The sequence below is a fragment of the Musa acuminata genome, chromosome BXJ2-11 (genome assembly GCF_036884655.1).
Source record: "Musa acuminata AAA Group cultivar baxijiao chromosome BXJ2-11, Cavendish_Baxijiao_AAA, whole genome shotgun sequence".
In the NCBI taxonomy this organism is placed as follows: domain Eukaryota; kingdom Viridiplantae; phylum Streptophyta; class Magnoliopsida; order Zingiberales; family Musaceae; genus Musa; species Musa acuminata.
In genome coordinates, this window is record NC_088348.1 from 5,604,650 (window position 1) to 5,710,586 (window position 105,937).

The 105,937-nt window shown below is 38.8% G+C and overlaps 13 protein-coding genes across 23 annotated transcripts; 10 read left to right on the forward strand and 3 right to left on the reverse strand.

Annotated features, from left to right (window-relative positions):
* The first annotated feature begins 4,536 nt into the window (after window positions 1-4,536).
* On the forward strand, window positions 4,537-8,445 carry LOC135627496 (myosin-2-like). The gene is made up of 6 exons (XM_065133618.1): window positions 4,537-5,308; window positions 6,038-6,167; window positions 6,455-6,601; window positions 6,680-6,840; window positions 7,178-7,390; window positions 7,754-8,445. Exons 1-6 carry the CDS (start codon window positions 4,904-4,906, stop codon window positions 8,105-8,107), a joined length of 1,410 nt encoding a protein of 469 aa, XP_064989690.1. The 5' UTR covers window positions 4,537-4,903; the 3' UTR covers window positions 8,108-8,445.
* Window positions 8,185-10,290, reverse strand: LOC135627497 (E3 ubiquitin-protein ligase CSU1-like). The gene is made up of 3 exons (XM_065133619.1): window positions 9,935-10,290; window positions 8,430-8,650; window positions 8,185-8,314 (listed from the first exon to the last, which is right to left on the reverse strand). Exons 1-3 carry the CDS (start codon window positions 10,171-10,173, stop codon window positions 8,295-8,297), a joined length of 480 nt encoding a protein of 159 aa, XP_064989691.1. The 5' UTR covers window positions 10,174-10,290; the 3' UTR covers window positions 8,185-8,294.
* Window positions 10,291-10,682: 392 nt separating this feature from the next.
* On the forward strand, window positions 10,683-11,257 carry LOC103970593 (uncharacterized). The gene has a single exon (XM_009384422.3). It carries the CDS (start codon window positions 10,777-10,779, stop codon window positions 11,068-11,070), a length of 294 nt encoding a protein of 97 aa, XP_009382697.2. The 5' UTR covers window positions 10,683-10,776; the 3' UTR covers window positions 11,071-11,257.
* Window positions 11,258-13,519: 2,262 nt separating this feature from the next.
* On the reverse strand, window positions 13,520-14,789 carry LOC103970594 (protein EXORDIUM-like 7). The gene has a single exon (XM_009384423.3). The coding sequence runs from the start codon at window positions 14,642-14,644 to the stop codon at window positions 13,604-13,606; it is 1,041 nt and encodes a 346-aa protein (XP_009382698.2). The 5' UTR covers window positions 14,645-14,789; the 3' UTR covers window positions 13,520-13,603.
* A 708-nt stretch (window positions 14,790-15,497) lies between these two features.
* Window positions 15,498-23,682, forward strand: LOC135586879 (uncharacterized). 5 transcript variants are annotated; one of them, XR_010492718.1, is made up of 4 exons: window positions 15,499-15,760; window positions 18,297-19,368; window positions 22,028-22,514; window positions 22,774-23,682. XR_010492718.1 is itself a non-coding variant. In XM_065134219.1 (4 exons), exons 2-4 carry the CDS (start codon window positions 18,321-18,323, stop codon window positions 22,787-22,789), a joined length of 1,410 nt encoding a protein of 469 aa, XP_064990291.1. In that variant the 5' UTR covers window positions 15,499-15,760; window positions 18,297-18,320; the 3' UTR covers window positions 22,790-23,682. The 5 variants fall into 5 exon arrangements, 4 of the variants coding, with proteins under 4 accessions (XP_064990289.1, XP_064990291.1, XP_064990288.1 ...); XM_065134219.1 differs by having other exon boundaries at window positions 22,028-22,373; XM_065134217.1 differs by having other exon boundaries at window positions 15,498-15,760; window positions 18,312-19,368; window positions 22,028-23,682.
* Window positions 23,683-24,493: 811 nt separating this feature from the next.
* On the forward strand, window positions 24,494-34,501 carry LOC135626175 (uncharacterized). Of its 5 annotated transcripts, none has more exons than XM_065131289.1 (8): window positions 24,494-24,772; window positions 24,885-25,009; window positions 26,884-26,989; window positions 29,356-29,535; window positions 33,100-33,579; window positions 33,678-33,761; window positions 33,850-33,943; window positions 34,265-34,501. In XM_065131289.1, exons 2-7 carry the CDS (start codon window positions 24,962-24,964, stop codon window positions 33,927-33,929), a joined length of 978 nt encoding a protein of 325 aa, XP_064987361.1. In that variant the 5' UTR covers window positions 24,494-24,772; window positions 24,885-24,961; the 3' UTR covers window positions 33,930-33,943; window positions 34,265-34,501. The 5 variants fall into 5 exon arrangements, with proteins under 5 accessions (XP_064987361.1, XP_064987360.1, XP_064987362.1 ...); XM_065131288.1 differs by having other exon boundaries at window positions 24,494-24,708; XM_065131291.1 differs by having other exon boundaries at window positions 24,525-24,543.
* Window positions 34,502-36,533: 2,032 nt separating this feature from the next.
* On the forward strand, window positions 36,534-46,349 carry LOC103970598 (HVA22-like protein k). The gene is made up of 8 exons (XM_009384432.3): window positions 36,534-36,696; window positions 38,303-38,361; window positions 40,265-40,362; window positions 42,182-42,233; window positions 44,251-44,314; window positions 44,864-44,959; window positions 45,372-45,444; window positions 45,934-46,349. Exons 1-8 carry the CDS (start codon window positions 36,664-36,666, stop codon window positions 46,065-46,067), a joined length of 609 nt encoding a protein of 202 aa, XP_009382707.2. The 5' UTR covers window positions 36,534-36,663; the 3' UTR covers window positions 46,068-46,349.
* Window positions 46,350-50,091: 3,742 nt separating this feature from the next.
* On the forward strand, window positions 50,092-52,061 carry LOC135627844 (pentatricopeptide repeat-containing protein At2g45350, chloroplastic-like). The gene has a single exon (XM_065134220.1). It carries the CDS (start codon window positions 50,142-50,144, stop codon window positions 52,044-52,046), a length of 1,905 nt encoding a protein of 634 aa, XP_064990292.1. The 5' UTR covers window positions 50,092-50,141; the 3' UTR covers window positions 52,047-52,061.
* A 5,481-nt stretch (window positions 52,062-57,542) lies between these two features.
* Window positions 57,543-66,143, forward strand: LOC103970599 (uncharacterized). Of its 2 annotated transcripts, none has more exons than XM_009384435.3 (9): window positions 57,543-58,032; window positions 58,896-59,140; window positions 62,040-62,124; window positions 62,622-62,807; window positions 62,890-63,060; window positions 63,138-63,353; window positions 65,326-65,497; window positions 65,588-65,775; window positions 65,842-66,069. In XM_009384435.3, the coding sequence occupies exons 1-9, from the start codon at window positions 57,637-57,639 to the stop codon at window positions 65,845-65,847; spliced, it is 1,665 nt and encodes a 554-aa protein (XP_009382710.2). In that variant the 5' UTR covers window positions 57,543-57,636; the 3' UTR covers window positions 65,848-66,069. The 2 variants fall into 2 exon arrangements, with proteins under 2 accessions (XP_009382710.2, XP_009382709.2); XM_009384434.3 differs by having other exon boundaries at window positions 57,546-58,032; window positions 65,588-65,759; window positions 65,842-66,143.
* Window positions 66,144-67,028: 885 nt separating this feature from the next.
* On the forward strand, window positions 67,029-69,933 carry LOC135627845 (polyadenylate-binding protein-interacting protein 11-like). Of its 2 annotated transcripts, XM_065134222.1 has the most exons (8): window positions 67,029-67,163; window positions 67,264-67,375; window positions 68,613-68,661; window positions 68,761-68,808; window positions 69,000-69,068; window positions 69,307-69,368; window positions 69,472-69,599; window positions 69,698-69,933. In XM_065134222.1, the coding sequence occupies exons 3-7, from the start codon at window positions 68,620-68,622 to the stop codon at window positions 69,536-69,538; spliced, it is 288 nt and encodes a 95-aa protein (XP_064990294.1). In that variant the 5' UTR covers window positions 67,029-67,163; window positions 67,264-67,375; window positions 68,613-68,619; the 3' UTR covers window positions 69,539-69,599; window positions 69,698-69,933. The 2 variants fall into 2 exon arrangements, with proteins under 2 accessions (XP_064990294.1, XP_064990295.1); XM_065134223.1 differs by lacking the exons at window positions 67,029-67,163; window positions 67,264-67,375 and having other exon boundaries at window positions 68,441-68,661.
* Window positions 69,934-73,485: 3,552 nt separating this feature from the next.
* LOC135627846 (plant UBX domain-containing protein 8-like) lies at window positions 73,486-88,709 on the reverse strand. The gene is made up of 11 exons (XM_065134224.1): window positions 88,414-88,709; window positions 87,333-87,394; window positions 86,701-87,247; window positions 86,540-86,614; window positions 86,361-86,467; window positions 80,176-80,428; window positions 79,918-80,085; window positions 79,682-79,846; window positions 77,496-77,639; window positions 77,332-77,388; window positions 73,486-73,936 (listed from the first exon to the last, which is right to left on the reverse strand). The coding sequence occupies exons 1-11, from the start codon at window positions 88,495-88,497 to the stop codon at window positions 73,829-73,831; spliced, it is 1,770 nt and encodes a 589-aa protein (XP_064990296.1). The 5' UTR covers window positions 88,498-88,709; the 3' UTR covers window positions 73,486-73,828.
* A 1,742-nt stretch (window positions 88,710-90,451) lies between these two features.
* LOC103970602 (cell division protein FtsY homolog, chloroplastic) lies at window positions 90,452-98,453 on the forward strand. The gene is made up of 11 exons (XM_009384440.3): window positions 90,452-90,845; window positions 90,926-91,030; window positions 91,144-91,217; window positions 91,323-91,381; window positions 93,381-93,418; window positions 94,909-95,029; window positions 95,147-95,215; window positions 95,292-95,374; window positions 96,336-96,404; window positions 97,717-97,779; window positions 97,907-98,453. Exons 1-11 carry the CDS (start codon window positions 90,495-90,497, stop codon window positions 98,018-98,020), a joined length of 1,146 nt encoding a protein of 381 aa, XP_009382715.2. The 5' UTR covers window positions 90,452-90,494; the 3' UTR covers window positions 98,021-98,453.
* Window positions 98,454-102,927: 4,474 nt separating this feature from the next.
* LOC135627342 (cytochrome P450 78A9-like) lies at window positions 102,928-105,166 on the forward strand. Its single transcript, XM_065133410.1, has 2 exons — window positions 102,928-104,288; window positions 104,388-105,166. The coding sequence occupies exons 1-2, from the start codon at window positions 103,284-103,286 to the stop codon at window positions 105,030-105,032; spliced, it is 1,650 nt and encodes a 549-aa protein (XP_064989482.1). The 5' UTR covers window positions 102,928-103,283; the 3' UTR covers window positions 105,033-105,166.
* The last annotated feature ends 771 nt before the right edge of the window (window positions 105,167-105,937 follow it).

The window sequence follows — 105,937 nt, forward strand, 5'->3', positions numbered from 1 at the left end:
TATACTCTCTTTTTAACAAGATTGCTATGAATTTGATGCAAATAATTTTAGTAGATATGTTAATCCATCTATATTTAGCAAACAATAAAGAATCTTAAAGGAAAAATTAGAGAATGTTTAATTCAATCATTTAGAAAGTTATCAAGAAAAAAGAAGGATGTGGAGATATTTTTCATCATTTACTCTCAAATATCTATTTATAGATATTTTTACAAAAGATATAACATTTGAAAAATAACTATCAAAATAACTACAAAAGAAATCAACTTTTCAAATAACTCTTTAAAAAAACATATATTTTTTAATTTGAACAATTTATAACAATCTCCCACTTATTCAAATTTAAATTTTTTTCTCCAAATGATTAAATAGTATTTATAAATAAAATAAAATATATCGTTCGATTTGAGTATTACTTACGTAAGTGTAAGCATCACAAAGTGTATAAAAGCTTTGAATTTATTACTAATAATGATAACACCGGTGATACCACACACATAAATATAATATTATTGTATTCCTCATAAATTCTCGTTCAACCCTAATATGGCCTTGGGCTCATTCAAGTTCATAAACTTTTATGAGAGAAACTCCAACTCTCAATCGCCACCGCTTCTAAGTTCATATATATAAAGTTCTTATACTATCTTTGTCATTTTTTTAAATACTTGTCCTAACTTCACTGAACTTCATTAAAAGTATAATTAACTCAACCCTCATTCGGTGACAACCAGTACTTTAACATTTTTAGATGGGACTAGTAAAATATTTTAAAGTGCTAAACTACTCCACATGTCAATGACTTGTTCTTACCATTTGAACTCTTTATTTCTCATTTTATAATATTGAGTAGGGTTGCTATGGATCTTTTATTCAAGAAGTTTTAGCCCCATCCATTTTGATATTGATCTTACAACTTCTCTTGTAAGAGGTTTGGTAAATAGATCAGCCAAATTCTTACTTGTTTTCATAAATGTGAGTGAAATAATCCCACTCTTGATTAATTTTCTTATATAATCAGGTCTAAAACTTATATGTCTTGACTTTCCATTATATATTTCACTATACACATGAGCTAAAGTGGCTTAATTATCACAAATTATAGAAATTGAATTCATATTCTTAAAAGTCAATGAAATTTCTAATAGAAAGTCCCTCAACCATTCAGCCTCCTTTCCTGCTTCTACTAGAGCAACAAATTCTGATTACATAGTTGAGTGAGTTATACATATTTGTTTCTTGGTCTTCTGAGAAACAGTACTACCTCCCGAGGTGAAAACCTAATAAATTTATTATCTTCGAAACTCAATATCCAACTTGTATTAATATATCTTTCTAAAATAGTAGGAAATTTTGAGTATTGTAGACCATAATCTTTGGTCCATTTAAGGTACTTAAGAACTTTTTCAATAGCCTTCCAATGCTCTATATTTGGATTACTAGTAAATTTACTTAATTTACTAACTGTAAATGTTATATCAGGTCTTGTGCACTGCGTTGCATACATAAGACTTCCTATAACACTTAAATATTCTAATTGAGCCACTGTTCTTCTAATATTCATGACTAATTTGATATTTGGGTTAGACGGGATATTTGCTTATTTAATTTTTAAATGATTGAATTTCTTCGATACTTTTTGTATGTAATGAATTTGACTCAAAACATATCCCTCAGTATTTTTTTTTACCTTGATACCTAGTATATTAACTTGCCTAAGATCTTTCATCTTAAATGTTGAAGATAGAAACTTCTATGTTTTTACAACACCTTTCATATCATCAATATAAAAGCAAACCATCACCCTATAGTTATCATACGTTTTGAGATAAATATATTTATCTACAACATTGTGAACAAATCAATTAGAAAGAATTATTGCATCAAATTTCTCATGCCATTGTTTTGAAGTATACTTTTGTATTACCAAAAGAATTCTCACTCTTATCTCTTATCCTCGATTCCTCCTCGATTCAAACATATTTTTGAATTTGCTCCAAAATGATATTCTTTGAATTATTAATAGGCAACTTGACTATTATAGTGCCTACTTGAAAATGTTATGAAAGTTTGATTTTTTCAGCCTTCAATTGATTAATAATGATATGCAACTTATGCACTTGTGCTAAGATTAGCTTGTCATGTAATCAAAATATTTAGAAATTAAAAATTTCTTTATACCTTCCTCATCGACATGATACTTAAATTCCAAAACATTCCAAATTACTTTTGCAGATAGTTTTATTGTATAAAGAATATGTCCTCTATATATAACTCTATCTTTATTTTTCTTCTTTTGTTCAGCATTCATTTTCATTGTCGGTTTGATTAGGAATTGATTGATGATTTGGATTAAGCCCATAGAAGATCATTAAAGTAGTCAATATAAACTTTATCTTGTCTTGCCAATGGGTAAAATTTGTTCTATCAAAATGATCCAAACGAATAAAATTTTGATTCAATAATTTGATGGTATTTGTGGCCTCCGTAATGAATTTGTATAAACTCACAAAATATCATTATTTGATTATTGAAAAATACAACAAAGAGGATGAAAATATTATGGAAACAAATAACACTATAGGAAATATATTTAGGCTTGAAACATGTATAAATATTTTTCTAAAAATGATATTTATACCATTTTTTTCAACAATATTGCTCTGGGTTTGATGTAAATAGTTTTAGTAGATATATTTATCTGGGTTTTAGTAAATAGTTTGATGTAAACAATATTGCTCTGGGTTTTTCAACAAATCTTTAGAAGATCTAATTCAATCGGAGAGTTATCAAGAAAGAAGAAAAAAAAAAAGAAAGATATATTTATCATGATTTACTCTCAAATACCTATTTATATACCTATTTATAGATATTTTCATAAAAGACATCATCGGTAAAAAATAATTATCAAAATAACTACAAACGAAATCACCTTTTCAAATAACTCTTTTGAAAAGAATAATTTTTTAATTTGAACAATTTATAACGGTGCAACAGCAAGTCAGTCGTCTTAATAATTTGATGAGCTTATTATTATTAATTTAGATTTAAATATTTTAAGCTAGTAATTCAGATTCAATGAAGTTAATCGATCGAATAGTAAAAATTAATCTCAAAACCGATTTAATATTAGTATATGATGAGAAGCTCCTTAGCATAGTCGACAATCAGGCCATATCTATAAGACAGCCCGTTGAGAGGCTCATCTACATAAATGTTTGACATTTTGACCGAATAAAATCTCATTTGTAGGTTAGATTTATTTATAAGAGTCTGTTGACTATATTATTATTAACTTAGATTTTAATATTTTATATCAGGTTTAAAGCTAATAAAGTTAAGTATATTCATCACTATAAAAATACATTCGAAGGACCTAATATAATAAAATATTTTATTTACTCGTGATACATCCCTATTATATATAAATTATTTCCTTTACTTATGATATATCCCTTTGTATATGATACATTTAACAAAAACATCATCTTTCATAATAATAATAATAATAAATTACTCGATGTAGTTAGAGTGTCTTCTTTATGAAATATGCATATTTGATTATATATATATATATATATATATATATATATATATATATGAAATATTTAACATGATGAAAGTGTCTTATTTTAAAATATTTGACTTTTAATATTTTTTTATCACTGAAAAAAATGAGAATCTAAGTATTGTGTCGAAACACAAAGTAAACACAAAACCCTATACAAATAAATTATTTATCATAATAAAAAAATAAATATTGATTTATTATCGAACACATTATCGACCTACTTGTTTACGAGAATGAATTAAAACAAGATACAAATTGCTGGATATTAGGTGCATCAATGCTTTATTTACCTCACATAAAACTCTAAAACTTGATGAAGTATTTATTTTTGATGATGAGCTATCATATCTAGTCCAACTCAAAATTTCAATGCAATCGATCAACATCTAAAGGAAATACTTGAAGGCACATAAAATGGTGGACGATTTGCCATCTTAAACCCAATCAGGAAGAGCTCCTAATTTCCACTTAATCAACATATTAGATTAAGCTAAACAAAGCTACATTTCAGTTTAGTAGCCTAATTTGACATGGTTTCATTTGAAGAGAGTGCCCAAAGCACAAAAGCGACGGAAGAGGGACAGTTTGGTCATTTCATTTAGGCTTGTCGTTGGAGGCGCCGCCAACACTCCGCACGCGTGCGTTCGCAAAGGGGCCTCATCGTGAAACGTGCCATAACTTTTCATTTATTTACCGAAGGTGCCATCTATGATGGACAGCCATTTCAGTTAGGCTTGCCTTTGGAGGCGTTGCTGACGCTCTCCGCACCCAACGTTCGCAAAAGCATCGCGTTGTGAAACATGCCATAATGTGTCATTTATTTACAGAAGGTGCCATCTATGATAGGAAGCCAGCGGTGCACGCAGGGGTTTATTTGTTATTTTTCTGAAGGACAAGGGTTTTTAGTTTCCGATGGTCTTTTGAAAGGTTGGAGGTCAGAGCGTGCGTTGACTGGGTCCGGAAATTTGAATGTTTGGCGGAGCAAACCCTAATTCTTTGCTTGGAAGGGAGCGATTCGGACCCCCTGACGCTCCTCCATGGAGGTTAAAAGGGAGGTTGGATCTTGGATTTTTGGATCGCAGCCACTTCTTTCCTCTTGTCATCGTTCTTGAAGAGGATTCAGCATCAGGTTCTGATCGGGTACTATGCCCCTGAACTGCTGAAGTGCTGTTTTTTTTCTGCTTCATCCTGATCTTTATGGACAAAGGTCTTTTTTTGACTTCAGAATTGTAGGATAGAACTCTGTTTCTTACGGTTTTAGATTGGGGGAGTTTAGATTCTGGTGTTGTCTTTCCGTAGATCAGGGGAGGGGGTGCGGGGGGGGTTTCGATCATGTTTTCAGCTAACGTAATGGTCAATCGGAGCTCGCTGGAGATATTTCTGGATGAGATCAGGCAGAGGGATGAGCGGCCTAAGGATCTGCCACCCGCTTTGCCTCTCCGGCCAACCTCCAGGGGACGCCTGCCCAGTTGGAGAAGGCCATTGACCGTGCACCTTAATCTCGAAAGAGGTGCACCCAGAAGCTTGTTGAGCAACTCCGTGGAAGGAGAAAACGAGGAAGACGAACAGACACGAAAGAATAAGAGGGATGTGGAGCAACTGGCAGAATCTCCATGCCTCAAAACCCCAGACCTGGTGAGGTATGAAAAGAGAGTGCAGATCGATGATGGCTCAGATCCACTTGCTTTCTCCTTGCCGCCAGCAGTTGGTGGTGTCATCAAGTATTCCATGAATGAGGTAAAAATCTTTACTAATAGTTCTTAACTTGCATACTTGATTACAGTATTCTGTGCAACTTTTGCCTGGTGAGCCAACTTATAGTCAATTTACATCCTCGCAGGCAAATTTTCAAGCTCTTAAAATGGTTTGAAAAGATTCAACTTGTGTTTTTTGTTTTTAGGATGCAGTTTGACTTGTCCCTGCAATTCCAATCACATTGATCGAAAACTGTATATTGTTACATAAACTCTTCGGCTGCTATATAATTAAATATATAATGTGGTTTGTACTGAAGAAAATTTTGTTCCCTGAGGTTCTCACTGTGAAAGAAAAACTTATTTAGACATAGCTCCATGTAATTTGGAACATATGACCAAATATTTTATGTGTTTCGGAACTTTCCTTTCTTCATATTTATCGTCAGTGAACGTTTGTTTATCGCATTCTATCGAGCCAAATAGATTGTAGATTATTAGCGAGTGAACTTGGATGTAATGCACAGACAGGATGTATGCATACTTAACAAAACTTGACACAAATCACATAATTGAAAATGGTATGTACTCCTATTAAATCAGTTTTAATTTTGTTCAGGAAATCTTGTCTGCAATTAGTCATGCGCTGAAAATTGACATTGAATTTTAAGACATCTTGTTCTTCTGATTAATTCTGGGTTCCTTTATCAGAGATCCTTTTTTCTTCTGGCATCTTTAGCTTTTGGCTTTACCTTTTACATTATTTTCACAGGTTTTCGGAATGGAAGACGATAGAAATCAGACTTCGCAGGGAATTATCAGGGTTCAAAAAAGCTTTCGTGGTTTCCGAGCTTGTTCTTACTATCAACAGCTGAAGAAAGGAGCAACCGTGTTGCAATCATGTACGTGCATAGTGACAGAAGAACTTCTGGGTTTTGTTTTCGAGGAGTCTTATATATTTTTAAGCAGTCTCGTGTCACATTAGATAATCTAGTAATATGAAAATATTATATCTACACTTATCTCCTCTAAGATATTCAAATTAAAGTATTTGGTGCTTTTTTTATAGTTAAATTGGATCTTAGAGCAATGTTCCTTTCTTTTGTGTTGAAAACAGACACCATTTTTGTGTCTTGAAAAAAGCTCCACTGACCTTAAATGTTTTATTGGATGCTTGTGCCGACGACAGTCGTACGAGGTGAAAGCACAAGGCATAATTTTGAGGTTTTGAAGAAGAGATGGAGGGCAGCTATACTTATCCAACAGCATTTGAGGCGGTGTTTTGCTAGGACTGTTTTTAATAACCAGCGGAAGGACATTATATTTTTGCAGTCTGGTAATTGATTCATAGATTTCAAGTGCATTATTTGTTCCTTGGCATTTGCTCCGATGATGTTTTTTGACTCATCCGCAGTTATCCGTGGTCGGTTGGCGAGGAAACGTTTTACTGCTTTAAAGAAAATTGAGGTGTTAAAGTCTGGTCATACTTATTTGAAGAAAAGGGAGGTGTCAATGGTCAGTCATGTTCAACTAATCAAAGGAGGGTCAGCAATGGATTCTCCAGAACTTGTGAAGGTATCTTGTTCCATTTTTATAGCTTGTCACTGATTTCTAACAATGAAACTGTGTGTTCAAATAACAACTTGGCTGGATGTTCATTGTTGTTTCAAAAATTTCATCCCATAAATATCAACCTGGGTGACTTGGTTTCGACATGGGAATCGGCCCTGGTTTCCTTTTCTATTAATATTTCTCTTTAGTAAGTATCTAGAAGTGTAACTAGTAATAATGCCTCATGTTTTATCGAGATCGATTAAGCGGTATATTTTGATAAAGATCCAGAAATTGCAACTCATATTGTGCTCCCTGTTAAAAACTTTCAAGGTTTTAATTGGATGGGTTTGACTTGCAGGACACTGAGAGTGAGCATCCTCAGTTGGACCCCTCTGTTTTAGCTCAACTTCAGAGTCAGGTGTGTAAGGCAGATGCAGCACTGAGAGACAAAGAAGAGGAGAATGCTGTTCTGAAACAGCTGCTTCGAGAGTATGAGATGAGGTGGTCAGAATACGAGTCGAAAATGAAATCTATGGAAAGGACTTGGCAGAAACAATTGATCTCTTTGCAGGTCACTTTCTTTCTTACTATATTATGAACTGTGATGAAGGAAGTAGATGTTGTGAAGGTTCTAATTCGAAACTTTCCTGGATATGTTTCATGTTTAGTTTAAGCTTCCTTGTTAGACATAGTTGCAGATCATGATAAGTGTTTCTTCTAGACATAGTTGAAGCCTAGCAATGGAAGTATAAAGTCAGTTACATACATCATAGCCTCTCAAACCTTGTGAGAAGATGTGATCTACGAATTTCTCATGCGAATAACCATCTTTAATTGTCAATAGCAACCATGTAAATCATTTGTCTATATTGTTTAACACATCAAATGAAAAAGATCATGAGCAGTAATAATGATTGCTGTACTCTTTATGCAGATGAACTTTGCTGGTGCAAGAAAAAGCTTTATTCTTGAAGAAATGACGAACCGGCCTCGACAGCAGATAGCAGCACGAATTAATCACCACTATGAAGCTGAAGATAAGACGCCAGCAGTCACAGTAGCCAAACCTGTCAATGCTTCTACTGTCATGCCTGTGAGAGACAATGATAGCACTCGTAATGGGGCGATCCAACTCATGATAGAGTTTGGTCAGCACAGGCAAGTCTTCCACGATGATGCTGGGGCACTGGTTGAAGGGAAATCAGAGCAATTGGGTGCCAGCATGATCCAACTGAAAACTCGTTTTGCTTCATGGAGAAAATGGTTGTGCATAGCCAGTGCAAGATGATGCAAATGAAGTATACCAAGCAACTCTTCTTGGCATAGCAAGTGCCAGGATGGTGGTTTGAGGAGAAACCTGAATGCTGCTTATCTTCGAGGAAACCTCTTCCTTATTTGTTTGTCTCGTCTCTAGAACATCATCATCATCATATGTGTATGTTGCATGTATATATGCCTTGCTTTTCTTGATGTTCTTAGTGTGAAGAGATTGTTCCTGTACCCAAAATGGTGAGGTCAAATTATCAGAGGGTTAGGTATGTGGACTAGAGAGAGAGAGAGAGAGAGAGAGAGAGAGAGAGATGTATATATTGCGACATAAAATTTTATACCAGATAAAATTGTGTTGTTGTTTATCCAATATTGACGGGAGCCCAATGCATTGGCTTTGATTTGCTGGTCGATGCTGCCACTCGACTTATGAGACTTGTAATCTATATGATCAAGATTCCAGACACGAAAATTAACTGCACTGGCAATAATCTCATGAGAAATATCATGATGTAATTCCCTTCTCATCTTCAAGTTTTGGTGGCTGGTTTCCGCAATCTGCCTGCAAATGATCCCCATGTCAGGCAAATCCAGTACCTCCTTTCTCCAAGCAAACTAGGTTCCTGTCCTAGCATTCCTTGTTGCAAGCCAAACAAACTTTGTGGACAGCTAAGAACTAATGGCAAACCTCCAAGCAGAATAAAAAAAATTCTTGAAAAGATACTGAAACAGAAAAAAAAACTAGTGGCAAATCTTCTTCTGCAACATTAGTTCAAACATACAAACTGAATGATAGAGTAAATAAAAAGAATAAACTGCTCTCTAGAGATCAAGCTTGACCAGATATCTAAAGATTACTAACACTAAAAAATTCACTATTAGTGAAAATTCCAACCAAAGTGATGGTACTTATATAGCATTCATTCAGTAGAAAAGAAAATCACACTTCTCAATGAAAAAAATCCTTCATTATCTTTGAAAATTTCTGTTCTTTTTTTCCAATAATTCTAAGGAGACAAAGTGATATATTGCAAATAACAGCTGCTCCAATTTTGCACTTTAGCATGAAATTTCATCATGTGTAATCCCCTAGCTTATAAATCATCATATGATTTAGGAACTCTGCATTTTGTTTGAGTTAGGAGTTCATTGATAAGAGACACTAAAATTTATCACATCAGAAAGAATGTGTAATGCATATGAAATGAAAAATAAGATTAATTTTAATTTTTTGATAACAAGCTCAGAAACCCAAGGGGCATTAATGGATGAATATGAAATGAAAGGGATCTTTAAAATAGTATCGAGAAAGTGACTTATATTTTTAAAAAAAGAAGAAAATATTTAGAAACATTGCTACTCAATTTCTAACCAAAGAGCCAATATATGTTGTCTTCTGGCCGAAAAAAAACCTGAATTCTAATATTTATGCATTTCCAAATTCAAGTTACCAATCCCTAGCAATAAAAAAATAAATTTCCTTCATCGATATGTATTCTTTGAGATCTTTTACCATCAGAGCCAACACCTGACTACCGAATTAAGCTCTTTGAGGGAATCATTGCTGAGTCCAACAACAAAAATTTAAGCTGAAATCAGACAATATACAAACACTTAATCCAAAATATGCCACCAACTTGCATATTCTGGATGTATATTCTTCATGATGAGCTACCAAGTTATCAAACTAGCAAGGGATCTTAAATAACTACCATTGACGGGATTCAATTGACAAATCCAGGTCAAGTCAACTAAATCACTCCGCATCAAAACGTTCAAAGAGTCATCTTTATATAGGCATCTTCAATCACATAACGAAACGGGGATTCGGAAGAGACGAACACACCTCTCGATGTCCTTCTTCTGGGTAAGGAGGCACTCAAGGATACACTCATTGCACAAGAGGTGCCCCTTCTGGCAGAAAAGAGGGTGGATGAGGTGCTTGATGCAGAGGCAACAAGGGTCAAACGGCCTGATGGAGTCCCTGCCGAGCCGCTCCCGCTGCGTGCCGTATCCGAGCTTGAGCTTCTCCTCGTGGGTGAAGAATGCAAGGTAATTGTTGTTCTTCGAGTGCCGCTGCGGCATCTCTGTTCCGTCCCCGCCTTGATCGAACAAAAATACGCAAAACCAAAACCTAATCCAAACCCTAGATCACGGTGGAGAAGTACCGACGGACTCCCGTAGCTTTCGAACTCAAGAAGAAATGGGAAGGGACGAGACAATAACGGCAACATACACACACACACACACACACACATATATATATATATATATATATATATATATATATATATATATATATAGATATATGTATATATCAGGTTTCGACTTCGGTATCGCTTATATAACGGGGTTCGTGTCGGTGTCGCCTATATATAACGGTGTTGCTGCAAGGAGGTTGCCGCCCGTTGTCCCTCAAGTGGGTCCCACCTGGGTCCCAGGTGGGACCCGTTTCAGCTCTGCAGTGAGACCTCACAGGTAAAGTCGGTGGCAAATCCAAATGAGTGGGAAAGCACTGTTCATAAAACACAGTTACGTTCTCGTTTCCCCTCTGGTTTGTTCCCCCAATTAATCAAGACGCGCGTTTCCCTTTCCGATAAGGATCGCTCGCCTCGAACGGACCGGTTCGATTCGAGAGGGTCCTCGCAAAACCCTAGCGCTATCGAGTCCCTTCTCTCGACAGGGTACATGGGGGTGCTATCCTGGTGGAAGGGGAAGGGTACGTCTCCGTCGTCGGTGACGAAGGGCGACACTGGCAAGAAGCCAGAGGTTGCATCCGAGGAGGTACCGGGAATGAACGGGGCGGTGGAGGTGCGGCGACCGGGAGACGTGACGGTGTTCGAGTTCGGCTCGGTGGCGGCGTCCGGCGACAGGATGACTCTCGCTGGCTACTGCCCCGTCTCCGACGAGCTCGAGCCGTGCCGGTGGGAGATCATCCCCGCTGTTGGGACGGACGCCCCTCAGTTCCGCATCGTCTTCTAGCTGAGCGATACTTCCAAGAAGCAATCTTCTCGAGTATTTATGGCTTTGCTAGTGTAAGAAAGCTTCGAACTTTCAATGATACAGCCCTTTGCCATACCAGTAAGATGTTCTGATTCTCTTGGGCAGTTGGACATTGTAAATTTGTGGTTCTCTGCGCTTTAATTTTTCGTTTGGCTATGTTGGTACAGATTTCGTTTGTTTGCGTTCTTGATGCATCTCATGGTGTTAATACTCTTATTTGAATTTGCTGTAGCTTCTGTCTTTTGTGTCAGTGAAATTGAAATGTAGGTGCTATACCTTATCTGAATATTACCTCTTTGGTATTAGCCTAACCTCCTATGACATGAACGTTGAACCTGATGGGACCAAAACCCAACCTCATCGAATAAATTAGATCAAGAGATTATAGTTCTGCAATTTTCCTACTTTTTATTTAGCTATGGATCTTTCTTTTTTCCAAATCAAATGGATAACTTAGTTATCACTATTGGTTTATTCATGAACATATCTGCCAACAGTGACTTTGCCTAGTAAAAAAACAATCCCATCCTTAAGAGTTCCCATGTTTGATTTTTAGATATGGTTCACCAATAATCAGGCATAACTGATTCCCATCAGGAGGTACTTCCAAAGAAGAAACTTTTCAATAGACAACATTGTTGTCCTAATAGGATGTTATGGTAAATCATGCAAAGTTACATTGGCTTGATGGCATTTGATAATTAGTTAAGTGAGTGTTGTTGGACATTTGAGTGAACATATCATACTTTGTTAGTTTAATAAACTTGGTGAGTCTGTCAAGGTTTATCGGTTTGACAATTACTTTTGTAAACATAAATGTGGTATATCATGATAATGTTATCATTTTTCTAGAGAAGCAAGTAGTAGGTTGTCATTGGAGAACTAGCATTAAGATAGAGCAATTGGGTACTGCAGTTCTGTTTGATTGAACATGATATGTTGGTAAAATTACATTTTTGCTAAGTGTTTAGTAGGTGGATACTGCCATTTCCTTGTCTTCATCATGAATGTTAGGAAAAAACTATTGGTTCACAAATTTTTCATCATGTAAAATTGGTGATTACCTTCGGAAGTTCTCTTTGGGTCACCAGAGACGGAATCTTTAAAGTACAGGATAATCACTATGCATGTGGGTGTTATAGTGAGTTTTGAAACGGATTCATAACTTGAAGTGCTGCTGCTGTAGCAAACTTCATAATTTCTTTTAGAATACATTAGTTTTCAGGACTGAACTTTGTCGTTCGCTTGCAGTTCAAATATTCTTTTTACAGGCTTGCTTCGGGTGCTTAAGTGCTATGTATAGTTAAAGAGTTGGTGCGAAAAGAAAATTGTGTGTCTTATAGTTCAATGGGAGAAATATTCTTTGAGGCTGTTCTGTAATACCCTCAAAAGTACATTTTTTATCCTCGTGTAGTAATGGTCCTCAAGTTGGGATCTTTAGAGTACAGGATAATCTTGTGGGCATTTTAATGAGTTTTGAAATGGACTCATACCTCGAAGTGCTGCTGCTGTAGCAAACCTTATTATTTATTTTAGTAATCATATACTGGTGAATATGAAAATATCATTTCTCAGGACTTATTTTTCTCTGCTTGCAGTACAAATATTTTTTTTGCAGGCTTTGTAGAAGAAACTTGTTTGTGTCTTATAGTCCAATGGGAGAAATATTCATCAAGTTGTTTGTGTCCTCAAGTTGCAAATGCATCAGTCAGACTCTTTGAGGCCTTATATCCATATTAGACAGCAGAATGCACATGACATTAAGCAACACTGGATTGAACACTTCAGTCTGAGAGCTTATGATATGATTAAAATCTATGTTATAACACATGCAATGGACTAAATTGTGGCCTCAAACGGTTTAACTTTCTGTACTGCAAGATGGCATGGAAGTTCCTAGAAAGCAAATATTGATCTACTTTACCATGGCATTTTGTAATGCACAAGATGTTTCAATCTATACAATCCTTGTTTCCTGTTGATAATCTATACTTTACCATGGAAGTTCTGTTTTCTTGTTTGCATGGTATATCCTTGTTTTCTCTTCATTTTGCTTTAGCTTATCCTTAAATGTGTTGATAATCTATATATCCCCTCCTATCACTCCAGAAAGTATCACATGTGGTCATAAGTGTCAACTTATCTCCTTCACATTATCTCCAAAGCATCCTCAACTTTTCCTTCATACCTTTGCCATGGTATCCTATTAATTTTCTTTTATTTTTTGGCAACCCTCCTTATTGTGTGCAATCTTAGATTAACAACAAAAATTTGGATTCACTTGTAGGATAATACATATTTTTTCCAGTAGGTTTTTGTGTGTTTATCTGTGTATTTCTCATATCATGTAACCTTTACACAAGACATTTTTATGTTATGATATTAACTTGAAATTAATGTTGATATTAGTATTGAAGATAAAACCAAATCAAAGGAAAGAACTCTTTTAGCAGAGTACCTCAAAGAGGAATTGAAGCCATTCTCTCAACCCAAATTACACCTCCCCTTCACTTCAATCAATGGCATTTGGGCCAAAACAACTCTTCTTCACAGGATTCCACACCCACTGCACGAGAAACCTCCTCCCCTTCACGCCATTCAAATTGTAGCTCTCCCCTTCCGAGTTCTTGAACACGCTCCCCACGTACCCTCCTCCTCCTCCTGATCCATAAACCCCGATGCAGAGGTCGGCGATCTCCGTTGGAGCCGCCGGGTCACTGCCCGCATACCATGCATTGATCAGCGGGTTGCTCGACATCTCCGCCAGCTCGTGCGCTATCACACTCACCATGCCATCGGCCCCGACGTCCCCGTTGGGCGCTCCCAACACCTGGATGCCACCGCCGCTGCCGTTGGCGTTGCTGGCCCCTCCCATGTAGTCCGGCAGCGCGAAGGGGTACGCGCACATCCCCGGGCACTGCGAGCCGCTGTGCCCGACCCATGCGTACGGCACCGTCACGCCGACGATCTCCGGGAAGGTGAAGTAGTGGAAGCCGCACACCTCCCTGCAGAAGTCCTCCACCCGGACGTCGGGCGAGGTCAGAACCAGGTAGAGCCCGCCGTGCGGGTCCAGCGGCAGCCGCTGCGGGTGCGCGGCGACGGCGGACCGGATAATGGACTGGATAGCCAGGCGGGACAGGGTGGCCCCGTGCGAGTAGGCCGAGTCGTGCAGCTCGCCGGCCAGCACGAAGCTGCCGGTGACGTTGGAGCCGGTCTGGTCGGCGTAGAGGCGGACGGTGCGCCACCACTCGGCGATGGAAGGGGAAGGAGAAGGGGAGGAGAGGGAAAGCAGGAAGTCCCTGATGATGCCTTGCGGAGCCGCCTCCCAGTGGCCATACCATATGGTGTAGATGTTGGCGGGGGAGGCGAGGACAGGACCCATGTGGTATGCGACGTCCACCAGCTCCGAGGAGGCCGCCAAACGGTCAGGTCGGTGTGGGTGATGGCGCTGCCATGAGAAGGCCGCCGCAGCTACGACGCAAGAGAATGAGAGGAGGAGAAGACACAGCCTGCTCATCTTTTCCACCACCATATGGTCTGTGCAGGAGGCCATGTCTTTAACCGGTTTGAATCACCTTTGCCTCTACATTTTGAATCATGCTGCGAGGAACCCAATGATGACAACTCTCACTTTTGCCATCATCTCTCTAATATAACACCATTTAAGGGTGTTAAGAACGAGGCTTTTGGATGTTTACGCCACCAATAAAGAAGAGGGCATTCTCTGCAGCAGGAATGCTATTGTATCAGCAGCAATGGATGGTGTCTGCAAAAGCTTCGCAATCACTGCATCCTCTTTTGGGCTCTAAGGAAAGGTATTGTTATGGAAGAAAAAGAAGGTGGTCAAAGATACAGAGTGAGGCAGTAGAAGAGACGAGAGGTCTGACCTGCTGCTTTAGTGCTTTGTGTGAGATCCAAATCATGGTAAGTACTGCCCACTTGTTCTTCTTATGGTGCAGAAATCATGGAACACAGTGTTGGAGAGTTATGAGGAGGCAAAGAATTCAGGAGCAGGAATGCAAAGAGAACTGAGAATGATTAGCATTCATGGTGTGATTGTAAGCATGCAGTAGATACAGACTGGAGATAAAGATGAGTCCCAGTTGTAGATGAGGCAATGGCTGCAAGATAAATGAAGTGAGAGTTTATATGTAGCATCCATCTTTCCCAGATGTCATTATCTTAGAGAGAGAGAGAGAGAGAGAGAGGAAAGATAAAAAATAATTAAAATCAATTTTATTTTGATTATAAGCAAATGAGTAAAGGTTTGGATTAGTAAATACAATTCAATAATAGATAGATAGAAAGTTTAGGGGGCATAATAGTAAATAAACTATGAAGACGAAATTAACGAAAACGAAACGAAACGAAACGAAAACAAGATGAAGAAAAGAAAACCAACTCGAATGAAAAATCTCCACGGCCATTGCGCAGCTTAAAAGTAAAAGAAGCGTTTCCTTCACCACCGCGGCCTCCATCGCCGTCGCCGCGCTTGGACCGGCCGTGGCGGGTGACGCGCCTCGCCTGGCCGCCCCGCCGCTGGTCCGCCCCCACTGGCCGTGACTTCCGGTGCAGCTTCGGCGCCTCCACTGACGGTGGCGGCGATTACGCCCGATTAAGAACGCGCCCTACGGGTCCCAGTATTTCTCGCCTGCCTTCCATGAAGACGGTCCGATCTCCTCCCCCGTTTATTCCCCCTCTCTGTTCCCTTGATTTTGAATCTTTGCCATGGTCTGATCCGACGGCTTCCCCTTTCGTGATTTATCGTGTTATCTTACATGTGCTTCTCCTGCCGTGGTACGCTTGATCTCTTGGTTAGTTGTTCTTGAATGCGGATGATCGGGATGGGACACGAGGAAACTAAATGGGATATTATACTTTGTCGTGGGTTTTGCTAAATGGGTTTCAGTTAAATGGTTAAGTATGCATACTCAAATACTTTTTTAGGTATTATTTTATCGCATAGTTGGAATTTAATGTTGATCGGTTCGGTTTGTGTTTGGTAGTGTTCAAAAACCAATGGTCTTTGGCAATTTTTTTAGAGTCGCACAGTTTCAGATATATGAGTGTTAGATTGTGGCTAGAATAATGCGTTTAAATTTTGATGTTTCTTTGATGAACACAAACATTTAGCATGTAAAGATGAAGGGTGGTATTGTTTGTAATACTATTTCTTTGTGCAACTCCAAGTGAAATAAATGGTGATGTTTATAATATTTGTAATAGGTATTGTTTGCTAGCTATTGTAGATAATTAGAAGTTGCTTACTAAGGAGTAATAATAAGATATCTTATGACAGTAAATGAAAAATCTTTAATCTTCCTTATTTTAGGCATTTTCCAGATCGGATTAGTCAAATAAAGCTTTGTTTAGGTAAGAATTTATGGTAGAATAATCCATGTATCTTTTATCTTTAGAACAAGACGCCTCCTTGTAAAGCTGCTTGCCTATTGAAGGACATATCAACTCATTGTAAGCATGTTTCATGGTTCATCTTCAACAAAAGTTTCTATTCATGGGCAAGATGGACGTGCGTTGGATTTTGTCCTCTTCTTTTTTTCAAAGACTAAATGGTGAAGACGAAATTCAAGCTTTAGGATCTTACGATGATTGTCAAAGTCTTCACCAACTAAGTTAGCTAGCATCTTTTAAGTTGGATTATTAGTCTCGAGAAATAAAACTTAAAGAAAAAAAAAACCGGACTTACCAAGTAGTAAAGCCCTGTACAACATTTGGGCCACCTGAAATTGCGCTGTCCATGTGCCAATTCATGCCGGGACCAATAAATACCAGTTCGATGCCAATAGAAATAGAGATGAGCATTGTGGATATGATAGATGAGTATATCAATACCATCCTGTCCTCTTCATTCCTTTTCCATATCGAAAGCAACTATTGTTCTCGTTTAAATTCTTCATGTCCTCTTCCTACATATCATATAGATACCCTACAATTATAGGTTTTTCAATTGTTGATATTTATTGAATAAGTTCCTTAAATTTTTTCAAAATTCTCTTTTGTTTAATCATCCAGTCAAATTTGAGGTGCATAAGCACTAATAGCATTTAAAATCTCTTCTCCTAATTTAATTTTGTAATTTTAATTATATTCTCAGCTCTACAACATTGTCCTTAAGATCCTTATGTACAACAACCTCACACCATTCTATGTAAAACTTTTTTTAGTATAATAAACTTAAAATATAGTATTATCAATTTCTTTACTTTTTTCCCTTCTGACTTAATTTTCTATAACAAATTGTGTTAATTTTTCTTCTAATCTTTTTCTCTATCACTTTTAACACTTTCCTTAGTAGTGTTGTGATTTTCCAAGTTGCTAAGCTAATTTTTAGAATTTGTACTAACTCATTGGTCTGGAACAATGTAAAAATCCTTTTCCTATTATTCATCACATCCAAACATGTGATGAGCCATTTACAGATAACCTCCTAATCCACCTTTTGCACTTTGAGACACTTGGGTGGTGGAGATGTTTCACATCACTTCAATGTGATGATCTAGTCCTATAATGAAAGTGGTTATGATCTATGTTCATGCGATCTTATGTAGTTTTGCACTTCTAACAGTGCGTAAAGTAATCCTTCACCTTTTTTATCTAGGTTTGGATCAGCATCGGTGATGTTTCCTTTTACCACCATTAGTTAAATTTATCCTTACCTGAGTTATAGTGATGAAAATAATCTTTTAAGGCTGCATATGTTGACTCTCGCCAGATCTTGTATTGACTGGAGTCGTGCACTGGGTACAACTTTTTAATATATGTATTTATTTTGTACAGTAGTTAGACTGCAAGATCTAGTAAACTCAGTTCTTATAGTAATGCATTGCTGGTACTAGGAAATTTTGCCACTAAACTAGGTGAAGTTATGCAGTTGTTAAAATAAAAATGTTGGGACTGCTGACCTTTGATTTGTGTGGTATATTTTGCTGATACTTCCCCTGCACAACTACTTGCACATCATTGTTGCGTTTTGAGAAATTTGATTTTATTTAAGTCCTTTTGGTGCAAAATTCTAAGATATAAATCTCTATGCATTGTATTGCTACTTATCTTTGCTAGACAAGGTAATTTACATGAAGCAACTAGGTTCATAAGGACAAACCCAGTGTGAGGTTCTCACCAATGTGAGGGTCTACAAGTTTCAATGATTTATATCATGACTTGCTTCTCATTTGACTATGCAGATTTTTCACTTTTAGGTATCTTGAATGGGTCCCGTGGTAGGGAGTGTTCTTCCATCTCTTGGTCGTGTAAGGCTCGCTGATCTTGTAGCCTCTGAAGGTCTTCCTCCAGACTCTTACAAGATCTCTGTATCAACACTAACACAATCCTTTGCTCAGTATTCTGCTGCTATCATTGAGTTATCTCCTGGAGACAGTGCTCTTTTAAGATCTGGTCTAGAATCTGCTCGTTTGTTTTTTCATCAGCGTGCGTACCCTCCTGCTGATATGGTTCATACAAATGAAACCCGTGAGTGGTGCAAGACATCTGGATATTATGCAGACCCTCAACTGTGGCAAGAAACATATGATTACAGGCCTGGTCTTACTGCAGCAGAGCCTCATGGTTCAATGGAATTTCCTCCAGCTGGCTTGCCTGACATATTTGCAGTTCTTGGCAAGGCTGCCCGAGATGTATTGGATGCTATCAGCTTTTCTTTAAATTTGCGCAGCTTTTCATTTGCTGAAATACTTGATAACATGCCTTTGAGAAGTAGGGAGATATCCTCCTCAGTTCTTTCAGTATGCTGTCATTCAAGACCATCATTCCAAGGAGCACAAAACCACAATTTGACAGCACAGGAAGATGGACAGCTGGTCATGTTCCCAGATCATGAGCATCAAGTTGATAAGGCCTTAATTACTCTTGTCAAGTCAGATATGGCAGGATTGCATATAAAAGACTTCCATGGACGTTGGATCCTTGTTGATGGAGATCTTGGCCCTCAAGATGCAATTATTTATCCTGGACTTGCACTTTACCAGGCAACTGCTGGTTATGTGAGCCCTGCCATGCTTAGGGTAGAGATGGGCAATTTGCAAAGTAACATGTATGGAAGATGCTCTTTGGCTTTCAAGCTCATGCCTAGATCCATGGCAAGTCTTAGCTGTTCAGAGATGAGAGCAGCTGGTCATGGAGTTGAAGCACAATTCCAGATTCCTATACCGGTGGATGACTTTATGCAGAGGTCACACTCTACTGATCAATTCGCTAAACTTAATTATCCCAGCTATGCGTTTCAACCTGGCCAAGATGGTAACTCATCATTCTAGTACTACTCTTTAACATTTTTTTGAAGAATATCTTTACTATGATTTATATTGTTGTGGCTTATACATAGCTTCATATATACATGTATTATCCGTACATTTCAGACACATAGGAAGATGCTCTAGAAAATGTTTGTGTTTAGCATGCACATCTGAATATCCGTTCGTGTGCCCGTGCATCTGTTCACACTGTCTTTTCTTTATATTCTGGCTTTTACAGATCTTTTTAACTTGTTGAATCTTATGATAGTGGTTGGCTGTGTGTTCTTCTAAATCTCACTTTGCCTGTTATGAGTATGTTTCCCTTTGCTTGCTCTATCCACTAGAATGATGTGGCAGTTCCATTTTCTTTTGTTGTCTGTTTCTGGAACTCATCAAAATGGAAAAGCACATTTTCACCTGAAGTATATAGTTGATTTTTTTTCCCTTTGATGATCTCTGAATGTTAGGGTGAATGTCATCTAAAGTTTGCTAAACCTGCATCGGGTTATCTATGGGTCACAACTATGGTCTACGGGTTATAGCAATCCACCATTTTAGATAATTATTGGTTACAATCTGTCAGCGATTGTTATTCAGCTATTAATCATGTATCAGTTGCCTGTTCTCGCCGCTTAACTGTATGCCGACCACTGGCAATTGTTAACTTCTCATTATTTGATGGCCAGCAACAGCCAGTCGACAATGTGACTGTTTGCTGATAGCCTGTGAAACACTTGTAGACCCATATACAATTTTCCAACGACCTCTCTCTTGACAAAGAAAACACTGTAATTTGAATTTTCTTAACTTGTTGACTTTCAAAAGGTTCTAGTTGACCTGTAATGAAAAAAATGAATCAGGGAATGTATTACGAAGGGAAACCTCATATGAAGACAATTTGTTATTTGTTCTTTTCACTTTTCTAGACATCCTATCTACCAATGGGCTCTAATAGAGCCACCCTACCGTTTTTGGATGGACTACATGAACTTTTGTTATGATCTTTCTTGTTGCTTATGACTGAAATAAAAAATGTGGGAACCTTTATGAGATCAGGAAACTTGACCACACAAAGTGATGGGTTCTGAATCTTCTTTCATATATTCATATACATTCATACATACATACATATTATGCTATATGGAACTCTGGAGTAGATGCAAGTGCTGCTCTGTATTTCAAGTAAATAGCTTGTAAGGTTGGGTAGGCTGCAACTTCAGGTTGGCTGAGGTTGAACACTAAACCGAATACTGAACCCCAACTTCTGATCCAACCCAAAAAGATCTCTAGTTATCCTGCTCTATGGCTCCCATTGCTTTCCAAGGTAGGGTGTAAGCGAGCTGATTCTAATGAGGTCCACAGTTAAAGCTTGGTTTTTTGAGTTCTTGGACTCTCTTGATTAGGAAAAAAGAAGTTCATTACACAAAGTGATAAGGAAGGAAATAAAATGCGTCGTTTGAGAAGGTGAACAGCCTGACAAAAAATAAGAAGAAAAGTTCAGGCTCTCCTTGGACTCGATGACGCAGAACTTCCTTCTAAGTCATTGCTATTTAGAAAATTTTTGAGTTTTGTGGAGTTTAAATTGATCAGAGTTCCTACTTTGAATAAAACAATGTATAATGAAGGCTTTCATATTAAAGGTAAGATGGACGCCCTTTTATGGCTGTCATAATTTAGGTGAGTTGTTTAGTGATATAAACTGAAGGTCATGTATGAAGTGTAGAATATGTATGTTTCTTCTGAACCCCTAGAGATTTAGGGTCCTATAATGATGCTTTAGGTAGTGTGAAGATAGATCTTTGGAACCTCTCGTAGTTACGGTTATTTCCGGCTTATTTTGTGGATTAAAACAATGCCAAATCTTCAACAAATGAAGCCTTAAAGATCATTGTTTTATATTCATCAGAGCAACAAATGGACCTCAAGATCTTGCAGAACTTCATAATAAAATTTAAAGGCTAAAGGCAAACTAAGGTACTGAGATCTTTTATAGCCTAAGTACGATGCACACGATATGAAGTGCAAACCTTACCTCATTAAAGCAAGGTGCACAACATGCATATTCACAAAATAATTAAAGAAATATTTTAATTATGATGTGATGAACAATCCCTAATACAAAATAATGAAAAGTATGTTTTGACACATCAATTTAAAGCTTAGTGTTATGGTAATTGTGAAACAGTGACTCAGATGATGGAAAAGATTAGCAGGAAAGCAGCATATATGAAAAATAATAGGAATAAAGGAAAGAAACAAAATACAATGGATAAGATGGCCATGAAACTGATATGCCAAATCCCATATGTTTGTTATTTTTCTTTTTAATGGAAGAAAACTTCTCTTTTATTGGTCTTCCTTCTTTTTAGAATGAGTAGATCAGGATATAATCTATGCAGCAGCTAGCTGAAACATAGTGAGTATTTCTTGTGCTAACATTATTTTTTTACTTTTTTTAATCATTAAATTCATCCTATGTTGCCAATTTGTTATCTCACACACTTTGTTCTTTCTAAAGGTTATATAATAATGCCTATGCTTAAAACTGAATGTGGCTGCCTGTTCTGCTTTTCTTTATTTGGTTGTCTTTTATGTTATGCTGTTATTACTTGGTTAAATTAGTTTCTACGCCCTAATTCACTTGCCTGGTCATTAAAAATTAGATTTTTATGTAGCATCCATGAAGCCTCATATAAAGAGTAAGAAGGACAAGACGAGGTGCAAGCCTTTGCCTCCTTCTAAGAAACTACGTCTGGAGGCTCAGAGGGTCCTCAAGGAGCGTGTTCAAGATATTGCTGAAAAGAAGGGCATAAAACTCAGGTTTTGTAATCTTAAGGAGTGTGAGGGCCACATGCTATCAATGGATAGCCCATGTGGGAATATAAGAATGGAGATTGGATGGCCTCCTGGTGTTCCATTTGTTCATCCACATGACCTTCCTAACAAGGCGAAGCTTGGCTTCCTTGAAGCTTATGAGCCTGGTTGGGCAGCTTCTCAGCAAGACATGGAGTTAAGTTTATTGAACCTGGACATGCCAGATATTGGTTAAATAACCTTGCACTCACAATTCTTTTTTTTTAATCTCTACAAGCACATTGATAGATTCCTAAATACATGCATATCGAGTTCCTTGAAAAGAGAATGTCAAAGGTGATCTTACATTTGTTCTCTTAATTAGATTTTCTTGATAAGAAACTTTTTTTTTTGGCTAGATTTTATGCTATCTACTATCTTGCTTAAGCAACGTAAATGATTGAATAACACAAACTAAAAGTTCCCGAGTTGGATCACATTTAGCTGGTCTTTGTTTAGAATTAGTACTTGTTGTAATTGAATAATTTATAATTTACTTGGTTCAAATGTCTGTTTCTCTAATTTAGCTGGTATTCTGAGCTGTTGTTTTTTGCAGGAGTCAGTCTTCATAACTTCTGATATTTAGGCATCCTTTATTGGCCTTGTGACTTCACAAACTCTGCTAAGAGATCAACTCCTGCAGTCAGTGGCCCAAATGTGCAATGACCTATCAGCATGTATGTCTCTCCAAATCCCTGAGATTAAAGTGTAGAGCTGATTTAATTTACCAACAGCGACCTCAAATACAATGCATCAGTTGCGAAGAATATAAAGCTGGCATTCTTCTCTTTACATGATCGGTATTGTTGTATATTCCAACCTCTGGCTAACCCTGCTTGCATGAAACCATAGATCAGCTTTCCAGTCAAAGTCTATGCTCAGTTTAGAAAATGTGAAAGAGCAGACGTAAAAGAGGTGAAAGAGCAGATCATGTCTTACTTTTACAGATATTTTATAGTGCGGTGCCGTGAAAAAAATAAGGTAAATGAGATTGAGCAGATACAGAAGGTGAAATTACCATACTTAGTACATTGTGGTGATGAAAAGAAATCAGAGTGACAGCCTGCAAAATATCGCCTCCCAAATCATGGCAGCCCAATTCAGGCTTTTTAAAACAAAGCTCTGCTCCATTTGATCTAAGCTTGCCATATCAAATTTGTAAGGCCTGATAATATGATCTCCAGATGCTGGTGTCCTTCACTAATATCTACTATGATTATAATTGTATTTGAGTGTGATATTATGATTGTATCTTTGGACCTAGTTGATCAGGAGATTCAGGACTGTGAGTCACAAAAGTATGTTGCAGTGATCCTCTCAAGACCCTGCACATGCAATGGGTTCTCCATTGATGTTGTGTACAAGGTCTTGCTTCAAAATGGATATTCTTGTTCCAAGCCTAAATCATTCTACACACAACTCCAAAATGTATATTTGTCTTTGAAATATTATTGGCATGCCTGAAGATGGTATTTGTGCTTTTCACAATATAAATTGTATACAGAACAGAAATACCAAGTAGTTAGTTGTCATAATTATTCGAAAATGCAATATTTATGCTTTTGTGATGGCCCAAAAATATTGCATTAAGAAGTAAGATTTTTCTTAATGAAATAATAGAGTAAGACAACATTTAGTTGTAATCTAAACTCAATATATGTGTAGTTTGATTTTTTTTAATTCCCAGTAACATATGACTATTATTAGCCCTTATTTTAATTGTTATCTCACATAAATTTTCTAATATTTATTTTTTTATATGTGTTTTGTTATATTAGAGAAACTCGAATCTAAGACCTATCAAAACTTTTATGAGATTATATAAACTCACATTTTATGAGATTAGACCTATCAATTATAGACTTATTTTAATTGTTATCTCGCATAAATTTTTTAATATTTATTTCTTTATACGTGTTCTGTTATATTAGATAAACTCGAATCTAAGACCTATTTATTTGAATCTCATAATTTTTATTTTTTTTATTTTTGTAAGGAATAATTATTTTTCAAATAATTATCGGATAAAGTTTTAAATCTTAGTTTTCTTATAAATAAATCTCATAGACAATCATCAAACTAATATTTTGGCTATAAACTAAATAGATTACTAATTGTCACCGCGGGGACCACATGTGAGAGGAGGGCTTCCTCACCATCTCCAATAAGAAGGCAGGTAAACGAAAGGGGTTAATTCCCAAAGGACCGGAAAATGATTATTTTGGTACGAAAGCACTGCCGTCACATGCCGTTGGATCATAACAAGTCCTCATCTTGGGCGACGTAGCTCGACGCGAACCCTCGTCTTCCTCTTCGTTCGTCTCGGGTGGGCGCACAACTCGACACCTTCGTCCCTTCTTTCCCTTCCTGCCTCCCTTCCGTTCCTCCCTCATCCTACCCATCCGCAATTCGTACCCGTAAGCAGTCGCCATGGATCAGAAACGACGAATTCGCTGATCTCTCACCCAGAACTCCACTCTGTCGCCAAAACGTAACGCGATCCCTCGTGGATCACACCCCGTGGACTATGCTCGATCTATTTCTTCTTGAAATTTGTGATTTGATGCGTTTCCTTTTCTGTCGGTTGTTGTTTCTTCGTCTTATGATCGACTAGGGTTGATGTATTCATCAGTTTTGCTTGTGTTTTTTGTGATGATCGGTCACCAGAGACTGCGATCGTGCGCTTATCGAAGTAGCCCGAAGCAGTAAGGTTCGTTGGATTTGTGGGAATAGAGAAGGGAGATATGTCTAGTGGAGAAGTCAGGAAGGTCTCCCGACAGGACATACAGCTAGTAAGGAAGCTTTTATTCAATATCTTAGCCATTTGCATCTTTGGTCTTGGTTTATACGTGGCTTTTGGTCATTTAATTTTAGATACATCTATTTGTTTGCATATATCTGTTGACGGGTTGATATTATTCTTTTAAGAATTACTTAACTCGAAGAATAGATTTAGGTTTGTTCTCCAATAATTGTTTAATTATGATGTTTCTTTAACCAAAAGATATCTGATTGTAGTTGATATAGTGCTTTACATAACGTGCTTTGAATTTTTATTTTTTTTCTGATTTATGAACTTTTATGAAATCTAGGACAAAATCAGTTTATGTGCTTCACTTCCATTAGGGTATCGTCAAATTTGTAGATAACATTTTGGTTTTAATTTCTTTATGCATCCGATATATTTTGGTTTCAGTGGAATAAAGGAGCTTTTAATTACTTAGGTTTATCATATCGTAGCAGCAAGCTAAAATTAATACCACTTGACATTTGGAGCAAAACTACGTAGCTCTTGTTTCTTTAGTAGTAGCATAGGCTGTCTAAGAAACACGTTTTTGCTGTTATCAGATATGTTGTTTCTTTAGTAGTAGCATAGGCTGTCTAAGAAACACGTTTTTGTTGTTATCAGATAGTGATTTGATTCCTTTAAGAATTTGTAAAATGTTGGATATTAGACGTTAGGACTATCGCGGGCAGTATTTTTGTTTTGATGGTTCAACATTGTCATGTCTTCTAAAGGCATACAACTATGAAGATTATAAAAAGCAAATGAGTGGACCATGAGTCTTGATTTGTATGTTGTAGCTTCGCTAGCATAGGTGTGTTGGTATTGCAACAGATAGAGCACTCCCTTGTTCTATGCTACACATTCTTTTGTCACACTACTTATTAAGGTGTTTTCACCTAAAGCTTTGTTTTTTGTGCATTAAAACTTTGTACATGTTGATGTATGAAAGAATTGAATATTTACAAGAGTTAAGGAGTCATTTGGTTGGATAATAAGTGGCAGAAAGGATTTATCCTGCAATAACTTCCCAAACAACCTTTTTTTTATAGTATTTATTCTGACTAGTTTTATAGACATTCTTGTTTGGTATAATAAATGTATATAATAAAATAGCCTGCTCTACCAAACCAATAGAATTAGCTTTTCCCATCATTTGGATTGTTGCTTATCCTGTTAGAGATAATAAGGTAACTATTCTTTTTTTAAAATATATTTTGAATCCAATCAAGAATAGGATAAATATAATTGCCCTGTATGAAATATCTTTTTCTTTATATGTATTCTTGAGCCACATGGGCCCTAAGAAGAACCTCAGTGTTTCATGTGCTATGTTATGCTACATGTGTCATGAGGCTTTCTTAACTGTTTTCATGCTTCACGCGCTGTGATTGTCCGCATGAAACAACATTTCCTACCATTTTGACAGAATGTCCAATGGCATGCTCCGTCTCTCCTATTGCCACCTGAATTAATGCACTTCTTCGTATTGGTATATTTGAATATCTTGTAGGAAACTAAAAGTACATTCAAGCTGCCACCAATGTGAGATTCTGAATGAACTTTTATGCTTCAATGCTATGTGTGACTTCTATTGATTTTTTCTGGATTCTAAGATTTGAAACTTTATTGACAAGTGTATGACTGTTTACTGTCTTGTAATTCTGTTTACCTTATTGGTTGTTTAAGTTTAAGGTTAAGTCTGCATTTCTGTTTGTAAGGTAACTTTATACAACTACTTATTATCAGAAGCACCAAAATTAATTATAAGATGATATAGAAACATATCTCTTGCTTATTTTTTACTGATTTTATTTAGCTTAGAATTATTTTCTGATATTGGACGATAATGATCTGTCCAATGATTTTCTTTAATTTCAGGTTCAGAATCTTATTGAACGGTGTCTGCAGTTGTATATGAACCAGAGAGAAGTTATCGACACTTTGTCATTCCAGGCAAAGATAGAGCCTAGTTTCACTCAACTTGGTAATTTCATAGTAAATCATCTTAGTCAAATGAGATTTATCATCTCCATGATTTTGCACTAAATCATTGAGATGTTTTCATGTGGCTTTTGGAGCAATGTACTTTGCAGTTTGTACTAAGTCATTGTTTTCTGATTGAGATGTTTTTCATGTGGCTTTTAGAGAAATATACTTAGTCATGATAGCACTAGTTCTCCCCATGTTGAATATGCAAGTATACCATCAAAATTATTTGAGTGATTTACAAGATGCTGAACATTTACCACTGTTTGGTGTGTTTTGGTCATTTTGTAAGTATTTTAATATCGGCTGTCACATATTTCAATTTAACTTAACCTAATTGCACATCTGGTGATAAGGGTAAAATAAGGGATCTTTGAACTAAATGTATATATAGGGTGTTTGTGTTTGTAAGAGAGAATATGTGAAGTCAGTGATATTTTTAAGGTACATAAAATTGAGATAATAGGAGACATTGACCCTTCTCAAATCCTGCATTGGTGGGAGCCTCATGCACAAGATTTTTTTAAAATAAAGTTAAATAGGATGCGTGGTGCTTTTGGAGGCTACATACAATTAAAAGGGATAGCTTGGTTTATGAGGTTCCCACCAATGAGGACTCTGTGGAGAATCAGCCCTACCACTATTTCTGTGAGACGAGTTTTGTCACTGAAACTAAACTGCCAGAATAAGATAGATTACAACTCAATTGTATCGATATAATATTCCATTTAATTACCCTAAGATAGATTACAACTCAATTGTATCGATATAATATACCATTTAATTACCCTAATATTAACCTAAACTTCAGGTCAAAATTGGGCTGTGTTATGAAGACTCTTTCCTCAATTCAAGTATCTTTGGAGTTCAGAATACTAAGAATTGAGAGAACTATTTTGTTTAAGCAAGCTGCATTCTATATATTTTGACAATTTTGAGTTATTTCTAGATTCTTCCATTCTCTTAGAGTATTTGTTTTTGCTAGTCATAAACTAGGCCTCGTCACCTAGGTGATCAGAAGGTCCAGAACATCATAAGACAAGGTTCTTTTGTTGTTATGTATTTTGGCCTTTGATGATGTGGATGTGTGTAAATATATAATAAAGGTGAGCCTCTGTGCCTTGATAAAGGTTATCCTTTGCAACTTGCATGACGAGTGGCATAATAACTCTAATTACTTGTAGGATGAGAATATTTATATTAACCTTGCCATGGATTCAAATTTGCCCAAACCAGTACATGGTAAGCAGTATTTGCTGGTGTGGGCTTGAACTAGGGCTTACTGTTTGATCCAGTCTGGTAGGTTAGTTACAACTTGGTACTGGTTAGAAACCAGGCTTACTGTCGTATTTCTTACTGTTACAGGCCTGAATTGGGCAGTAAGCCACCACCCAGTTCAATGATTCAAAAGAGACTTATCAATGGGCATTCGACCCTCTTTCCCTTCCTTTCTCACTATCTCACATTCCCTCTCTCAATCCTTCTCAATTGTCACCTATAAAATCTCACCCAATTTATCTTCCAAACTTGCTCAAATTCTCAAGGAGAGGCTCAGGTTCTCAAAGGGAGTCTCAATTTCAATAAGAAGATGGCTCAATCATGATATTTTTGAAACCTTATCAAATTCTTTCTTACCTGCTTCTTGTCTCTAACTTCTGGTGTTTCAGAATCAGTTGGCATTCTCTGGGCCAACCAATCTGGCTGATATTTTGTTAGGATGCTTCTTGTCTCTAACTTCTGGTGTTTCAGAATCAGTTCGCATTCTCTGGGCCAACCAATCTGGCTGATATTTTGTTAGGATAAACTAACTAATCTTTCAAACAAGTTTGAATTTCAGATGCTGAACGGAAAATCATGACTGTGTGGGGATTAAATGTGGTTGTCTGGAAAAGAAATATGCTTAGTTAGATTGATATGGTAGTTTCTCTGAGTTCTAGTCCTATAGATTTCTTTTTTACTTAATACAAGCTGATTCTTTCTATCCATGAGCTGATGGAATAAATTCTCATGACCTTGGAACTGGTACTTTTGTTTGATCTTTTTTTTTTGACACTGCTAAATGTTAGCACATTTGATGTTTTTTCATACTCATAGATGCTAATGTCCTAATCTATTTATGATTTAACATATATTCTTATAATTGAAACGAACTAGTTTATGAAGTGACCCTTACCATGTTTGAAAGTTATGCTAATGAATGACACTGCAAATACTCCTGAAATTTTCATACCTGTAATGCTATTGACAAGATTTTCAAAACTATCTCCAGGAAGCCTGTTGATTTGTTTCTAAGAGTCTTATCTATAATTAAATGTAACTAGTTTGCCACTGTTCTAATGATTGTCATCTTTTGTTGATTCACAGTTTGGCAAAAACTTGAGGAGGAGAATCGAGAATTTTTTGAAGCATATCATGTTAGACTGATACTCAAGAACCAAATATTGATTTTCAACAAGCTCCTTGAGAAACAGGTTGAGCTGATGCAGAGAGCATGTCCTTCTGTAGTTGCTGCTTTACCCCATCCCAATGGCTCTAATTCTTCTTGTATGTCTATTTAAATTTTTTTTCTTGATTATTATTTGTTGCTTTTGAAACTGTTGCCTGAAGCTTGCCTTTATATCACATGGCTTTCTATATGGTACATTGCTTTGTGTTTTAGTGCTTCCATTAAATTTCTCTACAATCACATCATGATATCTTTAAGCTCTTATCTTCTACACCAAGGTTCGCTGTTTTGGGTACCGGATCCATCTCGGCGATCTATCAGACTAGAGTATGTACCGGTCGGTACCAGTATGCCAACATATGGTATGCTGGTGCGTATTGGTATTTCGGGGAGGAAGAAAAATAGGGAGAAGAGGAAGGAGTGGTGGAGGAATAGAGGAGGAAGAAGGAAGAAGAGGAAGCGGTGGAGGGGGAAGAAGAAAGAAGAGGACGAGAAGTAGCGGCGGTAGTTCACCTGGGAAGCAGTGGCGAGGCAGCAACAGGGGAAGTGGCATTGTACGTGTAAAGAGCGCAAGCCCTATTTTTTCTAATGCTGAGTTGGATAGGGCTCCACCACTTTTCTGTTTTTTTTTATTATTTTAACTGGATCGCCTGAAATACGGGTGGTCCATGTATCGGCCCATGCTCGGACCGGTATGTACTGTCCATACCATTTTGGATAGTACAACAGTCCTTGTTTCATATAATGGGAAAGCTCTATGCTGCTATTGAATATCGTTGATCTGTCATCTGGAGATTACATTTCTGAATACTTAATGTTAGATCATTGATGTTGCTAGATACAAAAGAAAACAAATATCAAATGTTAGTTAAAAGTTCATTAGTTTTTATCTTAACTGAGGTGCGCCCTCTTTCAGTTTCTGGAAATTCGTGAACATGTTGATGGAAAAATATCGAGACTTTTTTCTTTCACAAATTATCTCATATGGAATGAATCTTCTTCAATTCGTCTTGGATTTATTAGGCTCTATGGTTTTTGTTTTAGTCTCTAAGTGGGAACTCGTCAATGTGTTCTATCTGTTAGTGCATTACACAGTTTGAGACATTGTTGACTACACCATTGATGGTTTTATGTCGGGAATACTACGAAGCCTTTGAATAACTTGCTTAGAAGACCACTGTTAGTTACATGGTGTCATTTTAGGCCTTAGTTGATATTACATTGGTTTGATCCAGTGTGCATCATTATGAGTTTATTTTCAAAAGCCTCATCTATTGCGGACCACATAATTGCTAAATCTTTGTGCAGTGAACAAGTTGTTTCTAACTGACTCGGATAATAGAACCTAAGTTGATGACTGTTAAGAAGAAACCAGGAACTAGAACTTTGTAGATGTTTTGCTTCCACCTATTTGATTGACACAGTCTTTTCTTGTTATCTGAAATTATTTAAATTTTAATTATATCTAACAATTAGCAATTTGGAGTTGGTAGTAGCTGTCTGTAATGGATAGACAAAAGCAAGAAATTTGTATGAAATGAAACTCGCTTAGGAGAAGAAATGAAACCTAACAACATAGTTATATTCCCCTCTAGAACTGTCCTCATACGGTGATCTCACACTAAGGCTAAAATTTTTTGTTTGAACTGTGAAGCTATTATTGTCACTTAGTTAACATTGAAGTTATGTGCATTTCATGTATATCTACTTTAATGCAAGTTAGATCCATGTGGATCCAGCCTAGATCCACCTAAATAGGAATATATTCATGTAGATCTCTCCTAGATCCACCTCAGTCAGGCCTACAATGCATGGACCTGACCTGGTATACACCCATATGATCCAGTTTAGATCCATGCAGATTTATTAACATCTAAATTGTATTTTACACTACTCAAGTGATAGTTTATAATTGTGTCTAAATCAGTTTTGATAATGGTTGTGAGATAACGATGCTGAAGCAGCAATCAATGGAGTCGACATGGCTGCCCTATTGCTTATACAATTGCCATCTTTAGCTGTGTATCCCACATTAATCACAGTGGAGAACTAACTCAATTAGAACCACACTTGGGCGGTGGATGTTTTGATGTAACCAGATGCATGAAGGTCCCTCGAGGATCCATGTGTTTTGTGGCAATGTCAGTGTTAATGTTGTTATCTCAGTTCATTCTTCCATTACATGATATCCTTGTGATAGTGGTGCTCATGGCCTAGGCAGAAGTGCCAATATGAGGCAACATAGTAGCAGTGTTGCTCATGAGCTAGTTGGAAGTGCCTGTATGAACTAGCAACCCTAAGCTGGGGCATTAGGAATTTCTTTAGCCATCATGGTAGGAGGCCAACACATAATGTTGTTGATTTTGAACTATGACATTTACTTTTGTGAGCAAAATAAACCACGATTGACAACACCAAAGAGGAGATAAAAGGAAGATAACTGCAAAAGTGGTTCATCCTCGACTGCTTCCCTCCAAATGGAACTTGGAATATTATCCATTCATGGTGTCCATTAGAAATATTTTCTTGGGATATGACTTTGAATTCCATATGAGATTAGTAAAAAAATATCTTAATGAGGAAACCTGTAGTTGGATCAAGTTATTTAAGTAGTAGGACTATACTATGACACCGTCATGTGTGACAACTGGTCCCTACTAATGTGAGCACCATAAATTTGCATATTGATTATAATAGAAGAATATCTTCCACAAATTTGTTGATGTATTAGATTACTCGTACAATGTATGCTGATGAAGACCGTGATGGATAATTTTGGAGTTGCCTATATAGTCCAAATGGTGACTGACAACATTGTTAATTTCAAGAAGGTTAATGACACATAAGCTCATCTTTTTATTTTGGACTCGTGTGGTCCACACTATATACTGTTAATGTACAGTGGCGACATCCCATTGGTGGGGAGTACACTAACAAAGATACAAAACAATGTCCATTTCATTTATAATGGATCTTAATGGAAGTCGATATGGTGCACCATTCAGTATTTTTGAGTTTGACCAAGGATTAATATGGGGCCATTTGATGCAGTGCTGGTTGGTACTACCTTTTAGTATTATTTTTGGGTGATACCTGGTGGTAAGTTTTGACATACTGCCCAATATGCTAGTACCCAACCGGTCCAATAGATCACTGAAACTGATATTGGACCGAGATTTAAATCATTGTATATAAATATTACTGAGTGCATGCATTGATGAAGGGATCACAAAGGTGGAACTCATAATTCAAGAAGATTAAACTGACTGCAATACTATTGGGCCAATATGTGAAATACTATACCACACTTTTTGAAACCCAACCCTATACCCTTTGTTGGGTTTAGTTTGCATAATTGTTAATACTTTTGAATGTGTCCTAGAATTGATTCGTCCAGTGATTCTTCTGTTTTAATCAGGACTCATCTTTTGGTTATTTATTGATTACCATTAAATGTGAATTTGACATGATTTTAAATACTGGTCAGTGAGGTACATGTGACCTGAATCTTGTTGGTAGTATTTATTATTACATTTTGGTCTGGTATACTGGTACTGATTATTGTAATTGATACTGGATCGATTTTTAAATCCTTCAAATTTGAACTAGCTGTGTTATGACATGTTCCTCTAAGAATATCTTGCTGGTTATAATTCTCTCAGTGCATCAAGCTCCATCCTGCTATATGCCTCAACATGCATCCACATCATCAAGGCTAGATAATATGCTTGGCAATGGAGGTTTTTCCTGTGCTTTTTTAAATGGTAGGCCATCAGGACAAGGAGGAAACTACCTTGGCGATGATTCCTCAATTCTTGCTGGGAGCATGAATGCCTCGACAAGCATGTTATCTGCACCTAGCTCCAACATGGGAAGAATTCCTGGGATCAGTCGGACAATAATCAAGTCAGAACATGATTATTCAAACAACTCTGAGTTTCCATTCAGTAATGATAGCAGTATCTTGGAAGCACACCAACCAACCGGAGATGCTTCAGCTGGATCCTTCAGTAGCTCGGAGTTGACTGGACAACCACTAAATGATGCTCTACTGGATATCGATACATCTTCACTTGGATTTAGTCAGATTACTCGAAATTTCAGTTTTTCAGATTTAACAGATGACTTCACTCACTGTGCTGGTATGTATTTGAAATGACTTGTAAGTAAAAGTTTTTTCCCCTTTATATGGTCTATTTCATCCATTCAATATCTTACCTTTGTTTTCTTTTGTTTAAAGATATATTGGAGAATTATGATAGGTCTCCTTATCTTCCACCAGATTCAAATAACTTCTCAGACTCTCCGGCAAGGGAATTCAAAGGTAACTTTGCTGTATCTCTCTTGCTCGTTTCTTTTATTTTGTGCATCTTTCTGCCTTGAGTTTCTTCTGTTTTTTCACCCCCATTCAGAGGAAGACATTAGGAAACTAGAATCCATATCCGAAGGAGTCAGTTATGAGGACTTTGGAAGCGACTCACTTGACATCTAAGGTCTGTTGCCGAGGTAACTTCCTACCTCGTGTAGAAACACCACCACAAAGAAGAAAACAAAGAAATTAACAATCACAACAACTAACATCATCATCTTGTAGAAAATTTCCACTAATCTTCCACAATGCGTAGTCAAACTTATTGTTATTTTCCTGTTTCCTGGTTTCCTGAGGTAGAAATTTCTTTGAGAAATTATTTATATATATCGAACTCATGCACAAGCTTAAGAACAAATCCGTTATGTAGAGACAGATGCCATTTCTAGTAGAGAAAACTGCAGAATAACTAGAAAACATTATTCTTGTTCTTATACGTTCTGCAAATTATGCTGTAGGTTGACTGCAGGAATCTGTACATATGGCATTCGATGTCTACTTAACGAGTGCTTCACAGTTGCTAATGCTTGCTGGCTATTCTAACGTTCTGTAATAATGTTTCTACGTAAACAGAAAAAACTGCTGTGTTCTCGTGTGTTGATCCTGATTTGTTTCATTTTGATTCGTAAGTCTGCTGCCACCGCAAGAACCACAAGAAATAAGAATCACGAGGGCTGTTTTGTTATCGAGCTTCAGATGCTGGGCTTCGCCCGCTGTTGATACCACCATATTTTGGCTCGTTATTCCATTATTTTCATAATCGGAAGCAAAAGAAGCTTTGCTTTGGCTTAGTGTGGTCAATTCATAATTTAGGAGAATTGAGGGGTTTAGTTTGGTCAAGCCGGAATATTAGGGGATCGCTGGAGGAGAATTATTGAGGGATCACATGTGAAAAGCTTGTTATAGATGTTAGCGTGGCCGAAGTCTCGGACTGTGTGTCAGGAGATATAGTAATAAGGTAGGTTGGCGGGTTACACTTGTGGGTGCCAAATGAGAAGGGAAGCCTTTAGCGTATAATAATAATAATAATAATAATAATAGTAACTTGATTTATTTTGTAAATTATTTAGAAGGGTTCCTAAAATTTTAAAAATTCAAAGGAAAAAATAAAACGTGAGTTAGAATAATTATATTATTTTTATATAGGATCCGAAAAATAATATTAAGCTTATGTCTTCAAGATTTATTTATTTATTTGTTTGTTTCCTTAAGACATTAAAAAAATCTTCTACAATAATATTCAAGTTGTGATAAATTCACCTTAAATGTGCAAAATAAAAAAAATGATATTTTTTATTATATATAAGTTTAAAAATTTTAAAAAATATTTAATGGATTAAAAGTAGAAAAATAGTCATTTAGGTTATTTTCAAGAACTCGCATAAATTTAATTTTTTTTTAAGAAAAGGGAAATGGAAGTTACATTATTTTTTAATGGGGTTACACTATTTTTATATAGGACCCAAAAATAATATAACCTAATTAAAAAACAATGTAGCTTAGATTTAAAAAAAACTTTGTTGTGTCCTTAAAATCTCAAAAAATGGTCTATAGTAATAGTCAAGTGTCTTTGCCCCAAAGTTATGGTAAATTCATCTTAAATCGGATAGAATAAAACATTATAATTTACACTTTAAATTACAAAAACTATTTTAATAGCTTATAAATCGAAAAATATTATTTAGACACTTGCTTGTTTTTTGTATGTCTTTTAAAAAAATTAAGAATTTTTAAAAGAGATGACATGTTTTTTGGATAAGATTATATTGTTTTTGTATAGGATCCCAAGAATAATGTAACCTAATTCAAGTCTTCAAATTTTTTTTATATCTTAAAAACCTCAGAAAACTTTCCATAGCAATATTTGAGTGGTTTTCATCCCAAATTTATGGTAAATTTACCTTAAATAAAAAAAAATATATAATTAATTTCACTCTTTTAAATGATTGAAATAAATAAAATATATCTATTTTGGTGTCTTAGAAATACAAAAAATATTCATTTAGATATTTATAAGTTATTTTCAAAGAAAATTTAAGAATTTCTACAAAAAAGATCGATGTGAGTTATACTATTTTGGGTTTTGTATAAAAATAGTGTAACATAGGTATATTATTATCCAAAAAAAAAAAACTAAAATGTGTATAAAATTAAAAATATATAATGAAATGCTAATTGACCATTTTTCTGTTTTCAGTAATTAAAAGACTTATTTGTAATTAATTCAACTCCTAAAATTTTATTTTTAAAAAAAAATAAGTTAAAGAGTACAAAGGTTATTATTGTATCATTATTTTTGTCCTAATTTGATTGTTTTTATAATATTTATATTTATAATTACGAAACCGTGAATAGGAGGGAAACAAATAAAATTAAGGCTTTTCTAATTAAGCTGCGAAACGAATGGCAAATGTGGGGCCCATATGGACAGCTCATATATCGTCCGCCACGTTAATATCCAAGTAATGTACCCAGAGAACGTGCCACGTAAGTTGGAAATCCTCTTACGTCACGCAGGCGTAAGTCACGCGAGCCGCACCATTGACAGACTGCCACCCGACCCGAAGTCCGAAAGGGTTAGTGATGGCGTGGGTCCCGCAATTGCAGGCAGGGTCCACGAAAATGGACGGGTATGACTCGGTATTTGAATATTTGAATTTAAACGTAGTCTTGGAGAGGATCCGCAACACGGTCGGCTGGTCTCAAATAACGCATCCGAGCCGCTCCTCTCTCTCTCTCTCTCCCGTCGACTAAACCAGGGCAAGATTCCATTTCTCCTTCAGCATCGCCGGGCCGGTGATAGATAGGAATCGGTAGGCGGGATCGCCTGAATCGCTCCTGTCTGCGGTTCGCCTGAATGGCCCTCCTTGCCTCCACCATACCCACCGAGGTCCGTGGACTCCCAACCCTAGCCTCGCCTTTTTTTCTTCTGTTTGTTGGAAGGCATTTGATTATGTTAAGATGCTGCTGCAGGTTGTTTGAACTCCGATGATAACGTTTCTTGGTCTCTTTATATCATGATTTATCGTATATTAATCGATCTAAATAAAAATAGCATGTTTTTGTTACGGTTGATTGGTATTTGAAATCTTTGCCCATGGTATTGATATCTGAAGATTCAGTCAAGAAGCACGGGTTTCATCCATCTAGAAGTTGTAAAAGTGATTCTATTAGCTAGAAGATGCATTAATTTGTACTTATAATCCAGAAAAGGATGTCCAATGTTCAATTAGTTGACTACATTGGTAGTTTGATGATGATCATTGGTTATTGGAGATGGAAAGGACATGGTTCACATTTTGGTCCGAAAAAAAATAACACATGTGGTGCAGAGGTTATTAGCATACGGCTATTACTTGTTTCTTACCTAGTTATAACTTCATGGATTCGAAATGAATTTGGTGATTACTGCATATGAGTGAAGGCACTAATGGAAATCAACTTTGAAATACATTTCACTTATTTGTTCACCTATTTATTTCATTTGCTTGTCAATATGGTTTTATTGAAATAAGGTAGTCTGGTTATGACTTATTTTACCTTTATATTTGAACTGGTTAATTGATGGTAATAACAAAGACATTCACCACACAAGTGGCTCCCTTGTTCTTTGTGTAGGAATCCTCCAACAGTTTAATGCCAACATTAGTGAACTCTTTCATTGAAATAATTTTTAAATGTAACCTTATATGATCCTGCTTAAGATTAAGGATAGGATGCTATTTTGCTGCATTTTATTCAACATTTTGAATATTATTTATTATTTAATTCCAATAACACTAGATTTCTGTAATATGGTGATGCAATCCCGTGCCTAGAACTTTTTCTATTATTTCTCACTCTAAGATCAACCTCTCCATGATGAATGATTCTACTACTGTAAATGGTTCAGTGTTTATACTTTATAGTTTGTTTAGGACAATCAAATTTTGCAATTTCTGTATATGGGTCTGGTACAAACTGCATACTAACTCATGGTGCAATGGTACATGACACGGTCCAGTAAATTCCCATGCCTGATTTATACTATTAATTGTCATTCACATGGATTCTAATAAAATAGGATTTGGAAAAAAGAATTTACAAGTTATTTGAATACTAACTATGAGAATCAAATAAATGCTATTAAAACTAGCTAAATTGCCAATGAGTTTGTATACATTGAAACCGTTTGTTGTAAAAGCTTGTCTTTAATCTAAACTAATATGATTCAGTCTATGCTTAAGAAAACAATGGATTGCAATATATGCAACTTAAATATTTAATTTACTTTTGCAATTGATATTGTCTTTGTGCCTACAGATGCTTGAAACATTACTCTACTCAAGCTCTTTACCAGCTTTTGTAGTTGAATATATAGTTATGTTGTTACTAATTCTTTTTTCTGAAACTCTTGTGACATATCAGATTAATTATTCTACTTTTGAGTAATATTTATTGAGTCACTAATTGTCTATTGTCTTGTCTTGAGCTCATAAATCAGATATATTCTGCAGGTTGGATTGCGGTTGCTGTTATGTCCGCTTACTTCTAACATTGTTACTAGAACAGCTTGGTGAGCTTTAATACTTCTTACTTCATTAAATGGAAAAAAGTAGGAACATTTTCTCTTAAAAACTCCAGAATTCCTAAATAAAAAACTTAGAGTGCCATGTGATTCTAATCCTAACTGCCACTGCTTCGTCCCCTAAAAAGTCAACTGTTGACTCTGGTTCTTAAGAGGTCTTCTTAGAGCATCTCACTATCTCATGTCCACGACAGACTAGATGTGTCACCTTGGTTTCATCTTGTGGTCCATTTCTTCATCATACCAACCTAACCTAGCACTTATGGGACCACTATTAGATCTTTGTGATTAAGTTGCAAGTTATCTTAAAGTTGCAAGGAATTTCATTCTATATGAGATGCTTGTTTTAGGACAGTTTGTGTTTTATTGGCTTTTGGTTGCTTTAGTTAAAAATTAATTGCATCCATTATATTAGTAGCATTAATGTATTGTTAATCAAGTTATTTATAAATTATAAGAAATCGGCAATTGAAGTTATTAAATTGCTTGGAGAATCCTTCAAAAGCTCTTATTGATGAAATATTTTTTATTATGATAAATGAACAATTGAATTAGACTTGTAAATCTTTCTTATCTTTCTCATGATGGAGATGGAGGATGAGTATCAAAGGACGAGGTGGCAGCAGTGGCACAACAAGGAGGAGGTGGTGGCAACGTGATGGGAAGGAGGCGGAGAAAAAAAGAGGAAGAGAGAGAGAGGATATAACAATTGTCTAATTGCTATTTTTTAATAAATACAGGTGTTGGGCAATAGGCTTACCATGCATACCATTTGGTATTGGAATATTTATCACTTGATAAGCCCGATACGGGGAGCCTACTGGATTTTTTACCTGTATCAGACCGAACTAGGCAAATGCCTGATATGTATCCCGATTGGCTGTTATGTCAAGACATACAAATCCATACCGATATGTATTTTAATCCTTGCTGTCGACAATTGGTAAGCCTTCTAAATGAGATAGTCAATGAGGTATAGCATTTGGCTTCTTGAATCCTATGAGGTGTCCCTGTTATGTTCTGAGAGCCTGAGGCCACATCTCGAGAATCTTGACTAAGACCCCTCTTGGTAACCGGAGCTAAACCTTGAGTCTAGAATGCTAGTTTTAGGTTGAACTCTGCTCTGGCAGACATGGATTTACCTTGCTCATGCAAATTAATCGTAGTTTAACCAACCATATCTGTATTGTGGTTTCGACGGAGATCCTCCCTACCTAGAGTTTGTCAGTTCTTTGCCTCTATTACCAGCTATTCCTAGTGGCCCATCTACATGCTCTCATCTAGTTGCCTAACACAAATGTTAGAGCAGATCTTGTTGGAGGCAACTCTGGAGTCTGTATAAGTAAGTTTGTGTTTTTGGGCCACTAGCCTTGTAGACTCAACTTCCTCCTTATGGGGGACCTATCTAACTGTCCTAGGAAGACCAACATGTGGCTGTTGACTTGTTAGAGACTCTATCTTATGCTTTCAGTGTGACGACAACTATGCATATCACAAACCTATAAACCATTGTGTTAAATTTACAACCACCACTGCATGGGCTATGAGGAAGTTTGATATCTTGGCCCTGTGCAATTTATTGTTGGACTGGTTTGAACATTGATGAATTTTGCTTTTCAAGCATCAATTTATCTTCATATATAATTTTCATCTTCTTTTGGTTTCTATGTAGGATATGTTCTGATTTTTTGTGATCTATTTTACTGTTTTTACATCTAGATGTTGGTGCTGATGTTAGCTATCTGTATGCTGCATTAGCATAGGAGTGGTTTTATGATAGGAAAGATTACCTTTTAGTGCTTAAATATTGAACATAGTTTGGTTACATGTTTTCCCTTTCGCCTCAGTGAATGAGCTCTGTATAATATTTCCTTTTTCTTTGGTTGTGCAGCTGCACAATAGGGATTGGTTTGCCTGTCTACTCTACTTTCAAGGCCATAGAGAATAAAAATAGGAATGAACAAGAAAAGTGGCTTCTCTATTGGGCAGGTTGGTAAATAGTTATGTTTTGTTACTCTTGACACTTAATGTGTACACATGTCCTCTTTTCTCTTAGTCCCTTTATCATATAAGTTGTACATGTGTTTTTTTTGTTTTTTTGTTTTTTTCACCTCCTTGTTGTTATTGTAAATAGATGATTCATAGGCACAAAATTGAGGATTTTATCCAAGACTTGTTGTTCCAGCTTCAAATGGACACTATCTTGTCATGTTAATAGTTACATTATGTACTCGATCATGACTTGTTTTGAGGTGTGTTTATCAAACCCAAAGAACTGTCAGAAGCTGACACATATCCAATCTTCACTTATTCTTAACACGCCATCAAGAATTTTGATTATGGCCTGCCTAATCTTTTAAATGAAATAACTGTGAAGAAATATTTTTTTGGCAACACTTTTTTGTTGCCTACTTTAACTTTACCACAGATCGATAAGCAAATTATATGCTAAAAGGTCCTGTAGATGATTTTCTACAACAGTCTTTCAAAATTATTTCCTTGTCTGAATATTTGTGAGAACTTAGAAGTCAATTATAATTGCTCTATGAATTTTGAGCCTGATGTCTGTCAAGTTGGATCAATATTTTATTGCTTTATTACTTTAAGCAATAAATGTACTGTCTGTCAAGTCAGATACTCTATTTGCTTTAGTGTCATTCTCATACAAATATTAAGAAGCATTCATATACACAATTAAAATATTTAATGGAAACAAAATATAGATCTTTGTGGATCTTAGTCGAATCCACATTATTTTAAGTTGGATCTAGCAGTTGCAAATTAGATCTAGACAGATCTAGTCTAGATTTACCTGGATCTTGGTTGGGTTGGCACAGAATTCGGCTGAATTCATGTGGATCTGCCTTAGATCCATCCAGATTTACGGAGGTTCCATGTAGATCCAAGAAACTCTAGTACACACAAATCCAACCTAAACTACAGATATCTGACCTACATTTTAGTTTATCCATGCTAGAAATGCATAAATCCAATTAGCCTAGATTCAAGTAGATCCATGGTAGAAATGTTTAAAACTAGCTTCAACTGAATAGGGAATGCAGGATTGGAGCATGAGAAATTGATAATCAATCATGTAGGTTCAATTTGAACCACAAGCGGCAAAATAGCTTCAAATGAACCAAATAAGCAAAATAACTAGTTCAAAAAAGCTTTGGAATTACTTTAATTTGAAGACAATTTCAAGAATCATTGTATCTAATTTTGATTTGACCAAAAACCTTGAGGTTTAGCTGAGAACAAGAAAATTAGAGGAAACATGTGAGAAAATAAGAAAAGAGAGCTGCTGAAGGGTTGAAATCGGGTTCTGAAGATAAGATGAATTTGGGAACCGGGTAAGAATGGTCACCACCCAGGACATTGGGCTTACAGGTACACTTATTTGATGGTAAGACAGCTATGGTCGATGTACAGAGCATACCAAAGTTCTGACTTGTTTCATTTGATAGATATATATTTGGGTGTCGGACCAGTATTCAAATCCTTTATCCCACTCTTCCATTTTTATGACCATCAATTCTATTTTAAAATAAATTGTCATTTTCTTTACTAGTTATGTAGATTGGTGGTAGCATAAGTAACAACAACAACAAAGAAACAGGAAGTAATGTTCCAACTTCCAAGTATTTGGGGTTGGCTATATGGATCTTTAGTCAATGATGAGCTTTATACAAGTTAAAATCCTTAGTTAAATTAAGAGTCTTTAAATTTTTATTTATAGTTTTGGTAAAGTTCTTTATTATTTAGAGTAGTTCCAAGATAACTAGCATATTTGTTTTTAAACATGCAGTATACGGATCTTTTAGTCTGGTGGAAGTGCTCTCTGACAAATTTCTTTACTGGTATATTTCTTTTTATGAAATTTTTGCTTGAATATATTAATCCTTTTGAGTGAAGGTTCCTTTTTTCCATTCTCTAACTTAGGGTTTTGGTTTGTGGTTGATGCTTACAAGATGTTCAACATATTATTCCGTTCCAAGTTTGTTTTACTCCTTTCTATTTGATAGTTGGTGCAAATTTGAACACATTATTTTTCTTTGAAGACATGATAAAATTGAATGATACTAAGAAAATTGGTGTGCCACCTGCGAAAGGATAATACACAAACCGAGAAATGGTTTAAAGTTTTAACTTGTAGGAGTAAGGCTACATAAGTTGACCTTTCCTAGGCTCTGTATTGGCTAGAACCTGTGTGTACTAGGGTTACTCTTTTAGTTGGTGCAAATTTTACAGAACAAATGGATTCAATATCGAACCTCTTTATGCCTTACTTAGCTTGTGAATCATCAGCATTTAAATTCTTTATTTCAGGTCTATATTTGACAAAAATCTTAGTAATCAAGACTTATCAGATGAAATGTGTATTTAGGTCTACATTTGCTTTCTTTCTGCATACTCGTGCTATCTCACCTTAGCTCTCTTAGTAGCATCATCTGCCTCCCTACCTTTGAGCACTCTATTTGTTGCTTCAACTGCTATTGACCTGTTCTCTTGTTTCTTCAAATATTGGCCCATAAGCTTTTCATTTTTCCAATACAGTTCCATCCATAGTTATCAGAATTGTTAGATACCAACCTATCTGACTGGTAAAACCGGGAACTCAGAATAAACTGCAGACCTGGTTGGTTCTTGTGCAAACTGTTTGAAATGGTTACATTGAGAAAAACTGGGGACGTTCATTAAAGACTAAATGTCCTGATCTCCATTCCCTACTCCCAATAGTATTGCCATGCCTTTTTTCTGATCATGCCATCATCCTTGAAAGGTCAGATTTCTTTGATGCCCCCACTACATCCCACTGGTTGATGAGGAATAGGAGAGGGTTGATGGTGCAGGAGAAGAGGTGGAAGATGGAAATAAAAAGGAAGAAAGAAAGATGAGGAAAGGAAAAAAAAAAGATAAGGAGAAGTATAAACAAAAAAAGATAGCAACAAGGTTAGATAAAATCAGAAAATATTATGTTTACTATATGTTGTGTATCCATGCTATTTTTTATAATTTTACTAAACCATGCATTTAACAAATTGATCAAACAGTAATATACTGGACCAATTGGGTTTGATAAGCTACCGAACGCAGTATTGAACCAAGATTTAAAACCTTGGTTATGATAACTATTTTCTCATCCATTAGGCAAGTTGGGCTGGGTTAACCAGTTGAGTTGCTGCTGTAAGTTTTGGTCGATGATTCTTGACCCCTCAATAGGTCATTTCTGGTCTGGTTGGTTGTGTGACCAAAGCCTAACCCAACTCATCATGTTGACAGTTGTTAGAGAAACTACTCAATAACCGTATATAAAATCGACCTTATAACACACCCCCTAATACTGGAAACAAGTGTGTAAATTGCAGGGATTGTTTATACCAAATAACCAAAGAAGTGTGTGTGGTCCATTTAGTTTTCTTCATGTGAGCCTGTGAGGTAACTCAATGGCTGTATTAGAGGCCTTTATAATGTTCTTAGTTCTTAAACTATTATGTTTCATCTGCTTAGCTCTTGTCAGATTGGGAACCGGGTAATGTTTTTAGTCAGCTGCACTTAAAGGTTGATAAGTAGCTGAAAATGTTCTCTTTTGATGATATAACAGTTCTTTTAATGGGGCATAAAATTATGGCTGAATTCGAAATCATGTAAATTCTGTACATGATCAAATTTGGCTGAAGTTATGTGAAATGATTTATTCTTGCTGCTCTTATCTTGTATAAAATATCAAAAACAATCTAACCTATATTATCTATTGACTATGTGCTCTGTTTTTTCTTTTTTACTTTTTGCCATTAGTTCTGCTTTTAGGAATCTTACACTGAACTTGCTTGAAAGATGTTCAATATGTCAATCTGGTCATTTCATTTTCTGCAGGTGTCCGTTCTACTACCACATTAAGTTTGCCTTCCTTGTTTGGCTACAACTTCCGTCTGGTTATGTAAGCCAATCTGCACTAGTACATCTACAATATCCAAATTTTCTTGTCTACTGAAATAACCTCATTACATTCATGGCTTTGAAATAGAATTATTTTTTGAAACATGTTGTTGCTTTTAGTCGTTTAGAAAAATAACCATGCAGGATAAGATATGGACATGACTTCTACATAGTAAAAGTCTGGGAACTGTGATATAGACTTGGGCGATGATTCCTTTTGGATGTAGAGCAATTTTGGTGTAATTAAGATCCTTGATCCCTAAGTCCCCTTCCAATTTATGTAGAGAATTTTAAATGTCTGATTTCCTTAATGGTTTATTGCTGGCTACCAAATTCAGCAACCATATGCCATCTGCATGTTTTGCCACTTTATTGAAAATAATCAATTTGATTTTCAAATTTTAGGACAGAAGGATGAATAACTATCAATTCTTGAGCATTAATTATTACTCCATGCATCAATGCCGCTTGACTTATTTAGTGCCTACAGTTATCTTTCTACATTTATCTAGTTGGAGTCTGACAACCATCGTTTCCTTTATTCTTACAGGGATCAAAATATTTATATGCAAAACACCTGCGACCATTCCTACTGAAACATCAAGCTAAAGTTGATCAACTTCTTAACTTCTTGTCCCATGAAATTGTATGTTTCTTTCCATGCATCTATTCTTTTTTCTAACGCAAGTATTTTTGGAACTCTTTACTGAGTCATTCCTTTTGCTACATGGTTTGAGAAGGGATCTGTTATTTTTAATGATGTGACCTATTTTTTACATGGGAATTGTTGATAAACAACCATGCAGAGTATCACAATAGTCGTCTTTGTTGATATATGCTCAAAATCTTATTCATATTTCCAAGTGTACTAGGAACAGATATTTATGTAGAGCAGTTGATCTTGGATGCTTTAGGCTACCCTTTAAGGACAATGATGGGTTTGCTATATATTAAACTAGTCAGGAGATCGGATTCAGTGCCATTAATATGATGCTCCTAAAATATGCTTCTTGAATACTTTAAAGATGGTAATAAATCTATACTTTTCCTAATTTCAGGAGAAGTTCGTTAGCAATCACCAAGGAGAAATCCAGTTAGTGAAGGCTGTGGTTCTGAGGTGTGCAATGACAGGTAAAAACACCTTTCATCTTACAAAAGCAGCATAAAATTAGTAGGTTCTGCACTTTGTTATTCTTTTGCACATGATATTGACCTATATGGAACATTGAAGTTGAGGGAAGCTCCTCCAAGGGTCTTTTCTGTCCAGGTTATTTAGCATGTAACAGTTGGATGAAGAACAAGCTAACATAAAGAAACTCTCTTTAGACCTCTTCCATGTCATTTTTTTTATCGATAAACATTCTTCCATCATCATTCCTAATGTGTCAAAGAGTTACAAATATTTATTTGAGAACAATGGCATTGTTTCTTATCTGACATGTCAAAGGAAATTTGGAAGCAGTGGGAATTATGTGCTCTTCATGGTTAGCATTCTACCATTCATACCTTATGTTACTTCATGTTGGCAATTTTCCGCTGATCGGACATATCATATGCTGTAGTTGTCTTGAAATATCATTTATATGCTTGAAACGTTACTCTGTTTTCTTTCTATGCCAGCAAATCAGATGGTGAAGGAGATCACCAATCCAGGGCACCCGCATGGCCAAAGCACCATTGGGGGTCCAAACACGCAAATGAGTGTGCAATCCCAGGATTCAGGTTCTGACACTGATTCTGACACTGCAAACTGACTGCATTCCGATCAAATATTTTTCCGTGGACATCATCTAGTTAAGCCCAGAATCAATGCTATAGTTTCAACCTGTTCATACTTTCAGTTACGTAGAATGTAAATCTGTAGGTTTATTAGTGACAAGTATGTGCTCAATTTATAGCATGGACATTTCTATGTGATAGGTTTGGACAACCATGCCTTGAGTGCCCTTTTTTTCTGTTCCAACTTCAGGTGTCTGAAGGTCCAATAATTAATAGCTTAGTTTTTGATTAAAAAAATGGTATTTGGTTATTCTCAACTGGAAATACTTGTATGTAGTTTTTTTTTTATTTCAAGTGTTGGCATATTAGATCTAATTTGAGTTTATGTGCATGTGATACAGTAATTTTACCGGAACTTAATGCTTGCAAGTGATCTACTTGGCGCAACCCAAAAATTAAAAATAAATTACAGTGTTCTCTTCAGGAAGGATTCTTCCTAAGGTTGCAGAGTTCCTAGAAGAAAACAAAAAATAAACACTGAACAAGTACTTAAAAGGTGTTCTATCGGAATTCCTTGACATGATAGCCTATAAAAAATGTGCTTGTGTTCCCCGAGCTTTCTATTAGAAAGAATAAATTTTAGTGTCTCAATCACATATTTCACTGTGTGTTTTTGTGGTTCATTTGCAATATTGATCTGCTTGATCTTTGAATGACTAGATTCTCCAGTTCTTTTTTTTCAAGGAAAATATCAACTTTCAATTACATAACTGGGACCGAAAATTACTAAATTCTCCTCATGAGATTGGAAAGAACAAAAAAAAAAAAACCTTGCTTGATTGGTAAGGTTGCGAGTGACAATGCTCAAAAGGTAAAACAACCACAGATTTAGCCAGTTTAAATATATCTTTACAGATATTTTGCAGGTGCTAAAGAGTAGGCCTTGATCTATATATTACAAAGCAACACAGCCTAGAGAATCAGATTTGACTATGATGGGAGGCTTTGGTAAGTGCATCCAAATAGCCCACCACTCTGACTAGATTATTCAGTTATTGCATGGTTTATGTGCTAGAAATTTAACTTATTCAGTTATTTGATTGTTTATGTGCTAGAAATTTAGATTATTCAGTTATTGGATAGCTTATGTGCTTGAAATTTGAGAAGACTAGCCTCAGTCAGTACATTGTTCCTTTACAATTTGAAGACTATATGCATATATTGACCATCCTGCAATCAATCTCTAAACCTATATGTTTTCCCATGCGGATCAAGTCATCAAACCCAGATACAAATCAACAATTATGTTCTCCTGCCACCCATATTTATCCCTGCAGAGTTTTAATGAAGCTGGGTAAAGTTTTCTGGAACTTCAACTGTGTCTAAAAATTCGCCATTAATCCCTTGAGATTTTACATTGAAAACTAGGAAATAATACCTGGTAGGTAACTATTGTTGATGCATGCATTAAACCTCATGGTTGATTCAATCTCGATCGATATGAACATTAGCGTGGATTTTTGGTAGCAAATTAGAGGAGCACAAGTGCCAAGATCACAAATCCTTAATCTGCCCTGCCCCAAGTAGCAACATCAGATGTTTGCCAACGCCATTATTAAGTTGATATATGGAATCCTCCTTGGCCTTCCCATTATCGAACAATTTTTAGTCTCCAGGAAAACAAATATCCGTACATGATTTCAATAATACATATAGTATTGAAACGCAAATTTTGGGTGCCATATTATTGGATATAAGCTAAGATTTTGATCAGTCCAATATTATAGGAGGAGAAGGAGAAGCTTTAAAAGAAATAACAGTGTTGTTGATGCTAATCAACTATTTATTGTTCCTTTTGGGGATTAGAATTCGTTTTTTCCTATTATTTCTTGTAACCGAAAGAAAATAATTGGTTCCACATACGTTTTGAAGAAACCGATGGAAGTCTTTATATATCACTCCCAATAAATGTCAGCTTATCCTTTGAATCACATCATTTTGAAGTACAAAATCATCTCAGATCATCCGTTTCTCTTTTTGGGCTTTTCTCGTGGGTGTAGTAGTGATGATCCAAGTCAACTCAACTCGACTTGGGTACTTACACCGATCGAGTCAACTCGAATGACCCAAACCCATCACTCACGTTTGGTCAAACCAAGGAGAGTGTGGGCCCCCTGCCCCCAGCTAGCTCATTCCTCATCGCCAGTACGGTTGACTTCATCCTCAGAGTCAAACCGTACATCCATACCACGAGCGGCTTCCATTCCGCGCTTCGATCCTTCCTTGTCTGTATGTCATTGATTGGATTTTGAGGAATCGTTCGGTGTGAACGTCTTTAAACTTCCAAATTTTACAGTGGATCAGATCTCCTCATAACGTCGCCACGTCACCGTCTTCTTCCTCTCCGACCCCCGAAATCTCCATTCCGAATCGCGACAGAATCACATCTCACTCATAGATTTGTTCATATCCATTTATTTCTTTCTCGTTACTATAAATCCACGGCCGCCTCCTCCTATAAGACCGTGACTGCAATCGCAGGTACTGTCGAAGGCCTTCCCTGAGCGCAGACATGTGCGGCGGAGGTAGCTGTCGTTCTCGCTCGCGACAGAAGACATCTCCTCCCCCTTCCCCGATCGAACCCTTGGGCATCATCCGACGAGCTCTGGGCAATGCTATCGTCTCCGGAGACGACGGCGAGCTTGGCTTTGCGTCGACCTTGAAGGTGACGGAGAAGAAGAAGAGGGAGTACCCCGTCGACCCCTTCCTTCCCGACCTCCGAATCGACGACGGCATCTACAGTACCGACGAGTTCCGCATGTTCTGCTTCAAGGTGTTGCCGTGCACGCGGGCGTACGTCCACGACTGGACGGCGTGCCCCTTCGTTCATCCCGGCGAGACGGCGAGGCGTCGGGATCCGATCAAGTACCGGTACGCTGCCTGGTTCCCCTGCCCCGCCTTCCGCCGAGGCGGGTGCACCAGGGGCGATTTGTGCCGGTTCGCCCACGGCGTCTTCGAGCGCTGGCTTCACCCCACGCAGTACCGCACGGTGATGTGCAGGGACGGCGGCCGCTGCGCTCGCCGCGTCTGCTTCTTCGCCCACACATCCGAAGAGCTTCGCGCAGCGCCGGTGCTGCTGCGTCTCCCTGGACTCCATGATTTCTATGCCACCGGAATTCACATCCCTTTTGGTGAATCTTCCGCGCAACTGATGCACCAAACCCACCTTGTCCCCCCCTTTGCCGCGGACATATCTTCGCCCACAAGGTACGACTCCGATCAACTCAGTCCGCGGCCGCCGCAGCAGCAGCAACATCACAGCTTGTACCCGAGCATCGACGCCAACGTATCCAAGTTCCCTTCTCCCCTACCGGGCTCGGCACTCCCGATCACGCCACCAGATGTGAGCTTCCGCCTCGGCGCTCGAGACCACCAATCGCCTTCGCCAATCTTTTCCTGGTCCAGCAAGTGGGTAGCTCCACGCGAGATGGACGAAGAGGAGGTGCTCGGAGGGTTGTTGGGTCGGTCGCCATGGGCCGAGGAGCCCGATGTTTCCTGGGTGCAGTCACTGGTCGGCCCGCCGGAGGTGAAGGTGAGAAATGAGACGAGGAGTAGCTCGGCCGGCACGGATACGGATGAGTGCATGACTTCATGCATCTGCGAGGCGTGGCTGCAGGAATGCATGCAGATTGAGCCTCCCCCTCCCTCTCCCCTCCCCCGAAGCATTAGTAATCCGCACATCCTCTGGTAGACTTTACGGAAGAATGATTGACCATAACGCCTTTGTTAATACATTTCAGAGTATTTTTGCTAAGCCCTTCACGTACTCTTTCCCCATAATGTAGCAAGATAATGCCTTTCATGAAATATATATTTTTTTGTGGCTTGAGAAATTAACACCAAACATATATATATATATATATATATATATATATATATATATATATATATATATATGACTTATTTTTAAAATTACTTTTAAGAAAAATAAAATAAAATACGGATATTTTCCCGAAAAATCATGCATAATAGAATCATCGCTATCCGCGTTCTGGTAGTGAGCGGACCTCGTTGTGACTGGGCGGGTAAGGCAAACGACTGCATTAGCCATGCGGCCATTCCTCGCGCGCCCCACCGCGCCCCTCGACATCGCCGACTCCACCCTCGCCCTCCTCCCCCGATGCCGCACCCACCGCGATGCCCGTCAGCTCCACGCCCGCCTCGTCACCACCGGCCTTCTCCTCTGCCACCCATCCCTCCTCCTTCGCCGCCTCTTCGCCTCCCCCCACCCTCCCCTCCGCAGCCTCGCTCGCCGCATCTTCTTCTCTCTCCCCGCCGCCGACGACCGGCCTTTCCTCTGGAACGCCTTCATCGGCGCTTCCCGCGACGGAGGCGGTGGACCCCGGGACGCCGTCCTGGCCTTCGCGCTCATGCTCTTCGACGGCGTCGCCGCAGACAAGTTCGCCTTGTCGCTGGCACTCAACGCCTGCTCCCGCATACCTTCCCTCCGAGAGGGCTCGCAGATCCACGCCGTCCTCCTCAAAAGCGACCTCGCCTCCAATCTCTACCTCCAGAACGGCTTGATCGCGCTCTACTCCAAATGCGGGTTGCCTGAGATTGCGCGACGAGTGTTTGACAGGATTACCGAAAGGGACGCGATCTCTTGGAATTCGATGATAGATGGGTACCTCAAGGATGGGAACGTGGTAGCAGCCCAAAAGCTCTTCGATGAAATGGATAATGGCAAAAAGAATACGGTGACTTGGAATACGATGCTTGGTGGCTACGCAGCATCCATCGACATGATTGATGTTGCTCGTGAATTATTCGATTCAATGCCCGAAAGAGACTTGGTTTCTTGGAATCTGATGATCGATGGCTACATCAAGTGCGGGAGGTTGGTCGATGCAGAGGACTTGTTCGAGCGAATGCCTGTGAGGGATGTCATATCTTGGGCTACTATGATTGATGGTTATACAGGAATCGGGCGCATCGACTTGGCCAAACAATTCTTCGAGCTGATGCCAGAGAAGGATGTCATCACTTGGAACATCATGATGGATGGCTATGTCAAGAACGGACGTCACCTCGAAGCCTTGAATCTCTTCACTGAGTTGCAAGCGAAAGGCAACCGTGCTCCCGATATAACCACTCTAGCAACCGCTCTCACGGCGATTGCGGAATTGGGTCGTGTTGATGATGGGATAGCCATTCATGATTATATTGAGAGGACCAAATTGGCTTTAGATGGTCAACTGGGCGTGGCGCTGGTCGACATGTACTCAAAATGTGGTCGATTGGAGGATGCCTTGAAGGTGTTCGAGACTTCAGGAACAAGTGTGGATCACTGGAATGCCATGATCGGTGGTTTGGCCATTCATGGGCGTGGCAATTTGGCTCTTCAACTCTTCTGGGAGATGAAACGATGCTCATTGAAGCCGGACGACATTACATTCATCGGAGTTCTGAACGCTTGTAGCCACGCAGGTTTGGTGAAGGAGGGCTTGATGTGCTTTGAGATCATGAGAAGAGACTATGCCTTGGAGCCAAAGGTGCAGCACTACGCATGCATGATCGACATCCTTGGCCGAGCAGGGCAGTTGGAAGAGGCTTTGAATCTGATTCGAAGTATGCCGATCGAGCCAAACGATGTGGTTTGGAGATCATTGCTTAGTGCTTGTAGGAACCACAGGAATGTTGGCATGGGCCAAAAGCTACTGAAAGGTTTAACCCAAGGGGGGGCTTGGGATTCTAGTACATGTGTTCTGCTCTCTAATCTCTATGCTGGTGTAGGGATGTGGGGCGATGTGAGGAAGGTGAGGACGATGATGAGGGAGAAGGACCTTAAAAAGGTTCCTGGATGCAGCTGGATCGAACTCGATGGTATCGTCCACGAGTTCGTCGTAGGGGATTACTCGTGCCCTCAAGCCAAAGAAGCAAGTTCTTCATCGGACTTGTTTTGTGCATCCAACATGTATAGTTCAACAACTTCATTGGAATATACACGTTCATGAAGTTTATTTGTGTTAGTTCTATCCACAATGTTGGTCAATAGGATTCTGAAGTATCTCTTAGCCTAGTGCTGGAGATTGTTGATAGGGGTAAAAACAAATTTGACGTAATACGCCACGACGTCAGCCATACTTGGACAACGCACTGCCCAAGGAAGTGGGCGTAAACGCCAATTTGACATGCGCCGATGTCACCCGCTCTCGGTCAACGACTCCACCGTTTGACCCCGCGCTGTCACGGACAAACTTCTAAACAAGGTGTTTGATGTAATGCTTATGTATGTTCGTGTCTTTTGGCATGTTCATATCTTGTACAGTATGTAAAGGAGCGACCGAAGGCTTAATAGTCTCATTTTAGTTGAGTTGGTGGCCTCTTTAGGCTTGTAAATAAAGGTTGTGTCATGTGGACACGTGCGAGAGATTTTCAGTCTGTAATGGACCATTTTACCTCTTTGTTGTGCCACTGTTCAGAGCTTGTAAAGTCTGTTTGTAATTTGCATTGTCTATGAAGTGTTTTTCAGAGATGTTTGCTTGTGGATCCCGATTGAGGCGTTCTCTCTAACCCGTGCTCTCTTCTGGTGGTCCTGAGGGACAATGGGAGGCTTCGGAGAGGCTGACCTTTGCGGACGGACACGCAAGGGTGCCGCACGACTTAGGCAAAACCAGCTAAGTCCGTGACAGATGGTATCAGAGCGAGACAAGCACTCATAGAAACACTTAGCAAGCAAACGTGAGGGACCTAGCGAGGCTGCGTTGAGGGCAGTCAGTACACGCGCGACCGTTTGGGGGAAAACGGGCATGGAGATGTAGGGAAAATGAGTCGCTCAGAGGAGCGGACATCTGAGATTGGCATTCAGAGAAATAGCCAACCCTTCGCGCAAGAGGCACCACGAGAACATACAAGCTTGGAAGAATGCGGAGCGAACAAAGGTTGGGATGGCTGAGTTTGAGCTACGGCTCAACGTTGATAACTATACTTGATGATGCTCAAGACAAGCGAGGCGCTTGGAAAAGGATGAGACCATCCAAGGTGGAATGAGTTGTTCAATGACCAAAAGAGTTCTACAAAGCTCACAGAGGTGAGGGGAATTGCTAACTCGAAGAATTTGGTACTCATGCATGGGCTTGTATGCGGACGATGGAATGTTCGTGGCCATCCCAAGGCGACCGAAACTCGGTGCTATGGAGCATTGAAACTTTCTCTTCGGCATGTGAAGGATACGTCCGTAGGAGGCTGAAGTGTGCAACGAGTTCAGCATGTTGCTAGGCCTTGAGGGGTGCAGCGGGGACTGTACTGACGGGGAGTCACAATCTAGCAAGTGCGTTTGCAAGAGGCAAAACAATGCACAGTTTGTTCAGCAGATCGGAGTAGTCCAAGGGGATGGTGGTCTCCGAAACGAAGAGAAATGTTGCTCCAACAGGATAGTTATCCAGGAGGGATAAGTCCCGGCTCTCCAGAGGGAGAATCATGTGGGATGGACCTCACATGTTGAGGAGGAGTACCTCAACAAACAACAACTCCACGAAGCTCGATGGACTGAGCAAGCGGCGAGGAGTCGTCGTATGATCTCGCTTGAGAGAATGCATTGGTGGATGCATTGCGAGATCAAGTGGGGGAGCGACCCAAAGCAACTTAAATGAAGGCACACTTGGAGTCGATGTGGAGATCGGACTCAAGGGAGGGCTGACCCGTGGAATGGTGGGCGCGAGGGCCACCATCGACTCAATGCAAAAACGAGGAGCGGAGCAACTTGGGTGTAACTTGGCGAAGTACCCAAGCCGCATGAAGGGAGCCAGCATAGAAGTTGGAACATGGAGCAGAGGCACAGTGCTTTCCTTAGACAGAGGTCAAGGACACGAACTCTTGCAGAGGCAAGAGTATGATTATATTGTTCCATGGGTCCTTCATTCTAACGGAGCGGACTCATCTTGCATTGTGTCAAAGATTAAGGGAGCTTCTGGGCACATGCACCTTATCTCGGAGGAGCATTTGATGGAGGAACTAAGGCGACTCAATTTGCGGAGGCGAAGTTGGGTTCAGAAGGCCTTAGCACGGGGCAAGAGGACGCAGATGTGGGTACTCTTGAAGAATATGCCACAGTGTTGCCATTCAAGTTGCCATGAAGGAAGCGGTGCGCAGCGGAGATTGTGCTGGTAGGGGCAGAGACCCAGGATCCAGACAATGGTGTATAAATTACAGTGAAGTCGGTGGACTTCGGGAGCTACTAGGCGACGGACTGTCCTAGAGTGATGCTTCATCTATGTGTGACCCAAGAGTGGGTGGATGAAGGTCGATTGCCAAAGGAGCGAACAAATTCGAAGGTGGAGGAGACCCTACGATGTATTGGCAGAGGCCACACATAGAGGGTTCACAATTCGAGTTTAATTCCATAAGGATCAGAATGCAATAGAGATGTCACCAGGAGGCGACATAGTGCAGCGGATCGTGGTGGAACAGTTCGTGGCAATGCGATACACACGACCTAGTCCCGTGAGAGACTAGATCATATGGAGGTATGATCGGGAGCTATTGGAAGCTCCACTTTGGTGAACAACACGACGGCAAGAAGGGCTATGGATTCAAGGAGTGAAGGCCATGGTACCGCAAAGGCGAGTCTTCCGGGCGTGCATCGAATTTTGCATCGGATGAAAACCTTGGTCATCAGCATATGGGGGCTGGGTTCCACCAAGGGAAAAGTTCGAATGCAAGTACTAGTGAGTCCCGTGAGGGACTTGATCATGCAGAGGTATGATCGAAGCAGTTGGAGAGTTGGACTGCTCCAGAGCTCATATTCGCTTAAGGAAGCCCGACAAGTCAGAGGACAAGGCCGAGTAAGCGAACGTTGCTACCAAGGAAGCTAAGGAGAACAGAATCAATGCAAACCCTACAACGTGATGGCAGAGGCCATGCATGGGAGTTGCAGTCTGTCTTTCCATCGACCAAACAAATTGCTTGGAGAACACAGAGGTGTTGAAGCAGTGGGTCGAAAGGGGCGAGGAAGCGACGACGAGTCCAGAGGAACTTAGCTACCCAAAATCAAGCATCAGTTAGAATGGAGGTGGACTCAGAGGAGTGCCACGGAGACATATCTACTGATCGTGAAGAAAAGGGATGCAGATGCGAGGCGACGGATAGTAGGGCCATGGGCATGGCAGCGCCATGGTACCGCAGAGGCGGGACTTCCGTGAAAGTCATTGATCCCTTGCTCTCATGGAGGGAGAGCGCTTGGTCGTGAAAGGGGCCGAGGAGGTGGAGAATGCAGAGGCAATCTCCAAGTATCGAGATAAGGCTGAAGGGCAGAGGCCGAAGAACTTCGTAAGACCGGTGTCAATGTGCTTCTCATCAAGATAGCCGAAAGTGAAGGACTTCGGGTCATGCAAGAGTGCATAACCAAGGAACGAAGCAGGCAGTACGCAGTGCTGTACCTTTGCTACTTAGTGGAGTAGGCGGCAGGGTTGATGGAGAAGACGGTACAATCCCATAGGCGACCAAACCTATGAGAGAATTACTCCAAGTTGGGGTGAAAACTTCCTGCATTCCAGAAGTTCGATGGCATTGAGAAGGTGAATCACAGTAGCTAACTCAACGCAAGGAGTGCAAACACTTCAAGTGCTTCAGAAGTGTGAGCAAAGAGCAGGTGAAGGCCAGTAACCAGCTCGATGCATGAAGTACAACCTCGAGGAGGCGGGCGAAGTCAAGTAACCTTTACATTCTCAACTCTTAAGAGAATGGGCGAAACCGAGTACCCCAATTCTCTTATCTATCCAACAGAGGAGCTCTGCAGATGTTCAAAGACCCTTCAAAGATAATGGAAGACAATAGTTGTCAAATCCTCACCAACGGTGATCGGTGCTACTGAGAGTAGATTGTCCACTTCATTTCCCAACGAAATGCCAATCGAAAGCAGAAGTGATGCGAACCTACTTGGATGTGACAACTAAGTGAAAGAAGAGTCAATGAGCAAATTTTGTGGAGGAAGGACCCAAAACTTCAGAAGTTTGCGAGACGATGCTCGTTAAAGCTCCAACAAGCATCCACCCAATTCAAGCAGCATGAGGAATTTGAGAGACTGGCGCAGTAAGGATGGTCTTTTTCTTCATTTGGGGGATCCACAGGAATCAACAAGGATCAACACAACTCAGCCAACCCCACACCAGAGTCAGAGTCATTGGTGAGTTGAAGCAGCATGGCAGATCAAAGGTTCGACTACTCAAAAACAGCAGCGGAGAGCAACAAGGAGCCAAGAGGCGCATTCTAGCTGGAGCAGAAGATTGAAGACTCAGCAAAGGCGAGGAGTTGTAGTGCCGACAAAGGCTTCAATGAGGACGTCGAAGGAATAAGTGGGGGAGAATGTCATGGACAAACTTCTAAACAAGGTGTTTGATGTAATGCTTATGTATGTCTGTGTCTTTTGGCATGTTCATGCCTTGTACAGCATGTAAAGGGGCGGCCGAAGGCTTAATAGTCCCATTTTAGTTGGGTTGGTGGCCTCTTTAGGCTTGTAAATAAAGGTCGTGTCATGTGGACACGTGCGAGAGATTTTCGGTCCGTAATGGACCATTTTACCCCTTTGTTGTGCCACTGTTCAGAGCTTGTAAAGTCTGTTTGTAATTTGCATTGTCTATGAAGTGTTTTTCGGAGATGTTTGCTTGTGGATCCCGATTGAGGCGTTCTCTCTAACCTGTGCTCTCTTCTGGTGGTCCTAAGGGACAATGGGAGGCTTCGGGGAGGCTGACCTTTGCGGACGGACACGCAAGGGTGCCGCACGACTTAGGCAAAACCAGCTAAGTCCGTGATAGCGCGCTCGGCTGAAGCAGAGAAAGACGTCGACCGAGGCTTGCCCATACCCTATGGAAGTTCGGTTCTCTACGCTAGTCCAACGGCAATGTCAGATGCCATCAGAGGTACGGCCCTGCCCCTGCGAGCAGGCACATCAGGTAACATCAAACCCAACTATAAATACCCCAGAGTTTTAAACGAAAAGGGGACGGACACAACTCACACAAAAGCACCCCCTCTTCCACCACCCTCTCCACGTCACTGACTTGATCGTCGGAGGGGTCGGGCCGAGCTTCCGACCCGACCTGTGTGCAGGTGCGAGACGAGTTCGCCTCTTCCCCGACGCTGCGGCAGAGCTCTTCTCCTGACGTGACATCCAGACCATCGTGGTCGGCCACCCGGGGGACCTGAGGCACGCCACATAAGATCCCGCCATTCGAACCCCTGAACGAGTCGCGTCGGCCCCACGGCCACGGCTAAAAAAGTTATTTACCCTAACAATTGTGGTGAATGCTGCTGTTCAGGATCCGATTTGATTCCATTCGACTTAGGTTTCGAGTTATCGACCGAAGGCTCCCGATCGGGTACAGCCTAAGCATAGATCATCAAACCTTGAAATCCAGTTCGACCGACATCTGACCCGAATCCGTAAATTTCGGACTTGAACCCACAAACATTAATTGTCGGATTCATACAAGATGGATCCGACCCGATAATCCCACAGCCTTTGTTGAGGCTTCGATTAGACTACTCCTTGCAACCGAATCGACTCGGCTCTGCCCTGCTTTAGGGTTTGAGATCGGTCCGACGCCCATGGAGACGCCGCAGAAGAGGAGACCCCGAGATGGGGTGGACGAAGAAGATGCAGAGGCGATCAAGAAGCGGCGGCTCTCAGACGGAGAAGGCGAAGAAGACGACGGAAGCGGCTCTCTCCCAGGCCTCGCTGTCTATAAGGACGAGGATGACGAAGATGAGGAGGCGATGATCCGGAGAGAGCGGGGGAGTGACGGTTCGAATGGTATTGGTGAGGTCGGGAGTGGCCGCGGCGAGGCGGTAGAGAATGGCGGTCATAGAGTTGTAGGAGTAGGAGATGAGGAAGTGCAGGAGGTAGAGGATGAGGCCGCAGATCGACCTCCTGCTCCCGTGAGGCAGCAGCGGCAAGTGGAGCGCCGGAGGGACTGTCCCTATCTTGATACCGTTAATCGTCAGGTGATGTTTCTGTTTGCCTTTTCCATTTTTATTCGGTGCATAGAATTATACAGGTATTAGATTAATTCCATGTTATACAGTATATCTTTTTTGGCGCTCTATCAATAAGGTTATATGCACGAAAAGAAAAGGGGAAAAAAATGTAATTTCCAATTACAGTATTTTGTGGCATTCTATTTGTCCGCCCATTGCTTCCTTCCCGCTAGATAACTTATCTTGGCTTGGCCAGTGTGAGGGATAGAGGTGAGAAATGAGATCCTTGTTTCCATGAGGAATGTTGTTAGATTTTGAGAAAAGGAGGTCATCTTGTTTATGTCTGAATGGCTAATGCAACATAGCTGAGACAGATCAAGTTTAAGAAAGAGACAAGACAATATCTACATACAAAAAACAATGTAGTAACGCACTCACAGTTTATCCTTGACATCTGAAGCAACTGGTAAGAGGGGTAGACTGTAGACACATATAAGAATGTAAACAAGAACATGAAATTGTAGAAAAAAAAAAATCAAGGGAGAGAATGATAAAATAACAAGGACCACAGCGAATAACATCCGTGGGTTTATGTCTTTGGCCTCTTTGTGATATCAAAATTACAGTAGTGATGCGGTCCTAGCCTCGATACTTCCATCTCTTCAACAACTTTGTTGGACCAGGAGGATGAAACCCACTTTACTGAATGTAATACTCCGACACCATGGTCGAATATTGAACCCATGAATCAAGGGAAAGGGTAATTTTTGAATTTGATGGCAATTTGATTAATTACTTTTTCCCTCTCTTAGGATCAAGGATATTTGCATCATATCATTTATATTAAGTGCACTTAAATCTTAATAATATTTATTTTACACTTAATGCAGGTTTTGGACTTTGACTTTGAGAGGTTCTGTTCTATATCTCTCTCAAACTTAAACGTTTATGCATGCTTGGTTTGTGGAAAGTACTACCAAGGAAGAGGTCTGAATTCTCATGCATATACACATAGCCTTGAAGCAGGTCACCATGTATACATCAATCTTCAAACTGAAAAAGTTTATTGCCTTCCTGATGGATATGAAATAGATGATCCATCATTGGATGACATCCGACATGTTCTAAACCCAAGGTGCGTGTGGTATTATCTACAGTTCTTTCTTTTTTCTTCTGGATGTTGCAATATTATGTATGATCAAACCATTCTTGTTGCTCAGCAGTTTACCTGACTAAAAGTAAGATGCACCTATTGCAAGGTAGAAGTATAGAGGAATATGATGGATCTAGATTTGATTTGATTCTTAAAAACACAGTTACCAACATTAACATTTTTTTTCCTTTTTCTTTATATTCCACAAGGTCTTGGATCTCTTTTCCTTTTTTGTATTTTTTTTTTCTTTGGGGTTTGTTATAATTGGGCTGTAGATTACAGACAATAAATTTGCACAAAATTTATTAACAGATGGAGAGTTGTGGAATTAGAGGGAGCTTTTGCATGTAAAATAGAGTTGCATATCTTCATACCATTTAGCATAATGATTCTCTACATCTTCATATCGTATAAAATGTAGTTGCATATCATCTTTTACTGATTTAAGTTCATATATAAAATTGTGATCCACTAAAGAACAATTTGTATTGAAGATATATATATGTATGTATATATATGTATGTATGCATATACACACACACAAAGTCATAAGTCCCAACCATTTGGGGTTGGATACATGAATTTTTTGTCGCCATTGAGATCGATAAAAAGTAATTTATTTATTTAGGTTCATTGTACTTAATCTTTGTTTATAATTTCTATTAAAGTCTTTTTAGGTCTTTCTCTATCTCTCCTCGTATCACTAATATTCATCTCTTCAGATTATCGAATCTGAAAGTCTCCTTAGCACATGCTCATACCATCTTAAATGATTTGCTCTCATCTTATCATTTATCGAATTGATACAAAGTTATACATAAATAAAAGTATTTCTTTTGTCATATTTCCTAGTGACTCCAAACATCTATCTCAACATTCTTATCTCGACAACATAAATTTTTTGTATATATTTTTTCTTAACCTCTAACACTCAAATCCATAAAACATTATTAGTCTCACAATTGTCTTATAAAATTTTTCTTTTAATCTTAAAGGTATCCGATGATCACATAGGACTTTTGACGCTCCTTGCCATTTTAACCATCGTGTGTTTACTCTATGAATAATATCTTCATCGATCTATTCATCTTGTTGAATATTTGATCCAAGATACCTAAGGCTTTTGCTTAATGGGATTTCTTGTCCTCCAATTTAACTATATTCTCTTGTCTATTTCTAGAATCACTAAAATTGTATTTTATATATTCAGTTTTAGTCCTACTTAATCTAAAACCTTAAGTTTCCAAGGCTTGCCTTCATATCTCATGTTTATAATTAATTTCACTTAGTTTCTCATTAACTAAAACAATATCATCAATAAATAACATACACCGAGAAGGTCTATCATGTAAGTGATTGGTAAGTTCATCCATTGTCAATATGAAAAGGTAGGGATTTAATGTGGATCATTGGTGTAATCCTATGCTAATAGGAAACTCACTAGACACACTTCCTATTGTTCTAATACTAGTAGTTACATTATCATACATATCTTTAATAACATCAATATAATTAATGGAAACACCTTTCTTTTCTAAAACTCATCATAATAAATCTTTAGGAATCCTATCATAGGTTTTCTCTAAGTCAATAAAAACCATATGTAAACCTTTCTTTTTCATTAATTGTCTTAATAAATAAATAGTTTCTATGGTTGATCTTCTAGGCATAAAACTAAATTGAATTTCAGAGATATTTGTTTCAAGTCTTATCCTACTTTTGATAATTTTTTCCTAAGGTCTCATATTAAGGTTCATGATTTTAATTCATATATATATATATATATATATATATATATATATATATATATATATACAAGCAGGATTTGCCATTAAAGGGGTTGAGACACATACTATACCACAGTGTTGATCCTACCTGTAATGTAGGTAATCTAATAAAGAATTAGCACAAGCCCAGTTTTTAACAGATTTTGAAGCATGAGGTTTCAGAAGAGTTAACAAAATTTGTGTATGAAGGGGATGAAGAATGGAAGAGTATTCATTGTAGTCTAAATATGAGAAATAAAATAACCTAATTTTGAGGTACAAATCGTAGAATAAAAAAGTGCAATAAGAGATATATAGTAAAGAAACAGATCCTTTTGGTCTTTGTACATAAAAGAAACTGGTTAATTGTTTCTATTTGGATGATGGGAAAAACTTCAGTCTGATGAATTTCAGTGGAATATATGTCACGAGAACAAATTTCCTTGTTTCTGATTTGGTAGAACCTGTGACCAATATTTCTTTTTTATTTAATGGTAACAAATTGACTAAATTATACAAAACATATCTCCATAGAATATAGCTTTTGGTATATTGAGGATATACAGTTATAACTTGCTGTCACCATGTCATGTTTTCCGTCTTATTTCACAATATTATATATTGGGAACTTTAAATCATTATTTCTCTTCTGTTCTTGTTCACATTTTGTTATGTCTCTTCCACTCGTCTGTTTAATTACTTTTATGCAAGTTGTCCACTCAAGTCAATCCTTGTTTATGTTTGATGTATTTTTCTTTAAGTGTACATGTTCATTATAAGGATAGTTTCTCCTTTCACATGGTAATTTGCTTCCTTGTTTTTTTGTATTCTCCTAACCTACAACTGGAACATTCTTAGTAAAAATATTATTTGGCTTCTCAAAATTATGATGTTCACATTTATATGTACTGTAGTTATAACAGAAACATTAATTGATTCCATTGATTTTCTTTTAGTGCTTTATTTTCTTCTTATCATGATCTTTTTTGGCGTTGATTTTGTTAACTGATTTGATTTATGTTGTTACCTCTAAATACTGGGCAGTCTTTTTGCTGTTCCAAGAGCCATGGGAATTTATTTTACTTAGACCAACTTTGTGCAGTTTTTTCATTCAGGTTTTCGAAAGAACAAGTTCTGCACCTTGATGAAAACAGGCAATGGTCAAGAGCTCTGGATGGGTCGAACTATCTGCCTGGAATGGTATGTTCTACTTCCATACACTTACAGCATCTACAATACCATGCTGTGTTGATAAAATGTTTATCCAAAGTTTGTTCCTGTACTAGCTACCTTCCAGTTGAATTGGATAAACAAAATCTATGGGAGAGTCTGTTGGTAGGCATATTTCTTGTCTGTAATTCTGTACAAGGGCTGCAGATTTTTGAGGATCCCAGGCGTACTGATCGATCATCACTGTGTATAAACAATAGACATTGTTGAACCCATGTTTACATTGAAAACTAGAGTAGCTCTGTGGAAATGTCTGACTACTGACCTTTTTTTTTGCTGCACATGGTGCAAATGTAACCAAAGCTTTACATACTGTAATTAAGGCTTATTTCCATTAAGATGAGTGTCATGATATCAGTTCATGTGCTGTTACAATTATATCAAGCTATTGAAGCATTTTCAGGATTAGTATAATTAGCTATAAGCATAAAAAATTAGGCACTCATCAATTTGTGTCATGTTCTTAGGTGGGTCTCAACAATATTAAGGAGACCGATTTTGTGAATGTCACGATTCAGTCCTTAATGAGAGTGACTCCTCTGAGGAACTTTTTTTTAATCCCTGAGAACTATCAACATAGTAAATCTCCACTTGTTCATCGATTTGGAGAACTTACACGAAAAATTTGGCATGCAAGGAACTTCAAGGGACAGGTTAGCTCCTTAAGAAGACATCTTTTTCTTTATGTTGCTATTTGATTGGAGGTAGTGCTTCTCATTGGTTTTTATTTTTCAGGTTAGCCCCCATGAGTTTTTACAAGCAGTTATGAAAGTCAGTAATAAGCGTTTCCAAATAGGTGTTCAATCAGATCCTGTTGAATTTATGTCCTGGTTGTTGAACACGTTGCATGCACAACTAAGAATTTCAAAGAAAAAGGATCGAAGCATTATTTATGACTGCTTTCAGGTTCCTTCCCGGCTGCACCCCCAAATCGTTTATCTTTCTTTACCCTTTTTCATCATGTTGATTACTTTACATTGCAGGGTGAATTGGAGGTTGTAAAAGAGATACAGACGAAACTTCTTATCGAGAAGAAAGATAATGATGAGGAGCAGTACAATGTAACTGTTGCAGAGGGTGGATCATCAATTGATAATGTTGTGAGGGAAGCATCTAGAGTACCATTCCTAATGCTTGGTCTTGATTTGCCACCACCACCTCTTTTTAAGGATGCAATGGAGAAAAACATTATACCTCAGGTGCGTATTATAGATGTCTCAGCTTAATTTTAATTGAATCTTATATGAAAATGTTCATGTTATAATTGCAACTATCTAGTGAAACATAAATTTTTCTAAACCTTACAGAGTTTCGTTCGTTCTTGTGAGTGTCAAAGTGCATACATTGTAAACTCTTGTGTATCTTATCTTAGGTGAGAATAATATCATTTAATCATCAGGTGAGCAGCACCTTAGTTCTCTCTTTCTTCTTCCAACTGTACATCCTGATGGTTGGTGGCCTTAGGCTTTGGCCACATGTTGGGTGCTGCCAGAGATTGAGTTTAGTAAATAGTTCATTCCGAAGTAGTCTCCAGCATTTTCTGAAATGATATTGTAGGTGGAACTAAAATTGGTAGGAACTCTACCAAAGGATATGAAGTATGTGCACTTCAATACTTGTCATAGACTTCTTAAAATGTGTTGAGTAGTTCAGAACGTATTGATACTCTTTTATTATCTACCAATAAGTGTTATTATGTGTATCTATGTTACATGTTGGCAATATATATGTGATTTAGTCTTTTGACTTGCTCCTTTATGTTAGATGTTGACATTTGAACAAATGTTTAAAACACAGTTCGGTATTGATTTTGGTGATCTATTGGACCAGTATGGTACCAGTGTATCGGGTGGTATAACTACCCGTACTGCCCGGTGTCATGTGGTCCCATATTGGCTTTTGTTCGGACCGTTAAGTATCGATTGGTGTGCACTGTGCAGATCTGTGTGTAAAACCTTGATTTGAACTACATTTGTGAAAGTTTACTATTTATTTGAATGTTTGTTATACTTTGTATATGTACATGATTATTATGGATAGTCTATATTGTACAAAATATATATTTTCAGTAAAACCCATAATATAGAAAAGAATGTATAAATTGCCATTGTTCATGGTGTGTTATATCCTACTTGCAAGAATTGCATTGTCTATATTCTACAGAGCATATATTTACAATAACATGTAGTAATGAAGAAAACCATAACATGTATAAATTGCCTTTGTTCATGCCATGTCTTATCCTACTTTTAAAAGATATTTCATGTCGGCATATCTATAGTACGTATGTTGCACGATTCTGTCCCATGCTTTATAAACTTAAATTGATAGATAATGCATAAGTGTGCATTTTCTTGGAGTCATACTCTAAAACTTTTGCTTATGTATGATTGGCGAGTCCCCTTAACTTCGACTTACTAGAATAGTTTATGCCGGTTCTAATTCATTTTAAAGAACGTTGTAATGTATAAATTATAAAAGAAAGTTAAAGAGAGATGCAAAGAAAAGATGTAGAGCTCAAATCTTCTGAATTATATGGAGGCATTAGCTGTGTATAGCTGGATTATATGGAGCCAAAAAATGATTAAGGATTGCAAAAGAGTGTTAAGCAGAATTTCAGTTGTGCTTCTGGATTTTCTGTTCATTGGCAAAAGAACAATGGGCTCTAAAGGATGCTTTTGCATAGTTGACTTGATTTTGATTTCATGTTTTAAATTACATTTTGTGGCATTTCAATTGAGTAGCATATTGAGATTATTGTTTCCTTTTAATATTAAATTAAGAATATGATACAAGAAATTCTTGCTCTTTCTGACAAAAATCCTTGAACCTGGTCACCTGGGACCATGGCATGGCCTGGAGATATTTTAGAGTGGCGATTACCCTTAATTTCTGGTGTATGTTTTAAAGCTTAGGTTTACCCTTTCACGATCTGCAAGTTTACACTGCATACTTTTTGTTATAGGGTTAAGATTTGCCTTAATCATATGGGGATTTTATAGTGCTTTCTCATACTTGTTCTATATTTGATAACAGGACATGTGGAAAACAGCCAATGAATCTTTCTGGCATTAAAGTTTCTACAATTTTATGATGCCTATAGTTAACCATGAACTTGGTGCTGAAGTTCCTACACTGATGGAAACACTAATCTGATATATTTTTTTGTAGGTTCCCCTCTTCAACATATTGAAGAAGTTCGATGGTGAGACTATCACAGAGGTTGTGAGGCCTTGTATAGCAAGGATGAGATATCGTGTCATCAGACTGCCCAAGTATCTAATTCTTCATATGCGTCGATTTACAAAAAATAATTTCTTCATAGAAAAGAACCCGACACTAGGTATATTATAAATTCTTTTTCAATACATGAGGTGTTTTTAGTTCTTACCACCAATGTTGTTATTGACTGTGGAGAATTTTCTTCTTTCAGTCAACTTTCCTGTGAAGAATCTTGAATTGAAGGATTACATTCCATTGCCCCCACCAAAGGAGAACAAGAAGTTGCGATCAAAATATGATATCATAGGGAACATAGTTCATGATGGCAAGCCCGGAGAGGGATGTTATAGAGTTTTCGTGCAGCGAAAATCAGAAGAGCTCTGGTATTGTGCGATCAAAGTAAATTTCATCGGTGCTATTGTTTGGTATTTCTGAAACCTTGTTGAGCATCGTTTTTCCCTTCAGGTATGAAATGCAGGACCTCCACGTCACCGAAACTCTTCCTCAAATGGTTGCTCTCTCTGAAGCCTACATGCAAATATATGAGCAGCAAGAGTGACTGTGGGATGGCTTCTTTCTTGCTCACAAGGTTACTAATGTATATGACAAGCGCCAAAAACTGCGCGACCATTGCAGAGGGTAACCGGGCTGCCCATTTTTTCGCAGCACAATTCTGGCTGAAACTTATTTCGAGTCTTCTTTGGTTGGGAGTTCATGTTAACCGGCTTATGTTGATCATGTATGGCTCCTGAGACTCGAGTTTGACTGTTGCCTGGTCTTGGCACTTTTTCCAGGTGTGTTCACCGTGCCGTGTCATACCCGTTCGGCCATGTTGCATCCACCTGGGCTCTGACGTCATGGCCTCTGGTTTTTTTACCTGAGAGTTTATAGTGGGTTCCACCGTCGGTTCCGATGATCTGATCCACCCTTGATGCGGGTGACAGGAATGGGTAGGGAAATCACTACATATTTTATCTTATAGGTGTCAGGACACGATGGTTGTTAGACCGCGGCATATATGAAAATTTCCGTCCGTGGGATCAACAAAATTTACGGAGCTTAAAGCTAAATCCAGCCGTCCTCTTTAAGGTAAGAAATGGACAATAGAAACGGGAGTGAGAGAGAGAGAGAGTCCGGTAACCGCCTCCACCTCCGTCCCCACCAAAACCTCAAGAATCCGTCGTCCAATTGGTCGTACGCCAACGGACGACCCTCTCCTAAGTTTCCCCCCTCTTTAGTCTTTTTCTATGTTACAATTGAATACCTCACCAAAGAGGAAGAAGGTGGAGAAACGAAACTGGTTAGTTGGGCATTGCGATCATGGCCCGCCATTGAGAGAACGAGCGGCGTCGATCTGGTGGCGACCGGGAGCCCCTCCACTGGTGGCGGCCATGGCCGAGCACAGGAGCCCTGTAGCCCCAAGGATCTGGCCTCCGCCTACGACGCCGCCGGGCTCCCCGTACTCTGCTAGTACCCCGACGGCTCGGTCGATTTCCACTTGGAGCCTCTGCTGGATCGGGGGCTAGCCAGGGACAGGGCTACGGCCGTGTCGGCATTGGCGTCGCAGAGGCCCAACGGCGTCGTCTCTGGAAGCGAAAGGTTTAAGCGGGAGATGATGGATTTAGAGGAGTTGCTCTCGAGGCTGAACCCGATGGCGGAGGAGTTCGTACTCCCGTCTCTCTCGGGACAAGGGAATTGGTGCGGCGCGGCCGGCGGCGGTGACGGAGGGTTTTATGCCAATGGTTTTGGGTGAGCAACCAAGTGCGGAATTGTGGGATGCGTGTAAGGTGTTTGGATGGGATCTTTTTGTTACGTTTCCGTGTCTTTTCTCTGTGCTAATTCGTAACATATTTCCGATCTTGATGTTTTGGTGCTTTTCTTCTTCAGAAGAATGGATATGGTGATGGAAAGCAGCATCGGATAAATAGCCGGACTAGCTTGGCACAGCGAGACGAAGTGATTAGAACTGTGTACGTCTCAGACATCAATCATCAATCAGGTAGTTAGGCTAATCCAGAATTTATCAGTGCTATATGTCCTTTAATTTGATCATTTGAACATATCTCGGGAGCATATTTACAGATGGCTTTGGATTGAGCTTTGGTCAATGATCATATCATGTCTTTTTCCTTTTGTTAATTCCTTTTTCTCCCTTATGTGTTGCTGGCCTTTGGACATCCTCGCTCCGGACACAGCATGTAGACTCAGCATAAATGCTCATTGACCATCTCTTGTGGTATTCTTTAAATGATTGATTCCTTACACATCTCAATCTACATCACTCTTATGCTATTTTTGGGTTAAACTAGACTTTTATCTTGATCTTATTGGCAGACAAGGTTTTGAAACTTTATGCTGTAGGATGGGTTTTAATTATTTATTTGTGAATAGAAGAAAAGAGGGGAAAGTAAGATTATAACGCAAAGGTAATAAGAAGAAATGGATAATAGGATGGGTTTTAATTATTTATTTGGGAATAGAGGTAAAGAGGGGAAAGGAAGATAATAATGAAAAGATAATAAAAAGAAATGGATAATTCCTCGACTCAAGGACATAGTTTTGCACATCCGCATGTCTCACCCTAGTTTACGAGACGATCCTGAATTATGTTCGCAAAATTTCTAGCCTAGTCTGTGAGACAGTACCAGATCAAATTTTGCCAAGTTTTGACAATTACATTTTTCAAACATTTCTATTCCATATTGAACTTGTTTTGGGAAGGACCTATTCTCATTTAAATTGCCAAATTCTCAGTGTTGAACTTAGACCTGCATCTAATATATATGGTTTGTATCTCACTCAGTCCTGTATGTCCTTGATCATCTGAGAGAACTAGTAAAATTATGGCATCACTAGTTCATTGATCTGAGGCAATAACTGGTTTTGAAAAGGTGGCAGATGTTCCATGTTTTCTTTTGCCATTTGCCAGCCTTGTGTAATCATGCTTTCATAAAATTTATGTTTGCAGTGTACCGAAGAAACTTTGAAACATGTCTCATATTCGATATTATTTTTAATGCTATGGGAAGAGAACTTGAAATGATTTGTTGCAATACAACACATTTAACGTTTCTAAACTTTCAGAACGGAGTCTGTGATGTATGTTTCTGCTTTATATTTATGTCACTGTAGAACAGTTTGCAGCACATTTCATCAACTGCAGGCAGGTGAGATACTTGTATACTCTTCATGTCTCATCAAAGAGCATAACACTTCTAAATAAAGTATTGATGCAGGTCGTTGATGTGTTCAAGGACTGTCTACTGTACAAATATTGACAAGAAGGTTGATGATAGTATTGATTGTTCAATTTAATCATTTTTATGTCAGAACAAATTGCTTATTTCTTCATACTTGGGTCATCACATCTTTTGTTTGATATAGGTTTCTCAGGCAGATCTTAAACTCTTCTTCGAATCTATTTGTGGAGAGGTTGGTTCCACTTGCATTGTCATGTGATTCCATAACTTTTGCATGAACTAAGTTATATATATTTCATATGTTGATTTAAAAATATAAAATAAAAGATAATGGGGTCTTTCTTGTGGATTGATATATGATATCATATGCTGATTTAAGAATGTAAACTAAAATAAATTAATGGTGTGCGGTGAATGTTGCAGGCTTACCGCGTAAGAGTGCTTGGCGATTGTCAACATTCGACGAGGATTGCTTTTGTGGAGTTTGTGATGGTTAGCATCTATGGCTTGATAAATTCAAGCTGAATTATATAATGTTTTCTTAAAATTTACTTTCACTTAGATACTTGTTTAGAGTTATCTGACCATGAGTTTGATATCAAATGGAATGTAAGGCTCTGATTTGTGTTATTCATTTTCCTTAAGTTTTGTTTATGTATATGATAAATCATTATTTTGTCAATTTAACTTCAAGTCTGATGCCAAAATTCATTTGAGCTTGTAATTTCAGGCTGAGAGTGCAACCGCTGCTCTGAACTGTAGCGGTGTGGTCTTAGGATCCATGCCGTTAAGGTATAATACTTCATTAGATGTATTTGTTCATTCATTTTCTATACAGTCTATGTCATTTAATTTTTTTGAAGACAGCCTTTTATCTAGACCGTTCTAACCTTAGGATAAAGCCCTTAAAAGACTCCCCTCCCCGTGCGCCCGGGTTCACCTCAGTGTCCCATGTGCTTTAATCTTCGAGAGCTCCAGGAGGTGGCTGACAGCAGTGTATATCCACGCATACAGATATTTAAGGTTCCTCTTTTGGCTTTTAACTTAATTCTCTCTAGCATTTATCCCTTGCATTTCGAGAAAAAATTAGGCTAATTCATCTTTGTCTTTTGAATATATAGGTTTCTGGAACATTGGGGCTTTGATATTTATCCACGATCAGGCACCAAGACCTTCAGAGTGTTTCTACGAAACAAAATATTCGGCCTGCCGAGGTCTTTCTTAGTTTCAGATTGTATCTTATCAGAAGGGTGAGAGGTGTTTTTGTTATTTAGTATATTTCCATTACACTAAACTATTAGCTACTGCATCCAGGACTCTCACGAGCAGTTATTTGAACTACGCCACTTTTCTGGAATCCCATGTGTGATTGAACTTGGTATGTGTTTCGATCATTGGCTTCACAGGTTTGATAGATCGTTCATGTATCAATACTTTGTGATGAATTAATTGCATGATGACATAATTAGGGAATCAAGAGAATAATGTTAGGATCTATTTCTTTTCATCTATCTATGAAATATTATTCTAGCTTTTGATAAACCTAGGAGATTGATCACCTCGAAGTGATCAAGGTGATCGATCCCCTCAAAATGATTATTCTATTTTTTTTCTCTTCTTGTATGATAAAACCCTACGGTCTTATCATATGGTATTAGAGTAGCGATCCTTGGTGTTCTCGTTGTAATTTCTCACAATACTTTTGTCGCAGCTATCATCATCATCATAAAAAAAACAAAAGAGAGAGAAGAAGTCTAACAACAGCCCCATCCTGCTTGGAGCGAGAAAGGGCTATCGTCGCCGCTCCTAATCCTCGATGTCTCGTTGTAGTTCCTCATCCCCTTCCGGCAACGTGCCTCTCAGCCCTCAACATTCGCCTCATCCCACTTGAGCGCGAAAGGGCTATCGTTGTTGCTCCTAATCCTCGACATCTCACCCACGCAACAACAGAAATAGGGCAAACCCCTTATTGCCTCCTCACACCTTTTGTTGCAATCGTCAATCGCCATTGTTTTCTCCTCTGTTGCTAACCAGTCGTGACTTCCCAATCGATCCCTTCCTCACTTGGCGTCCATTGCTAACCAACCGCATAATCGCAACAACTACCTAATCAACCCCTTCTTCTTCCCTCCCTTCGTTGTCGTTGTTGCGCTTTCTCTACAACTCATCTTCGTCTCCTCTGCTCTTGCTACAAACATCATTGCACATAGGCTATGATTTTCGCACTGATCCTCAGCGCTCCCACAACCTTCTTCTTTCCCGCTCGCCAACGCTCGTCCCAATCGCATGGTCGCCAGCGTCTCGTCCCATCGCAATCGCGCGATCACCTCCCAACGACCACAGCAAGCCCTCGACGACGTTGCTCCTAGTTGCACCACCATCGCTGCCTCCTAGCCTCTCGATGCACAAGGCTTCATCGACATCCTTGCAACAACCCTTCACTCCCACATCACTGCCACCGACTGGCATCATAGTAGTAGCACCAAATAGGACAGTGCTGATGCCCTTGACCCGACACTAGAAACAAGAGTTGGGGATTACAGATCTGCAATCCTACACAATGGATATTGACAACTCAGTAAAAGCCCAACTATAAGCCTTGGAAACTAGGATTGAAAACTAGTTGCAGGAAACCCTTAATGAATTCAAAAGGAGCCTATTGGAGAGCTTCAACAAATTTCAGCAAAATGAAAATTCAAGTCTTACGCTGAACCGATCTGGAGACACAAGAAAAAGGAACCCTCGTGGGCAAAATAGTATGATTGATGGGAAAATTGAACATAAGATGGGGATCCGACCAGTTGGATCTCTAGGGCAGAAATAATTTTTCGTTTTCACAAAACTCCAGAAGAATCCAAGGTGGAAATAACTTCAATCCAACTAGATGGAGATGCAATACAATAGTACGAAACCTTCATAGGGTCCCCTCGTGAGAGCAATTTAAGAGAGGGCTTCTCGTCCGCGTTGGACCATCTGAATATGAGAATGTTGATGGACAGCTCGCTAAAATTCGTCAGATTTCTACAGTGCTAGAACATCATAACAGATTTGAACGATTGTCAAATCAAGCCAAAGACTAGTCCGAATGATAACTTATGGGAACATTTATGGAAGGACTTAATCCAAATATCCAATGTGAAGCCAAAGCTCGCCAACCCCGCACTATGACAACTGCAATCTTATTTGCACATTTGTATGAGGAAAAATTCAGCAGGGAGAATCGTCGAAATAGAATTGACGACAAACAGATGATCAACAAGCCACCCGCCCCATCTATTCCTAATCGAAATACTAACACCCGAAGACTAACCCGAGAGGAACTCGAGGAAAGATCAACGAAAGGTTTGTGTTGGCACTATTGTGAAAAATGGAGTAGGGAGCACCGATATAAACAAGGGCAACTTTTGATGATTGAACCAATTGGAATGGAACCAGAAGGTGACAATGTGGACTCCGATCATGAAGATATGGATTCTGATAAAGATGTTGAACCTATCATGCATATAGTGCATATATTAGTCGGCTACTCTAACCCGTAAACTATGAAAGTTTGAGGAACTTTGAAACATCAACATGTTACAATTTTAATTAATATTAGTAGCACTAATAAGTTTTGGACAATAAGATTGCTAACCGATTGGTCTACCACATTGAAGACTAATCGATTGGTCTACCACATTGAAGACTGCCAAATTCAAAGTAAAGGTCGTTGATGGACGAATTTTAACTTGTGATAGCAAATGTTTGAAGATAAAATTGATTATATAAGACCAAGAGTTGCTTGTGGATTTCTTTTTGTGGATTTCTTTTTGCTACTCTTGGAAGACTTCGAAGTGGTGCTTAGAATTGAATGGCTATCAACCCTGGGTGATGTTTCTTGAAATTTTTTTAAACTAATTATGATTTTTTTTATTAATGGAAAACAATTGATCCTAAAAGGAAGACGTGGAAGTAAGATCACGACTACCTCTAGCCATCGAATGGATAAGGTTTTTCAGAAGACTGACTTATTGCTTACACTATCAATAAGTGGAGACCGTACTTACTTGATCAACGAGTTGTGATGCGTCGTAAATATCTTGTGACTGAAGTACTGAAAGAAAAGCTTTCAGAGTTTGATGTTGCTCAACCTTAAGGATAAAACTGATTTGAAGGAGGAGAAATTGTTAAGATCCTAACTTTGAATAATATTTTATTGAGTTTGTCTAATTAGTCGGATAAGAGTTTATTTGAGATTTATTTATTTATTTATTAGGAGTCCAAGTTATGATAGAATCCGGAGTGAAACTCTATAAATATGGATGTATTTGTTTCTTTTCATCTATCTATGAAATATTAGTCTAGCTTTTGACAAACCGCATGAGGCCGATTCCTCCGAAGTAAACATCCCTTTCTTTTTCTACTTCTATGATAAAACCCTATAACCTTATCAAAAAAGAATGATCAATCAAATGACTTAGCTATGTGATGAGGTAACTCCCACTACGATGTAACAAATATAAAACATTAATTGAATGATTGCGTAGAAACAAGCATTTCAAACCAACTAGCCCTTTCACCAAATACCACCTAATTGGAGAAGCCATGCTTGGTTATTACGAAAACAATTATGTTCATCATGAACATGAAACCCAAATGTCATCCTTGTCAATCTGTCTACACTAGTAATTCGGTTCTTCTGAAGTAAAGTGTTATGTGGAGTCGTGAATAAAATAATGAATTCGGATTGACATGCACATGTTACCTGGAAAGGCCGTGTCCTCTTTCATCAAAGTAGGCGAACAAACTGTAGAAATATGAGAGCAGCAGTATTCTTTCCTGCTGTGCGTAGCAGAAACAGTTCCTGTATTCTGTAAATCACCAGACCATAACAACAACAATAACAAACGAAATCACGAGCACTTTGAGCTTACAAAGAAGATAATATTAGTTTCTTTTTATTACCTTTCTCTACTTCCTGGTAGAGAGACAATGGTTCGTTATAAACCATCTTTATATGTACACAGTTTTTTTTTTTTGTTGGGGGGTAAGAGGGGGGTGGGCACCTACTGCAAACATAGACATTAAACCAATTCTGAAGTCCCACCAAATGGAGTATGACCAAGTCTCCACATAAAAACATGCATTCACCCAAATACTTATAATGACAATCTCCAAATGGTCTGCAAATGCCACCATCGTGTCCGATTTTTCATGTGATGTGTTAACCTATAGTTCAAGTACTTGCAAGCATGTCATCCAACTAGCAGTATTTAAATCAACTCTATAAACAAAACCTCTTGCTTGCTAGTCAGGCCCAGTTCACTCAGAGATAGTTCACTTTCTCCTTCAGTAAAGGCACGGCGAGGATATGGCCTCACCTGTCAGATTTAAAGTAGTGTAGTGAGAGGCAATAATGCTGATACTGAACTCAAGGCGAATAAAGAAAGATCCATGTATACATGAAATCACATGATGCATACATAATAACCAGATAAAAATAGCTTCTGATAGATAACAAAACATATCCATTTTTCAGCATTATGGATTCATTGCAATGGAATAAAATTTTCAAGGCTACATAGAGCAGACATTGTTGTCATTAAAAATCGGATCAATATGTTACTGTAAGTGCAATAGTTGAATATTGAAAATCAAGCCTCATATATCAGAGCTGTAAAGGCCAAAGTAGTACTGCAACTGTAAGACGAGAAACAGCCATCTAGGAAAAAAAATATCAAGATTTTAGGGCTCGATAACCCCAGCCTCACTTCCAAAAAAATCAAGTTTGATTGTGCAGGTACAGGTTATCATATCAGAAACAATGGAGAGGAAATAGTGGCGTGCTATTCATCTATTCAGACAAGTAAATAGTCTGCCGCTTTCTAATTTCCAAATCTCGCTTCTCCAAGTCCACTTTTACCGACAAATCAGAATAAAGGCTCGGGTTGGTGTCTAATTTTGTATTTACTATTCATACAAGTAAATAGTCTGCCACACCTGATTTCCATATCCAACCCCACCCCCAACCCTGCTTCTTCTTTTTAGTTTCCATATCTTGGTACTTACTATTCATACAAGTAAATAGTCTGCTCCCTTAGGAAACTTGAACCTTCTTGTGTCATGTTAATGTCTTCACTCGTACTTTGAGAATCCTCACCGTCCAATCTCATCTTTCAAATTCCTCACTTCAAAATCCACCACCTTTTCAATCAAAGAACATTCAAAGTTTCTTTCTAAATTTAGTTATTGTTCAAGATGTTTCTAATATTTCACAATCTACAGTTCCAATGAGTAAAGGACAGTATGCTATTCCGTCAACTCATCTGGACAATTATTATGAATATGCCTTGGAGTTTGTATGCAGACAAATAGATGCAAAATTAGATAAAATGTAAAGTTCTAACTTCTAACTACAGTTCAACAACCAACAACCATCCTTCTCTATGATGCTTTTGTCATGCAGCATTAAAGCATCAACTTCTATTTAATAGAGATCAAAGTCAAAAATCAACATTCAGATGGTAGAGAACTAATTGTATTCTTCGCAGCCAAATGGTCAGGAGATAAACATCAACTACTCAAACACTATCTTATCCAGAATGCACCATGAAAAACAAACACGTATACAAAAAAATGCCCCAAAATTATTCCATTAGGCCTGAGAAGAACATGAGTACAGCCGACTGTCAAAAAGTAAATCACCTCCAGAACTATGAACCTGGAGGTATGAACCCAGGTATGCATCTTGGTTAACTCACCTGTCCAAGGAAAGTGCTGGCTCTAGCACAAGTTACAACACACATGAAACAGAATTAATGAACAAGATCCTTAGAGGCTTCATTTGAATGAAGCAAAAAAACCAGTCGATTATTCAGTGTGCTCTTTGTATCTGCCTTAGGATTAACTTACATCATCAAAGACGTATGAAGTACCAGCATAGACCTAACTTTAACAGACATACAAGAATATTCTCCAAAATCATTTCTTATGTCCTCTTCCTTAAGTTTCTACTTCTGTTTTTCATTAGTCAGTCTTTCAAACAAAAACCAAAAAATATCATGACACACTTAAGTGTTGATAATTAAACACTAAACTATCATAAGTGTCAACTTAGAAAAACACTTCAGTCCCATTTCATTCTTGACCTAGATATAACAATAGAATTCCTATAATAACTAGACCGAACCATAAAAAGCAAGGGATCATTTTGGTGACAAGAAATTTGGCAGTTTTGATCAAGGTTCTCAATTTCAGTTCGTACCGATGTATCGAGCCCTGCTTGGTACAATACGTACCGAGGCATACCGACGATATGCCAAGGCATACCGACAGTACGCTCAAAAATTCTGAAAAACCTCCAAAAATACCTGGAGGTAACGGTACAAACATACCGAGGCATACCAACCGGTATGCCTTGGTAACGATCGAAATCTGAAACCAAACTGATCGATACACCTCGGTACTAGTCGATATGCCTCGATAATGGTCGAATTTCGGTATAGACCCCGTATTGCCCAGTACGAGGTCAAAACACTGGTACCGCCTGATAGAGGGTAGTCCGTGTACCGATATCCTCTCGAACCGATATGTGCCGCCCGTACCGGGTGGTAGACATTGAAATTGAGACCCCTGGTTTTGATCAACGAATACAATCTTGGATACCATAGCCGTACTGGTTCAGCTTGTGGTTTTGACCAAGGAATGCAATTTTGGGAATCACAAACATGGTTGTCCATGGTCCCCATATGGGTTGGTCCATGTCGGTGTACCGACATATTATGTCTGCATACATCGTGACACCATTTTGCTAGAAGAAGACAAGGTGACAATGGGTTTGGAGTCACTCATAAGCCTCTAAAAGGCCCCGTTATTGGCTTTCAAATACAAAACAAAAGAATCATCTGTCGCTTAAAGGAAAAACTGACTAGACAAGTCTTGTAAGTGATGAGACAAAGAGAGAGAGAGAAGCAAGGAAGGAAAAAACAGGGAAAATAAAAATAAATAAATAATTGCCAGCTGAAAAAAAATAGAAATATGATAATAGTACCAGGCGGTATGCAGAGAAAAAAAGCGAGGGGAGTAACAAAAGAAAAAGGAGGGGGAAAGAGAGGAGAGACCATTGAAAAAAGGAAACAAATGAAAAAAGATAGCTGTCAACTACCAAGCAGTATTATTCATTAAATCCAGACGTACAACACATTGGTTTCGACTCTATTGACATAGGTTTTCATCACATGAAATCATTTGATTATACATCCACATTATTTTCTTGTTCCGTGTAATAAACCACTTGCTTCCAGTTACATGGGCCAAGCAGATATAGATTCACATAGTCCTAAAATGTTCTTTAATTAGAAAACTTCACATTTATACATGCCTTTCAGCATTAATGCCCATGACAGCAGTTATAAAATTTTCATTTTAATTGAATATTCCACCCACTTTATACTAATACATACATTGTGCTAAACATGCAGAATTTCATCTGTTAAGAAACTTCTAGCATTTAAGTCCAATTCATTTTGAGAAAGTAGAAGGATCCTATATCCATATACATATGACAGCACATCAGTCACATGTAAATAAGAGTTGCATAATACCATGGCACCTAAGATTCTACATTGCACTTATGCGAGTTCCAAATAGATTGATTTACCCAAAACAAGACCAAACATGCCAATCAAAGATTGAGAACATATAGAGTACTTAAAACCTGAAAGGCACTGCATTTATAAATAGACCAACAAATCAAAAGATCAAAAGGAAGTATTACCAATCTGTAGGAGGCAGGCTTAACCACCTTTCCAATGTCAATGTAATAAAAAAGAAACTGCAACAAATGGCAGCAGTGTGACTAACAAAGTAACAAAAAAAACATATAAATAAACAAATGTTGCTAGAAAATTGCCAAATGCATGATCAATCCAAATGGTCAACCTGAAGCTTGTCAGATTTCAAAAAGCGACGTCCACGCCGACTACCATTAGGCATTCGCACAAGAAGGGTCACAGCATTTTCATCATCTGAAGAAGGCTCTTGTGGCAAGGATGCTTGTTTTGCAGCAAGCATCCTCTCAAGTTCCTGCAAGAACCATGTCAAGCCAACCAGTAAACAAAAAAGTATTGTCCTAAGAAGGGTATGTTCTATGTTAGTTATAACTTATAACTATACATTCAGGATTCAGCACACCTAAAGGACAGACTACTAGACTACTCATAGGTTAATACAGCAAGAGGATAAATGCCAAATTGTCAATCAACTTTCAATCTGAAAAAAAAAAAAATAGACACCGGATTCCAGAAAACAAAAGACACCCAGATAAATATTGAAATTTTGCAACTCATTGGCTATGAATCACAGTATCTGTTTCCAGATACATAAACATATGCACCACTCTCAACTAATCTTACAAGTTATTATTAATAATGGCTTTCTAGTGTTCCTGATCATATAACTCCTCCCTCATACATATGGCTTGGAAAAGTTGTGTACAAAGCAAGGATTGCAATACCGTACTGTACTTACTGCTTGGTACGGGTGGTACATATCGGTCCACCAATAGACTGGCACGCGGTCTGCCCGCTACCGGGCGGTATCAAGCATTTGGACCCGTATCGGGCGATACAGGGTTGTACTGAGCGGTAACTGTCGAAATTAACCATTACCAAATGGTAACAGTGTTCCAACGATCAATTTGAATGTTGGAGGCCTCCTCAAGGGTTTTTAAATCCTTTTCTTCTCCCTATTTCAATCTATTTCACTTTCAAACTCTCTCAAACTCATTTTTCTCATATTCTCTCTCTTATTCTCACATTTTCTCTCCTAAACTCAAATTTAGGAGATTAATTTAGGAGGATTAAAAAGAAAAACTTTTTAACAAGAGGTATGTATTCTCTTTCTAGATTTTTATTGATTCATGATATAATTAAGCCTATTATGATAATCGGTCATACTTCTCCGAGCAATAGTATGATAGGAGCAGCAGATCAGTTGCGAAAGTCAAAATTCTGACATTCACCAATATATACCTCAGGAGCCACCTCAGACACATATGATTTATGACGATCAACCTATAACTGTCACCACATTGATGCACCAGTGACATACGGTATATCAATACACTATATCATGTGATTAATTTCATGATTGGGTCCGACAAACATATCATATTAATATACAGATACATAGGATCGAAGACCTCGATCCATCACTTGTGAATGCTCGTCGTTCATTTTGGTGATAGAATCAGGCATATCTACACATGTTATTACTTAATTCATTTAAATCTTAAAGTTTAAGTTGTATACAAAATAATCTAATAATTCAAATAAGTTTTTTGTAGATAATTCAACATTAACATAAGGACGATTCGAAACAGATCGAAATTGCGAACCTTGCATAAGGCTATTCCTCAAAGCCCGAAAAAGATATGTGATACTATTATTACCTAATTTACATTAGTTTTGTTAAAACTATACTAAATGTATATTTATGTCTAACTTAAAAATCCTATTCTAACTTTTTTTTCTATTTTTCAAGTATTTTCGGAAGGTTTTATGCCTATTTTAGGCGTACCACTCAATATGTCGTACCATACCGTACCGAGCAAATCTCGATACACCGGTACAGTATGAGATTAAGAACATTGATACAAAGATGTTATAAATAGGATCATGTAACTACCACTCTATAGTTTAATTGAATAGCCTAAAATAATACAACAAAAGGGGAGCAAATTAAGCATATATAAATAATTTAATCAATATATAAATAAATGGAAATCACATTGTGAAGCACATGGAATATTGACATTTATTATTAATCCAATAAAAATGCAAGACCCTTTATACATATATGGGTAAATTAAAAAAACCTAGGACTATGAGGGTGCATACAGTACCTACAGAACAAATACAAAATATAGAACAAACAATTCAGTTTGTCCTTGCTATAACTATATCCAGATTTAGAGGCCATATGATATTCAAATTTTTTGAGCCTACAGATCTATCATAACAATGAGGCACTAAATAATTCAGACAGGAGAGTCATCTCCCTCAATGGAAGTTCCCTGAATAAAAATTCTAGATCCTTTCCCGTTACCATTATCAGCAATGAATTACCTCTTCCTCAAGCTGTTTCCTATGGTTTTCCTCCTCTTCGTGTTTCTGCTTTTGAAGAGCAGCTTCCCTAGCAGCAGCCTCTTCTAAACGACGATGTTCAGCCTCCTGCTGGGCCTTCAATTCTTTTTCTCTATCGGCTTGCAGTGCCGCAAGATACTCATCGTCCTGCAATTCATGAACATTTAACATAATTTGACTGGATGGCAATCAGCTAATAATAACAAGACATATAAAACCTGTTGCTCTCTCAACAAGCGCTGTGCGGTAAGTGTAGGGGATGGCGGACGAGGTATTTGACGGTGTGGGTATCCAAAACGATAAGCTGTTTGATCAGGAACATTGCCAAACATTGCAGCCTCAAGCATGAGAGCTTCGTCATGCTCTTCAGAAGACATACCACCCCACTAATCCACAAAAAAATGTTTCAAATTACTACTTCCTCAATTCAATTCATTCATGAATAGAATAATAAGTATCTTCCATAACTTGTATACCTCATCTCTCTCAAACGCATCTCCATTATGCTGAGGATGTCTATCAATAATATCATGCTGTGAGGGACTAGAAGCACTATAGCTCACTAGTCCAGCATCTGCTGATTCTGTGTCTACAGGAGCTACATGGTTGGAATGGTGTCTCACTAGAGGGTGCTCCTCTACATCTTCAGTTTCTTCTGAGACAAATGGATTTTTTTCATCTGAATTCACTTGACTTGAAGTTCCAGTTTCAGCTAAAGCAAATCCAGGCCTCCAGTAAGAAAAAGGCACATTTTAGTAACAAGAGCAATCATATAAGCATTTCACAAGTAATTATTTTAAGAATGAAGATATGTAATGAAATAGAACCAGAATAGCCTTGTAGTGACCAAAATATTCCAGAACAGATTGCATATGTGCAACACCATGAAACATCCAGGAAATGTGGATTTCTATACATATAGGTATCGAATAGTGTCCTAATGGACCATTTTGACAAGTACTGTTGCACATCGATGTGGAATGCTACATGCAATTATTGATACAACTTACAATCTTTACAGAAACAAATGGAATGAGGAAGACAAACTTAATGTCACCAAAATAAAAATAAAAAAACAGCAATACTGCATGGGTTTGGTGGAATCATCAAGGTCAGATATGAAATGATACTACATTGAATAGGAAGCCATAGCTCGGACCATCAAACATACCTGTAGACTGTGCCTTGCAGCAACCATACAAGTCATGTGACAAAAAAATACATGCGCACACTCATACCCAGTACCAAATCTAGCATCAAGGTGAGGACAGCCAAATTTGAGCATGCACAAGGTATCAATAATATGTTTGTCACTCAATCCGGTCACAAGTTGGTTCAAAATGAATCCTTGATATACAACTAAATAAAAAAAGGGGGGAAACAGTGAATACGAAACTAATTCCAAAAGCTCTCCATAATTTTTTAATAAAAACCTGTGAACAAACTCATGTACCAGCTATTGATAAAATGTCCACTGAACCATATAAAGACAACAATTAAATGCTGAGTATTTGAAAAAAATACTATTAATAGTTGCATTTGCTCAGAAAAATGCAGCATCATAAATTTCAGGAATATTTGATGGAATATCAAGTTTTTCTTTTCCTAGATAACAATCAGTTAGCATATCTATCAAAGGTAATTCTTAGCCACTAAAAAAAGAAAGGGTGGGGCGACGGTTTTCTTAGATCATAGATTGTGCAAGTTAGTGGACTTCAACGTAAAACCTTATTAGTTTAAAACAAATATTTATAGAAAGTCTAAATAATAAAACAAGTAGCCCACCAATCCAAGTGGTCCACTAGCCCAAGAACTTATGAAGCTAACTTAGTCACATATTTAAGGGTTAAGGTCCATTTTAGCCCCTGTGGTTTTAGCCATGGACCTCTTAAGCTCTTATGATTTACTAGTATCTAAAATAACCCCTATATTTTCAAAAACGTAGTATATAAGCCCCTTCCGTCAAGTCTGAGTTAACAGACGTTAGAGTCTACTTATGTGACATGCTAACTCATAATAAATCATTAATATAACAACACGTGTAATTTAAGTTCTAAAAAAAATAAAACTAAGACCTTCATCAATAATGACAGGAGGCATCGTCGTGGAAGCGGCCACTAGCAGCAACACTGAGTCGCTGCTACCTAGCAAAACATCGTACGCACACAGCCTCTCTCGCGCTGACGACGAGCTCAAGAGCTTCCGGCCCTGTCTCAGGTGGATGTGCATCGACCAGTCCGATGCTGAGCATGCAGTAGTCTCCTGGTCCCTCTTCTTCCTTCTAGGCATTTTCATCTCCATTGTCTCCCTCTTCGTCCTCTCCTACGCCGCTACCCGTCGTGCCTACGACATGGTGGTCTAGCTCTCCCTCACCTCCGCCTTCGGCTTCTCCTACCCCTGCCTGTCCAACTTCGTCCGCCGCTTCCTCTTCCTCGACAAGCTGGTCGAGGAGAGCGAACGGATGCGAGAGGGCTACATAGACCAGCTAAATTGCACCTTCCTCCTGCTCTTCGTCTTCTTGATGTTGTGCTTCGCAGGGGAGGTGGCTTACAAGGTATGGTGGTACTCGTCGGGATCGGAGCAGGTATCATTCGCGATGGCAAGCAGTGATGTGGTGGCAAGCGCCCTGGAGTTAGCGAGCTGGATCTACCCATACCTTCTAAGCCACCTCCGCTGCGAAGAGGCAGAGGTAAGAGAGACCGGAGGCAGAGGTGAGAGAGAGCTAGACCACCACATCGTTAGGTATGGCGGGTGAGAGCATAGGAGAGGGTGAAGTGGCAGACGGTGGAGACAAAGACGCCCAAGAGGAGGAAGAGGGACCAAGAGACCACTACGTGCCTAGCGTCGGACTGGTCGACACACATCCAACTGAGGCAGGACCGGAAGCTCCTGAGCTTGTCGTCAGTGCGAGAGAGGCTACGTGCATATGACGCCTTGCTAGACAGTAGCAACTCGGTTCTACTACTAGTTATCGCTTCCACAACGATGCCTTCTCCGGCCATTGATGGAGGTCTCAGTTTTTTTTTAACTTAAATTACATGTGTCATTATATTAGTGGTTTATTATTAGCCAACTTGCCACGTAAGCAAACTCTAACGTTTGTTAACTCAAACTTGACGGGAGAGGCTTATATATTACGTTTTTAAAAATGTATGGGTTATTTTAGACACAAGTAAACCATAAGGTCTTAAGTGGTCCATGGCCAAAACCATAAAAGCTAAAATGGACCTTAACCCCATATTTAAATATTTAATCACGTTTGTCTCTATGAATAAGTTAGTATATACCAAGCCACATGTTAAAATCCACCAATTTCTCAGGTCCTTACAAGAAACCATTGGAGTATCACAATCTCCCTGGCCTAAAAGAATGATAAATTAGTCAAGGGACAAGATACAATCTAGATGCATCTCTATGATTCCCAATTTAAGCTATTCTGACGCACACAATTTATCATGATCCAAATAACTTACTAGCAATGTCATCTATGTCTAGCAAGCCTCACCAAAAAGAGCCCAAATGCTTCCACTCAAGCTATCATATAAAAGGCCAGCCCTTCATTTCCTAATGTGCAACTACACTAAAGGAATACCAAGGCTACACCTACACAAATCGATGATCCCATTTCATATATACCACTTAAATGGGACATTAGTTCTACCACGCTGACAATACCATCAGAATAAGTAGAAAAAACTATTTATGACATCTTTTATCAATCGTAAGGCCTTTGTCCATCAATCACTGAATTTCATTAGCAACCAATCTTTGAACTCAATCTAAGAGACCAAGTTGACACATTTTCTTTTCATTTACAGACTGATCAATAAGTGGATATGCAATCCCATGCCATGACCGCATGAGAACTCAACCCTAAACGTAAAGATGCTGAAAATGTGGGCATCACATAGAGAGAGAAGCTGAAGCCTAAACACGGGCAACCATCCCTCAAGCTCTATCAGTCTTTCTCACCCGTCCTCATGGCGCCATCATGCTTTATTTGGCACAACATAGTAATCCACAACTATTAGAGAATATACCTTGTTGGCATAAGGACAATTTAAAATATACCATGAACACCATTTGATAAGAGACATTATATATAGTAAAATTTTTGTAATTGATTTCCTATGGCATAGTATGAAAATTCACATTAATCCAACAACAAAATTATTTAAAGAACAATGTAACACTTAGTGAATATTTCTGCCACATGATGCATGTCAATCATAAACTTGGAAGTATGATGCATAAAATCAATCCCATCAACAAACAAAAAAATTAATGTACCATGTAATATATATATATATATATATATATATATATATATATATATATATATATATATAATTGAATCGTTAGCAAGGAATATGAAGTAAATGGATCTGGCCCAACCTTTGAATTTGTTTTTTATTCAATTTTCAGGAATAAGAATCAATAATATGAAGCACATTGTTTGGCAAAGACAAGAAACTACTGTCATATAGATAAGCGGATATCTAAGAAAGAAGTGATGTTAATGGTGATCAACACTTGGTTAGAAAAATGATAGTTTTAATGCATAGAAGAAAAGCTGCCTCTTTCTGAACAAAAACTAACATTTGTATCATATCATGATCATTAGGTACTGAATATATATATATATATATATATATATATATAATTGAATCGTTAGCAAGGAATATGAAGTAAATGGATCTGGCCCAACCTTTGAATTTGTTTTTTATTCAATTTTCAGGAATAAGAATCAATAATATGAAGCACATTGTTTGGCAAAGACAAGAAACTACTGTCATATAGATAAGCGGATATCTAAGAAAGAAGTGATGTTAATGGTGATCAACACTTGGTTAGAAAAATGATAGTTTTAATGCATAGAAGAAAAGCTGCCTCTTTCTGAACAAAAACTAACATTTGTATCATATCATGATCATTAGGTACTGAAGTTCTCAGAAAGCATTTTCTGTTAACAACAATTCTTTTGTCTCAAATATTACTTAATCACATTAAAGCGTCAAGCATATATTATATCCTTTAAACCACAAGATTGCTAGTTGCCAATATATCAGCACAACTTGCTTCTTTGAAAAGAGCAGATATTCATACAAAGGGTAAGTTGCCAGATGTAAACTAGACAAAACAGCATCGTCAATTTATTTACATCCAGACATCTAATCCTCAATCAGGTATTTAAAGAAACAGAATGTTTTTCATAGGTAGTGAATAAGGGCAAATAATACAATATCATAGCAAATCCAACAGTTACAACATGGTAAAGTAGTTCCAGATCCTGTTTCTTGCTTTATAGACCTCTGTAAGATGTCAATATAAAAGATCAGACATCACCTTACCATTAGCTGTTATTGTTTGGTACTCAAAAGCATAATACACAATCTCAACTACAATATAACTGTTTACTAATTATATAGCAAATGTGCAGAAGCTAACTGAATAGACCAAGATATAATGGGCCCTAACCATATGGCTTGAAAAGCTTCAGCCTAACATTCCTAATAATAAGCCCAAATCTTATATACTTGTTGACCCATCAACAGCACTAAATGTGTGAATATTAAGCATCAGAAGAAGGTCCAGAAAAATGATCATTCATGCATCATTACATCTATTGATTTCCCAAAACTAGTAGGATAAAAGTATAAAGTTGATATTTGCTTATTTGCAACCTGAGTGATCAGGATTTGCAGACTGACCCTCCGTAGACACCGCAATGGCAAAACCTCCTGAATTAGACCATCTAACAGAAATGCCCAACAAGCAGGTGTTGCACTCAAGGTATTAGAAAACATGATTTTGTTCACACATAGCAGTTTGTAAAAAGTTGGGAACCAAATCGGATCAATTGGTTTGACAAATATGGATCAAAGAACTAGATTGAGGGGAAAAATATATAAACCACTAAAACCCATAAAGATAAAGTTAAAAGTCATAAAAATTATATGAACCCTTTTACCTTTTATCAAGGAGGTTTTTCCAAAAAAAGTATAAAAATTGTTGAACGATAACTAATTCTATTTATTCTTTTATTGGTCTAATGAGAACTCATTTTCCTGTTTAACAGTTCTACAATACACTTAACTAGCTCATTATAAAACTTTGAAAACTGATGCAAGTTGTGTTACTCAATTAATTGCCCCTTGATCTATTTAGTTTTCTCCATCTGTGAGGCATCCAAGATGTTTGCGTGACAAGATGTCAATTATGATGGAAGAGACAAAAGAAGAGATCAGCAAAGAGCTTTGATAAAGGGAAAATGGAGAGGATGCTCCAAGACATCACAGTAGATGCAAGGGTTAACTCGCTCTCTCTCTCTCTCTCTCTCTCTCTCTCTCTCTCTCTCTCTCTCTCTCTCTCTCTAAAGTCCACTGTCCTTCTCAGTTCTTGGATTTCTTTTTTACCAGATCAGAAGAATGTTGATCTTTTTGAAATGTCCAGTCCACATCTTCTGATCTTGTAATGTAACAACAACTCAGCATGGGTATGGCAAAATATAAGATCACACAAACAAGAAACTTCAACGAAATGAAGCAGTGGTGTTCATTCAATACAAACTTTCTTCCTGAAAATAATAGGATTGAGCAAAGGATCTAAAAAAAACAGTGAAACTAACTCCTGATATCAAAGTAGAATAAAAGATCCACACCTTCCATTGAGTGAAGAAACTTGTCCTGCACTTTCCACTTCCACAAAAGATGGACTCTCTCCAATATATACACCCTGTTTATGTAGTGCTCTTTCTTGTTCTGCGGTCTACATTGGAAGAACATCAAAACAGTGCAAAAATAACCACTTAAAATTATAGTAGGCATACATAACAGATACCTTCAAGGACAATGAAACTGCTAGTGCAAGATCGGTAGCACCTGGTGCATGCGACTTCTGGTGACCATGCATGTCCTACAATGACATAAGGGTGAATATAGTTATTAAGAAGGATTGGTTTTAAACTTAAAGCTGAAAGGATCATCAAACTGTTTATTTACAGATTGCACAGTTTCTCGCTTAGAAGCTTCAATAGCAGCTCTGACCATTTCCTCCTCTATATCATTGTTATAATCAGACATATCGACCAATGGAGAAACGGTTGGTCCAGGATGTGGACCAAAAGAGTTATCACTGGATGCCTTCGCACCATGATCAGCATGAGCAGATTGGATGTCCTCATCATCTTCGTCATCAATTATGACAGTGTCATGAATCTCTGGACAATGTGCAGTTTCATTTCCAGAGACATTCTCAATTCTAGGTCCTATGCCAGAAGCTCCAGGTTCTCCATCGTCATCCTTGACTTCAATGGGCACTTCCCTTACCTCCCTTGGGTGTGAAACACGTGGTCCATGTGAAGGAAAACCAGAAGCAGCTCCACCATCAGAAAGATCCCCGAAAGGGCCAAATTTAGAATCAAGTAAAGAAAACGGGTTCACATCTTGAGCAGCAGATGATAATGGAATCACGGGCCTTAGAGGTTCGTTGTCAAGAGTGTCATCTATGTTCATAAAATCTTCATGAGGGGCAGATCTCTGATTTGCACTGGATATTAAGTCAGTGATTAGAAGGAATAACAGAATGAAAAACTTAAGCAAGTTTGACATCTTGGAAAATGTAGATCACATACTTAACCCTATCTACTTCACTAAAGTGAGCGTTAATAGCTTCATTCAGATCCCCACCATGTTCCTGAAATATCATTAATGAAAAGAAAATGATTATGCGAGGAAATTTCCAGTAGAAAATTGCAAAATTGTAAATTTATCAAAATAGTTTGTTCAAAGAAAAACAAAGCACCACAGGCAAACACATATAGTGGGGCAATTATGATCATAACAAAAACAACGATAGTATTGAAGAGGCAATAAACTTGGACATCCATTAAGAATGTCATGCACTTACTTTATCACTTATCAGGACCATATGTCACATACCTTGTGCTATCAACAAAAGATGCCAAAGATCAACTTACAGGTTTAAAATGACACTCTAAGACCTAACATGTTTTAGAAGTGAACATATCATGGTTTTCAGACCTTTATATATTGCAATAGGGCAAGATGATGACCTTGCGCAAGGTCCCATCACACTCATCGGGAACAAAATAATGTGCTATATAAGAATTTTGTTATAATAAATGATCCATTAAATCCAATGGAAAAATAATAAGTACTTCTGATGCAGCAAAAGGCTAACATGCGTATGACTGCATATCCTCCGATGAGAAGTAACTATGACCTGATATGGTAATTTTTATAAATGACTAACTGAACTTCTGCATGAAGTGCCAAATAAATAAGCAGAATTAACTTTGATAATCATTAGACTAAAGTATTGAAAACAATGGTTCTAATTGCATATCATCAAGAGTGCTATGCAACTTCATATGTCCCCATATTGATAAGACTGGAGATACAGGATTAGAAACATATTTGAGACCTACTAAAGAAATGAACTCATTAAAGAAGCCATCTCATCATATATCCATAACACATTCCCATTACGGGCACTTACTCTAGAAACACATCTCGTCACCACAAATGATGGTCCGTGATTGAATTTAAAGAAAACAACAACATAACCTAAACCATCAGATCACTCGAATAACAGCAACTGAACCACAATCTCGGATCACAATTCACCTAAAAGCAAAAGAAAGAGGTAAAAAAGAAACTAATTCTGAATCTCATCCAGATAGGGGATCGTACCTCGAGCTTCTGCAGAGCGACGGCCTCGGGGGCGCCGGTGATGCTCACGAAGGTCTCGATCGCGTCCCGCGAAGGCCTCGCCATTTCTCACTCTTCGCCTGGGGCTTTCTCTCCCGCTACGATGCAATCGAGAGAGGAAGGACCAGGTGAAAGCGATCTGAAACCGAGGAGGGGAAGTGATTGAAGCGGTGAGCGGAAAGTAGAGAGACGTGGGAGGGCCTCTCCAAGGACTGGCCAGAGATGAAACGCTGGTAGAGAGCGAGGGCGATACGAAGGTTTCTTGATTAGAGGGAGATGGAGAGATGCCGTGCTAAAGTGTGTTTCCGATGTGGCCCCGAGAAAAGGGGGCGTGAGAACCGGAGACCGGATCCGTCCGATGGGCATCAAGATTCGTGTAACAAGGGGTCGTCACCGGACGTCGTGGGAAAGAGCGTTGTTGGTGGGGCCACGAGAAAAGGGCCGTGGACCCGTCCGATGGGCATCGATATTCGTGCAACAGGTGGCGGTCGTCGCGGGTCGTGCAAAACAGCGTAACTGGTGCGACCACGATGTAAGGGCCTTGAACCCCGTCCGATGGGCATCAATAGTCGTGCAACGGGGGTGGTCGGTGGATGCCGTGGGAAGGCCTTGAGGACCAGCGACGGGGCCCGTGTGATGGGCGTCAATATTCGCGCCAGAGCGGTGGTCGGCGGATACCGTGGAAAGGGTGTGGGCCGCCCAGATAAAAGCGCCGTGAGGGCCAACGGATGGACCCGTCCGATGGCCATCAATATTCGTGCAACACGTGATGGCCAGCGGTGCTTGGTGTGGTGGGCACGTAAACGGGAGCAAGGCAAGTCAGTGATGTACGAAACAGCACCGCCACCGGATAAACGCGTGCCGCGTGCATCCAGCAATCCGCCACGGGACTGTTCAAGAGAGAAATATCCATACAGAAAATAAAAATTAAAATTTTCGGATAAATCACTCCTAAATAATAAAATTTCCAAATCAAAAAATCATTTTATCTTATAATTCACTTCTCGCTAATAAATTATGAACTTTACCATTCGTTCACTCTTCCACTAAAGTCTAAACATTCTTATGGTTATCGGAAAGTTTGATATATGTGTCAAGTTAAAGATGCATTACATGTGTCGGATTATGTTAGGATGGATATGCATTTTTGAATTTTAGAAATTACTATTTTTATAGTACAAAAAATCCAAGCGTGGAAAGACTTCTACGTAGAGAAAATAAATCTAAAAATAAGTATTTGATTATTCTATAAAGAATGGTTTTCTACTTATATGACTTTAATCTAATGTCTTCGACTTTGACATGAAATTTCCTAAAAAAAAGTGATCTTCGGAAAATATAATGGTCAAGCTAATAAATTGCTACTTATATGACAGATGGAGTCGATTCTTATCAAATAAGAGAGCCCTTAACTTTTCTTTATTATATAATTGACCAATCACAAAAAAAAAAAAAGATTCTTTGTGATATATAGAAGTCAATTTTTCTTTTCAGAAAAATCTATCTTAAATAAAAGAAAGAAAATATTATAGTTCATGACATGCAATTTGAGGACCATTTTGGTATTATTGGAAATGTAGGGAACAATGTGGGAAATTTGGGACGGGGTGTTTTTCGAAAAAATAAAATGGGGTTTTTATGAATAATTCGCCATTATATATTAATGTACCAATTTTTTCCTTCCGTCCTGATTAATACCTTGCCTGTATTCATTGGGTCCACATGGAGCCTCTACTTCCTCCAATGACAAGACAGGTAGGCGAGTGGTCTAGATGACGTACTAAGGCATTGCCGCCTCCTTAAACCGTACCGTTACTTCATGGCTTTGAGGACCTTATACTCTGTAAGGTGTTTTGTTTTGTTTCAGCTTCGATGATTGGACAATATGGGTGGAGCCCAAAGGGGATCATAATCTACCCACTCATGAGGCAGGTAAACAGTTGAGTAACGAAAGGGAAGTAGTAGAATTGCCGTTTAGGAAATGAGAGGTGAAGTAGTCGAACTCAAAATCTACTTATTTGTCCGGAGATAAAAGGGAGAGAGGCGATAGCGGAGAAGAGGCGATGGCCGTCGCTGCTCCGCACGTTACTGCCCCCTTCCTCTCGCCTCCTCCCTCTTCCTCGTCCGCGTCCGCGGCATACGCTTCCACCTCCATCCTTCTCTCCCGCTCCAGGACCTCCGCTGCCCTTCGCCTCCGGCGAACTGGTCCCGCCGCCACCCGATTCCGATGCGCCGCCGGGCAGACCGGATTCTTCACCCGGTTAGGTCGCCTTATCAAGGAAAAGGCCAAGAGCGACGTGGAGAAGGTCTTCTCTGGATTTTCCAAAACCCGGGAGAATCTCGCCGTCGTGGATGAGCTCCTCCTCTACTGGAACCTTGCCGACACCGATCGAGTCCTCGATGAGCTAGAAGAGGTGGAATTCTTGATGCTCGCTCTAACCGAACAGTGGATATCTGTGGATTAGAGCTTAATTTCCTTCGAATTTTCTTGTAGGCGTTGCTGGTATCCGATTTTGGGCCCAGGATTTCTTTCAAGATCGTGGACTGCCTTCGAGAAGATATATTGGCGGGAAAGCTGAAGTCTGGGAGTGAGATAAAGGTGGTTGATTTCTTGTTATAATCTCTCTCTCTCTCTCTCTCTCTCTCTCTCTCTGGGCTTGGGTTTTGTTCCTTCATCGTTTCCATGTATTAATGCTTAAGGGCGCTACATAGGAGGCTTTGAAAAGGAGTGTGCTTCAGCTGTTGACAAGCAAGGGCAATAAGTCGGATCTCCAACTAGGATTTAGGTTCTGCATCTACATATTATTGTTCATGAATTCGTGCCTAATTGTCCATTGTTCTTATTGGGTTGAATTCAAGTTGCCGACGAATTTATCTTTCTTTGCTACCAGGAAACCTGCAGTGATTATGGTTGTTGGTGTTAATGGAGGTGGAAAGACAACCTCTCTAGGTAATCATCACAGAGATGCTTCTTCCATTTTTATCAATTCTTGTGCTAGAATGACTACATAAACTGGAAACAATTCTGGATAGCCTTTTTTTGTGGTTTGTGATAAGTTCACTAAATAATAAATATTGCATTTTTTATTCTTTAAGTAGGATTTCGTCATCATAATTAGTGACTGTAGGATGCTTTTAATGTAGATGCTAATTTTCTCTGGACACGAAGCTCTTGACTATCAGGATCTCCTTGTCATGGTTACCACTCTATGTGCTTGAAACTTGATGTATTTTGCACTCTAAATCAAATCTTAGACCAAAAGTTCTCAAATGAATTACCTAATGCTCACTGCATGTAGCTCCTATCCTACTGAAATATATTGTTTGATCATTCATTTGAAACCACAGAAAGAATATTTTGTAAGTCTCTCCCTTCCTGGACTTTTAAGACACTTACCACCTTCTGGTCCACTAATAACACAAATGCTTGTTGCAAATTTTTCTATTCATTTAAAGCATTAACTTTAGTGGCTTCAGAAAATTGTTTAAGTAGACATGAATTAGATTATGCATCCGGTACTATCTAAGAATGTGTTCAACTTTGTCATGGAGCTCTTGAGCTCCATGCATAGTAAGATCTTCATGGTATTTATCAGCAAAAGCTTGTTGCTGATGGATATCCAATGATGAATTAGCATATTTTACTCATACATGCATTCTTATAATTAAATTGGTTAATCTGAGAATGGATTAGCTAGTTAGTTGTAGTAATAGCTGATTACCAAGTCATTACACGCAGATCTATCCGATATAGGTACTCTGCCGATGATACCTTTGAACCATGGATAGAAAAGAAACGGGTATGTTGGGCTTCTCTGGTCGCACCAGAATTTTCATCTTCTCTACCCTTATGTTGCTCCCTCATTCTTTATCTTCTTCCTACTATCTCGTGTTTCTTTGATTCTCTTTCAGATCAGTTCCTATGAGGGCTGGAAACTGTTTGTTTATTTCTTCAAATATTAGTCACTAAATTCAATTACCATCATCCAAGAACTATGTGGAATCATAATTGTTCTAGCCACATTCCCTGAAACTCATGCCAAATTAAATTATTCTCCCTTAATTTAATGAAGATTCTCAGAGAGTTTTCTTGATCTTTTCTTAAGTACCCTTAAAGTATATATTTCTCTCTGTTTCTATCTCAGTCAGATAATGCACAAATGCAGACCTTTACAACAATCTAGTGATTCCTGCTGGAAGCTTATGTTTGCTTTTTTGTGTAATTTTGTGTTTTTGGATTTTGCATTTTTATTTTAATAACTTTTGATGGAAATTTGGCATTTTTGCTTTCAATAGTTCTATTGTTTTGCTATCAAGATGGGAAAAAAGGTTCCACATCCTTCTCGTTACCAGTAAAATTCAACTATATTAATCTAAAAGACATGTTATGTGGTTAGAGGTATCTACAAGACAGTGCTTTCTATTTAATTCCAAAAAAATGCAAATATTGGTAATCACAAATCTTTGAGTGTGATTTGCAGAAATTGGTGTTAGGTTCATTTTCTTGATACATGCATGCAGATATTGCTAACAATATAATCGTGCTTACTTGGTGAATCTTATAACAAATAGTTCTCTTTTCAGTTTGTAATTCTGACAAACATGATCTTTATATAATATAGATCCAGCTTCCACTTCTGCATCCACAAATGTATCAGCCAAATTATGAATTCAAGACCAATATTATATGTGTGTCTATCTTTTTATAGGTATCCTTGTTTCTGACTCATAGGAGTTCTCTATATTGGACCTTGTTAATTCTGGCAACCACTGCAAATTATAGCAAACTTGTCAAATTTCAGTGCTATTTTAACACTAGCATGCTAAGCTTTAATATGTTGCCTGTTAAATTTGTGATGAACTTTCTTTGCTCCTTTTCATTTCATTTGGTCATATAAACTTTTGAAGTTTATATTCCATTTTCAGTTAATTTCACTATGATTTCACAGGAAAACTTGCTTGCAGATTGAAAAATGAAGGGGTAAAGGTGAGGCTATATTCTAGTAATATGATTTATTTGATTCTTTGGACAATGATAATTAGTTTTCAAGTTCTTTCTGAATGAAAGTTAAGTTGCTTCATGTCACCATACTTTTCCCTCGTGGAAATGCACTCATTATTATGGCAACAACAAAGAAATATATTTATCAATACCTACATTGTCCTATGAATCAATTCTCACTGTCCGTTTCTTGTTGTTCCTAATCGATCATAGCATCTGTGGAGTCGATTAACTCTCTTTATTAGTACATTTAATGCTTTTTTCAGTGTGTCTCAACCATCTTAACAGCTTCTACATATCTTTTCACCATTAGGTGCTGCTTTTTCTTAACAGTCATCTCATTGTTTCATTATTGCTGTGGCACCACTGGCCAATCACAACACTGATATCTTGGTTACATTATTTTTTTACTTGTCCAACATGCATTTCTTTCCGCTTCGTCAATAAATGATGATTTTTAGTACATAACTAGATACTCAAATCTGCTTAATATATCATGTAAGTTCACCAAAATGTGTAAATAATTCATATTTAATGGTCCTGTGATGCAACCTATTTCAGTAAAGAGTCACTTTTCCCCATTGTCTTGCTCCCATTTTAATTTTTCACTTTAAAATTTTCTTAGAATTCATCTCTTTTTGGTCCACTTCCTTTCTCAGATATATTACTTTTTGTGGTTTTATTTTTGGCTGCATACCAGCCTTGCTAACACCTTGCAAATCACAGGGATTTCTGATGTTATTTAAATCCGTTATTACAATAATTAGAACCTAAATACTTCTTTTATGCTTCTAGATCCCTAGTCATTTGGAATAATATTATATGTTTTTTTTGGAGATTTAGATCCTTCATCTTCAAAACATTACATCTCAATTGGTTAGTGCTAGTTCCTATGCCCATTCCACTCTAATTTTTCATGTATCCTCTGCCTTGCCCAATTTTCATTAGAAATATGTGGCTCCACCATCTAATCTGGTTTTATACTTCTTGATATGAACCCTTTCATCTTCTTCTTCTATTCATCTACTTTCTTCTAAACCTACTATGGCATGACTCATAATAGATGAATTTGCATTTGATTTTGTTTTGCCTGCAATATGTATTAAGAGGGACAAGGGAAGAAAACAATTGTGCCATCTCATTACAGGTAATATGAAGGATCTGGACATCTCTAAACATGTGTACATTGGTAGGTATTATAACTATGTTCCCTTACTCTAATATTATTATCTGTTCATCGTCTGAGCATCAGAGAATCAGTATGCGTATTATCTTAGTCTGCCAAAATATTTCAGCTTGCCCTTTTGAAAGCTAGTTTTGCATACTAGTACCTTCTGTGAATATCACTTTTCTTATTGTTCACATATCACAATATTTGCATCAAAAAAGGGATTACTTTCTTTTTTTATTAATAGAGCAGAAACATTAACTAGATCATTTTTTGTTTAATTATTGGTTATATCCATTTGTTTCAGGTTTTATTGGCAGCAGGTGATACATTTAGAGCAGCAGCTAGTGAACAGCTGGAAGTATGGGCTGAGAGAACAGGTTCTGAAATAGTTGTGGCGGAGGGTGACAAAGTCAAGGCTGCATCAGGTATGAGTAGTAACTTCCAAACTTGGTATCTTATTTTACATGTTTATTTTCTGATCTTTTGCTGACAATAACAAATATAGGTGATTGTTTGCTACTTTAAATTTGCTTTTTGGACAGTCCTTTCACAGGCTGTGAGAAAAGGAAAAGAGCAAGGCTATGATGTTGTCCTTTGTGATACATCTGGGCGTAAGTATATTATTTTTTTCTTAACATATCGTATTAATTCCAGTTTTTTCTGTCTGACACTATGAAAGTGTATCAGGTCTGCACACAAACTACAGCCTGATGGAAGAGTTGGTTGCCTGCAAGAAAGCTGTTGCCAAAGTCATTCCAAGTGCACCTAATGTATAACCACAGTTCATGACTTTTCTGCTTTTCATCTTGATATTGCAACTTTTTCTTGTGGTCGATCTTAATGCATAGACAAGTTATGTTTCTCTGCAAAGGCATAACATTTTCTGACACAGCTTCTTATTTGATGCCTTTAGGAGTGCAATTTTCTTGTTCTTTCAAAGAATTTATTGCAGACCTTAATTTGTTCCCACTGTTTTAGCCCACTCTTCTTTAAGAATGTGTGTTGTTCATGTTCTCTTGATAAATTGATTGATGACTAAATAAGCTACATAGAGTATTTAAAATTTTGAAAGGCTAAGAGATGTAAAAGCCTAGTGATCTGAGAATAAGTATGTAGCTTATGACAGTTCAAGGATAGGTTGGACAAAGAGAATGCTAAAATGAATAAGTTCATTAGATAGGTTGAGAAACACGGAGATAAAAGCTGGACAGATCGATCACACAAACATTCATGAATACACAAATATACATATATAAGTAGGGACCTTCCTGGACACTCAGGATGATAACCAGTTGCCTTAATAAAATGTTTTAGGATGTGCCAAGTAAATGCAGCAAAATATCATCCAGCTTTATATAATCGAGATCAATCTAGAATCATATACTTTTGCAATATATGGTGGATATATCAGTTACCTCCTCTCTAGGACTAGGTTTAACTCAGACCTTTCTGTGAGTTTGGATGTAAGAGCATGTGAACATCAGGATGGATCTATACTTCTCGACCCTTGAGAAAACACTTCATATCATACTCCGTACAATAGGAGTGGTTTCTCCAGCTTTACTAAATTTTCCTGTCGCTTTCTTGGTTTATCTTGTTCATAACATTCAACCTACCGTTACCCCATTTGAGATAATAAACGACTTAGTTACTAAACCAATGAACACATGAAATTTTAGAGGTCTTTTAATTGATTAATTATTCAAGATTTTCTTTTTCAAACTTTAACAGGAGATTTTGCTTGTTCTTGATGGAACAACAGGCTTGAATATGCTACCACAGGCGAGAGAATTTAATGAAGTAATTTTCTGATCCTGATACATGTCACTTTGTTGTACAAATATTTTTTCACTTCTATTGTTGTATAAATATCTTATCTAATTTCTGCATCATTCGAGATATTTTCATGACATTGTGATTGCACATGGATGATAATTCTGTTACATATGTAGCCATGTTAGCATATGTGGATTGTATTTCTTGTATCTCTCTTTTCATCTGTTAATAGCCAGAAAATTTTCCTGTAGGGTCTGTATTTCTTATATCTCCTTTTCCATCTGTCACTAATTTTTCTTCCATATTAGACCGGTGAGATTACAGATATTATATTATGCAACTGACGTTTCATTTTGTAAATGTATACTCTTTAGCACTGAATTCCAGGCATCAGGATATATGTTTTGGCATTTTAAACTACTACTTTGGCTATTAGGATGACCTGGGATCAGTATATCATTAAAAGAATGCTGACCATAATTGGCATTTAGGGTTTCAAATATATGGTCAGGCCAACACATACTTACTGATATCAGTTCGATCAAGGACCAGTAGCAGTCAATATTCATTTTTTTTTTTTTTTTGCAGTGATACCTGGTTGTACAAATGGTATGCCACCTAATATTTCTGTACTATACCAGTTCAACATGGTGTTGAAACTAATATTGGACCAGGATTTTGAATCTTGATTGGAATAATTCCAGTTGGTATTGGAAAAGAATAAAAGAACACTCAATCCACGATAAATATTTCAATTTTACTAAAGCCAAATGAGAAACATCATAGATTACATGAAGCCACATGTCATATGCATTTATATCATATGATCGTAAAGAGAAACGGTGAATTAAGCCATGGAGATCCAACTTTTGAGAATACCTGTGCTATCTAATTTAAGCTCAGTTATAACTTGGTTTTGTGGAAGATCCCTGACAAGTTCCAGCGAAAAACTCGTCAGTATCACCTTAACCAAGTTTTCCTTGTTTGGGAGGTTTTTCCTTTCCCTTGTAATTCGGGTGACTGCTTGAACTGCTTTAGTTTGCCCCTACTAAGTATATCCTGAAATCTTGCTGCTTTTTCTTGCTCTCCGGTGAATTCTTATTTCACACCATGAAATTCTATTTGGCATTTCCTTGTAAGCCTGTATATTAAAATTTGCAGATCATTTTATTTGTTTGACATATATCTCCATGGAATTTTTTAGTGAAAGCTCTTTCCTGCAATGCATACATAAGGCAGTACGAGCCCCCATAGTTTTGGCCATTTTTAATATTATATATATGAGTAATCTCTAGAAACTATTTGCCATAAAACATTCTTCTAAAAAAAATTACAGGTTGTTGGAATCACTGGATTAATTCTGACAAAGCTGGATGGCTCTGCTCGCGGTGGATGTGTGGTATGATTCCAGTTTCTTCAATTATCGGCTTGTATTAACTTCTTCACAAAGGCAATAGCTGTACTCAGAATTTGTTAACAAGGTCTTCGTTTAGTGATATAGCTGCTTGATATTGATTCTATTGCAGGTCAGCGTGGTAGATGAGCTCAGTATTCCTGTTAAATTTGTTGGTGTTGGTGAAGGAGTAGATGACCTCCAACCATTCAATGCCGAAGCCTTTGTGAATGCCATTTTCTCTTGATTAAGCAGGCTCAATCAAGCTTATGACGAAACCTTGTACGGTTGCTTAAGGATTGTGCAGAGTTTGGCTGTGCAGTCTTGGCTGTGCTTCACTGTCACTTCTCAGATGATTCAGTTTTGTGCAACTTCGACGGCTTGGAGAGCTGAAGACCTCCATATATCATATCTCAAAGGTTGTTCAAAGAAGCAGTCCATATCTGGACACTCTTTGGAAACTTTGTAATGAAATCATATATCTGTGCCAGAGACAGATTAGTGCTCTTTTATGTGATCTTGATGGAAACAAGACCTGCAGCGTTGTCAACTGTACTATCTTTTTTAGTTCATTCTCTGCTCTTAAGAGTTTTGACACAGTTAAATACTTCTGTTTCCTTTATTCTCTCCTTGGCATTCAATTATATTAATGATTAGAAATATCATTTGATTGCGCCTTTCGATTGGTGTATTAAAGATTGGGTTGATCGACAACTTAATATATGTAAGTTTTTCGGCTGAGTTGAAGTTCAATCTCGTTAGTCTGACTTAGATTTATTTTGTGGAAGACAAAAATATGAATAATCGATTGAGGAGAAATTTAGTTGGCTTATCAATAAAATAAATTTAATTAGTATAGAATAATTGATGGAGGAGTACTTTAGTTGACCTATCAATAAAATAATTTTAATTAGTTTAAAGATTCCTGTTGTCACATCAACCTCTACTTTAAAAAATCAGATCATTGAAGATTATATATCTTGATTAAATATCTTAAATATTCATATGTAAGTTTATCAAAAATATTATATATATATATATAATCTTGTTCGAATGAAAGATGATATCATATATTTAACTTGATGTGATTGTATTTTTTTATTCTTATATTCGAGGTTATAAAAATAAATTAAAATATTGTGATGCATCAATCATAAATGAATCAATAACTCAATGAGTGAGTGATATAAAACCATGCTTATGATTTCAATTCTATCGTCGTGCGACGTAATGCGCGAGACATTCGATCTTATGAGTTTTTATATTTTTTATATATATTTTGATAAAATTTATTTATTTTTATTTCTACTAATCTACGATAATAAAAAAATTCAATTATTAAATAAATTACCATCGAACAAGGCATCGCCTTTGTCACATAAAATACCGAAAGAAATGGATGTGCATGAAGCATACAATAATCCCATAAGAATTTGTACTAAGTGATATGACTTATTTTGGGTCCAAGACATGTCATACCCAGTGTCACATGCCAGGTCAGAATTTGTACCAAGTCGTTGCTTGGCATGTCTCGGGAATCCCGAGATAGCACCGCCCCCAAGACACGACAAGTTAGAATCCGTACCAAGGCACTATTTGGCACATCCACCACGCCAACCACATACGACTGACCCTCGAACAATAGTATAAAGACCTCTGGTCGGCATCCAACTTAGGGAGGAGAAAAAATAATTCTACAAACAACTGATTTACTCGTTGGAGGGGCCACAGTTGGTAATCACCCGACGAAGGTCTTTTTTGCATGTAGGCGGTCACCCCGAGCCACAAGCGCCTCAACCAAGAAATCGCCACCCAATGAGGGAGGTCGAGCTATCAGTTATCTCGGGAACGGAGAGACGCAACATGACGCTGACGGAGCTCATATCAACAAACGCTGACCAACACCCTGTCGCGAAGGCCCGACCTACCTAGGCATCCAGCTCAGCCAACAGAGAACTCCCGACATCGACCCGTAGACCTAGCCATGCTGACTCATCAGGGCATCTCTGTTCACCAACACTAACAATCACATATAACGAATCAAACACCGAGAGCATATGGTTTCACGTGATCTTAAGACCATTATCGACAGTACCGAGAACAGCTTCGACGAGCAACAGCAGATTCCGATGCAGCAAAGCATCAAGCTTCAGAGAAAGGACACGGAGAGGCGAACCGTGGAGCAACCCACTGGCGACGGAGGTCGACCCCATGCTATTCTTATTTTGGCTTACCTCACTGCTCATAATTCACGGTGCGAATAAAGAAACGATCAGTTCTGAGTCATCTCCCCTCTACTTTAATGAGCTTGTGGCGATGAAACCTGTGCACTACTTGTTCTTATCGAGGATGTCCCAAGCAACCTGTTCTTGATTGCAACAAGTGAATCTGTGATGCGACAGCAGCATCAGATTGACTTGGCTTCCACCATCAATCTGCACACCGTATGTCGACATGCTCTCCTTGTTTTTTGGGTGCCAAGGAATCTTCAACAGTGCACGGCAAGCATCATCTCATCGCCATGGAGACGAGATAAATTAGATGCTTACCGCTTTTGTCGATTCTTGTAAGTAATAGACCTGAGAAATTATATATATATATATATATATATATATATATATCTGTCTCATCTCATCGAATAATATGATCGGATATTACTGGAATGTAAAGAGTTTTGACATAGTTTATAGTTTGAGTAGTAAAATAAAAAAATGTTAAAAGTTTGTCAAAATCAAAAGAGTAGAAGGTTGATTTTATAAAACAAAGAGTATCGAACCTTTTTATATAACATTTAGATTTATTATATGTCATATAATCATAACATTAATTAAAAAGAAACCATGAAATGTAAATGAGAGGTTACTCTTCAAAACCGATAAAAAAAGATATAAAATCTTTAGGATATAAAATTAAAGATCAATAATAAAAATGATAAAAAAGATGAACCTAATACACTAGTGTCACGGACTTACACTCTTGTGTGTTTATTTATAAGTCTAAGAAAATCATTAAATTTAATTAAAATGGGATTGTTAAGATTTCGACCGTTCCTCTATATGTTGTGCAAAGTATGAACAAACAGAAAAACACAAATATACGTAAGTACTATATCAATTATTAAAATGATTAAATAGTATTAAAAAATCTTAAGAGTTTCCTCACTCACAAATCCAAATATATTTCTGAAGAAACAGAAACAGAAAAATGTTATCAAGTGGCAGGGCCTCCTCAGTCAGCCAATGCCAATCCCTTATGATACCCCCTTTCCTAAGTTGCATCTGAGGTACAGTGGATTTGCTCATCATGAGCATCCTATAAATCATTTTATTTGTGTGGGGCTTTGGATGGATGATGTGATGTCATGTGCCCTCCTTTTATTCCCCGACACATACTGGCCCACCCAACCAGGTGTGATGCTGCTTGAGAGGGACTTGATCAGCTGAGTCAGACACCATCGGACGACAAGTCTCCTTATCCTTGTGTGCTGTGGTCCTCAAGTTTTTGGTTCTTCCTTGGTGACTTTTCTTCTCTGTTGACAGAAGGCTCTTGCTGAGTCGGAAGGTGCACATCAGCAAATTAATGTTTGTGGCATGGCATGTAGAGGCTTTATCTGCTTGCGTTGGTCCGACCTTGACATTTTAATGCACCTGCTGCAGGCAATGTGAGCACCGACTACGCTCATGTGGCCATGCATTCCGGCTGTCGAGAACCTGCTTGATGGAATGATTGACCCACTCGACGAGTATGGCAGAAGAACAAACGGATCACCTCGGAGTACAGGCACACAGAGAGTAGTAGTTAAGATTCCACCGTGCACAGGAGCAAATGCTGACGACTACTCTTAATCGGTCCCCATCGGATCGAGTTATCTGGTGGCGGATGCATGTCGCTTGCTACATCACCATTGCGCAAGTGGCTTGCTTGAGAGTACTTTTAATCGACAAGGATTCGGCAGTGGAGTGTCTGGCGGATGATAAATTGTGACAGAAAAGCCACTGAAAAGAACAACTATTGTGCAGTCAATCATCCAAGACATGTATATTTGTGATCAGGAGCTTTTGTCACTTAGTGAACAAAAGTACTGGATGGGGAATCAGCACGGTTAAGTGTGCGAGTCGATGTCAGGAACCTCCGGTGGATTGGGTGGATTGAGTAGGATGATAAGGTGGCTGCACCTCTTGAACGTCTTGGGCGAGTGTCGGACCGACGAGGTCGGTTGGGCCCTTGTGAGTGGATGTGGGTCGCGTCCTTCCGTTCCTGGGATGGTTGACAGCTTGTCTTCATGACACAATCGTGTCCTTGAGAAGGGGTGCTAATTGGCATAGGTCGGAATCCGGGCCGACGAGCTGCTCTCCTTCTACGCACCGGATGGCGATTCCCGGGTGGAGACGCTCACTGCTCGAGGATGGCCACTTCCTTGCAAAAATGGTCTTCGTCGGGTGTTTCCCGACTTTGGCCCCTCCGACGAGCAAGTTAGTGGAGTTTTTATATTTTCCTTTTTTTTCTCTCCCCCCCCCCGCCCCCGGCCGAGTGCCAGATCAGAGTTTTTTATACCATCATGCAAGGATCGATTCCGCCTTGATTCGGTGCGACCGTTGACTTTCGTTGGGGTGGAGCGACTTCTCTGACGAATTAGCGTCTTTGGGGGTGCCTGAGCGGCATCAGACGGCACTGCCCCGAGCTCTCGGGATAGTTATGTCGCACAGTGTATCGGTACGGGACCCGACGTGACGTGCACCCCAGGCTTTTGATGGCGTATAGAGTTGGATTCGTGGCTGGTGGCGTGTGACGTCAATGGTGATTAATCAGGTGCCAAAATATGTCTTATCACCTAGATGAGGGATAAGGCTTATGGGGGCATGACTCGGTTCATGATCTGTGGTGACAGGTAGGAGGTCCCTTTCAAGCCATTGCAGCTGCGAAGATGATCGTTCCTCGAATCGCTGTCACTCCATCGGAGAAAAGAACTCTTCTGCTTGCCATGATCCTTGGTTTGAGGAGTTGTTGCAGACAAGGGAAAGGAGCAAATGTCACAGTCTGATGCTTCATGACAACGATAATGTTGATATGGTTATCAGAGTAAACAACACGGAGCAGTAGCACAGCCAATGCAGCCAGTGCTGCTGAATCCTAGGGATATGCCTCGAAGATACTTCCTTAGTCAGATTGGTCTTTCAGCATTGCAGTGAATGCTAGTGGAATGAGCTGAGTACATAGACATGGCAATAATTCCACGTAAAACCGAACCACGCAGTTGACGCCAGCCATGATTCGACGGCCGCCACCTCGTCCCCCTTCCCTCCTGACCTGCACCCGCTTCCTTCTTACCCTTCGTGGCGGCGGTCGCTCCGCTTAATTTACATTGGTTTGCCCCCAACAGTAATTACGCATTTGTTTATGGTGTGTTGGTTTCCTCTGCTGGCTTTCCTCGCTCTATATATACACCCTCAGACCTTCACCCCAACAGAACTCTCGTCTCTCAAACCGGCTCTATATATACGCATCTGTTCATGGCATCCACGGTTGACGGCGGGTGGCTCGTGTCGCTTCAGGTGGCCGCTAAATGTGGTGGGCTCTCCGCCGACCCCGCCCGCCTCCTCTCTCTCGCTGTTGCCGTAGCGATCTGCTGCCTCGCCACTCTCCTGCTCCACTGGGCCTCCCCGGGTGGCTCCGCCTGGGGGAGGTACTGGTGGAGCAGGCGGCGGCCCTGGGGCCTCGGCCACGCCATCCCGGGGCCCCGGGGCCTCCCCGTCCTCGGGAGCATGCGCCTCATGTCCGGCCTTGCCCACCGGAAGCTCGCAGCAATGGCTGACGTCATCCCCGGCTCTCGGCGGCTCATGGCGCTCAGCCTTGGTGACACACGGGTGGTCGTCACCTGCGACCCAGAGGTGGCCAGGGACATTCTCAACAGCCCCGATTTCGCCGACCGGCCGGCCAACGAGTCGGCCTACGGGCTCATGTTTCACTGCTCCATAGGTTTCGCCCCCTACGGCGCCTACTGGCGCGCTCTGCGGAGAATCGCGGCCACCCACCTCTTCTCACCCAAGCAGACATCCGCCTTCGCGCGCCACCGCGCCGACATCGCCGGCCAGATGGTTAGGGCCCTGAACGGCCTCGTCTCTCGGCCCGTCCAAGTCCGAAGGATTCTGAAGCAAGCCTCTCTCAACCACGTCATGTGGTTCGTCTTCGGGAGGCAGTACGAGCTCGAGCAGGACACCGAGGAGATGAGGGAGCTGAGAAGCTTAGTGGAAGAGGGCTACGAGCTCCTGGGCCAGCTCAATTGGTCGGACCACCTACCGATGCTCACCGGCCTGGACCTGCAGCGCGTTCGGTCTCGCTGCTCCGGGCTCGTCCGCCGGGTCGACCGGTTCGTCACCCGCATCATCGAGGAGCACCGAGTCGCGCGCGCGCGCGACTCGGAGGCCGCTCCCGCTCCCCGAGACTTCGTGGACGTTCTGCTGTCCCTGCAGGGCCCCGATAAGTTATCTGACACCGACATGGTCGCCGTTCTCTGGGTATGCTTACCTCTCCCAAAGGAATTTATGGTATATGATTATAATTATTAATCGAGAAATTATAATAATAGAATTAACGACGTGGAAAAAATTATATAGGAGATGATATTCCGGGGTGCCGACACCGTGGCGGTGCTGATAGAGTGGGTACTCGCGCGGCTGGTGATGCACGGGGAGGTGCAGGCGAGAGCGCAGGCGGAGCTGGACGCGGTGGTGGGCGAGGACCGGGATGTGACGAGAACCGACGAGGCGGGGCTGACGGTGGCGCATCTACCGTACCTGCAGGGGGTGATAAAGGAGACACTGAGAATGCATCCTCCAGGCCCGCTGCTGGCGTGGGCCCGCATGGCCACGTCGGACGCGCTCGTCGGCGGGGCCCTCGTGCCTGCGGGGACGACGGCGATGGTGAACATGTGGGCCATCGCGCGCGACCCGGCGGTTTGGCCGGACCCGCTCCGGTTCGATCCCGGCCGGTTTACGGACCAGGCGGCCGAGTTCCCGGTAATGGGGACGGACTTGCGACTGGCGCCGTTCGGGGCCGGGCGGCGGAGCTGCCCCGGGAAGGGGCTAGCCATGGCCACGGTGGAGCTCTGGGTGGCGGCGCTGGCGCACGAGTTCGAGTGGCTGCCTCCGGGCGACGGCGCGGCGACGAGGGAGCTCGACCTCTCGGAAGTGCTGCGACTCTCCTGCGAGATGGCGGTGCCGCTGACGGTAAGGCTGCGACCGCGACGGGGGTTGGCTTGATGGGAGGTGGTGCGCCGCCCTCAATGTATATACTATGGTTAACGATGATTGCAGTGGCTTCTATCTTTTAGTTTTACTTGTGTATGATATTTATGTGTAATTATGAAAGATAATATATACATAAATTCCCCTAATGTCAATATTTTTGCATGTATTCTTTCCAAACCTAAAGCTTAGATACGGTGTATGCGGGCACGCGTAAATATATCCTCAATATTGATATATCAAAAGAAAAGTGTTTCTTATTAATCAAATCAATAACATATATATATATATATATATATATATATATATATATATATATATATATATATAGCAGCTGGTTTCCGTGATTGAGTAGAGCAGATGAGCAAGCAAGCTGCAACATGAAAAAGAGGTACAAACCTGTGTATATGATCAGTACAAATTCCACATTGCAGTCACTCCATTCCTGGAAGAACTTTCTCACCTCAACCATGAAATCAGCAAGAAAGTTTCTCCAAGAACACAAGAAATGTTCAAACACTAATCTAGATATGTTGAGCCATATCCTGACAGTTCAGTAGATGCTGGTTCCATTTTACTAAGCAGAATAGTTTTACTTAGGTACCATTTTGACACATTGTTGCAGTCATTCATCAGCTTCCTTGTCTTCAAGAAACCCTTAAACTCAATTAACCACCAGCTTAATTGTACAAACCATCATAAACAATATGACATTATGCAATTTTTATTGGTAATCATCTTTTTACTATGCACAACTCTTATCTTAAAAACTTTTATGTTCCTAAGACACCCTCTATAAATGGACATAAGCATTCTCCAGACGGATCACTTGATTTCAATAAACTCTTCAAGTTCTTTCATACAATCTTTTGGCTCACAATTATCCAACAAGCCTTTTCAATTTCTTTCATACAATTCAT

What these genes read in the sequence shown, in the direction of transcription:
- LOC135627496 (XM_065133618.1), top strand. Translation starts at nt 4,904, where the DNA reads ATGTTTTCAGCTAACGTAATGGTCAATCGGAGCTCGCTGGAGATATTT. An exon ending in AGCAACCGTGTTGCAATCAT is followed by an intron (nt 6,168 to 6,454) that starts GTACGTGCATAG and finishes TGCCGACGACAG; the next exon opens with TCGTACGAGGTGAAAGCACA. An exon ending in CATTATATTTTTGCAGTCTG is followed by an intron (nt 6,602 to 6,679) that starts GTAATTGATTCA and finishes ACTCATCCGCAG; the next exon opens with TTATCCGTGGTCGGTTGGCG.
- LOC135627342 (XM_065133410.1), top strand. Translation starts at nt 103,284, where the DNA reads ATGGCATCCACGGTTGACGGCGGGTGGCTCGTGTCGCTTCAGGTGGCC. An exon ending in ACATGGTCGCCGTTCTCTGG is followed by an intron (nt 104,289 to 104,387) that starts GTATGCTTACCT and finishes AAAATTATATAG; the next exon opens with GAGATGATATTCCGGGGTGC.
- LOC103970602 (XM_009384440.3), top strand. Translation starts at nt 90,495, where the DNA reads ATGGCCGTCGCTGCTCCGCACGTTACTGCCCCCTTCCTCTCGCCTCCT. An exon ending in AGTCTGGGAGTGAGATAAAG is followed by an intron (nt 91,031 to 91,143) that starts GTGGTTGATTTC and finishes GGCGCTACATAG; the next exon opens with GAGGCTTTGAAAAGGAGTGT. An exon ending in TCATTCCAAGTGCACCTAAT is followed by an intron (nt 95,375 to 96,335) that starts GTATAACCACAG and finishes AAACTTTAACAG; the next exon opens with GAGATTTTGCTTGTTCTTGA.
- LOC135626175 (XM_065131290.1), top strand. Translation starts at nt 24,962, where the DNA reads ATGTCTAGTGGAGAAGTCAGGAAGGTCTCCCGACAGGACATACAGCTA. An exon ending in CCCGACAGGACATACAGCTA is followed by an intron (nt 25,010 to 26,883) that starts GTAAGGAAGCTT and finishes CTTTAATTTCAG; the next exon opens with GTTCAGAATCTTATTGAACG. An exon ending in GCCTAGTTTCACTCAACTTG is followed by an intron (nt 26,990 to 29,355) that starts GTAATTTCATAG and finishes GTTGATTCACAG; the next exon opens with TTTGGCAAAAACTTGAGGAG.
- LOC103970594 (XM_009384423.3), bottom strand. Translation starts at nt 14,644, where the DNA reads ATGGCCTCCTGCACAGACCATATGGTGGTGGAAAAGATGAGCAGGCTG.
- LOC135627844 (XM_065134220.1), top strand. Translation starts at nt 50,142, where the DNA reads ATGCGGCCATTCCTCGCGCGCCCCACCGCGCCCCTCGACATCGCCGAC.
- LOC135627845 (XM_065134222.1), top strand. Translation starts at nt 68,620, where the DNA reads ATGTGTTCAAGGACTGTCTACTGTACAAATATTGACAAGAAG. An exon ending in GTACAAATATTGACAAGAAG is followed by an intron (nt 68,662 to 68,760) that starts GTTGATGATAGT and finishes TGTTTGATATAG; the next exon opens with GTTTCTCAGGCAGATCTTAA. An exon ending in TCGAATCTATTTGTGGAGAG is followed by an intron (nt 68,809 to 68,999) that starts GTTGGTTCCACT and finishes TGAATGTTGCAG; the next exon opens with GCTTACCGCGTAAGAGTGCT.
- LOC135627497 (XM_065133619.1), bottom strand. Translation starts at nt 10,173, where the DNA reads ATGCCGCAGCGGCACTCGAAGAACAACAATTACCTTGCATTCTTCACC. An exon ending in CAGAAGAAGGACATCGAGAG is followed by an intron (nt 8,651 to 9,934) that starts GTGTGTTCGTCT and finishes GATCATTTGCAG; the next exon opens with GCAGATTGCGGAAACCAGCC. An exon ending in CAACAACACAATTTTATCTG is followed by an intron (nt 8,315 to 8,429) that starts GTATAAAATTTT and finishes TTTTGGGTACAG; the next exon opens with GAACAATCTCTTCACACTAA.
- LOC135627846 (XM_065134224.1), bottom strand. Translation starts at nt 88,497, where the DNA reads ATGGCGAGGCCTTCGCGGGACGCGATCGAGACCTTCGTGAGCATCACC. An exon ending in AGTGAAGTAGATAGGGTTAA is followed by an intron (nt 87,248 to 87,332) that starts GTATGTGATCTA and finishes CTTAATATCCAG; the next exon opens with TGCAAATCAGAGATCTGCCC. An exon ending in AGCGAGAAACTGTGCAATCT is followed by an intron (nt 86,615 to 86,700) that starts GTAAATAAACAG and finishes ATGTCATTGTAG; the next exon opens with GACATGCATGGTCACCAGAA.
- LOC103970598 (XM_009384432.3), top strand. Translation starts at nt 36,664, where the DNA reads ATGGCCCTCCTTGCCTCCACCATACCCACCGAG. An exon ending in GTGGCTTCTCTATTGGGCAG is followed by an intron (nt 40,363 to 42,181) that starts GTTGGTAAATAG and finishes TTAAACATGCAG; the next exon opens with TATACGGATCTTTTAGTCTG. An exon ending in TACAACTTCCGTCTGGTTAT is followed by an intron (nt 44,315 to 44,863) that starts GTAAGCCAATCT and finishes TTATTCTTACAG; the next exon opens with GGATCAAAATATTTATATGC.
- LOC103970593 (XM_009384422.3), top strand. Translation starts at nt 10,777, where the DNA reads ATGGGGGTGCTATCCTGGTGGAAGGGGAAGGGTACGTCTCCGTCGTCG.
- LOC135586879 (XM_065134217.1), top strand. Translation starts at nt 18,321, where the DNA reads ATGGGTCCCGTGGTAGGGAGTGTTCTTCCATCTCTTGGTCGTGTAAGG. An exon ending in GTTTCAACCTGGCCAAGATG is followed by an intron (nt 19,369 to 22,027) that starts GTAACTCATCAT and finishes ATTAAAAATTAG; the next exon opens with ATTTTTATGTAGCATCCATG.
- LOC103970599 (XM_009384434.3), top strand. Translation starts at nt 57,637, where the DNA reads ATGGAGACGCCGCAGAAGAGGAGACCCCGAGATGGGGTGGACGAAGAA. An exon ending in AGAAAAACATTATACCTCAG is followed by an intron (nt 63,354 to 65,325) that starts GTGCGTATTATA and finishes ATTTTTTTGTAG; the next exon opens with GTTCCCCTCTTCAACATATT. An exon ending in CGAAAATCAGAAGAGCTCTG is followed by an intron (nt 65,760 to 65,841) that starts GTATTGTGCGAT and finishes TTTTCCCTTCAG; the next exon opens with GTATGAAATGCAGGACCTCC.